A 142,523-nucleotide genomic window follows, 5' to 3' on the forward strand; every position below is an offset into this window, starting at 1 on the left:
TCTCCGGAAATGGTCTGGAGAAGAGAGGAGGGGATAGGGTCAAGCGGGCAGGTTGTTGGGCGGCCGGCCGTCACAAGACGCGAGATTTCATCTGGAGAGAGAGGGGAGAAAGAGGTCAGAGCACAGGGTAGGGCAGTGTGAGCAGAACCAGCGGTGTCGTTTGACTTAGCAAACGAGGATCGGATGTCGTCGACCTTCTTTTCAAAATGGTATAGTCTTAAACCAATGTATAAAGCCTAAACCCCCCCTCCAATATATTTCTGGATGATGTAGAAGACCCCCCCCCTCTGCAGGATCAGGTACTGCATAGGCTATTAGCTAAAGTAAGGTGCATTCTTGTACACACATCACCAGAGGTTCCCTAACATTACTTAATGACCACAATCTGTTTTCTTTCTAGACGATACTGAAAACAAAATGCACGGCGAACTGGGAGCTGTGAACTGGGTATGTAGTCTACTGTGTGTATTGCTGAATGCTTTGATGCATGGCAAGATATAATAGTTGTGATGACTTGAGTAGTTATAGTTATCACTGAAAACCCCTTTAGTAATAGTGGCTTTCGTTTGCATGGTGGTATTTTGAAAGTGGGGTGTAATTTGACTTGATCACCCAATGAGGCATTACTCTTCATATTTATTCTTCCTTTTTCTTCAAGGAAGCAGATGTTCTTCTAAAGAACACCCTAGAGGCAGCAAGATGGGGTGAACGCCAACCATTTAAAGGCACCGTTTCCCTCCCTAGTGTAATTGGGATGGACGAGGAAGACCGCAATTACAACCCTTAAAGAACTACAGTTGTATGATGGCCTGGATGAAGAATATTCTCCTCAAGGAACCATTCATGTTCTCGTTCCAGTTACAGAGACATTATGAGATGTTCTATGTGGAGGCAGTTGACTACAATAAAATGACTGCCTCTTTTGAGGAGCAAGAGTGAAGCCATTTTTGAGGAGTGGTCAAACCTTGTTTTTCTCTGCTGTGTTAATTGTTTCAATTGTTAATTGTGTTGTTTAGTAAAGATTATGTAGAAGTCACCCGAGTCTCTGATCTCTTTACTGGAGCTGGTCAAACTTAGTGTACAAAGCACATTCAGCTTGTCCATGTGTCTATATGTTATATTCTTTCTCCATTCTCCATTTTGCTTTATCTTGGCCAGGTCGCAGTTGAAAATGAGAATGTAACGGCGGGTGAGTGAAATGAGTGAGGAGTCAAATGCAGAGAGCGAAATGAACGGGAAAACGCTTTCATGTCCTTCAAAACGTAACAGGTCCAAAACATGGGTGAATGCCCAAAACACTGGCGCTAAACAAACCCAAAACCTAGATACAAACACTGGACAGCGAAAACCCAAAACAAACCAAGATACATCTCCAAACGTAACAACCAACAAGCCTGCACAAACACCAGTGGGCAAAACTAACTTAAATAACACCCATCCCAAAACCCCAACAAGGAACAGGTGAAAACAATTAGACAAAAACAAACGAAAAGGAAAAAGGGATCGGCGACGACGACCGCCGAGGGCCACCCGAGCAGGAAGGGGAGCCACCTTCGGTGATATACGTGACAGAGAACTTGTTCTCAACTGGCCCACCTGGTTAAATAAAGGTGAAATTAAAAATTTAAAAAACATTCTCATGAGGAAAGTAAATAGCATTATAAATCAGGATAGGTAGTAACTGTATATATACGCTCAATGAAATAATATAATTACAAATGTATAACATTTATCAACACAATTTTAACAGTACATGACATACATAACAAGTCTGTTGTTCACTGCAACAATATCAGTAGCTTGTCTCAAATATAGCATGAAACAAAAAGTGTTACAACACATGTGCTGGTACCACGTTATATAATATTACTTACGATCTTCAAAAATGAAATATGTTTGTATTCAACGTGTGCCTTGCACAAACGTGTGTGTTTGTATTCAATGTGTGACTGTCAAACACCGGGGTCAAACGTGGGCGGAGTCAACTGCACACTGCAGTCAGGGGTACATGCTACGAGTCTTCTAGCTTTTGTTTTGAAGTCAGTGTAGCAAGAGGAGGACAGAAGCTAGCTGTCCTCCGGCTACACCATGGTGCTACCCCAGACAGTGCTGTTGAAGTTACTGTAGACTTTCATTTTAATCAATTATTTGTGGACATATGAATTTATTTAGTTTAGTTTTTCTAAAAAGGAAAACTTTTTTAATGTTTCACTATTTTTATTTTTATGAAATTTCACTGAGGAGGATCGTCCTCCCCTTCCTCCTCTGTGGAGCCTCCACTGCATAGGACATACTTCCCTAGTTAGGTTCTTATTCTACACATACACACACACACACACACACACACACAACAGTTAAAGCAGGCCTTTACTAATACACGCACAATTCTATCTTATATGAGCTGCTATAGTTAGCCATACTGACTAAGGAGAACATGTTTTCATTCTGTATTCATTCATCTCTTTCATACACATACCCCCACCCCCCAACATCCCCTTGAGTGGGCAATCATTGCTCATGGTTTGCTAGGGTGTGCACTAATGAATACACCCCAGAACAAACATTGTACATGGTTTGCTAGGGTGTGCACTAATGAATACACCCCAGAACAAACATTGTACATGGTAAGCCTCATTTTTTATTTTTTATGTATCAAGTGATAAAGGACTTTTGAAGTTGCCTGTTGTTGGCATTATTTGTATGACTAACGAGACATAGTAAATACAAAATGCAAACGTGTTCTCTTTAGTCTATATGGCTAATGACACAGACTAGGCAGAATGGGTTTGTAGCCTAAAACTACAAACTGTATCTATATGTCTAAAAACTTTCAACAAGGCCACTGAATAAAACTGGGTACTGGGCCCACTTTATTTGAAGTGCATCCTATGAAGGCTTCATAAAGCACTACATAGATTCTTCACAAATGATCTATAACCATATATCATGCTCTATAACGATGTATAATGTGGCATAGCTGTATGACATAACCATTCATTGATTTGTTCACGTTCGTTACTCTTTTCTAGAGCGTGAAATATAGTTATAGAGGATTTGTGGCCCATTTATCTAGTACTTTTAAATTCTACAGTACATGACTGCTTTATGAAGCCTTAGCCTTCATAAGATGCACTTCAAATAAAGCGGGACCTAAAACAGAATATAATTTGTTCCAAGCGTACCTGTGTTATTGCTGAAGGCTTTAACCAGAATAGCTGGCTAGTGAAGCTGTTAGTTGCCATTGTTGTTATCACATTCCCAGAGACTTCAACTGGCAGTTAGCTTTAAGTGACTTATAGCGTCCCCGATGGGACGTAGCAGACTCCTTCTATGTTCAATTCCTCTTCTACACTCTTCCATTCCTCTTCTATTATATTTCATTCCTGTTCCATACCCTTCACTTTCTCTTCTATACTCTCCGATTCCTTTTCTATACTTTTCAATTCCTCTTCTATGCTTTTCAATTCCTCTTCTATACATTTAAATTTCTTTTGTATTCATTTCAATTTCTCTTCTATACTCGTCAACTCCGTATATTCTCTTCTCTTCCTCTTCTATCATCTTCACTGTCTCTCTTATTGTCATGAATTGTTGAGGAGTGTCATCAATGCCTCTTCCATTGTTGTCTACCCATGTCTTGAATTCCACATATATTCTCTCCAATGGCAATGCTATACTCTGTGATTCTACATTGATTCTTTTCTTCAATTCCGCTTTAATTGTATTCCATTCCTCTTTTATTCTCCTCAATTCTTCTTCTATTTCCTTCCATTCCTCTTTTATTCTCCTCAATTCTTCTTCTATTTCCTTCCATTCCTCTTCCATACACTTTAATTCCTCCTCCTTTCTTAATTTCCTCTTCTCCTGGTTGATCCGGAGCACGTGCTAAGAATTACAGAGGGAAATGCATAGATAAGTTTGACGGTAATTGGTCAAAAAGAGTTTAGATGAAGGAAGCATAATTCAGTTTATCCAAAAGCAGAATGAACATTTAGGGCCACAAATCTGAAGGGACTGAAGAGGAGCTGTTGAATTCAGGATAATTGAATACATATAGGAGGATCCTTTAAGATAAGTGATGCTACTGTACGGGATGACTGTATGACAGATTGTTATCGCTCCAATGCAGCCATTTCTTTCTCAATATCAAATCATTTCTGGGTAACAATTAAGTACCTTACAGTGATTGTTTTTCAATTAAAATGGTAAAAAATACAATAAAAAAAAAAGGTTTCTTAGCAAAAAGCAATATCTCAAGCAAGAATTTTCCTAAGACTGTCTGAGAGTGGTCTGAGTGAGGGACCTATTTGGAGAAGCCTATTGGGAGGAATATGTAACCTTAAAACTAGCTGTTATTGGCAAAGAGTAGGGCTACCTCTCTTATTGGTTATTGGTCTATTGTCCAAAACCCCACCCATGCAAAACAAGCTAAAATTTCAGGCAGTATTTTCAAACAGCTCTTACATAATTTTCGCAATTATTATTCCAACTTAGTAGTGTAGAAATATATAGAAAACACAGGAAAATATATATATTTTTTACTGTACTGCCACTTTAACTTACATTTCTTGTACATAAGCAGATACACACTCTGGGATCTAGTGGAAATAGGAAAATAATGTTAAAACTGTAATATTACAAAAAAAGAGGTGATTCAGTTTGGCATGATGTTCTCTGGAAACACACACACACACACACACACACACACACACACACACACACACACACACACACACACACACACACACACACACACACACACACACACACACACACACACACACACACACACACACACACACACACACACAAACCTCAAGAGATGGAAAACACTGACATTTTACCTTTCATTATTCATATGACTGATTGATTGTGGATTGGGCTGTAAGGGAGGAGCAGTATGTATTACAAGAGTATACAAATATATGCAAATCATTGTGTACACTGGCCTACAGTATATTGAGGGTGGCGTCTATTGGTGGTGTTTTAATATATTTTGACGACACATAATATTTGACACTGAAACAGTCAATATTCAATTCAATTGACAAAAAAAACATACCTGTCTGACGTAGCTGTCATCGAACACATACCAGTTGTGATCATCATAGGACTTGATTCTAGCAGTGTAATGTCCACCTCTTAGACTTCCCACATGGTCCACCATTGCATAGAGTTCATAGTCACAGTTCTGTTCAGAGAAAAGGTCTGTCATGAAAAGAAAAACACTGCCATCATTTACATTTACGAAGCTGTTGTTGGTAGGGACCGGTGAAGGACCAATGAGAATGAGAGAACACCTCTGTTTTCCTTTTATAGTGCTCCTGCCTGAATACATACATATACAAATGTGTCGCCTACATGATAAAAAGCACCTGTCCTATAAAGAAAGTATCTCTAAATACCTTTGTCCGTAACGTGTGAGGAACTTCAACACAGCAGTCATTTTTGGTATATGACATACTGTGGTAGTCAAACTCAAACCTCTTGAGGAGCAGAGTCAGAATCTCTGGGTGATGTTCCATTTTACATGTCTGGGCGACACAAAACAAACACACACTATCAGTCTATCAGTATAGCCATTACCTTCCATAGTCTAAAGCGTGTTATCTTTTTGACAGGCTTTTGGTACCATTGTGGATTAAGGATTTTGATGGGATTGAATATTCTCAACATCACAACTCACAATGGTGGAACGGGTTTTCTCATTGCATTGGTCGCAATACATCTCACTGACAGTTGAAGACTTGAAAAACTCCTCAAAACCATCCCTCTGTAAACACACACACACACACACACACACACACACACACACACACACACACACACACACACACACACACACACACACACACACACACACACACACACACACACACACACACACACACACACCGTTTACAAACAATCCTTCCCTGCAAAAATCAAAACCTTTGGAAATTACTAAAATACTTGAAGAATCCTTACCACACTGTAGGTTTTGTTTGAGTCTGATTGATTTTCTATTGAGAGTGGTAGAGTCCAGAATGGACCAGTTTCAACACTGGTCACATGACCTTCTGAACATCTCATCGTGTGTCTCAAATGTCCTTTGAAGATCTAAATGCAAAAAAATATGCCATAAAATAATAAAGTCTTGTCATGGCAAATATTGTATTTATAACATGTTCAGTTGCAGGTTTTTTCTAATAACATGTCAGTATAAATAATCAATAATACTGTACCTTAGACACATAAGGATTGACCATGCTTAAAATATTCTCAAAATATTCAGCAGCATCCCGTTGCTCGTAAACTGATTGGTAAAAACAACAAGTCAAAACACTCCTGCGGTAGGTCATAATGCAAAGGATATACTTTTTCATTTATATAAACTCATATAATTTATAATTGTTTACTAATATATATGTTTTACTAAAATTATTTATAATTTGATTCATTCAAATGTATGGATATATTTTAACCTTTTAATGCAGTGGGCTAAATCAGGGTCACATAGAGTGTTTCTTGGTAGTCTTAAACAAATTCTACTTTGAAGCAAAATAATTCCCCTCACACACACACACACGGAAAAACATCCCCACAGCATAATGCTGCCACCAACATGCCTCACAGTAGGGATGGTGCCAGGTTTCCTCAAGACGTGACACTTGGCATTCAGGCCAAAGAGTTCAATCTTGGTTTCATCAGACCAGAGAATCTTGTTTCTTATGGTATGAGTCCTTAAGGTACCTTGTGGCAAACTCCAAGCAGGCTGTCATGTGCCTTTTACTGAGGAGTGGCTTCCGTCTGGCCACTCTACCATAAAGGCCTGATTGGTGGAGTGCTGCAGAGATGGTTGTCCTTCTGAAAGGTTCTCCCATCTCCAAAGAGGAACTCTGGAGCTTTGTCAGACTAACCACCTTCCTGACCAGGGCCCTTCTCCCCCGATTGCTCAGTTTGGCCGTGTGGCCAGCTCTAGGAAGAGTCTTGGTGGTTCCAAACCTCTTCCATTTAAGAATGATGGAGGCCACTGTGTTCTTGGTGAACTTCAATGCTGCAGAAATGTTTGGTACCCTTCCCCAGTTCTGTGCCTTGACACAATCCTGTCTCTGAGCTCTATGGACAATTTTTTAGACAATCGTGGCTTGGTTTTTACTCTGACATGCACTGTCAACTGTGGGACCTTATACAGACAGGTGTGTGCCCTTCCAAATCATGTCCAATCAATTTAATTTACCACAGGTGGATCCAATCAAGCTGTAGAAACATCTCAAGGATGATGAATGGAAACAGGATGCACCTGAGTTCAATTTCGAGTGTCAAAGCAAAGGGTCTTAATATTTTTGTAAATAAAGGATTTCAGATTTTATTTTTATTACAATAGCACTTTGTCATTATGGGGTATTGTGTGTAGATTGAGGAGGAAAACGTTTTATTTAATCAATTTTAGAATACGGTTGTAATGTAATAAAATATGGGAAAAGGGAAGGGGTCTGAATACTTATTATTGTAAAAATGATTTTACCCCCTTTTCTACACAATTTCATCATTCCCAATTGGTAGTTACAGTCTTGTACCATCGCTGCATCTCCCCTATGGATTCGGTAGAGGCGAAGGTCGAGTGGCGTGCGTCCTCCGAAACACAACCCTGGAAAGCCTCACTGCTTCTTGACACAATGCACGCTTAACCTGGAAGCCAGCCCTACCAATGTGTCAGAGGAAACGCCGTACACCTGGCAACCATGTCAGCTTGCATGCGCCCGGGACCGCCACAGGAGTGGGACAAGGATATCCCGGGCGGCCAAACCCTCCCTTAACCCGGACGATGCTGGGCCAATTGTTTGTTGCCTCATGGGTCTCCCGGTCGCGGATGGCTACGACACAGCATGATATCAAACCAGGAACTGTAGTAACTCGGCTTGCACTGCGATGCAGTGCCTTAGACCACTGCATCACTCGGGAGGTCACAGTATATATATTTGACATAGAAATAGCGGATTTTAGGCATTTTCTTTTTTAAATGTTCATTAATTATGAAATTCAAAAATAAATTATAACATTCCACCCATGAGGCCACGAGGTCATTTGACTGCAGGAAAGGAATGTATTTTACTTGTTTGAATATAATGTATAATGCTCTTAGAGCACTTGTACATTTATCAAAGTTAGGTAAAAATATATACTCTTTCTCAGCAGGATATCAAAAGCAAACTCACCATTTCCAATGCCAAGTATGGATAAGATGTCCTTTGTGTGAGTTTCACTTGTCTTCAACGCCTCGAAAAGGCTTTTCAGGTGAAAATCAGCAGTCTTCTGATCTTGACCACAGTGACTGTAGAGATCGAGGTGATATCTAATATATCCTCTTACTGCATATTATTATAGTTTGATGTATTGATTTTTCGATTGTAATCATTGTGTTGAGTGGGACTCGATCAGAAAACGGAAATTCCCAAACCTTTCCACAGCCTCTCTGAAGTCCTTAGTCATGAAGAGGACCTGCAGCACACTGTTCAAATAACACGTTGCTCCTTGATTAACTAAACCATTGTAGTCTAAAATAAAGAAAGAATAATGAATTATTGTCGTACCATAACTGATCCACGTCAGTGTGTCAGCATGTAGAGACCTATAATGGCTCGATCTTGAGACAGAAACGTACTTATTGCTTACCAAATATGAGGTCGAGTCTCATTTTAAACCTCTTCACCATGCCTTTGTCGTATCCTTTTTTCTTTGGAGGATTCTCCTTGGAACTCATTTTTTTCACGCCTGAATAATCAAAAGATCTTGTGTTAACAGAGAAAACATTAAAGCCATAATCTGTTAGATTTAAATGTATATACACCTTGATTTGGAAAAATATATTTGGGCCTACCTTATTGTAAACACATACTAGACTAATTATAGGAGTATTATTAGAACAACACTATAACAATTATAACATTGTAACAACAATTATATAACTACAACAATAACAATAATAACCACATTATATATAGAATAGAATATAATTATTATCAGGCTAAATCATTTATGAAATAACAATGAGAATGTCGTACCGTATCTGGGCTACGAGGCTACTTGGAGTTTTTATTTTATTTACAATAATTGTTCAGGCCTTTTTCGATAAACAAAGCCCGTCACCCGTAAAGACTCACCATAGTTTCATTTTTGTACATATGTTTGCGCGGATTTTCGTTTTGAGGTTACTTGCTGCAGCAACACTCATTTGTGGACAGCGATATGGAAAATTTCGTCTGTATTAAAATCTAATTGTAGACCTCGCATATGGATTCAAATTCCAAATATTTGAAGATTCGCCACAACAATATGCATGCACACATGCATAATCTACATGAATAGTAGCTTCAGCAGGGCTGAAATAAAGCCTGGAAACGGACTGCAGGCGTCTTACAATACCTATATATCGGTATGATTTCATGACTTGATTACTCCGTTAGTTTCATGTACATTTTAGCACTGTGATAACACAAATAAAACCGTAGCCTACCAACAACTTACCGATTTCACCGATTTTTCAGCTTCGAGAAAGAGAAGTGCGACATATTTGTTTTCCAAATTTCAGTTTCGATTTAGATTCACCTTACCTCGCTTGAAATCTACAGTAATACGCATATGCGGCCAGATGTGGCGTATTGTATACGGGCAACTGAAAAAAATAAAACACATATTGAGAGTTGTTATTAATAATGTATATCCCCAAACAGAGCCTATTACATTAGTAGTCCAATTCCTAATTATATGATCCCCCTCTCTCTCACACATAGACATATATAATTTAACGAAGCACAACGTTTAGGTGAAATAAAATGTCAAAGGGAGATTATAGATCATGTAGCGAATTGTCGATTAAAAAAATCATGAATAAGAAGAGGAGAGTACACATTTCCAATCTTCCTTCTGGATCCCATAAAAGGAGAACAGGCATGAATATTCCAGCTGCTTGTCTGTATGGTACTCATACTGTTCCCTAAATAAAAAGGTGAGGAGGGTAGAACAGATCATAGGATAGCTTCACATATCAGCATTATAATCAAGTTCATTTGAATTGATTTCACATTCATTGTGCACGTTTCCCTCTTATCAAATTATACTCAATACACGTTTCTTTGTTCAGTGTGTAACCATTAAATTAGCCAACGGTCAATTCTCAGAGTGTGATGTGTGTGTTTGTTTGTGTGGTAGTTTTAACTGCCTACCTGAGCTCTGGTGTACTTTCTCAGTAGTTTTGAGTTTCAGCTGCAGCACTGTCAATAATGTTAATCTCTTTTTCAGTATTTTTTTTATTTTTAATTGAAACTTTATTTAACCAGATAGGCCAGTTGAGAACAAGTTCTCATTTACAACTGCGACCTGGCCAAGATAAAGCAAAGCAGTGTGACAAAAACAACACAGAGTTACACATGGGATAAACAAACGTACAGTCAATAACACAATAGAAAAATCTGTATACAGTGCGTGCAAATGTAGTAAGAAGGTAAGGCAAAAAAATAGGCCAATAGTGGCAAAGTAATTACAATTTATCAATTTACACTGGAATGATATATGTGTAGATGAGGATGTGCAAGTAGAAATACAGGTGTGCAAAAGAGCAGAAATACAAAAACAAATATGGGGATTGTCTAGGGGTTTTGTATGTTTATGGGGCTGTTTGCTTTCTAGGTAAATTGTATGTCTATGGTTGCCTAGATTGGTTCTCTATTAGAGGCAGCTGTCTATCGTTGTCTCTGATTGGGAACGATATTTAGGCAGCCATATTCTGTGGGTACTTGGTGGGTGATTATCTATGTCTATGTTATGTTGCACGTTAGCACATTGTTTATATAGTGGTCACGTTCGTCTTATCGTTTTGTTGTTTTTTGTTTAAGTGTTCTTCGTGTTCTACATTAAAGAAAATAAGAATGTATTCACACCACGCTGCGCTTTGGTCCCCTCCATACGACAATCGTGACAACGAGGGCATACAGGTTGCAGTGGTTGGTAGAAACTAGGGCTTTGGTGACAAACCCAATTTGCTGAGTAGAGTGTTGGAGGCTATTTTGTAAATGACATTGCAGAAGTCAAGGATCGGTAGGATAGTCAGTTTTACTTTTACAAGGGTATGTTTGGCAGCATGAGTGAAGGCTTTGTTGCGAAATAGGAAGCCAATTCTAGATTTAACTTTGGATTGCAGATGCTTAATGTGAGTCTGGAAGGAGATTTTACAGTCTACATTTACATTACATTTAAGTCATTTAGCAGACGCTCTTATCCAGAGCGACTTACAAATTGGTGCATTCACCTTATGACATCCAGTGGAACAGCCACTTTACAATAGTGCATCTAAATCTTTTAGGGGGTGAGAAGGATTACTTATCTAGCCAGACCTAGGTATTTATATCACAAAACTCTTCATAGAGTTGGTCCATACTTGGGGCGGCAGGGTAGCCTAGTGGTTAGAGCGTTGGACTAGTAACCGAAAGGTTGCAAGTTCAAATCCCCGAGCTGACAAGGTACAAATCTGTTGTTCTGCCCCTGAACAGGCAGTTAACCCACTGTTCCTAGGCCGTCATTGAAAATAAGAATTTGTTCTTAACTGACTTGCCTGGTTAAATAAAGGTAAAATAAATAAATACTGACTGTCTCTGTCAATTTGAGGGCAACCACCTGCTCCAGGTCAGTGAAGGAGAGCTCCTTATAGAGGCCGATCGGTTTCAGTTTCACCATTACATTTTCTGGTGAGAAATCAAACTACTTGTGATGTATGTAATGACATAGAACTTCACAAAGTCCTGTTGCTGCTTGGACCTTTGCGCTGACAGTTGTTTGTCCAGCAGCTGCTTGGTCTGGTATCCAAAAATGCTGTCCTGTTTCCGCTGAAGCATCTTCATTTTGAACTTTTGGACTTCCCTGTAAACATCTGTGATGCAGAGCGTTGTTTCCTTCAGCTTTTTTATGATTTTGTTTTACAAAAATAATCTTCTGTCCACCAGGACAGGTCTCCCCAAGGCACCTGAAGTATGAAGTAAGAGCTGGCCAGCTTTGCAGGAGACGACAGACAGCTGGATGAAGAGCGAGCCATCGTGTGCAAAAATGTTGCAGAATTTCACGCCACTCAATGTCAGCAAAGGCAAAGAATGTACGCAGTTCCTCTCTTCGGGAAGCAGATACTGAGAAGTGGCTGTAGATCTTTAAAACAATTGTCTCAATATCCACTGACAGCTGATTGCAGGCGTTCTTGCAGGTGTTATGAGCTATGTGAGCTGGGCAATTAGCTTTCAGAATGTGAGTGTTGGCACTGCTCAATAACTGGTAAACAGAGTGGTGTTTTCCAAAGTTGACATTGGCATTATCTGCTGCATAGGCTGTGATGTGTCTAATATCCAGTTCAGCTTTTCCAGACAGCTCATCAGAGCTTGATGTAAGCCATTTGCAGTTTCATCAATGTCTCCATAAAAGTCAAGTAACTTGCCCTGTGCTCCATCATACACAGAGAAATATCTCACGCACACTGTATTTTTCCCTTGCTTGAGGCATCACTGGCAACTGAGAAACGCAACAGGCTCACCTTCGGTCGGGGACAGATCATCCAAAATATCCCATGCAGTCTTTGGTCCTAAAGCGTTCATTGTAATCATCTCAGCTTTCGTTCTTCCCGAGTGCATCTTCTTCACAACATTTGAGTCATGAAACAAAGCACCGTTGAGCTTAACAAGACACTCGGTGCTGTCGTTGCTGAGTCCGTGTTTAACCGTATGGTACACATACGAGGCTTCACTTGCCTTCTTGTGTATTTCTGTGGATGCATGCTGAGTTAGGTCATTCTCCCCTCCTCGGCCAATTGAGAATTGTTGTAGCTGCACAGTCTTTTCCTTTTTGCAGGCTTATCCATATTTCCTTGATATGCCAAATTGACCAAACAACAACAGAAATGACTTTGCAGGAATTGGTGCAATTACGCTATACTGTGATTGGATGGGAAAAAACAATTTAGACCAATATAAGGGACATCTCGGCTGATTCGGGACAGTTGGCAACCCTAGTTTAGGGGAAGGGTTAGCTAAAATACACAGCCATGCAATCTGTACTGCAGCGCCAGCTGTGCCATCAGAGTCCCTGGGTTCGCGCCCAGGCTCTGTCGTAACCGGCCGCGACCGGGAGGTCCGTGGGGCGACGCACAATTGGCCTAGCGTCGTCTGGGTTAGGGAGGGCTTGGTCGGTAGGGATATCCTTCTCTCATCGCGCACCAGCGACTCCTGTGGCGGGCTGGGCGCAGTGCGTGCTAACCAAGGTTGCCAGGTGCACGGTGTTTCCTCCGACACATTGGTGCGGCTGGCTTCTGGGTTGGATGTTAAGAAGCAGTGCGGCTTGGTTGGATTGTGTATCGGAGGATGCATGACTTTCAACCTTCGTCTCTCCTGAGACCATACGGGAGTTGTAGCTACTAACAATTGGATACCACGAAATTGGGGAGAAAAAGGGGGTCAAATAAAATTAAAATAAATAAAAAATCACATCTTGTGATAAGTCAAACTCAAAATTCTTGAGGAGCAGCAAGAATATCTTGGTGTGGATGTACCCAAATCACACCGTAGGCAAAATTGCCACAGGGATGGGGGAGAAATATCCCCTCCAATATTCAGAACAAATCGATTTTGTTTGTCCCTCCCAATAATTTGTTTTAAATGTAATACCAATGCTGGGGACATATACCGGTCATTAAAAATATTAATGCGAGTAGATCGCTGATTGGCCAGCTCATTCTCCTTAGGGGGATGACATCATCAAGATTGAGGTGGGGTTTTGGAAGTATTTCTCTCCAATTTATGCTTTGCCCACAAATACAAGTATAGGAATGAATCAACAACATTATTATCATTAACTTATTAAATTGCGACTTTCACTGGACAGTTACTTTAAAACTGCAATATTTTCCCTCATCCTTATGGCAAAATGTGAAGAATTGCATGAAATGAGCTATAAAACAGCACATTTTTATCTGCCAATAGCAACAAAAATGTCAAAGGAATTCCAGGGGAGAGCCCCCTTGAACCTCTGTCTACAGTTTGTCCCCCCCAATATCTACACCACGATTTCACCCCTTGAAACACACTATCGTCACAGCTCTAGAATAATATTTTTCTAAATGTTATCTTTTTGAGAAACTTTTGGTACAATTATCAGGATTGATTGAAGGATTGAATATTCTAAATATCATAACTCACAAAGGTTGCATCTGTTTTTCTCATTGCAGTAGTCACCGTACAGTAAGGTGGGGTACACTTTAGAAACAAAGGTGCTACAGTATCTAGAACCTATCAAGGTTATTCGGTTGTCCCCATAAGATAACCCTGTGAAGAACCTTTTTTTGGTTCAGGTAGAATCTTTTTGGGTTTCATGTGGAACCATTTGGAACAGTTTTTTTCTAGGAGTGTAACTGGAGCCAAATGGGTAAGTTGAGCCAACCTTGTCTTTTCACCAAGTCAAATAATTTGTGTTAGAGGTTTCATGATGCTTCTACACTATATATACATAAGTATTTGGACACCCCTTCAAATGAGTGGATTTAGCTAGTACAGCCACACTTGTTGCTGACAGGTGTATAAAATCAAATACACAGCCATGCAATCTCCATAGACAAACATTGTCAGTGGAATGGCTTTAAAAATTGTCTGTCCTTGGTTACAACACTCACTACCGAGTTCCAAATTGCCTCTGGAAGCAATGTCAGCACAATAACTGTTCGTCGGGAGCTTCATGAATTGGGTTTCCATGGCTGAGCAGCTGCACACAAGCCTAAGATCACCATGCGCAATGCCAAGCGTCGGATGGAGTGGTGTAAAGCTTGCTGCCATTGGACTCTGGAGCAGTGGAAACACGTTCTCTGGAGTGATGAATCACGCTTCACCATCTGGCAGTCCAACGGACTAATCTGGGTTTGGCAGATGCCAGGAGAACGCTACCTGCCCGAATGCATAGTGCCAACTGTAAAGTTTGGTGGAGAAGGAATAAAGGTCTGGGGCTGTTTTCCATGGTTCTGGCGAAGGCCTCTTAGTTCCAGTGAAGGTAAATCTTAATGGTACAACATACAATGACATTCTAGATGATTCTGTGCTTCCAACTTTGTGGCAACAGTTTGGGAAAGGCCCTTTCCCGTTTCAGCATGCCAATGCCCGCGGTGCAAAAAGCGAGGTCCATATAGAAATGTTTTGTCGAGATCAGTGTGGAAGAACTTGACTGGCCTGCACAGAGCCCTGACCTCAACCGCATCGAACACCTTTGGGATGAATTGGAACGCCGACTGCGAACCAGGGCTGCATCAGTCCCCAACCTCACTAATGGTCTTGTGGCTGAATGGAAGCAGGTCGCCTGCGGTTATAGCAGCAAAGGGCGGAAAAACGACTAATATGGCCATGGGGTTAGTCAAGCCAATGGTTGAGCCATGGCAAGTTTAGCAAATGTAAGTGTTTTCTTCCCAGGCGTAATGCAAGGCATTATCACTGGGAAATTAGGTAACAGCAGGGCCTGGCTTGAATCTTTTGTCTTTTTCCTTCACCCTCTGAATGAAACACATACACAATCCATGTTGCAATTGTCTCAAGGCTTAAAAATCGTTCTTTAGCTTGTCTCCTCCCCTTCATCTACACTGATTGAAGTGGATTTAAAAAGTGACATCAATAGGGGATCATAGCTTTCACCTGGATTCACCTATGTCCTGGAAAGAACAGGTGTTCAGAATGTTTTGTACAGTCGTGGCCAAAAGTTTTGAGAATGACACAAATATTAATTTTCACAAAGTCTGCTGCATGTAAATTTGCATATATTCCAGAATGTTATGAAGAGTGATCAGATGAATTGCAATTAATTGAAAGGTCTCTGTTTGCCATGCAAATGAACTGAATCCCCCAAAAACATTTCCAATGCATTTCAGCCCTGCCACAAAAGGACCAGCTGACATCATGTCAGTGATTATCTTGTTGACACAGGTGTGAGTGTTGACGATGACAAGGCTGGAGATCACTCTGTCATGCTGATTGAGTTTGAATAACAGACTGGAAGCTTCAAAAGGAGGGTGGTGCTTGGAATCATTGTTCTTCCTCTGTCAATCATGGTTACCTGCAAGGAAACGCATGCCATCATCATTGCTTTGCACAAAAAGGGCTTCACAGGCAAGGATATTGCTGCCAGTAAGAATGCACCTAAATCAACCATTTATCGGATCATCAAGAACTTCAAGGAGAGCGGTTCAATTGTTGTGAAGAAGGCTTCAGGGCACCCAAGAAAGTCCAGCCAGGACCATCTCCTAAAGTTGACTCAGCTGCAGGATCGGGGCACCACCATTACAAAGCTTGCTCAGGAATGGCAGCAGGTAGGTGTGAGTGCATCTGCACACACAGTGAGGCAAAGACTTTTGGAGGATGGCCTGGTGTCAAGAAGGGCAGCAAAGAAGCCACTTCTCTCCAGGAGAAACATCAGGGACAGACTGGTATTCTGCAAAATGTACAGGAATTGGACTGCTGAGGACTGGGGTAAAGTGATTTTCTCTGATGAATCCCCTTTCCGATTGTTTGGGGCATCCAGAAAAAAACTTGTACGTAGAAGACAAGGTGAGCGCTACCATCAGTCCTGTGTCATGCCAACAGTAAAGCATCCTGAGACCATTCATGTGTGGTGTTGCTTCTCAACCAAGGGAGTGGGCTCACTCACAATTTTGCCTAAGAACACAGCCATGAATAAAGAATGGTACCAACACATCCTCCGAGAGCAACTTCTCCAAACCATCCAGGAACAGTTTGGTGATGAACAAGGCTTTTTCCAGCATGATGGAGTACCTTGCCATAAGGCAAAAGTGATAACTAAGTGGCATGGGGAACAAAAACATAAATATTTTGGGTCTATGGCCAGGAAACTCCCCAGACCTTAATTCCATTGAGAACTTGTGGTCAATCCTCAAGAGACGGGCGGACAAACATAAACCCACAAATTCTGACAAACTCCAAGCATTGATTATGCAAGAATGGGCTGCCATCAATCAGGATGTGACCCAGAAGTTAATTGACAGCATGCCAGGGCAGATTGCAGAGGTCTTGAAAAAGAAGGGTCTACACTGCAAATATTGACTCTTTGCATCAACTTCATGTAATTGTCAATAAAAGCCTTTGACACTTATGAAATGCTTGTAATTATACTTCAGTATTCCATAGTAACATCTGACAAAAATATCTAAAGACACTGTAGCAGCAAACTTTGTGAAAATTAAGATTTGTGTCATTCTCAAAACTTTTGGCCATGACTGTACACTCAGTGTACACGTCCTTACGGTATGTGATATGTTTTGTGTGCATGTAGGATATAGGTACATGTCTCACAAACCCCAATGCCTACCATGTTATGTGCTGATAGGGACTGTTGGGGGTTCATACAATAAAACATGTCACTAGGACGTTTTACTGGTACAAAGATTGATCAGAAACTTCAAAAATATTGTACTCAGACAATAAGAGGTTTATTAGGACTAAAAAAGGTTGGTATACAATGTTCCATTATTATGGACAACAAACGAACAAACAGGTTGAAATGGGTTACTTTTGTGAGTATAGTTTATTAATAAAGAAGCACAGACACAACACGATATAAATGAGATGACAAACATATATTTGATTAACTCTTGATAGTGACGACATACAGTAGAATAATATTGACATACAAAGGGATGACGGTTTGGCTGTTCACAAATTCAGGAGCCCAACGATTGCTATAGAATCACATCATTCTACATTATGGCTCAATATGTTCAGAGCAAGGGTGATTTGTAGAGTGTTTGTAAATAGTATTGTTTTTTAAACAAAAAACACAAGGAAGGTGTAACATTAAAGTATTAGAACACGAAGGACAAACAACACAGCATCAAGACACTATCAAACACGTATCAGTCTTTCCGCAACAGAGCCATACTTATGTGTCAGGGTGCGTGTGCATGATAATGATATAAAATATATGTCATAGTTTCCTTTTCATGATCACAAACTTGTGAGACACAAACCGTCCAAGATCCCCCCACAGTTCACCAATAGCTGTCCCTCAACTTTTCGAGACGCCTCCCACAGCCCCCCGGAAAAAAAAAACACAATCAATTCCATTCCCCACCCCCATGAACCCCCCCAACGCACCAACAAAGAGAATGAACTAAAGAGAAAAAAGGAAAAGACAGAAGAAAACAGCAAACAACAATGCAAAAATTTAAAAAAAAATTAAGAAGATTATACATTTAAAACAAAGGACATCAAGGACAACTGAAATCATAACAGCAATGCCAACTGTATATGTTTGTGTGCAGGTCTGGCTCCATTACATGTATGTGTGTGTTCTTGTACGTGTTTATTTGAATGAGAGTGTGTGTATATGCATGTGTACAAACACCTGCACGGCATCAGCCTCAGGCAAACCGGCATTAGTTGTAAAAACACTGCCACTTAGTGTCATTCAAATGTACTTTTATTATGTTTTATTTAGGCTTTTTTCCCTGTTATCTTTTGACCATCATTCTCTCTCTCACACAGCAACTCCACTCCCACTTGTCTCCATTTCCACACACCAACCCTCAGCTTCCATCAGCCCATCCCATCTATCTCTGCTGGCCACCCACTTCGTGTTTCTACGCAACACATATCTTTCAACTATGCTATGATGTTTAACGTACAATTTCAATCTATCTAATCGAATAGAATCTACAGACTGCGTGTTGAAGATAAATACTTTTACTAAGAGTATTAGTATATTAGTAATTGACTGACCCAGTCTCTCCAGATCTCCTAACAGTACTATTTATAGGGTCAATTTTAGATCAATGCTATGCATTTTCAGCCAGACCAGAAACCTGAGGGCAATACCAAAATAAATGGTCTATTAATTCTGGATCCCCACAAACAAAATCTGCAGAGCTTCGATGATTTTATGTCCCAAATATTCAACATTTTGTTGGTGGCAGGAATTCGATATAATAATTTTAGCTGAAAAGCACGAAGTCTTGAATCTTGCGTTGTTTTATATATCAGCTCAAACACCCTGTACCATGGAATCGGTACATCAAAAATCTCTTGCCAACTATTTTGCAATCTGTGTGGCACAGTAAATAGTATTGTTTGTTATTGGTGTGGCAACTTGGGGACCAGATAATGAGCACTACTTCTCTTTGATGTATTTTAATGTGTGTGTGTGTGTGTGTGTGTGTGTGTGTGTGTGTGTGTGTGTGTGTGTGTGTGTGTGTGTGTGTGTGTGTGTGTGTGTGTGTGTGTGTGTGTGTGTGTGTGTGTGTGTGTGTGTGTGTGTGTGTGTGTGTGTGTGTGTGTGTGTGTGTGTGTGTGTGTGTAGCATATTATAAATGAGAGGACAAAAGGGTGGAAAGTTAAACTAGGTCAACTCTAAGGGAAGAGAACATGAGCCAACCAGGGACATCCCAGTACACCTGTATATGGCAGGTATCAGGTGTAGTCAATCACATGATCAGAAATGACCTGTCTCTGTTTTGATATTTTCCTGTTTTGTGACCTATTGCCAAGGTGATAGTCAAAGGGTCAGGGTTAGATCCCAGGTCAGTGTACCTAAGTCTGTGCACTCTGGGATTATAAACATCTAGCCAGCCTGAGAGAATGTGATCAAAATAATCCACCACTTCAATAAAAGTATAATGTTTTCGAGTTCCAATCATATCTTCTTTGCAAGGCAACAGTGATTATGATGATTCTGTATCAGAGATGTTCAAGGATCAATGGCATGAACTGAATTGGTGAACTGAACCGTGACATCAAGCATGTGTTATGGAAAGATGGAAAGTGAAAGTTTCTAAGATGTGGGTTGAATTTGAGCCGGTAGTGTGAAGCAGGGGGAGACAAAAAGGGTCATTTGAATCCAGTTTGAAATTCTATTAAATGTATAAATTACAAAAATGATTCCTTACATTATTCAGATCCGAAGTTAATGCCATTACCATTATTTCATTATCACAACCGGTGCCCACTATAGCTCTGTTTGAATCTATATACACAAGCACAATGCCAAGCCATGTCAGTCTGGCAAAATTAGAAGAGCAATTTATCACAGCTGTCCCACTAATCCTTGTTTGGTTCAATTGAGAATACCATCAAAGTTCATTACTTAATTTTTGAGATAGAACCATTCTCATGATTTTCATTCAATTCTATTTATTAGTATAATTTTAAACTTATAAAGGTAACCTTTTCTCTTTCCCACTGGGTTCTTCTTTTTCTCCTCTATTCTCTCTTTGAGCTTTTCTTTATTTCCTCCTCTCTTCTCTTTTCAATTTTTTTTCTATTTGCCTTTTCCTTATTTTTCTCTTTTCTACTCTGCCCTCCTAACATACTCTTCCTTTCACCTTTTCTACTCTTCTCCAATTTCCCTTTCTTCCCTTTGTCATGTTCACTCCTCTTTTCCCCTCTCCCTCTTATACTCTTGAAGCAAAAGCATGTGGTTGTTTCCTCTGGGATGTCTGTCAGTCTGTTCTGAAACATATGAACTGAACTGGGAGATTTACTGTGGTTAGTTTGGCTCATCGTTGTCACATCACAATCCTCTCCTAACTTTGCCACTTCAACCTGTATTGTCTTTAACTCACCACCATTTTTTTTTGCTGTTCTACCATCCCCAGTGTCATCTATTATTCTACCTGGCTTTGTCTTTTCTGCACCATCTCTATTCCTCTTTCTCTCATTATCATCTCCATCTCTGTCCGTCACAACCGCCTCCGTTCTACTCATCACATCACCCTCTGTTCCATTTTCCAAGATATGATCTCCATTCACAACAATTTCCTCCCGTTTCCTTGCCTTATCTCTTCGATTCTGTCCAGCTTCATCCACAACATCCACAACTATAACCTCCCTTTTCCTTGCCTTATCTCTTCGATTCTGTCCACCTTCCTCCTCCCTTTCTTCCAGTTCTCCTTTTACACCATGATACTTTCTTGTCATTCCCTCTTCCCTGCTCCCTTCATCATTCATTTGCATCTCAACGTTGGCCACTTCACCTTCCTGTTCTTTTTGTCCAACAACATCATCCCCTACTTTCTGTTCTTTCTCTCCATTAAACAAATTGTCTTTATCATCAGTAGCAACAACGTTATCCTCTCCACTCATATCTTTGATGTTCATCTGTCTTATCATATCACCAACCTTTCCATCATCATCCTGTCTTTCCTCTGGGACAGCTTCTGTTCTCCCTACCAAGTCAACTGGATTGATAGATTGATTTGATTGAACTTTTCTGTCTTCTTCTTCTTCTTCTTCTTCTTCTTCTTCTTCTTCTTCTTCTTCTTCTTCTTCTTCTTCTTCTTCTTCTCTTGTTCCGCTGGCTCCCATCTCAAAGGAACAGGAAGGAGTGGATTGTTGAGAGTCACTGAGTGAACATTTGTGATCGGTTTCATGGTTCATCTGACGATCTGGAGAATCCACTTAGAAACGGAGGGAAATTGACAGAGTGACAGAGGTAAGTAACACAGGTTCACTGTGATTGATCAAATAGAGGAATGTTTGATCTTTTGGAGAAGTAGAATCACATGAATGACATGGATAAAACAGAACCACATAGATAAAGACAATTCACATTTGTTAACTTACATTTCCTGTACATAAGCAGGTACGCACTCTGGGACCTACAGTAATGGAATAATAATGAGTTACTTCAAGGCTTTTCTAATTTGACAATTACACTTAATTAAATGGACACAAGTTTGCAAATAAAGCGCACCCACATCTATATTTACCTAAAACTCCCATCTTGTTCAAATGGTTTTGAATTGAGCTGTAAGAGAGGAGCAGCAGTGTTCAACTATAACTAGGGATGGTATGCATGTTGAGGAAATAGCAGGGTGATATATTCTAGATTTTAAAAAGATAAGTATCCCTTACCTGTGTGACGTAGCTGTCATCGAACACATACCAGTTGTGATCATCATAGGACTTGATTCTAGCAGTGTAATGTCCACCTCTTAGACTTCCCACATGGTCCACAACTGCATAGAGTTCATAGTCACAGTCCTGTTCAGACACATTGAGTAAATCAAAACGTCGCCCATGAACAGGAAAATCCCTGAGCTTTTTCAGATAGGGCCAAAAGTAGGGAAAGGTACAGTGAGGAGGAGGGCTATAAAGGAACACACTGAAAACACATATTACAATCCTACTCTATTTTTAAAGGCAATTAACATTACTACCTAAGTCATACAACTTAATGAAAAAGTGTTTTATAACATAATAACCTGTATAAAAGAACATTTTATAGTTACCTTTGTCTGTAACATTCGAGGCACCTCCACACAGCTCTCAATTTTGACATAAGACATCCTGTTGTAGTCAAACTCAAACCTCTTGAGGAGCAGAGTTAGAATCTCTGGGGGATGTACCATCTTACATGTCTGGAGACACCAAAACACACTTATCACACCTCTAGAAGACCCAGTAACATAGTATTTTGACAGTGTTACCTTTTTTAGTATCGATGTAGCATATTGATTGAGAATTGATTGTATACCATTACTCACAAGGATTGCATCTGTTTTCCCATCGCAGTGGTCACAGTACATCTGATTGTCACCACTGACAGTTGAAGACTTGAAAAATTCCTCAAAACCATCTCTCTGAAAAAGCAAACAATATTGTATCTTGCACCTCCAACGTCAGCAGCCCAACGGTACAGTGTTATTTGCCTCAACCAATTTGTCACAAAATATCAAATGTTGGCATCATTATCATACAATACTAAATGTAATTAATTTGCTTTTTTTTGTAAATACATTCTCACTGAACAAATATGCTGTTAATTCAAAAACATTTAAGTAGATGTATATAGATTTTTTTACAATACAAAATTTGCACATGCCAACTACAATTACATTTCATGAAGACACATTGCATACTACATGCCATTTGAAGTATTTGACAGGCCTGTATAACAGCCCATGTATAACATGTTAGAGTTGCTATAACAGGTGAAAGAGATGTTTCCCTACCACACTGTAGTGGTTCTCTTCCATAGAGAGAGGCACAGTCCAAAATGGACCAACTTCCTCACTGTTCACATGACGGTCAGATATAGAACAGGTGGCAGTGTGCTTCAAATGTCCTTGAAATATCTCAAAAACACACTTTTGTCAGTCTTGTAATTTCATCATTTCTATACATTGAATTGCACCTACATTTGTTGAGCGAAGCAATACCTTAGACACATCCGGATTGACCTTGCTTAAAATCCTCTCAAAATATTCAGCAGCATCCCCTTGCTCGAACACTGCATTAGAAGCAATAAAAACAAGTAATGGTACATCCTTTGATTTAATGAATGATAGTGCTACATTAAGGCAATAAGTTATACTTCAAAGAATACTATTTTCAATTGTGTCATCAAATACCGTGCTATTAAAGTGCCTGTACACCTATGCTGATACTTAAAATGCGGATTATTTCTCAGCTCTGATTACTTTTGCTTGACTTACCCCTTTCAATGCCCAGTTTTGATGTGACATCTTTAGTGTGAGCTTGTTTTTTCTTTAAAGTCTCAAATAAACATTTCAGCTGAAGATCAAAAGTGTTCTGTTCAACATTATCCTGCTCTTGGCTGTAAAGGAGACATTTAAGAACAATACATTGTAATATTTATTAGCAACATCTCCTAATAACTTATTGGCAGTTAAGATTCATATTATTATTGTCAATAGCCAATATATGTACTCTTATAGCCACTAGGGATAGAGGCCACTTGGTTACTGCATATCTCCAAAAGTGCATAGCTTGTTACCAGTTTTGAAAAGCTTTTGACAATTATCAGTAAATTGCCTGGCTTTTTTTGTATTCCCAACAGAAAATGTGACAAAAGAGTAGGAGTACCCAAACCTTTCCACAGCCTCTCTGAAGCCCTTAGTCATGAAGAGGACCTGCAGCACACTGTTCAAATAACAGGTTGCCCCTTGATTGTGCAAACCATAATAGGGTATGGTTTTATTGTCTAAAATAAGGACAGAATATGAATAATTAGTGGCATGATGACTGACAGAGAGGCAGCTCATACAGTAGCTATATTGTGTTGTGTCGTCTAGGCTAGGCTAAATACTGCGGTCTGTGCATATTTGTAAACAACAGCTGGTGCACGAAATCTAAGGAAGTCTCTAGATTTTGCTCGCCTGAAGTAGAGTATATTGTGATAAATTGCAGGCCACACTACTTGCCTAGAAAGTTCTCAGCTATACTTTTCGTGGCTGTTTATTTACCACCACAAACAGATGCTGGCACTAAGACTGCACTCGGTCAGCTGTATAAGGAAATAAGCAAACAGGAAACCACTCACTCAGAGGAGGCGCTCCTAGTGGCCGGAGACTTTAGTGCAGGGAAACTTAAATCAGTTCTACAAAATCTCTATCAACATGTTAAATTAGCAACTCAGAGGGCAAAAATGTCTAGATCACCTGTACTCCACACACAGAGACTCATACAAAGCTCTCCCTCGCCATTTGGTAAATCCTCCTGATTCCTGCTTACAAGCAAAAATTAAAGCAGGAAGCACCAGTGACTCGGTCTATAAAAAAGTGGTCAGATGAAGCAGATGCTAAACAACAGGACTGCTTTGCTATCACAGACTGGAACATGTGCCGGGATTCTTCCGATGACATTGAGGAGTACATCACATCAGTCACTGACTTTATCAATAAGTGCATTGAGGACGTCGTCCCCACAGTGACTGTACGTACATACCCCAACCAGAAGCCATGGATTACAGGCAACATCCGCACTGAGCTAAAGGCTAGAGCTGCCGCTTTCAAGGTGCGGGACTCTAACCCGGAAGCTTACAAGAAATCCCGTTATGCCCTCAGACAAACCATCAAACAGGCAAAGCGTCAATACAGGGCTAAGATTGAATCATACTACAACGCTCGTCGGATGTGGCAGGGCTCGCAAACTATTACAGACTACAAAGGCAAGCACAGCCGCGAGCTGCCCAGTGACACGAGCCTACCAGATGAGCTAAATCACTTCTATGTTCGCTTCGAGGCAAACAACACTGAGGCATGCATGAGAGCATCAGCTGTTCCGGACGACTGTGTGATCACGCTCTCCGTAGCTGACGTGAGTAAGACCTTTAAACAGGTCAACATACACAAGGCTGCGGAGCCAGACGGATTACCAGGACGTGTGCTCCGGGCATGTGCTGACCAACTGGCAGGTGTCTTCACTGACATTTTCAACATGTCCCTGATTGAGTCTGTAATACCAATATGTTTCAAGCAGACCACCATAGTCCCTGTGCCCAAGAACACAAAGGCAACCTGCCTAAATGACTACAGATATGTAGCACTCACGTCCGTACCCATGAAGTGCTTTGAAAGGCTAGTAATGGCTCACATCAACACCATTATCCCAGAAACCCTAGACCCACTCCAATTTGCTTACCACCCAAACAGATCCACAGATGATGCAATCTCTATTGCACTCCACACTGGACAAAAGGAACACCTATGTCAGAATGCTATTCATTGACTACAGCTCAACGTTCAACACCATAGTACCCTAAAAACTCATCACAAAGCTAAGGAACCTGGGACTAAACACCTCCCTCTGCAACTGGATCCTGGACTTTCTGACGGGCCGCCCCCAGGTGGTGGGGGTAGGTAGCAACATCTCCACTTTGCTGATCCTCAACACTGGAGCTCCCCAGGGGTGTGTGCTCAGTCCCCTCCTGTACTCTCTGTTCACCCATGACTGCATGGCCAGGCATGACTCCAACACCATCATTAAGTTTGCAGATGACACACCAGTGGGGCCTGATCACCGACAACGAAGAGACAGCCTATAGGGAGGAGGTCAGAGACCTGACCGGGTGGTGCCAGCTCAACATAACCAAGACTAAGGAGATTATTGTGGACTACAGGAAAAGGAGCACCGAGCACGCCTCCATTCTCATCGATGGGGCTGTAGTGGAGCAGGTTGAGAGCTTCAAGTTCCTTGGTGTCCACATCACCAACAAACTAGAATGGTTCAAACACACCAAGACAGCTGTGAAGAGGGCACGACAAAGCCTATTCCCCCTCAGGAAACTAAAAAGATTTGGCATGGGTCCTCAGATTCTAAAAAGGTTCTACAGCTGCAACATCAAGAGCATCCTGACCGGTTGCATCACTGCCTGGTTCGGCAATTACTCGGCCTCCGACCGCAAGACACTTCAGAGGGTAGTGCGTACGGCCCAGTACAGCACTGGGGCAAAGCTGCCTGTCAGCCGTCATCCAGGACCTCTACACCAGGTGGTGTCAGAGGAAGGCCCTAAAAATTGCCAAAGACCCCAGCCACCCCAGTCATAGACTGTTTTCTCTACTACCGCATGGCAAGTGGTACCGGACTGCCATGTCTAGGACAAAAACGCAGTTTTTACCCCCAACAGTTTTTACCCCCAAGCCATAAGACTCCCGAACAGGTAACCAAATGGTTACCCAGACTATTTGCATTGTGTGCCCCTTCCCCCCCCAACCCCTCTTTTACACTGCTGCTAATCTCTGTTTATCATATATGCATAGTCACTTTAACTATACATTCATGTACATACAACCTCAATTGGCCCAACCAATCAGTGTTCCCGCACATTGGCTAACCGGGCTATCTGCATTGTGTCGCACCATCCGCCAACCCCTCTTTTTATCATATATGCATAGTCACTTTAACCATACCTACATGTACATACTACCTCAATAAGCCTGAATAAACGGTGTCTGTACATAGCCTTGCTACTCTTATTTTCAAATGTCTTTTTACTATTGTTTTATTTCTTTACTTATCTACACACACACACACATACCTTTGTTTCGCACTATTGGTTAGAGCCTGTAAGTAAGCATTTCACTGTAAGGTCTACTACACCTGTTGTATTCGGCGCACGTGACAAATAAACCTTGATTTGATTTGAAGTAGAAAAGTAGAAAAAGCACACGCCAACACTCAGACTTCATTTACTAATGAACCATTTGTGCTTATTGAGTCCGCCAGATCAGAGGCAGTGTGGATGACCAGGGATGTTCTCTTGATAAGTGCGTGCATTGGACTATTTTCCAGTCCTGCTAAGCATTCAAAATGTAACAAGAACTTTTGGGTGTCAGGGAAAATGTATGGAGTAAAAAGTACATTATTTTCTTTATGAATGTAGTGAAGTAAAAGTAGTCAAAAATATAAATAGTAAATTAAAGTACAGATAACCTTCAAAAATGACTTAAGTAGAACTTTAAAGTATTTTTACTTAAGTACTTTACACCACTGGTGTAGGCCTATATATGATTTTTATTTTTTATTTATTTCACCTTTTTTTAACCAGGTAAGCTAGTTGAGAACAAGTTCTCATTTACAACTTCGACCTGGCCAAGATAAAGCAAAGCAGTGCGACAGAAACAACAACACAGAGTTACACATTGAATAAACAAGTGTACAGTCAATAACACAACAGAAAAAAAGAAAGTCTATATACAGTGTGTGCAAAATGCACGAGGAGGTAAGGCAATACATAGGCCATAATAGCAAAGTATAAGACTGGAGTGATAGATGAGCAGATGATGATGAGCAAATGGTGGTGCATAAGTAGTGATACTGGTGTACAAAAGAGCAGCAAAGTAAATAAAAACAATATTGGGGTGAGGTAGGTAGATTGGGTGGGCTATTTACAGGTGGACTATGTATAGTGTGGGAAAAGTAAGTCTCCAGCTTCAGCGATTTTTGCAATTCGTTCCAGTTACAGGCAGCAGAGAACTGGAAGGAAAGGCGGCCAAAGGAGGTGTTGGCTTTGGGGATGACCAGTTAAATATACCTGCTGGAACGCGTGGGTGTTGTTATCGTGACCAATGGGCTGAGATAAGGCGGAGCTTTACCTAGCATAGACTTATAGATGACCTGGAGCCAGTGGGTCTGGCAACGAATATGTAGCGAGGGCCAGCCGACTAGAGCATACGAGTCGCAGTGGTGGGTGGTATAAGGCGCTTTGGTAACAAAACGGATGGCACTGTGATAGACTACATCCAATTTGCTGAGTAGAGTATAGTAAGCTATTTTGTAGATGACGCCAAAGTAGTCAGTTTTACTAGGGTAAGTTTGGCGGCATGAGTGAAGGAGGCTTTGTTGCAAAATAGAAAGACAATTCTAGATTTGATTTTGGATTGGAGATGTTTGATATGAGTCTGGAAGGAGAGATTACAGTCTAGCCAGACACCTAGGTATCTGTAGTTGTCCACGTATTTTAGGTCAGAACCATCCAGAGTAGTGATGCAGGGCGGGTGAGGGCAACGAACGGTTGAATAGAAAACATTTGGTTTTGCTAGCGTTTAAGAGCAGTTGGAGGCCACGGAAGGAGTGTGGTTTATGGCATTGAAGCTTGTTTGAAGGTTAGTTAACACAGTGTTCAAAGAAGGGCCAGATGTATACAGAATGGTGTCGTCTGCGTAGAGATCGATCAGGGAATCACCAGCAGTAAGCGCGACATCGTTGAAATATACGGAGAAAAGAGTCGGCACGAGAATTGAACCCTGTGGTACCCCCATAGAGACTGCCAGAGGTCCGCACAACAGGCCCTCCGATTTGTCACACTGAACTCTGTCTGCAAAGTAGTTGGTGAACCAGGCGAGGCAGGCATTTGAGAAACCAAGGCTATTGAGTTTAGAATACGGTGATTGACAGAGTCGAATGCCTTGGCCAGGTCGATGAAGACGGCTGCACAGTACTGTCTTTTATCGATGGCAGTTATGATATCGTTTAGTACCTTGAGCGTGGCTGAGGTGCACCCATGACCAGCTGGGAAACCGGATTGCGCAGCGGAAAAGATACGGTGGGATTTGAAATGGTCAGTGATCTGTTTATTATCTTGGCTTTCAAAGACTTACGAAAGACAGGGCAGGATGGATAAGGTCTATAACAGTTTGGGTCTAGAGTGTCACCCCCTTTGAAGAGGGGGATGACCGCGGCAGCTTTCCAATCTTTAGGGATCTCGGACAATATGAAAGAGAGGTTTAACAGAACATCATTTTAGAAAGAGAGGGTCCAGATTGTCTAGCCCAGCTGATTTGTATGGGTCCAGGTTTTGCAGCTCTTTCAGAACTTCTGCAATCTGGATTTGGGTGAAGGAGAAGCTCGGGCAAGTAGCTGCGGGGGGGTGCAGAGCTGTTGGCCGGGGTTGGGGTAGCCAGGAGGAAAGCATGGCCAGCCGTAGAGAAATGCTTATTGAAATGTTCTATTATCCTTGATTTATCGGTGGTGACCGTGTTGCCTAGCCTCAGTGCAGTGGGCAGCTGGGAGGAGTTGCTCTTGTTCTCCATGGACTTTACAGTGTCCCAAAACTTTTTGGAGTTAGAGCTATAGGCAGTGGTGTAAGCTATAGGCAGTGGTGTACTTTAAAGTACTACTTAAGTCGTTTTTTGGAGTATCTGTACTTTACTTCATTGTTTATATTTTTAAAACTTTTACTTCACTACATTCCCAACGAAAATAATTAACTTTTCCTCCATACATTTTCCCTGACACCCAAAAGTACTATTTACATTGTGAGTGTTTAGCAGGACAGGAAAATGGTCCAATTCACTATCAGGAGGACACGCGGTCATCCCTGCTTCCTCTGATCTGGCATAGTCACTAACACAAATGAATCAAATAATCATAATTTGTAAATGATGTGCTGGAGTGTTGGTGTGCCCCATTTTTAAAACAAGAAAATGGCGCCACCTGCTTTGCTTAATATAAGAAATGTGAAATTATTTATACTTTCACTTTTGATACTTAAGTATATTTGAGCAATTCCATTTACTTTTGATACTTAAGTATATTTAGGACCAAATACTTTTAATCAAGTAGGATTTTACAGGGTGACTTTCACTTTTACTTGAGTAACTTTCTATTGAGGTATTTATACTTGTACGCAAGTATGACAATTGGGTACTCTTTCCACCACTGGATAAAGGTAGCCTACATGTCTCTCAAACCCCAATATTTGTATGTGTATGTGAATGTATATTATTGCAGTTGTATGACTGCCATTTGGAACTAATAAAATAAAGTAGTTCTATGTCGAGTTCAACTGTATAACAGGCTTACCTGTGTTCACGTTCTCATTTGGATAATAGTGTTGGTAGATCCGAAAGGGATCCATCATGTCTAAATAATCCATACTCTCATCCACGTATGAGCTGTTGAACGGAAAACATGGGACTTTGTTAAATTGTTCGATTACATTCGTACTTCGAATTCACATCTTGAAGGTTTTACACCAACGATAGGAGAAACGAGTCTACTACTATTTGATCAATAAATATACGGACTCAAGTTAAAAGGCTGTCATTGGAAAGAAGGAACATTTTGTTTTGAGATTGATCTGTTCCGCGTTCTGAGTGTTTCTTTGACAATTTTTACATTGCAAGGTAGCGGAATAGTTTAGTGAAATTTACTTAAATCTTACCAGTATATTTGAAAAGAAGCAGCCGCTTAGAATATATATTGTTGGTGCGCTTTGGTCTATGGTTATTTGTTGTCAGCTTCGAAGAAAACGAAAGCTATTATAGTGCAACTGTCATCTCTCCTAGTCATAAATCATCACTTTCTATTTCAGATACTCCTTCCTGTCAGTCAACAGAACGATATAATGTAAAGGTGTAGCCTAATCTGCAATATTTACCGTTGTTCATTGGCCATTTCAATTAATTATATCGGCATGTCCATTTATATAATTGATAAATGTGTCATTATGTCCAAGCTACAACGGTACTATCCATCATCACATGAATAGGCATCAGTTTGTTTGTTTATTAATTTGATTTAACCGTTATTTAACTAGGTAAGTCAGTTAAGAACAAATTATTGTTTACAATGACAACTGCTGTGCAAATGCTGAAGAGATAACCGGTCAATCTACCTGTTTTATCATTGTTTCGATACTTAGTCATAGTTTGAACTTGGCAATCATTCATATCGCACCATGCAAGTCCCTGTTTTGAAAACAGAATTTACTGTTGCTATAGCCTACTACTTAATTTAAAATGATAACAGTGCTGAAAGTCATGAAAGTTCAAATTTCATGGACTGCATTTGTTTGCTCAGATGTGCTGGCCTAGTTTTTTGGTACGTCCCAGTCATTTAGCATATAATGGAATGTTTGGGGCTCATACATACAACAGGGACTGTTGGGGGCTCATACAGTAAAACATTATGTCACTAGGACTTTTTTCTGGTACCAATATTTATCAGAAACTTCAAAAATATTGTACTCAGACAAAAAGAGATTTATTGGCCTAAAAAAGGTTGGCATACAATGTTCCATTATTATGGACTACAAAAGAACAGACAGGGTGGAAGTCAAATCAAATCAAATTGTATTATTCACATGCGCGGAATACAACAGGTGTAGACTTTACAGTGAAATGCTTACTCTATGAGCCCTTAGCCAACAATGCAGTTTAAAAAAAATACGCACAAGAATAAGAAATAAAAGTAACAAGTAATTAAAGAGCAGCAGTAAAATAACAGTAGCGAGACTATATCGTCTGAGATTCCCAAAGATTGGAAAGCTGCCGCGGTCAATTACGAATTATTGATATTGATGACATACAGTACAATGATATTGAGATGCAAAGGAATGAAGGTTTGGTTGTTTCACAAATTCATGAGCACAACGATTGTTATAGAATCACACCATTCTCCATTTTGGCTCAATATGATCAGAGCAAAGGGTGATTTGAAGAGTGTTTGTAGATAGTATTGTTTGTTATTGGTGTGACAACTTGCAACACATGATAAATGAGAGGACAAAAGAGGTAGGATGGAAAGTTAAACTAGGTCAACTCATAGGGAAGGGAGCATGAGCCTGAGCATGAGCCAACCAGGGACATTCCAGTTACACCTGTTATATGGCAGGTGACTTCTGATTAAATAAAGTTTTCACAGAACCGCTTGTTGCAATTTCGATGAGGCTCTCTTGTTCAGATATCGGTAAGTGGACTGGAGGCAGGGCATGAAAGTGATAACGAATCCAGTTGTTTGTGTCATTCGTTTTGGGAAAGTACCTGCGTAATTGCCCACCCAACTCACTCAGGTGCTTCGCTATGTCACATTTGACATTGTTCGTACGCTTGAGTATATTTGTACACAAAAAATCATACAATGATGGAAAGACCTGTGTGTTGTCCTTGTTAATGCAGACAGAGAAGAGCTCCAACTTCTTAATCATAGCCTCAATTTTGTCCCGCACATTGAATATAGAGAGAGAGTCCCTGTAATCCTGGATTCAGATCATTCAGGTGAGAAAGAACATCACCCAGATAGGCCAGTCATGTGAGAAACTAGTCATTGTGCAAGCTGCCAGACAAGTGAAAATTATGGTCAGTAAAGAAAACTTTAAGCTCGTCTCTCAATTCAAAAAAACATGTCAGTACTTTGCCCCTTGATAACCAGCACACTTCTGTATGTTGTAAAAGCGTTACATGGTCGCTGCCCATATCATTGCATAATGCAGAAAATACACGAGAGTTCAGGGGCCTTGCTTTAACAAAGTTAACCATTTTCACTGTAGTGTCCAAAAAGCATTTCAAGCTGTCAGGCATTCCTTTGACAGCAAGAGCCTCTCGGTGAATGCTGCAGTGTACCCAAGGGGCATCGGGAGCAACTGCTTGTACGTGTATTACCATTCCATTATGTCTCCCTGTCATGGCTTTAGTGCCATCAGTACAGATACCAACACATCTTGACCACCAAAGTCCATTTGATGTCACAAAGCTGTCCAGTACTTTAAAAATATCCTCTCCTGTTGTCCTGGTTTCCAGTGGCTTACAGAAGACGATGTCTTCCTTAATTGACCCCCATAAACAAAACGGACATATACCAGGAGCTGTGCCAGGCCCGCCACGTCTGTTGACTCATCCAGCTGTAACAATCACTGGCTTGTATGCGAAGCAGCAATTGTTTCAAAACATATCCTGCCATGTCACTGATGCGTCGTGAAACAGTGTTGTTTGATGAAGACATTGTCTGTATAGTTTTTTTGTTCTTTTCCCCCAGCATTGTCCCAGCCATATCCCCAGCAGAACAAATAATTAATTCCTCCACAATAGTATGTGGCTTGCCTGTCCTAGCCACTTGGTAGCTCACCATATAAGATGCTTTTAGCCCCTTCTTATTAATGGTGTCACACCCTGACCATAGTTTGCTTTGTATGTTCTATGTTTTGTTTGGTCAGGGTGTGATCTGAGTGGGCATTCTATGTTGGATGTCTTGTTTATCTGTTTCTGTGTTGGGGCCTGATATGGTTCTCAATCAGAGGCAGGTGTTAGTCATTGTCTCTGATTGGGAACCATATTTAGGTAGCTTGTTTGATGTTGGGTTTTGTGGGTGATTGTTCCTGTCTTTGTGTTTGTAACACCAGATAGGGCTGTTTTTGGTTTTTTCACGTTTCTTGTTTTTGTATATTGTTCTATTTGAATGAATCTTTATTAAAGATGTATCACAATAACCACGCTGCGTTTTGGTCCGCCTCTCCTTCGACGTAAGAAAACCTTGACAAATGGTATCTGTTGCTTTTATACATGTCTTACTACTTGAAAGTCCTCTTAATTCTCGCTCAAAAAACTCCAGTGGCTTATTTTTCAAATTGGCATGTTTTGTTTCATCGAGTTGTGAGATAGTACTTTTGCACATATAACACACTGTGGCTGAGGAAAGGCACTACCCCTGTAACGATGTATGCTGAGAGTCTGGAATCAAGTTCAGGGAGTGAACTTAATAAATAAAAGAACACGAACAAAACAAAAACACGCACAGGGCACCGACATGAAACATACAAAAACCATGACGCCTGTGGAAGAAACCAAAGGGAGTGACATAAATAGGGCAGGTGATGGAGTCCATGTGAGTGTCAATAAGAGCTGGTACACGTGGCGATGGTGACACGGTGTGTGTAATAATCAGAAGTCTGCCAGAGTGGGAGTATATGTGACAACTCCCAATGTAAGTCAAAACCAAATTTATGTAAAAAATCAAACTGAAATATCATATTTACGTAAGTATTCAGATCCTTATCTCAGTATTTTGTTGAAGCATATTTGGCAGCGATTACAGCCTTGAGTCTTCCTGGGTATGATGCTACAAGCTTGGCACACATGTATTTGGGGAGTTTCTCCCATTCGTCTCTGCAGATCCTCTCAAGATATGTAAGGTTGGATGGGGAGAGTTGCTGCACAGCTATTTTCAGGTGTCTCCAGAGATGTTCGACCGGGTTCATGTTCCGGCTCTGGCTGGACCACTCAAGGACATTCAGAGACTTATCCCAAAGCCACTCCTGCGTTGTCTTGGCTATGTGCTTAGGGTTGTTGTCCTGTTGGAAGGTGAACCTTCGCCCCAGTCTGGTGTCCTGGGCACTCTGGAGCAGGCTTTCATCAAGGATCTCTCTGTACTTTGCTCTGTTCATCTTTGCCTCAATCCTGACTAATCTCCCAGTCCCTACTGCTGAAAAACATCCCCACATCATTATGCTGCCATCACCATGCTTCCCCATTGGGATGGTGCCCGGTTTCCTCCAGAATTGTCGCTTGGCATTTCATCAGACTAGATCATCTTATTTCTCATGGTCTGAGAGTCTTTAGGTACCCTTTGGCAAACTCCAAACGAGCTGTGATGTGCCTTTTAATGAGGAGTGGCTTCCGTCTGGCCACTCAAGTTGTAGAAACATCTCAAGGATGATTAATGGAAACAGGATGCACCTGAGCTCAATTTCAAGTCTCATAGCAAACAGTCTGAAAACGTACAGTGGTTTGCGGAAGTATTTACCCCCTTGGCAATTTTTCTATTTTTTTGCCTTACAACCTGGAACTAAAATAGATTTTTGGGGGGGTTTGTATCATTTTATTTACATAACATGCCTACCACTGAAGATGCAAAATAATTTCAAACAAATAAGACAAACACACTGAATACTTGAGTGTACATAACTATTCAAACCCCCAAAGTCAATACTTTGTAGATCCACCTTTTGCAGCAATTACAGCTGCAAGTCTCTTGGGGTATGTTTCTATACGCTTGGCACATCTAGCCACTAGGATTTTTACCCATTCTTCAAGGCAAAACTGCTCCAGCTCCTTCAAGTCATACCACAGATTCTCAATTGAATTGAGGTCTGGGCTTTGACTAGGCCATTCCAAGACATTTAAATGTTTCCCCTTAAACATTTACATTTACATTTAAGTCATTTAGCAGACGCTCTTATCCAGAGCGACTTACAAATTGGTGCATTCACCTTATGACATCCAGTGGAACAGCCACTTTACAATAGTGCATCTAAATCTTTTAAGGGGGGTGAGAAGGATTACTTTATCCTATCCTAGGTATTCCTTAAAGAGGTGGGGTTTCAGGTGTCTCCGGAAGGTGGTGATTGACTCCGCTGTCCTGGCGTCGTGAGGGAGTGTGTTCCACCATTGGGGAGCCAGAGCAGCGAACAGTTTTGACTGGGCTGAGCGGGAACTGTACTTCCTCAGTGGTAGGGAGGCGAGCAGGCCAGAGGTGGATGAACGCAGTGCCCTTGTTTGGGTGTAGGGCCTGATCAGAGCCTGGAGGTACTGAGGTGCCGTTCCCCTCACAGCTCCGTAGGCAAGCACCATGGTCTTGTAGCGGATGCGAGCTTCAACTGGAAGCCAGTGGAGAGAGCGGAGGAGCGGGGTGACGTGAGAGAACTTGGGAAGGTTGAACCACTCAAGTGTTGCTTTAGGAGTATGCTTCGTGTCATTGTCCTGCTGGAAGGAGATCCTCCATCCTAGTCTCAAATCTCTGGAAGACTGAAACAGGTTTCCCTCAAGAATTTCTCTGTATTTAGCTCAAACCATCATTCCTTCAATTCTGAAACATACCCACATAATGGTGCTGCCACCACCATGCTTCACTGTGGGGAGTGGTGTTCTTGGGGTGATGAGAGGTGTTGGGTTTGTGCCAGACATAGCTTTTTCCATGATGCCAGAAAGCTTAATTTGAATCTCATCTGACCAGAGTACCTTCTTCCATATGTTTGGGGAGTCTCCAACATGCTTTTTGGTTGTTTGCTTATTCTTTTCTTTAAGCAATGGCATTTTTCTGCCCACTCTTCCGTAAAGCCCAGCTCTGTGAAGTGTACCGCTTAAAGTGGTTCTATGGACAGATACTCCAATCTCCGCTGTCAAGCTTTGCAACTCCTTCAGGGTTATCTTTGGGCTCTTTGTTGCCTCTCTGATTCATGCCCTCCTTGCCTGGTCTGTGAGTTTTGGTGGGTGGCCCTCTCTTGGCAGGTTTGTTGTCGTGCCATATTCTTTAAATTTGTTTAATGATGTATTTAACAGTGCTCCGTGGGATGTTCAAAGTTTCTAATATTTTATATTAACCTGTTGAGTGTAGGGGACAGTATTTTGATGTTTGGATGAAAAACATACCCAAATGAAACTGCCTATTTCTCAGGACCAGAAACTAAAATATGCATATAATTGCCAGATTATGATAGAAAAGAACTCTAAACTTTCCAAAACTGTCAAAATATAATCTGTGAGTATAACAGAACTGATATTGCAGGCGAAAACCTGAGGAAAATCCAAAGAGGAAGTGCCATCTATTTTGAAAGCTCCCTGTTCCATTGCATGCCTTCCCTCCATTTAAAGGGAAATCAACGAGATTCCTTTCCCTATGGCTTCCACGTGGTATGAACAGTCTTTAGACATAGTTTCAGCCTTTTATTCTGATATCGTCTGCCCCGTAGTGACCGCTCGAGCCTGTGGATTACTGAACATAACGCGCCAACCAAATGGAGGTATTTTGGATATAACAAATAATCTTTATGGAACAAAAGGAACATTTATTGTGTAACTGGGAGTCTCGTGAGTGCAAACATCCGAAGATCATCAAAGGTAAGCGATTCATTTTATTGCTTTTCTGACTTTCGTGACCAATCTACTTTGCTGCCAGCTGTTTGTAATGTTTTGTCTGCTGAGAGAGATGTCCTTACATAAACACTTGGTTTGCTTTCGCCGAAAAGCTTTTTACATTTTTTAATCTGACACGCCAGGTGGATTAACCTCTTGCGCCGAGCCATCCCGGATCAGGTATCGTGACTACAGCCTCAAGCTCATTACCATAACGCAACGTTAACGATTTCAAAAAATTGCAAATGAAATGAAATAAATATGCCTGCTCTCAAGCTTAGCCTTTTCTTAACAACACTGTCATCTCAGATTTTCAAAATATGCTTTTGAACCATAGAAAATCAATCATTTGTGTAAGAGTGTTGATGGCTAGCTTAGCATTTAGCACGCAACATATTCACAAAAACCAGCAAAGGAATCAAATAAAATAATTTACCTTTGAAGAACTTCAGATGTTTCAATGAGGAGACTCTCAGTTACATAGCAGATTGTCACGTTCTGACCTTTATTTCCTGTGTTTTGTATTTAGTTAGTATGGTCAGGGCGTGAGTTGGGTGGGCAGTCTATGTTTGTTTTTCTATGTTTTGGTTATTTCTATGTTTCGGCCTAGTATGGTTCTCAATCAGAGGCAGGTGTCATTAGTTGTCTCTGATTGAGAATCATACTTAGGTGGCCTGAGTTTCACTGTGTGTTTGTGGGTGATTGTTCCTGTCTCTGTGTGTGCACCAGATAGGACTGTTTTTGAGTTTTCACATTTCTTGTTTTTTGTTAGTTTGTTCATGTGTACCTTAATGTATTAAAAAGTACCATGGACAATTACCACGCCGCGTATTGGTCCTCTGATCCGTTTCACCTCTCCTCTTCGGAAGAAGAGGAGGAAATTCATTACACAGATGTCCAGTTTTTCCTGAAAGATTCTTTGTGTAGGACAAATCGCTCCGTTTTGTTACTACACATTTGGCTACCGAAACGAACCGAAAATTCAGTCACCTAAACGTCGAACTTTTTTCCGAATTAACTCCATAATATCGACCGAAACATGGCAAACGTTGTTTGAATCAATCCTCAAGGTGTTTTGTCAAATATCTCTTCATTGATATGCCGTTCGTGGAAGCATGGTTTTTCTCAGAATCCCATGGAAAAATACCAGCAGCTGAGTTTTGCGCACCAATTTCCATGCAGGACACCGTACGGACACTTGGCAAATGTAGTCTATTATGGTCAATCTTCCAATGATATGCCTGCAAATACGTCACAATGCTCCAGACCCCTTGGGGAAACGATAGAAAGGGTAGGCTCATTCCTGTCGAATTCACAGATAATGCAAAACGTAGCCTCAGAAATCCTGTTCATTTCCTGGTTGCAGAAACATCTTGGTTTTGCCTGAAGATTTTGTTCTAGGGCACTCACAGTGAAAATCTTTGCAGTTCTGGAAACGTCAGAGTGTTTTCTTTCCAAAGCTATCAATTCCATGCATAGTCGAGCATCTTTTCGTGACAAAATATTGCGCTTAAAACGGGCATGTCTTTTTATCCAAAAATGAAATACTGCCCCTAGAGTCTGAAGAGGTTAACAACAAGCAATACTGTGTTTTGCTATATTGCACTTGTGATTTCATGAAAATGAAATATTTTTAGTAATTTAATTTGAATTTGGCGCTCTGCAATTCAGCGGATGTTGACGAAAATGATCCCGCTAACGGGATGGGTGCGCCAAGAAGTTAACCCAACCCTGACCTGTACTTCTCCACAACTTTGTTCCTGACCTGTTTGGAGAGCTCATTGGTCTTCATGGTGCCACTTGCTTGGTGGTGCCCTTTGCTTAGTTGAGTTGCAGACTCAGGGGCCTTTCAGAATACTTATTATCCACCATAATTTGTAAATAAATTCATAAAAAATCCTACAATGTGATTTTCTGGATTTTTTTTTTTCATTTTGTCTGTCATAGTTGAAGTGTACCTATGATGAAAATTACAGGCCTCTCATCATTTTAAGTGGAAGAACTTGCACAATTGGTGGCTGACTAAATACTTTTTTGCCCCACTGTACTTATTGGGCCATAACCCCTCCTTCCTAGGCACTTACGTAGATGAAACAACTTGATAGGTATAAGCAATTGGGTGAATGCACTTGCCCTGATAGACTATTCCAAATGAACCTTCACCCAGTCTCTTAGACAGTTTTATAGAGTTGCGATCAATCTCCCAGGAGTCTACAGAGACAAAATGTGGATGGAGGCGCAAGACGGAAATGAAAGATCAAACAGATTATCAGCAGATCAGACCCCAATTTGAGTCACCTAAAATACTAATGTTGTAGCATCATAGTTTTTGTGGAAATAGGTTTTATTTGTTTGTTTTTTATGTATCCGGCAGTTGACCAAAATAACTTTTCTGAGGAATCTCCAGTAGGAGGCACCGGTGAAGTTCGTTTGATAAGCTAGGAGATGAGACGATATTTTAGCATACACATTTTAACTTTGGAACAGTCTATTTAGAAGAAGAGTTCTTCCCTCCATATAAAAATGTCAGGTCTTGTTAAGAGCATGACCAGCACCCCGACCATGAACAACAGGAAAGGCAACATCATCCACTCGTGCTATCTCTGCCTGGGGTTATCGAAATAAATTCCAATCGTGAATGTTGAAGACAAGAAAGCATAAGCATAAAATGATATATCGGGCAGCTGCTGTAGCCTAGATAGCCGAATATATTCATTATTTCTCATTAGAGATATAATGAATTGTATTTTCACCGGCAAGTACACTGTCAGTCTCATCAGTATCATGTGTAGTTAAAGGGGCAATGCGCAGTTGAAACAATAACAAAGTGTTGTCCCCGCCACTGTTTCAGTAAAAAAGCTTAGTAAATGGGGCTGGAGAAATGTAACCACTCTCAAATTCATAGATAGAGCTATGGATGCAAGGTCTGATCAAACATGATATCAAAACGATAGCTTTAACCATGTTTTGAGGCTATGCAATTTTTGTTTACTTTTACACTATTTACAAACATTGGAGTAAAACAAGCATATATTTGTATGGTTCTGATGTGGTACGACAGTTGAACTAAGCTCATGAGACATTTGAGTTATATTCTTCAAGAATCAATGGGTACATATAATTTATTTATATGTCCAAAAATTGATGTAGGAACTGCAGATTGCCCCTTTTAAGGTGGTACTTGTCAGCAATTACCATTTATGATACTTTAATACATTTTATCTTTCTCTATGGCTTTTCCTTTTGAGATTTTACCTTTACAGCCAGACAAAATGACAACTATATTTTTGATTCATTTGTTTGTTTGTATTTCCATTTTGTCATCCATTGCCATAGTGATATTTACTGGAATTCAGCTGATATCCCAGGTCAGTGTACCTTGGTCTCTGTACGCAGTACTCCACCCAGTATTAAAGTTGTTATCAATGATTTAGTCTCGAATAAAAACAGACCTGGGCAACAGCACTAGTTTATGACGGAGCATTGTTAATGTGGGATGCAACCCGTCTGCCGAGGGAGAATATTAATGATACCTAAAAATCATCTGTCTTTAAACCTGCGCTGTGAGGCTGTGATTTGACAACCTGCAAAAGTACAGTTTCTATATGCTTATTTAAAGATGTACGGTGGCAGTTAGCCTAGTGTTGGGCCAGTTACCGAAAGGTTGCAAGCACTTAACCCTAATTGCACTGGACAAAAGTATCTACTAAAGGGCCTCCTGAGTGGTGCAGTGGTCTAAGGCACTGCTTCGCTGCACTAGAGGAGTTACTACAGACCCGGGTTAATGTGACACAACCGGCTGTGGCCCGGGAGTTCCATAGGACAGTGCACAATTGGCCCAGAGTCATTCGGGTTAGGGGAGGGTTTGGCCGGGGTTGCTATCCTTTGCCTCGGTCACAAGTTGAACGGTGTTTCCTCAGACACATTGGTGCGGCTGGCTCCGGGTTAAGCTGATGGGAGTTAAAAAGTGCGGTTAGGTGGGTCATATTTCGGAGGATACATGACTTCGCCTCTCCCGAGCCCGTTGAGGCGTTGCAGCGATGAGACGAGTTCATAATTGAAATTGGGAGCAAAAAAGGGGGTGAGAAAAATGAAGTGTCTACTAAAATGCAAGAATAATATTTTGCGTTTTTAAAATGTCAGACCAAGGATGATCTCTAAACCGCTTGTGAAGTATTTCAAGAATTAAGATGAGGACTAAATTCTTCTCTACATACAAAGCATCTTTAATATACAGTACTTTGTAAACACTTGGACAAGAAAGTAATCTGAGTGAAGTGATGAACGATGTTGAACATAAAAGAGGCTAATAACAGGACTTTAGTTAAAGTTAGTTGTTAAACATATATAAAAAGATAAGACAGGGTTAAAGGCAGAATTGTTCCCAAAATCATAATATATTCCATATTCCATTACATTCCTCTTCCAGTTTTCAAATTGGACAAAACAGAAACTTCAAATGTAGCCATCTCACTTCTTTTCCATTCCCTCCTCTCCTTCCCTGAAGTTCCTCTTTCTTCTTTTCCATTCCCTCCTCTCCTTCCCTGAAGTTCCTCTTTCTTCTTTTCCATTCCCTCCTCTCCTTCCTTCCCTGAAGTTCCTCTTTCTTCTTTTCCATTCCCTCCTCTCCTTCCTTCCCTGAAGTTCCTCTTTCTTCTTTTCCATTCCCTCCTCTCCTTCCCTGAAGTTCCTCTTTCTTCTTTTCCATTCCCTCCTCTCCTTCCCTGAAGTTCCTCTTTCTTCTTTTCAATTCCCTCCTCTCCTTCCTTCCCTGAAGTTCCTCTTTCTTCTTTTCCATTCCCTCCTCTCCTTCCCTGAAGTTCCTCTTTCTTCTTTTCCATTCCCTCCTCTCCTTCCCTGAAGTTCCTCTTTCTTCTTTTCCATTCCCTCCTCTCCTTCCTTCCCTGAAGTTCCTCTTTCTTCTTTTCCATTCCATCCTCTCCTTCCTTCCCTGAAGTTCCTCTTTCTTCTTTTCCATTCCCTCCTCTCCTTCCCTGAAGTTCCTCTTTCTTCTTTTCCATTCCCTCCTCTCCTTCCCCGAAGTTCCTCTTTCTTCTTTTCCATTCCCTCCTCTCCTTCCCTGAAGTTCCTCTTTCTTCTTTTCCCAGTTTCCCTTTTCCTCCCTCCTTCCTTCCCCGAAGTTCCTCTTTCTTCTTTTCCATTCCCTCCTCTCCTTCCCTGAAGTTCCTCTTTCTTCTTTTCCATTCCCTCCTCTCCTTCCCTGAAGTTCCTCTTACTTCTTTTCCATTCCCTCCTCTCATTCCTTCCCTGAAGTTCCTCTTTCTTCTTTTCCATTCCCTCCTCTCCTTCCCTGAAGTTCCTCTTTCTTCTTTTCCATTCCCTCCTCTCCTTCCTTCCCTGAAGTTCCTCTTTCTTCTTTTCCATTCCCTCCTCTCCTTCCTTCCCTGAAGTTCCTCTTTCTTCTTTTCCATTCCCTCCTCTCCTTCCCTGAAGTTCCTCTTTCTTCTTTTCCATTCCCTCCTCTCCTTCCCTGAAGTTCCTCTTTCTTCTTTTCCATTCCCTCCTCTCCTTCCCTGAAGTTCCTCTTTCTTCTTTTCCATTCCCTCCTCTCCTTCCTTCCCTGAAGTTCCTCTTTCTTCTTTTCCATTCCCTCCTCTCCTTCCCTGAAGTTCCTCTTTCTTCTTTTCTTGTCTTTACCCAAAAGCTCCATCTCTTCTACACTTCTCTTTTCATTCTTCTTGCATCGTTATTTTTTGTGTCTGTGAACTGTGGCATTTATTGACACATGGGGCGTCGGGACATAGTTGACTTCTTCTTAGACATACCAACGACGCGACCACTGCGACCGATGGCCTTGGTGTGCTTGCCACGGACACCCCAGAAGCGCCTGAAACCACAGTGAGCCTTGTTCTTCTTCTGCCTCTCAAGAACCTCTCTCCGCTTGTTGTCCTGAACGTTAGCAAGGAACTGACTGTAATTGGCATCCTTTTCGTCCTTTCTTCTTTGCATTTCTTTCCTTCTGAGTTCATTGAACTCTTGGTGTGATGGGATGGTCTCACACCTATTTGTAGAGCTGGAAGACTCTCCGTACTTGGTCAGACTTGTCTTTGTCTCACCGAGATGCGTTTCTCCCTTTACCACGACACCCTCACTGTCCTTATCTACCCTTCTCACTACATCATCCTGTTCTGTTCTCTCCACAGCATTATCCTCTTCTTTCAACGATGAATACCTGATGGGCAAAATATAGTCATGATGAAACACACGGAGTCTGCCTAATTTCCGCCATATCTCTGGACTCTGCTGTTTCTCTGTTATCAAAACCACATCATACCGTCTTGTTCCATCCACATCCTTTCTCCTGTGTCCTTTCTCCTTTCTCCCTTCTCCTGTGTGCATCTCCTGTCTTCTCTCTATCAAATCATCATCTCTTCCTGTATCTGCCTTTCCTACATTTTCCTTTCTTCTGACCGCAACATGTTGTCCCTGTCCTTTATTTCCATCAACACCGTGATGATCATCTCCACTTGTCTTTATTTGAACATGCTCTCCAACCTCTGTAACCCCATCCTCTCGGAGTGAACTGTGAACTTGGTTGGTTCCATGGTTCTCACGATCTGAAGCATGTGCTTTGCGGGGGAATGAAAATGAAAGACATCAGTGATACAGTTTCAAGGCAATTGATAAAAAGAGCACAGTTCATAAATAGTTCATAAATGCACTTACATTTCCTATACACCAGTAGATAAGCACTCCAAGAACTAGAGAGAGAATAATTTGTTATCATACGTATTTAATTACTAACTGGAACGCCTGTTAATGTTCTGGTTCATACATTTGGCAATAAACTTTGGATACATAACTGGAAACACAAACACACGTGAAAAACAACATACCTGTCAATCAGTGGAGCTGGTTGGACCTGTAAGGGAGGAGCAGCAATGTGTCAAAATTAAATAAATAGAATACATTTCCAATGGCCTTAGATAAGATTCTGGCAGAGTAGCATGGTATTTTTGGTGATTCCCCACCAAATATATGCAAATATGAACTATAATCATATTTGTTCTTGAAGTGATAACCCTTGTCTGATTCACTCCAGCGGTGATTTTATCATGTCAATCTTGGTGGGCAAAACAACCAATTTGTTTAGATGCAGGCCAGCGAAGCCACTGCATAACTCTAAAAATGCATAAAATGCACTATAACGGTGACCAGAAACTGTTAGGGTCTACATCAAGCTGTCCCAACAGTGGACCTTATGGCTGACTTGCTTAACCCAGTTACGGCAATGGGTTCCGCTAGTGGAACGTTTCGAACACAGCCAGTGAAATTTGGAGAGCGCAATTTTTTATTTTTTATATTTGAAATATTTAACTTTCATACAATCACAAGTGCAATACACCAAATGAAAGCTTTACTTCTTGTTAATCCAGCCACCGTGTCAGATTTCAAAAAGGCTTTACGGCAAAAGCAAACCATGCTATTATCTGAGGACAGCACCCCATCAAACATACACATGACAATCATATTTCAACCCGCCAGGCGCGACACAAAACTCAGAAATAACTATATAATTCATGCCTTACCTTTGAAGAGCTTCTTCTGTTGGCACTCCAATATGTCCCATAATCATCACAAATCGTCCTTTTGTTCAGTAAATTCCGTCATTATATCTCCAAAATGTCAATTTATTTGGCGCATTTGACTACAAAATGTCTAATAAATTACCTGTAATCTTGGTCCAAACATTTTAAACAACTTTCCTAATACAACGTTAGGTATTTTTTAATGTAAATAATTGATCAAATTTATGACGGGATAAACTGCGTTCAATAGCGGATAAAAACAAAGTGGAGCGAGCTTTCAGGTCATGCGCCCCAACCACAACAGTACACTTGGCTATCCACCCAGATAGGAAATGGCTACTTCTTCATTTCTCAAAGGAAAAACATCAACCAATTTCTAAAGACTGTTGACATCAAGTGGAAGCGATAGGAACTGCAAGCAAGTGCCTTAGAAATCTAGATCCACGTAGAAAACTCATTGAAAACACTGTCACCTCAACAAAAGAAATCCTGGATGGTTTGTCCTCAGGGTTTCGCCTGCTACATAAGTTTTGTTATACTCACAGACATACTTTTAACAGTTTTAGAAACTTTAGAGTGTTTTCTATCCAAATTGTATGCATATCCTAGCTTCTGGGCCTGAGTAGCAGGCAGTTTACTTTGGGCACGCTTTTCATTCGGATGTGAAAATACCGCCCCCTAGCCCGAAGAGGTAATAAATATGGTTTCTACTGACTCCTTGTGGATTTGTGTAACTGGATAAGAACCACGTTCTCCTTCAATAATAATGAATGTCAACATGAGTTTAGACTTTTGAACCATACACCAACATTATTACATTCATGTTCAGTAAATTCATGATGTTTGTTCTTTTATAATCAACACTTAGCTGTAAGTATAAGCAAGTGCAAGCAAACGAGCTGCGACGAGGTAGGCCTATTTATTCAGCACTTTCAAAATGGACAGCAACAGAAGTTCAGATAGATGTTAGTTCAGATAAATTCAGCAAGATGTTGAGGTCTTAACTTTACTCTTCTTTAAGTCACAACGGAAAAAGAAAGAGAGAGAGAGACACAAACTCAGCGGTTAGCCTACCATTTGAAGTATTTTATTTGGCCTACGTGGTCTAAAAAGGAAGGACAATTCAACTACAAGGATCCACTTTTATAGACAATATACAGATGCACTGACAGTGCATTGCGCAAAAAAAACAACCCTCACAATATCAACTGGAATTACAAGGGTCTATTACTGAACTTTTTGTTGAACAAAAGTATTTGAATGGGAAGAGACTGTCACTGGCAAACATGGTTACGAGAAGGGGATACTATAATATACTGTTGTTGGGTGTCACACTCTGACCATAGTTTGCTTTGTATGTTTCTATGTTTTGTTTGGTCAGGGTGTGATCTGAGTGGGCATTCTATGTTGGATGTCTTGTTTGTCTATTTCTATGTCTGGCCTGATATGGTTCTCAATCAGAGGCAGGTGTTAGTCATTGTCTCTGATTGGGAACCATATTTAGGTAGCCTGTTTGGTGTTGGGTTTTGTGGGTGATTGTTCCTGTCTCTGTGTTTGCACCAGATAGGACTGTTTTAGGTTTTCGCACGTTTGTTGTTTTGTTAGTTTATTCATGTATAGTTTCTTTATTAAAGAACAATGAATAACAACCACGCTGCGTTTTGGTCCGCCTCTCCTTCACTGCAAGAAAACCGTTACATTGGGTCTGTAACTTACAGACCCAACAACATTATATACTATCCCCTCCTCATGGAGAAAAGCACCTGAGCTAATTATAACACACAAAGTAAGCAAAACAATTAATTGCATAATTCTAACATTGCCTAAAATTATGAATAAGATACTAATGAGATAGACCTAATGTAAGCAATATAACAATGCAGATATACAAACTATGGCGGACAGAACGTTAAGTGCTTAAGAGGCAAGCTGTAATTTCGATTAAGACATGCGCGAGCTGAGATAGAAGTAGTCTATATGCAGCCTATTTCTCCAGCACTTTTGAAATGGACTGCGACATAATTCAGAACATGGGCCGTTCTTACAGTATTCTCCCTGTACACCAAGTCCCAACAGTAGGCTAAATTAACGGGGGCACATAAGAAGACAAGTAAAGCTCTTACAATGGAGGCACGTAGACAGACAATGAAAGCTGTTACAATATTCGATGATGACATTTCTTTAAAACAGGCCATAGGCTACATATACGCCACTAAGGCAGAACAGTTGTACAAACAGGCCCTGCAGTGCTGCCTCACAACTGCCACACAATTTAATGCATGCTATAATTCTGGAAAACATGTACCTATTCTCCTGTTGTTGGTTGTGAAGGTTGATAGCTCATCTATATGCGGTGTCTAGCTGAGCCACAATGTTTGATTTCCCCAGCAATCCGAGTTTAACAGCATTGTCTATATGTGATGCACAATTCTCATGTTTTGAGAGAGACAGATGTTTTAAATCCTTGAGCCAAGACTTGGACCACACACACTCCCCACTGAATAGCAGGCAGAGGAAGTAAAATAGGGATTGCTTTGAGATTCCAAACCATTCATTGTTGAATTTGCGATTTCTGACTTGTTGTGAAATGTTCATGTCCAAAGACGTTTTATCCTTAATTTCTCTTCAAATGACAAGGATTGAAAAGGATGTGCCAGTAGATTGTCAACATGATTCATAATGATGGCTGCTTGCCAATCTTGCGAGCTAAGATTTTGAAAATATGATGTTGACATAATCAGTCTAATCAAAGCTACGGTAGATAAAACATGATTTGACGTCCTTTTACCAGTGGCCAATGACCTTGAGCCTTCTTGGATGGGCAGTTCTAATATAACTCTATGGCAGCACCCAAGGGGCTTGAATTTTCTAGCTCTCCCTGTAGAATTTGCAGTGACATAGTGTCCCCTTGAGTGACAGAACACTGAGCCAATCACGGCACAGCTAGAGAACATTACCAACCCCTACGCTCCGTATTTTTCCTCTGGCTGCCCAACCACCATAGAAATCATTTAGCTAGGCTGAAACACCTACATTTTGGAGCTGCCTTCCTCAAGAAAGAAAAAAATAGACCATGTTTGTATGCGGCTTTATTAACTCAACGATTTTTTGTTTTTCCATTGTTTGCAAACTGACATCTGACACGTATTAATGCCACCTGCCCTGAAGAACGGGTCGCCACTGATTCATTCACAGAACCAAATCAAATGGCAAATACAATTTATGATATTATAAAAATGATGGTATAGGCTGTATTCAATTAAATAAATAAAATAACATTGCATACCTTTGTAACGTATGAGTCATTGAACTCATACCAGTTATGATCTTCAAAGGACTTGATCTTAGCAGTGTAGTGTCCACATCCAAGACTTCCGAAATGGTCCACAATCGCATAGAGTTCATATTCACATTTCTGTTCAGATAAATCAAAAGACATGCCATTAACTGAACTACAGATGTAAAAACAGACATCATGAAATATTAAATTTTTCTGATGGGCAATAAAGTGAAGGCAATATACAGTACAACAGAATTATCCGTTTAATTTAGTATGGCTACATTGCAAAGCCCTAAATGTAGACTTGTATGAGAACAGAACCTGTTGACTAAAGGTTTTGTAAGTAGTCCACCTCTGTCTGTAGTGTGTGAGGCACATCCACGCAGCAGTTGATTTTGACATATGACATGCTGTAGTAGTCAAATTCAAACCGCTTGAGGAGCAGAGTAAGAATTTCTGGGTGATATTCCATCTTGCATTCCTATAGGTGACAGAGGGAGGCATTGTGATACAATATCTTCTTCAGTGAAAAGCTTGACATCCATTTTTGAGAAGCCTTCGGTACAATAATTAAAGCTGCACTAAAGAAGAAATGCTCCGCCATTTTCTGGTTGCTAAAATTCGAATAGGTTGCCAAATTTCAGTTTATGTTTCAAAATAAGCACGTATAGCGTAGAGAATAATTGTACCATCTAAACTACTGTGAAATACTGTCTTTTTTCCATTACCAAAAATATTGTATTTTCTGTTTGAAGTTGGTGTACAAAACTGAAAGTAAAAGACACGAAAACTAAACTTAAGAACAGGAAGCATATTAATAGTGCACAGAACTACCGCTTCTTAGATATGATTTCAATGAGAAGGACATCATTTAAAAAAGAAAAAAAAAATATATATATATATATATAATTATCTTTAATTTTGTGTACTAAAGGAGAATTCTAAATGTCACTACTCACAATGGTTGCATCTAATTTCTTTTCACATTCATCACAGTACATCTGGTTTTCCCCAGTGACAGTTGAAGACTTGAAGAACTCCTTAAAGCCGTCTTTCTGAAAACACAGAAACACAAAATGTTATCTTTCTCCAACAACCTGATATTTTTTCCATTAATTTGTTTTTAATGTCATATTATATCAACTTATAATATTAACTACAATACCATGATCATGACAACTGAGACAAAAAGTAGAGTACGCCTACACACATGCCAAATTACGACATGATACATTACCACGACAATTATGCTAATATTGAATAACAATAACGTAGGCTAATGGCATTTAAAAGTGTTGGTTAACCCTGTCATGATCATATTTGCCATCATAAAACAATGTTTTTTGCTTTAGGTTAAGATATATTTTTCCTACCACACTGAATGTTTTGTAACAGTCAGATGGATCTGCTATTGAGAGGGGCAGTGTCCAAAATGGACCAAATCCATCACTCATCACATGTTTTCCTAAACAGGTAGTGATGTGCCTCAATTGTCCTTTGAAGATCTGGAGACAAACTATTGTCAGTCTTGTCATGTCATAACTTATAAACATTGCATGGTTAGCTATCAGGTTTTGCCCAAGATGAGGTAAGTAAATGCAGTAAGCCTACCTTTGACACTTCAGGATTGACCATGCCTAAAATCTTCTCAAAATACTCAGCCGCATCACATTGCATGTATACTGGGGGGGGAGGGATGGGGGGGAGGGGGACAATGAAGGGTCTTCTACTACAAATAACTACAAACACTATACTTAATACTACATAACATCACAATCTGTACATCTAACAAAGTTGCAGAATTTTTAAATGTATTATTTAGCAGCTATGAAAGCTCAACTCACCATCATCAATGCCTAGTATTGATGACATGCCCTTTGTGTTAGTTTCAATTTCACCTAAAGTTGTAAACAACTTTTTCAACTGAAGATCAACAGTGTCTTCTTCTTGAGGAGGCCTATTACTGTAAAAAAAAGAGACTGATTTTGTTAAGATATACAGTATACAAGATGTTTAGTATCAATCTCAGTGTACTGTGTAATGATAATGTTTCTATAGGATGACTCGGAGACATGCATTTAGTTAGATACATGGCTCTGGTAAGACTCAATCTATTTCTAATACTTTCACGGAGAAACAGTATCCTTGGCACACAGAGTAAGAATGGAAAACCTTTCAACAGCCTCTCTGAATTCTTTTGTCATGAAGAGGACCTGCAGCACACTGTTCAAATAACACGTTGCCCCTTGATTATACAGGCCATGGTGTTCTGAAAGGAATAAAGTTGTCAATTAGTGCACAAATGATAAGATACAGATATAGCTGCATTGTGTTGTACTTGTACATACAGTAAATCACATACCTGGTCCTGGGGTGGGAAGTAATGCTTTTGAGCCTCGGTAGTGTCTTGTTGAAATGTTCAGCTCCATTGTTTACAGTAGTATTCACAGTCCAAGTAAACGCCATAGAACACCCACCTAATGACCTGGAAATGTAAGATTTGATAAAAAAATGAATTGCTCTCAAGTTTTCCAACACCAGAATGTTTCCACTTGCATTGATAGGCTAATGAAAGAATACAATTGGATTATCAAATCAAATGCAACATTTCTATTTGTCAGTTGAGTTATCCAAAAGTGTTTCTAGTTTGTTTAGTTAATAGAGCAATACAAGAAAATCGAATGTAGGCTAGACTATACATATTATTCAATCCAAATTTACCGATTTATTCGTGTATTCTTGTAGCCGAAAAGCGTCCCTTCCAGTTGTCACCTCTAAGGAAAAACAACGACGTTGAACCCGCTTCACTTTCGATTTCGGATATTCCTGTCAGTATCACAATATAACAAATATGAACGACGTTTTTAAATATTCCTTTTTAGCAAAGTTGTCCTTGTGAAGGCACACTCAGAAAATAATTAAACATTGAATTGTTTTTCAATCACATCAAACGAAACTCTATCGTTAAAGGGGCAGTCTTCGATAGATACATACATGTTTGGACTTAATTTAAGATATATAGGCATGGCTCTATGATTCTTGAAGAATATAACTTTAAATGCACGAGTTGATCAGATAATACAATGTTTTAATCGTATATTGAATTATTATAGTAAGGTTTCAGGCGGCCCACCTACTGTTTCTAATCATAATTGGACACACTGACAACTTTATGTTTCTGCATTAATTCTCTGCATGGACGAAAATAAATTAATAAATAGTCAACCAAAATATTTAAATATGGATAGTGTAACTGTTATTTTTCCAAATGAATGAGTCAGAGAGAGAGAGTTCAGAATTGGAAGAACATTAATTTATTGTTGAATATTGTTATTGTTGAAGACTTCCATACAGTGAAGTCACAGATACAATAAAAATGAATTGAGAAGTTCTGGTAGCAGGTTCAGAGAATAAACTAAATGCTTTCTGGCCACATGTTGTTTATATTTTGTTTAAAAAAGAGCCCATACATTTATCAACATCAGTTCCTTCGTGTGGTTTGGCAGTGAGATTAATATAACAAGACTACAGTATTAAAAAGACATCAAAATGCAGGCAGAGATTCTCTCTTCTCTCCAATCGTCAATGTCTCCATCCCCCAGGCACCCTCATCACTAGCTGAATGACAGACTGGTTCTGGATCCCATATGAGGAGAGCGCGGAGGAGTCCTCCAGCTGCTTGTTTGTGAAGATCAGTCGCAGGGTCTCCAGATTGTCCCCTAAAAAGGTCAGATGTTTTAGTCAATACAGTTGATAACTAATATAATTTCCTTAATCACTGCTCAACCATTACCCCCGAAATTAAATTAAATACTTAATTTAGTTAATAATCGAATTACATTTAATGAAACTCTCATAATGATTGATGATTAATGATTCCACTGTGGAATGAATATCTCTCTACCTGAGTTCCCCGGGAGTCTTTCAGAAATTTTATTTTTCAGTTGCAGTACTGTCATACTGTTCATTTGTTCTTCCGTATTGCTCACGTCTATTACCATTTTCTCCCCTCTGAATCCAATCACGATGACCTGGTAGATCTTTCCCATGGTTATGAATGTGCGTGAGCTGCTCAGGTGTCCGAGTTTTTCTGTCAATTGGTGTAACTGTTTGTATGTGAGAGAATAAGGAAGGCAAAATGCTCCTCCTTCTCAGATGCACATGACAAATAATAAACAGACCTAACTTTGAGTACAGCAATTAAACTGAAAGTAGGTACAGTGACTTGGGATCTCAGGGGAATTCCATCAAACTAAATGAACAATAAACACGTTTGACTCAATACATGTGGTGACTGAGATCCGCCAGCTGATACAGGTTTATCTGCATTACAACGCTGCAAATGTTGTGAGAACATCCTCAAATGAATGCAGTCAACGTCATCTACCGTATATCACGTGTCTTCTAGAAACTTGAAAGTGAGCGCTTCTGGTGTTGAATAACAAGTCCAAGGGATAAACAAGGGCTTAGAGTTACTCACGGCGGGACATGTTATTCCGTGAAAGCGGTCCAGGCACAGCATTCATTCAAGGGAGAGCACACCTGCCTCTGGTGGTTATATCATCGTCCCCCCGGGTGAGTGTGAAGAAGTAGGATTACTGTACAAGACGGTGAAGATAGAGAGCAACACGATGACAACCCAACAGCAGGAGGAAGAAAAGCGATATGACCCCGGAGACACCACGCTCAAGTTCGTCAACCGACAAGACGATTTAGATCGTAAGCAATCCATTTAATCAATAAACCAACATTAACCAGGTAAAATAAAAGAAGAAAAAATGTGGTATTCATTATTACTTAGCCCCCTGGAGGAACATAGTCAGTGGTGTAATGTGCGTAGGTGAAAATACTTTAAAGTACTACTTAGTTTGTGGTATATGTACTTTACTTGACTATTTATGTATTTTTTTTTTACATCTTTTACTTTTACTCCACTACATTCTTAAAGATAATGTACTTTTTACTCCATACGTTTTCCCTGACACCCAGAAGTAGCTACTCGTTGCATTTTGAATGCAGGACAGGATAATGGTCCAATTCACGCACTTCGTGCCATCTGGTTTGCTTAATTAATATAAGGAATTAGAAATTATTTCTACTTTAACGTTTGATACTTAAGTATATTTGAGCAATTACATTTACTTTTGATACTTTAAGTATATTTTAAACCAAATACTTTTTGACTTTTACTCAAGTTGTATTTTACTGGGTGACTTTCACTTTTACTCGAGTCATTTTCTATTAAGGTATCTTTACTTTTACTTAAGTATGACACTTGGGTATTTTTTCAACCACTGAACATGTTTTCCAGAGCTTCTCATTATTACATTTCCTCGTTTTGTTCTCAGCCCTAGATGACGACACTGAGACTCTGAAGGCAGAGATGTCCTGTGGTCATGCGGTAACCCCGGAGTCACTGACCGGATGGTGTCGCAGCCTACTGGACCAGGTAGGCCTACTCGCTATTCCTTAAAGGGGCAATCTGCATTTGAAATAATAACAAAGCAGGCACCCCTGCACTGTTTCGGTAAAAAGCTGAGGGGTTGGGCTGGAGAAATGAAACCTTTCCCAAATTCATAAAGAGAGCTATGGATGCAAGGACTGACCATGATATCAGAATTATAGTTTTAACCATGTTCTGAGGCTGTACAGTGTTTATTTACATTTACTTTGTTCACAGACATTAGAGTAAAACAAGCGTAAATGTGGGGTTCTGATGGGGTATAACCAATGATGTGTATAAACCCTGGATGACTGACAGGGGCCACTGTGTTGAAGCCACCTTGCAGCCATCTTGATACTCCTCCTGAATTGTAAAAAATATTTAGGAAACTATAGAAATGCATTTATTACTGTTTACATTTGTTTGTATGCATTACTTTTAAATTATATTATGTGAGTTTAACAACAAAAAAGAAAAGAATATCTAAAAACATTTTCCTTAAAGTATATATTTTTGGTACTAAGTTTACTGGGGGAAAAAAAATTAAATACATGTAATTTGTCCTACAGCATTTAATTTAAATACTGTAGGATTCCGTTAATTCCTATGGAGGACTGCTCCTACTTGGGAGTGGCAATATGCCCAACCGGTGGCTTCAAAGCCTATCAATGGCCCAAGCATAGCATCAGCATTGGGTATGACAGTTGAACTAAGCTCATATACTGAGTGTACAAAACATTAGGAACACCTTCCTAATATTGAGTTGCACCCCCTTTTCCCTCAGAGCAGCCTCAATTCTTTAAGGCATGAACTCTACAAGGTGTTAAAAGTGTTACACAGGGATGTTGGCCCATGTTGACTCCAATGCTTCCCATGGTTGTGTAAAGTTGTTGGATGTCCTTTGGGTGGTGGACCATTCTTGATACATACGGCAAACGATTAAGCATGAAAAACCCAGCGGCATTGCAGTTCTTGGCACAAACCGGTGTGCCTGGCACCTACTACCATATCCTATTCAAAGACACTAGAATCTTTTGTCTTGGCACACATACACAATCTCAAGGCTTAAAAATCCTTATTTAACCTGTCACCTCCCCTTCATCTACAATGATTAAAGAGGATTTAATAAGTGACCTCAATAAGGGATCATAGCTTTCACCTGGATTCACCTGGCCAGTCTATGAGTATGGTTACATGCACACAATAATGCGATTATTGTGCAAAGTCAGATTAATATAATAGTTAGATTACAACGTTTACATGCTTTGCAAGAATAACGGTTTCCCTAATAATCCTGTTTACAAAGACACATCTTAAATCGAGCTGCCTGATGGCACTGATAAACGCAGAAAATCAGCAATCAAATAAACGTTCTACCTCAGCTACCATGTTATTTTTGGGAAGCATATTTGATTCTGAGTTCGAACATATAAAGTTTGTATGTGAAAACTACTTCTAAAACCCACATACATTCAGTTGTTCTGAATTCCCTTTACTCGCACTAAAGTGGGAGGCTTGCTCGGCTGGCACTACCACATGCGCAGATCAAATACACCGCTGGAATGCCAATTAAGGTGTTCAAGTGTCCTAATCATTCAAAAGCTTTTGGTTTCATTAATTTATTGTCACTGGAGCCCACCGGTGTAACTGCTAAACTGCTTGCTAACTGTACACTGTACTACATGATTGTAGCATGTTTACTAACGCGTCAGTTCTAGGAGCTATGTTGACTTGACGTTAGCTAATATGGTATTAACAATGTAGGCTGTGTGTAGCGGTTAGCGGTTATGATACGAAGGTTTAGCTTGGAAAGTTTTTTTGGCCTGGTCACAGACCATGTGTTGTGCACTGAAGTCCACAAGTGAAGGGAAAGGTGAGAGGAGGAGAGTGCGTCGGTGCAAGAAGGAATTATACAATGAGCAAAATGATCATGCTGTTTGTATATGGTTACTATGAAAGTGAACTGTGTTTGCTTGTGATCGGGGATGTATTCATTCTGCCGATTCTTTTGAAAAACTTTTCTTAAATGGAAGCAAACGGAACGAAACAGGGATAAACATACCTCAGTTTGTCCAATAGAAACTATAATTTGCAACTTTTGGACTAATAATTACACCCTAGATCAGCTAGATGCAGGCAAACTTGTGCAAGGCGATATTGAATATGTCAATAGCCCTATTCGCACTGGACTAGTATTACTATAGAACTTCGGTTATGTAATTACCACAGTATGTCAGTTTTACCAAGATTCGTATGGGATTAGTTTTACTAAACTGCCCCTGTAATATTTTTTTTTCCCTCATTCAAAATTGACCGTTATGACGGAAGCCTGGAGGCTCTTCTAGGCGTGAAGGTATTTCAAGTGTCTCGGGATAGCCTAATGTTGACCTAATGGCCTTCAGTTGAGAAAGTCAAAATAAGAATGCATATCACTAAGAATCATGAACTGTAATCTATGCAGAGATTTAATGAACTGACATATTTCACAATTTATCAATTCATTGGCACAATATTGTCCATTTAATTTTTTTAAAGAGAAGTACGGCACTAGGACTGTTGATATGTAACAAAACAGATCTTTCATCTGTAGGCTATGTGCATAGCGCTTTGTTTTAAGCGTCAATTTGGTCCCATGTTCTTACCCCAACTGGGTGCAGCACCTGTTAAATTCTGCAATATCCCTCAAAACACAGGGATGACTGACATGGCAGATTCAGATGGGACTAAAATGACAAATGTGGTCATTTGTGCTCGTGCACATAATTACATTACCTGAGCTCCCCCATTAAACGTTACCCTGTCCGAATAGGGCTAATGTCTGTCACCTTGATTCCTCAAATTTCTCTCGACCTGTGTTGTAAACTTTCATTCAATTGGTTAGGTTGTAGCAACCTCATGATGGGTACAGGGAACATTTTGAGTATCAGGTAGTAGCCTAAACCTGTCGATGTGACATTGAGCTGGGTTAATGGACTATGAATGACAGTCATCCAATATGCTGTAATAGAAATAAGGCCATGCTCATAAAATATTTTATCGTCTCCCCTCTTCTTAAATGAGCCGACCGCCACTTCTGTGCATGTAAACGTACTCTATGTCATGGAAAGAGCATGTGTCCTTAATGTTTTGTATACTCAGTATATATTAGGCCAAACCTACTACAGTGAATTTAGGCAACCACCACCTGTGCAATGCATAAATGCTTTTGTCTGACACACGTTTTGTTCCAATTAATTGAAGTTGAACATTCTCATTTTTGGAATGGCAAGTTCACTTTCTCACCCATAAACGCAAGCCAAGTGCAAGTACGCTGCCCAGCAGTTCACATCAGCAAGATGTGGGGCCTTTTCATTATGTGGGATGTCTGACATGGATGGGTAAAATAATGATTATGATCACATTTCCTCAATTGAAATATTAGACCTATGGAGACACCTATACATTTGGCAGCCAAGCATGAGTGATCATTGTAGCCTTTTATCGTCTAGACATGATGTTAAAATATCTTCACGCCTAGAATAAAAACCACCAGGTTTCCATCATAGACTCAATTTAATAAAATAAAAAAAATAAACAATTACAGGGGGCAGTTTAGAAAAATGAACCCCGTGCAAATCTTCCTCTGGAATAAGGCACATGTATGGAAAATAATTACATAACCAACGTCTCTAGTAATACTATAGCTGTCTCTCTCCCCCCCTTCAAACTTTCCATGTCAGGGCCCCTTTGCATAAAACATCTTCATTTTCTACAATCAAGACAAGATAGCCAAATTGCTTCAGAACATAATAAACCACGTTTCGTGTAGTTACCTTTTGCCTTAACTTGTCTTAACTAGCTTACAAAGTAGCTACAGCTAACTAGCCAGCTAGCTTTGTAGCCATGGACTGTGCACCTTCCATTGTTTAGATAAGTAGCATAAAGTGTCCTTATGACCTCATAGTGTGGAATCGTAATAATAAAAAATACATGCACTGCCCCTTTAAGAATCAGTGGGTTTATAGGGCCTATCATTTATCATAAATTAATATTAAATAGGTGGACATAGAGCCGAACTAACCATATTAATCGAACAAATTATATATTTTAATATGAATTACATCATGCATATTAAATATATTGCACTATTTTGATATCCAATGTCTCTCCATTTTCCTTGAAAACTTTTCTTCTTTGTCCTCCTAGAGTCAGTTCAAGTTTTTGTGCCCTGCACTTGAGGATGGCACCTTTGTGAAGTGTGGTGCTGAGTGGTCTTACCAGGAGGTACGTAGGCTGGCTGTTCTGACCACTGAGGAGATGGAGCACTTTGAGAAGACCATGACAGCTTTGGCTGCTGCCACATACTGTGAATACAAATCAGTGAGTGCATGTCTCATTGTTCAAATGATTTATTTGCAAGCTTTTTTTTTTTAAACTTCTGTATAGATCATTATTATTATTTTATTTATTATACCTGTATTTTATCAGGGAGTCATACTGAGACCAAGGTCTCTTTTTACAGATGAGCCCTGAATTACATAAATGACAGAAAATACACACATCAATATAAATACATAATGCAAGCAGAAAGAAAGAAACACATTCATCAGTAATAAGGTCCTCAATCAGCTTTCTGAATGAACCTAGAACAGGCCTGGGCAATTCTTCTCCATGGAGGGCCACATTACAATATATTTTGGCCATTGCGGGCCAGAATCATATTACAGGATTATACATCATGTGTATGACTATGTTGACAGATATATCTACTGTAAATCACATCCAGATATGCTACTTATTTTACTTTTTTTTACATGCACAGAAATAAACCACATCCATGTTCTCCTTTTGGTAGGTATTTTCATTATTAAACATGCAATGAACTACACTGAGTGAAAAGTACACTGTGCATTCAGCACCACGGACAGAACTCTTGTTAACGGGTATGCGCAAAAACACAAGAAAGAGAGAGAGCTCAACATTACATTTAAACAACTCAATGGGCATTGACTAGAGCAGTGAAGTCAGGTATAGTTTCTGACGTCGCTATGCACAGGACTGCTGAGAGGTGAGAGTCAGTAAGAGATGATCTTTGCCTTGACTTATTATATTTCATCACTGAAAATGTCTGTTCACATACATAGGTTGACCCAAACAGTACAAACATCATCTGAGCAGGACTCCTAATCATGGGAAAGTTTTGTTCATCGAGATATGCATAGAACCTCGTCAGTGACATTATTTTGAATAGTTCTCCAATCACTGCACCAGACTGAAGATCGATAAGCTCAAATTGCTGTTCTGTGGGAGCGTTATCCACGTTGAAGGTGAAAGGAGATGAAACTTAAAGCATGTCATTTTCCAACACTTTGAAATCCTCAAAACGACGAGGAAACTCACCGTTCAAAGCACACAGCAGCGATGTATACTTCTCCCGCTGGTCATCTGATAAGGAGCAGACTAGTAGTGTCGGAAGGTGGGTGAGATTGTGGGCTTCTACTTGGCCGGTCAGGACGAGTCATTTTCCCTTGAAGGCTTTGACAAGGCTGTACATCTGATGTGTAAAAAGGCCCTTCCCTTGTAGTTTGGAATTCAGTTCATTCATGAGGGACATGATGTCCACGGTGAAGGCAAAATCAGCCAACCATTCTTTATCTTGCAGTCGAGGGAAATCCACATATGTTCCTTTCATTTTCCAAAACTCAGCCATCTCTGACTTCAGGCTCCACACCAAACTCAGACATCTCACGTTTGTGCGGTAAGGACATTTAGAAAATTGTTCCACAAATAAGGTGCAAGAAAACTAAAGGCTGATTTACCTAACTCAGTTGAGACCAAAGGAATTTACAGCATTAACCATCCCAGAGACCGGGTATGGTAACTCGTATGTCTAAAGTTTAGTAAAGATGTTAGGTACATTGGGACATTTTGTAAAAGGGCTTTATAAATGAAAATATAGCAATGTATCAACCAATGTATCAGTGGGCCAACCAACTTTCTGGTAGAGAATGCAGTGATGAGTACTAAACTTTTTGCCCGTAATAAAGTGCAGTGCATTGTGATAAACTGCATCTAATGGCTTTAATGAAGTGGCAGTAATAATAAGGCATAATATACATACAACTACAGAGCTATGAACAAGTGGGTGGGGACAGATCAACCTCTTAAAACCTATTTGGGCTGCCATCCCGTTAACGGTATGATATGACAACAGCCAGTGAAAGTGCAGGGCTCCAAATTCAAAACAACAGAAATCTCATAATTAAATTTCCTCAAACATACATGTATTTTATATTGTTTTAAAGGTTTTCTTGTTGTTAATCCCACCACAGTGTCCGATTTCAAATAGGATTTACAGCGAAAGCACCACAAACAATTATATTAGGTCACCACCAAGCCACAGAAAAACACAGCCATTTTCCCAGCCAAAGAGAGGAGCCACAAAAATCACAAATAGAGATAAAATGAATCACTAACCTTTGATCTTCATCAGATGACTCTCATATGACTTCATGTTACACAATACATGCATGCTTTGTTTGATAAAGTTCATATTTATATAAAAAAATCTGAGTTTACATTCACTAGTTCCAAAAACATCCAGTGATTTTGCATAGCCACATCGATTCAACAGAAATACTCATAAATGTAGATGATAATACAAGTTATACACATATAATTAAAGATATACATTTCGTTAATGCAACCGCTGCGTCAGATTTTTTTAAAAAAAACAGGGTAGTGGGTTACGGGAAAACGTAGAATGTATGCACACATGACTGTAAGTCGCTTTGGATAAAAGCGTCTGCTAAATGGCATATATATATATATATATAATCGGAGATGGCGCTCAGAACAATCAAGTCAAAATAGCCACCATGTTGTAGTCAACATAAACCATAAATGACCTGCTAAATATTCCCTTACCTTTGATGATCTTCATCAGAATGCACTCCAAGGAATCCCAGGTCCACAATAAATGCTTGATTTGTTCGATAATGTCCGTTATTTATGTCCAATTAGCTACTTTTGTTAGCGCGTTTGGTATACATATCCATTAAAAAGTTATATTACAGGTCGAAGAAACATTTCAAACTAAGTACTGAATCAGTCATTAGGATGTTTTAATCATAAAGTTCCAACCGGAGTTTTATTCCTCTGCTGTCTTCAGCGTGATACAGCTCAAGCTCATTACCATAACGCACAATGCCAGCAAAAATATTCCTAAAAATATTTAACCTCCACACATTAACAAGTAAAATTGCTCAAATGAAAGATAAACAAGTTGTTTATCTAGCCAGCAAGTCAGATTTCTAAAATGTTTTATCGGCAAGTGGAAAACATAGCACATATTTATGTCAAACCACCTCAGCAGACATAGCTCATTAGCATAGCCAAGTAGGAAAAAATATGCAATCAACAAACGCAGGATTACAAGAAAAATCATTTCACTAAGTTTTTGAAATCTTCATCAGATGACAGTAATATAACATGTTACACAGTACATTCATTTTTTTAAATAATATGCTATATATACATAAATCTCTGTTTACAATGATGCATCGTTCAAAAAATGCTACCCAAATGCCCCTCAAAATGACGTTTTAACTAGTACACAGGTTTGGTCAGAGATTCTTTACTGTGTTAGCTAACAAGAATACACATCATAAATTTGACTAAATATGAATGTTTACATATGTATGCAAGATACACTTCTTCTAAATGCAATTGCATTGTTACATTTAATTTTAACGTTACTTTTTGCGTTCACTAGACTATAATATGGAGTGGCGCTCCCACAGTAGCATAATGACTATTCTGAATCTTGCATGCAGACAGTAATAGAAACTCCTCTTTTATAAATGAATACATTAAATATTCCCTGCACCTTTGTTATTCTTCCATCAAAAGACCTGTAAGGGATTATACTCACCAAATTAGCGTTCAGTTTTCAAGTCTGACCGTCTTGACGGTTCTCAAAATAGCCTGATTTTGTGAAAAATGTAGTCAAAATTGAAGTGGTTGCTCCCTCAAAAGGTGGAAGAATATATAATATGTCGCGTAAACTTGTCCCACCTCATAATCAAGCTTTAACATGTTATAAAGGTGTACAGCAATTTTGAGAACAAACAGAAACACAAGCACTGTTCAATCGATCTTGGAAAAGAGAGAGGACTTGACCATTGCGCACAGGTTTTTGAGTAGCTTGCTCGCGTGCTCAAACTCTCCCAGGCAGACCTTATCACAATGAAAGAAACATTGAAAGCTGAGATCCGCTTATTCACGTGCAGACTCTTCCGGGTGCTGTGACTGTTTGGGAAGGGTGTTTGCGATGAGGTCAAAGGTGACCCAACTTTTCAGATGAGAATAGATATTTTGGAAAATGCAGATTTTTATTTTACCATACATAGAGACATAATTTAAATTTACAAAGCTTTAGAGTGTTTTCTACTCAGATAATATTTTTTATTTGCATATATTCAACTTTTGACAAAAATTATCATGTTTTATATGTGCAAATCCTCCAGAATGTAAACCGTGGTATCCTGAACAGGTTAATCTTCAATAAAGTTCCAACCGGATGTATTCCTTTGTGTCTTCAGGATCCATGGAACGCAGGTCGCTATCATGTGAAATGCACGTGACCAGAAAATGGCTGACTGCCAGACACCTGATTCATTCTGCTGTCATTCAGTCCCACAACACAGTAGAAGCCTCATTCAAATTTCTATAGACGGTTTACATCTAGTGGAAGCCCTAGGATGTGCAAATTCATTAATATCTCAAGTGGATTTCAATGGGAACTGTGTTGAGTACATACCAACCTCAGATTTCTCACTTCCTGTTTTGATTTCGCCTCAGGTTGTTGCCTGGCATATGAGTTCCATTATACTCACAGACATCATTCAACAGTTTTATAAACTTCAGAGTGTATTCTATCCAATACTAATAATAATATGCATATATAAGCAACTGAGACTGAGGAGCAGGCCGTTTACTTTGGGCACCTTATTCATCCAAGCTACTCAATACTGCCCCTCAACCATCAGAAGTTTTAACTACAGTACACAGGTTTGGTCAGAGATTCTTTACTGTGTTATCCCAAAAAAAGTAATTGCACATGTTTTATTCAGCAATATCATACGTAGAATGTATGCACACATGACTGTAAGTCGCTTTGGATAAAAGCGTCTGCTAAATGGCATATATTATATATTATGAATCTCTGCATGCAGACAGTAATAGGATTTACTCATCTCCCCCTCTTACCCTACCCTCTTTTATAACAGTGCCCTGTCTGCGAAACCTTTGTAGAGAGACAGGACCTCACCAACCTCAGTGTCCACTGCACAGTGTGCGCTGCAGACCAAGGTCAGAGGTATGAGTTCTGCTGGCAGTGCCTGAAGCAGTGGAAAGGTCCCGCGCCACGCTCTGACCGCTGTGACAACGATGGCTGCATCAACCAGGACCTGGAACTGCTGAAGAACTGCGAAACCACGTCTCTCCCTCAGGTGGAAGGTGTCACCGACTGCCCCTCCATTCGCGCCTGTCCCACCTGTGGCCAACGGGTGGAACACGACAAGACTGGTTGTAAGAATATTCTCTGTCCAAGGTGCAATAAAGAGTTCTGCTTTGTGTGCCTTAAGCTCACGGAGGAGTGCTTGGAGACCAGCTCATATTTCATAGCCTGCTCTGCTGGTGTTGCCCCCAGGCAGACCTCTATACCCACCTGGAATAGAAACTGAAAAATAAGATCCCTCTTATTCACTGCATACTGTAAACTCTGCTTACATTGTCTCCAACAGAACACGTAGGTTGCTCCACATACACATTTCTTCTCCATATATTGTACAATGAGAGTATGTGTGCAGTGCTTCATGTGAAGCATAATGTTTTATTTTACCATCTTATATTATAATCTTAGATATTATACAAAGCGAGTTTCATAGTGTGTAGACTCAGAGCTTTATGTTAATTATGATTTCTATATCATCTTATCATTATTATCATGTTGCTTATGTGCATCATCATGTAATGTAATAAACTACCGGAAAAAGTAACAAACTTCATCTGTTCGATATTGATGTTTTTGTGCTCCATAACAATAATGGAAATCAGACGGATGTCTTCATTTCGGGACACAGAGTTTTGAGATCAGAATAATGAAAGGAGGAAGAAAATACCAGTAGCAAACATCTACCCAAGAATATCGTTTTTTACTGGTAAAACAAAACCCTTAAACTCAAACGGACCTTCATACCGAGCCTGTGCAGATCTTAAGTGATATCTTATCAAGCATTCCATTAGATGCAAAAGGACTAGGCTAACACATAATGCATGAAAGATGAGCTTTTAAGCATCAGTAACACATAGCTTTCAACATACAGTAAATCTAAGGGATATAGAAGTGGAGAAATGCTTCGTTTTAAATCAGTGACAAGAGAAATGATTAATAACTGTGTTCATTTTGTGCCACTAAACAATCCTTGACAATACAACAACAATAATAAAATATTAGAATTACGAACACGTTCAAGGACATTGTAATATCAAAGGGCCAATTCATGGACAGAAATGTGCTTGGACGAATATTTAAAATGTGTATGCTCTTCTGAGACAAATATCAAAAACAGTCTGACAGTGAGGTATGTAGGCTATGCACTGGATAGGCTATCAGACATGCAGGGACAGACAGTGTAGTGCAGTGGTACTCGACTACTAATTGAGAGGGTCCAGTGACACAAATTTCCTAGGTGGCAAAGGTCCGGATGGATATCTTCCTTTTTCGGCGCTTTGGTACAGCATAGTAACAAACGTAGTCGTCTACGACTTAGAAAACATGTTATATTTCAGTGACGCAGCATCTACCCATCTGAAGATCTGTTTTGCTTCTCCTGACAACTTTCTCACATTCGTGACCAAGAAGGGGTTCTGGATGAGCAGCAGCAGTTCTCTTCCAACAGTGAAGTCATCAAAGCGTGCCTTGAAGTTATCCACAATTGGCCCAGTGCTGTCCTTTTTAGGGGAGGGTTTGGCCTGCAGGGATGTTCTTGTCCCATCACGCTCTAGCGACTCCTGTGGCAGGCCGGGCGCAATGCACGCTGACATGATCGCCAGGTGTACGATGTTTTAAAAAGTGAACTTAACGTCTATACTGATACACCATACTAGGTACGCTCATACACTTCAATCATTACAATATTTTTGTGCACTCTAGAAAACAACATATACTTAGTTTTACACGTATTCAATAATAATTTAAGGTCAATAAAGGTTTTCTGCAAAATAATGGATGTAACGGTTTTCGTCTTCCTCTTCTGAGGAGGAGTAGCAAGGATCGGACCAATACGCAGCGTGGTAAGTGTTCATCTTGGTTTTTAATAAGAATACAGAACACTGAACAAAACAATAAACGACAATGTGAAAAACCAAACCGAAACACTTCCGTGTGGAACAAAACACTGACACGGAAAATAAACACCCATGAAACACAAGTGGGAAAAGGCTACCTAAGTATGATTCTCAATCAGAGACAACTAACGACACCTACCTCTGATTGAGAACCATACCAGGCCAAACGCAAACAAAACATAGGAAACGGAACATAGACAACCCACCCAACTCACGCCTGACCATACTAAAACAAAGACAAATCAAAGGAACTAAGGTCAGAACGTGACAGTCGTCCCCCCAAAGGTGCGGACTCCGGCCGCAAAACCTGAACCTATAGGGGAGGGTCTGGGTGGGTGTCTGTCCGCAGTGGCGGCTCTGGCGCGGGATGTGGACCCCACTCCACCACAGTCTTTGTCCGCCTCCTCACCCGCCTCCGTGGCCTCTTTTGAGCGGCGAAACCCGCTGCCGACCTCGGACTGGGGACCCTAGCAATGGGTCCCAAATGGACGGGAGATTCCAGCAGCACCTGATGAACGGGAGATTCTGGCAGCACCGGAGAGGCGGGAGACTCCGGCAGCTCCGGAGTGAAGGGTGATCCCGGCAGCTCCGGAGTGACGGGCGATCCCGGCAGCTCCGGAGTGACGGGCGGCTCCGGCAGCTCCTGGCTGACGGACGGCTCTGGTTAGCTCAGGACAGACGGGAGACTCTGGCAGCTCAGGACAGACGGGAGACTCTGGCAGCTCAGGACAGACGGGAGACTCTGGCAGCTTAGGACAGACGGGAGACTCTGGCAGCTCAGGACAGACTCGAGACTCTGGCAGCTCTGAGCAGGAGGAAGACTCTGGCAGCGCTGGACAGGCGGGAGCACCTGTAGGGAGGAGACGGAGAGACAGCCTGGTGTGGGGGGCTGCCACCGAAGGGCTGGTGTGTGGAGGTGGCACCGGATAGACCGGACCGTGAAAGCGCACTGGAGGTCTTGAGCACCGAGCCTGCCCAACCCTACCTGGCTGAATGCTCCCAGTAGCCAGGCCAGTGCGGTGAGGTGGAATAGCCCGCACTGGGCTGTGCTGGCAAACCGGGGACACCATGCGTAGGGCTGGTGCCATGTACCCCGGCCCGAGGAGCCGCACTGGAGACCAGATGCGCTGAGCTGGCTTCATGGAACCTGGCTCGATGCCCAACCTAGCCCGGACGATAAGAAGCGCTGCTCTGTACCGCACCGGGCTATGCCTGCGCACCGGGGACACCGTGTGCCTCATGGCATAACACGGTGCCTGCCTGGTCCACCTCTCCCCACGGTAAGCACGGTGAGTTGGCTCAGGTCTCCTACCTGACTTAGCCACACTCCCCGTGTGCCGCCCCCCAATACATTTTTGGGGCTGCCTCTCGTCCCAGCCGCTCTGCCGTGCTACCTCCTCATACCTCCGCCTTACGGATTTCGCTGCCTCCAGCTCAACCTTGGGGCGGCGATATTCTCCAGCCTGTGCCCAGGGTCCCTTGCCGTCCAGAATCTCCTCCCATGTCCAGGAGTCCTGAGATCGCTGCTGCTGCCTGTTACCACGATACTTGGTCCTTTGGTGGTGGGTGTTTCTGTAACGGTTTTCCTTTTCCTCTTCTGAGCAGGAGTAGCAAGGATCGGACCAATACGCAGCGTGGTAAGTGTCCATCTTGGTTTTTAATAAGAATACAGAACACTGAACAAAACAATAAACGACAACGTGAAAAAACAAAACCGAAAAAGTTCCATGTGGAACAAAACACTGACACGGAAAATAAACAGTGGGAAAAGGCTACCTAAGTAAGATTCTCAATCAGAGACAACTAACCATACCAGGCCAAACGCTAACACAACATAGAAAACGGAACATAGACAAACCCACCCAACTCACGCCCTGACCATACTAAAACAAAGACAAATCAAAGGAACTAAGGTCAGAACGTGACAATGGAAGCATGCTGTAGTTCAGATAGAGCATGACCAGCAGGGCGGACGATAGAGTACACAACTGTATCGTCTGCATACAGGTGCAGGTAAACTTCATTATTATTATATTTATATATTTCTGACCAAACAATATTATTAATGTATACAATGTAGTTTTTATTAGACATTTTAACATATAACACAATATCTAGGTACTAAAAAATGTTATGTGCAACATTTGAACAACAATTTAGACCCCCCTCTGGTTATGATGTACAGTTGAAGTGGGAAGTTTACATACACTTAGGTTGGAGTCATTAAAACTTGTTTTTCAACAACTCCACAAATTTCTTGATAACAAACTATAGTTTGGGCTAGTCGGTTAGGACATCTACTTTGTGCATGACACAAGTCATTTTTTGAAACAACTGTTTACAGACAGATTATTTCACTTGTAAATTCCCTGTAGCACAATTCCAGTGGGTCAGAAGTTTACCTACACTAAGTTGACTGTGCCTTTAAACCTGCTTGTAAACTCCAGAAAATGATGTCACGGCTTTAGAAGCTTCTGACATCATTTGAGTCAATTGGAGGTGTGTCTGTGGATGTATTCAAGGCCTACCTTCAAACTAAGTGCCTCTTTGCTTGACATCATGGGAAAATCAAAAGAAATCAGCTAAGACCTCAGAAAATTGTAGACATCCACAAGTCTGGTTCAACCTTGGGAGAAATTTCCAAAAGCCTGAAGGTACCACGTTCATCTGTACAAACAATAGTATGCAAGTATAAACACCATGGGACCACGCAACCGTCATATCGCTCAGGAAGGAGACGTGTTCTGTCTCCTAGAGATTAACCTACTTTGGTGCAAAAAGTGCAAATCAATCCCAGAACAACAGCAAAGGACCTTGTGAAGATGCTGGAGGAAACAGGTACAACAGTATCTATATCCACAGTAAAACAAGTCCTATATAGAAGCCACTGCTCCAAAACCGCCATAAAAATGCCAAACTATGGTTTGCAACTGCACATGGGGACAAAGATCGTACTTTTTGTAGAAATGTCCTCTGGTCTGATGAAACAAAAATAGAACTGTTTGGCCATAATGACCATCGTTATGTTTGGAGGAAAAAGGGGGAGGCTTGCAAGCTGAAGAACACCATCCCATCCGTGAAGCACGGGGGTGGAAGCATCATGTTGTGGGGGTGCTTTGCTGCAGGAGGAAAATTATGTGGATATATTGAAGCAACATCTCAAAACATCAGTCAGGAAGTTAAATCTTGGTCGCAAATGGGTCTTCCAAATGAACAATGACCCCAAGCATACTTCCAAAGTTGTGGCAAAATGGCTTAAAGAGAACAAAGTCAAGGTATTGGAGTGGCCATCATGAAGCCCTGACCTCAATCCTATAGAAATATGTGGCCAGGTCTGAAAAAGCATGTGCGAGCAAGGAGTCCTACAATCCTGACTCAGTTACACCAGCTCTGTCAGGAAGAATGGGCCACAATTCACCCAATTTATTGTGGGAAGCTTGTGGAAGGCTACCAGAAACGTTTGACCCAAGTTTAACAATTTAAAACAATGCTACCAAATACTAATTGAGTGTATGTAAACTTCTGACCCACTGGGAATGTGATGAAAGAAATTAAATCTGGAATAAGTCATTCTCTCTACTATTATTCTGACATTTCGCATTCTTAAAATAAAGTGATGATCTTAACGGACCTAAAACAGGGACTTTTTACTAGGATTAAATGTCAGGAATTGTGAAAAACTGAGTTTAAAAGTATTTGGCTAAGGTGTATGTAAACTTCTGAATTCAACTGTATATGACATGGTGATACATTGGCTATTTTAGTATTCCTTTTTCATTTTTTAAATGTAAATGTTAATAATCCAAAAGTATATTTTGAGAGGGGAGGGAAATATTGTTTGTGTTAAACTGTAGAGAACAAGAACCTTTGGTGAATCAAAGAGTCACTGATGTTTTATACACGGTACAACACAAATCCAGAAGGCTCGTTCCGACAATAAACAAGAAGCTTTATAGTTCCAAACGAGGCTCTAGGATGTTAAGGAATATCTATGGGGGGGGACATGTTCAAGATATAACACAGTCCCCACAGCATTTAAGGATGCATACACTGACACTGACATTGTATTGTGTTATGTGAAAGTAGCATTAGTTCAGAATATGTCTCTTGTGAATATTGAGATGGGGTACATATATTGTCTTTCAATTTCTTACACATTTTTTATAATATTTGTGAGTTGTAGACATGTTCTTCAGAGGTGGTCTGTAGCTCAGTTGGTAGAGCTTGGCGCTTGTAACGCCAGGGTAGTGGGTTCGATTCCCGGGACCACCCATACGTAGAATGTATGCACACATGACTGTAAGTCGCTTTGGATAAAAGCGTCTGCTAAATGGCATATTTTTTTTTTTTTTTTTTTTTTAGGTTATAATACGAATACATATTTTGATTTAGTTCAACATTGAGTTGTTTTTTTTACAAGTAATCTAAGATCTTCACAACCTAATACATATACAACTTTTTTTCATTTTCTATAAAAGCCAAACTCTAGGTTTCATTTGTGTTGTAATAATGATTTACAAATAAAAAAGTCAATAGATAATAGCATATTATGCAATTGATAATTCAATAATTTTTCATTATTTAGCCTTTTATCATAAATTGAGACATTAATAAAAAATGTGTTACCACATCAACATCTTTCAGAATGTACCTGTTTTCAGTATAGAATGACATGTACACAGATTATATTACAACTTTTTTGTGTTTTGTCTTAATGATCGTTATTTAGTAAATAGGAAACTCAACATTGTGTTCGTCTGAGAAACATTAACTAGAGAGTTGTTTTATGTTTGTGAAACCTTGAAATGTGCACAATGAGAAGTGATTTTGTAACAACACATTTTAAACTGTAATCGTAACAAATATATATATATCATTGTCTGTTTGAATTAGCGCTCATAAACTGTTTTCATCACTGCCTTGTAAACACATTCTTGTAAGTTGGAGCTACTGTACGTGATTATATGGGGCTGTTGTACAGATTTGACGACTTGACAAGACGTTGACATTTCTGGGTATGTCTCACCTGTAACATAATAATAATAATAAATATTATGATAATAATAATATTGTTATATATATTTTTTTATATAATAGAAAATCTGTCAATCAACCAAATGTACTTCTTAAAAGCCCTTTTTGCATCAGCAGTTGACACAAAGTGTTGTACAGATACCCAGTCTAAAAATGTAAGACCCATTCATGCATACGTCGAAGCACAGCATCTAGGAAACACGCCCTAGAAGTCATAAACCTAGGATTAAAACGAGAGAGGAACCATGCTCCGAGGGCTGCGCTGAGTGGACATTTAAGGGTACATGTGCACCTTATTGTTATTCAAGATGTTTCAACGTTCGTAGATGACCATCAGGGTCAGATAATCACCAGGGTGGCTATAGAGTGGGCAAAAGTTCAACACCCAGGACTAAGTGTCATGTCTTTTTCAGAGAGAGAGAGAGAGAGAGAGAGAGAGAGAGAGAGAGAGAGAGAGAGAGAGAGAGAGAGAGAGAGAGAGAGAGAGAGAGAGAGAGAGAGAGAGAGAGAGAGAGAGAGATTTAGTACTTCAAGTTATCACAGATGCACACTATGTAACACATTATATTAATCGTTTCCTAAATTGTTTTTCATAACTGTTGCAAAACATTGTAACGTTGTTAAATATTTGAGAGAGAGTAATATTACCCAATGAAATAATAGATCATCACTCACACACACAGACATGGCTTCATAGTTGTTCATAGTTTCTAATCATAGTTTCTAGTCTGAGAGGTTTTGATATAATAAGAGGATCAAATAGAACCTAAGAGAGCAGAAGCTATTGCTTACAAACAGTATGAATCAAAACAATGGCTACTGCTCAATGGATAAATAGCCTTCACTTTAAAACCTCTTGAAGCTAGGGGGCACTATTTTTATGTTTGGAAAGTAAACAGCCTATTTCTCAGGACCAGATGTTAGAATATGCATATAATTGACAGATTGGGATAGGAAACACTCTAGAATTTCCAAAATGGTCAAAATTTTGTCTGTGAGTTAAACAGAACTGATATTGCAGGCTAAAACCTGGAAGAGCCCCTGTTTTTGAAATCTCTCTGTTCTTATGCATCCCTATTGCCCATTTAAAGGGATATCAACTAGATTCATTTTCTATGGCTTCCCTTAGGTGTCAACAGCCTTTAGACATAGTTTTATTTTGAAGAATGAGCGTGAACGACCACATTGCATAAGTGGATAGGTGGGGGCTCTCAGAGTGAGTTGTGCGCAAAAGAGAAAGGCGGCCATTGTTACTCCCGGTCCTAGTGAAAAGCCAACTGTCCCGGTTGATTTATTATCGAATAGATATTTGAAAAACACCCTGAGGATTGATTATAAAAAAACGTTTGACATGTTTCTGTGGACATTATGGATATAATTTGGAATTTTTGTCTGCGTTGTCGTGACCGCTCTTTCCGGTGGATTCCTGGGCATAACCTTGCCCTGGTTAAAAGCAGTGGTTCGCGCGAATGTTTCCATCAATCCACGGTTTCTGGTTTGGGAATGTTTTAATAGTTGCTGTGGGTACGACATCGCCGACGCATTTTCTAATGAACTCGCTCACCGAATCAGCGTATTCGTCAATGTTGTTGTTGGACGCAATGCGAAACATATCCCAATCCACGTGATCGAAGCAGTCTTGAAGCGTGGAATCAGATTGGTCGGACCAGCGTTGAACAGACCTGAGCGTGGGAGCTTCCTGTTTTAGTCTCTGTCTGTAGGCTGGAAGCAACAAAATTGAGTCGTGGTCAGCTTTTCCGAAAGGAGGGCGGGGGAGGGCCTTATATGCGTTGTGGAAGTTAGAATAACAATGATCCAGGGTTTTACCAGCCCTGGTTGTGCAATCGATATGCTGATAGAATTCAGCGAGTCTTGTTTTCAGATTAGCCTTGTTAAAATCCCCAGCTACAATGAATGCAGCCTCAGGATATGTGGTTTCCAGTTTGCATAGAGTGTAATGATTTTCCTCCTCTTCTGCGGAGGAGTAGGAAGGATCGGACCAAGGTGCAGCGTGGTACGTGTTCGGCATTTTATTAAATATAAATGAACACTAAATACAAAGTAACAAAAGGCACAACCGAAACAGCTCCGTCAGGTGCAACATACACTAAACAGAAAATAACTACCCACAAACACCAGGTGGGAACAGGCTACCTAAGTATGGTTCTCAATCAGAGACAATGATAGACAGCTGCCTCTGATTGGGAACCATACCAGGCCAAACACAGAAAAACAGAGAACAAAAACATAGAATGCCCACCCCAAGTCATGCCCTGACCAAACTAAAACAGAGACATAAAAAAGGAACTAAGGTCAGGACGTGACATAGTCAAATAAAGTTTGTTCAGGGCCATCGATGTGTATGCTTGGGGGGGAATATATAATATGTGATTATAATCAAAGGGAATTCTCTTGGTAGATAATGCGGTCGACATTTGATTGTGAGGAATTCTAAGTCAGGTGAACAGAAGGACTTGAGATCCTGTATGTTGTTATGATCACACCACGTCACGTTAATCATAAGGCATACCCCCCCCACCCATCTTCTTATCAGAAAGATGCATGTTTCTGTCGGCGCGATGCATGAAGAAACCAGCTGGCTGCACCGACTCCGATAGCGTCTCTCGAGTGAGCCATGTTTCCGTGAAGCAAAGAACGTTACAGTCTCTGATGTCTCTCTGGAATGCTACCCTTGCTCGGATTTCATCAACCTTGTTGTCAAGAGACTGGACATTGGCGAGTAGTATGCTAGGGAGTGGTGCGCGATGTGCCCGTCTCCGGAGCCTGACCAGAAGATCTGCAGCTGTAGTGCTTCAAAGTCCCTGTGATAAGGTTAGCGATAAACTGAAGTCCAAACTGGACAGAACTACATGCTCTTCTACCATTGTCTTAAATATATTTAATGGTCTCGTTGCAAAAGCTAAATTGTTGCTAGGGAACTTTAAAAACATTTTTTAACCTTTATTTAACCAGGTAGCAAAGATTATAGCAAACACCACAGAAACGGAATTACTTGATGAAAATGGTTAGTTCCGTGCGGCATGTATTTTGACAGGGACAAGCCTTTAGAGGCCACACGGATGACAGTGGGAATTTATACCAGCTTTTGAAACTTAGGGCAGAAGAGGATGATCCCATTTTACTGAAGTGGTTAACAGAGCGTACCACAATGTACACAGGCCCCAAGGCACAGAATGAAATTCTAAACATCATGGCCAACACAGTCATTCGAGGCATTGCAGCTGAGATTAGGTCTCTTCCGATTGTACAATTTTCAGTAATTATTGATTGTACTCAAGATGTCTCTGGTGCGGAACTGGAGAGTGTCTGTCTGCGTTATGTTGACCATGACCGTGTCCCTCACGAGGACTTTATTGGGCTAAACAGGGTGTCGGAAGCAACAGGAGAGGGCATTGCGAAAGTGGCAACTGATGTGTTGTTGAGGCTTATTTTGCCCATGTCTGGCTTACTTGGGCAGAGTTACGATGGTGCCTCAAACATGGCAGGAAAATACACAGGTGCACAGGCAATTGTGAGGAGGCAGCAGCCATTTGCCCTCTATTGTGCATTGTGGAGCACACTGTGTAAATCTGATTACACAGGCTGGCTGCTCAGCCTCCCCACTGATCCGGGATTCCCTTTCTTGGGTCCATCAGTTAGGTGTCCTCTATGGACAGTCAGGGAAGTTTAAGAGCATGTTTGAATCAATTGCCACGTTCAAAGATACAAATCTGACCACCCTGAAACCCCTATGTGCAACAAGGTCTGTGCAGAACACTGCCACCTACTGGCCTTTGTTGGTATTGCTGGTTGTAAGTACAAATACGTGCATACATACTGGACTGATAAGGAACACTGCTATAACTATTATTAGTAGTATTATTATAATGATTTAAACATTTGAACAAGTTAACTACTGTACCTATCAATTATCCAGTAGTAGTGATTATGGTTCCACAATATACATTTAACATATTACAAAGTAGGTTATGTGTTGCAGCACTACTTTTGGTGTCCCCCTCAGGAATTGCTCTTCCCTCCAAAGTTGATATCAGATTTTCGCCCCTGGGGAAAGTGTAACTGCAGGTCACTGCGGGCCTGTGTTAGATTGTGTGACTTCTTTCAAACACTAGGTACCTGATTATATAATTATTTAATGCTGCATTCATGACAATTCGGAAAACTCAGAACCTCCAAGTTCAAATTAATTCAAATTAATGCATATAGCTTCCTATTGGTTGATTCTGATACTTCCCAAGTGGGCAACTCATGTATTATTGCCACATTCAAGACAACTTAGAAACTCGGAACCTCTGTGTTCAAATTTGCGTAGAGTTTCTTATTGGTTGATTTTTATATTTTCTAATTGGGAAACTTGGATCTTAGATTTCTACAACGAGTTCCCAAGTCTGAAATGTTAGAGTATTCGAGTTCCGAGTTGTCTTGAATGTGACACATCTTCCTACAACGAGTTTTCAAGACAGAAATGTTTGAGTTTCCTAATTCCGACACATCATGAATGCAGCATAACATCAGTGCAAAGTTTTAAGGTCTTTTCCTCCAGGGTCAAATATAATAAATATCAAGAGAAGGATATTAATAAGGTAGAATATGACAAAAGGCACATCATATCATTATGGCAGAGAAAGTGAAATCTCATAAAACAAATCAAGGGAACGATCATAGAAAACCTGAGCTTTGCTAAGCTTTGCTTTTTGCTCAGTTCAACTTAATGAATAGTTGATTTCCTGCTGTATTAAATCATGAAAGACTGTGCTATTATGGTCACCTAGTTTCCATCAGTATTATTTTGAATCACATAGGGTTGAGTGCAACTGCAGAAACCCGGGGGCCTCAGGGGGCAGCATGCACCCTGACTCTGGATGAGCGGTACCTCATTGGCCCAGGTTTTTAAATCCAGATCAAAATGACCCTGTGTTGTGTTAAATATGGTCCCTCGTTTTTGGATGTCGTTTTAAGACTAAATGGAAACAAATCTCTAACATATCACATCATGTGCTATTTCCTCTCAAATTCTATTTTAGTGGTCAACAATGTGGTTTTTAAAATCTGTATTTTGTATTGTCAATTATTGTATCATTGCAGTGACAATTAAATATTTTATAACTTTCTAACGCTAAGCTACAAAGTTCATGTTGCACTGTATGATCCCATGACATTTGGTCAGAATATTTTCTGTCTTTAGATTGAGGAACAAATTTGAATGGAGGAACAGGATTGAGACAACACGGGATCATTTTGATCTGGATAAAAAGTTTTCCCTGTAGGCGACCATCAGGGCAGCCAGGAGACACACATCAGCAGTGACCCCCGGGACAGCAGCCACAGTCGTTCTGTACTGAGGAGAGAAAGTGGCTCTGAAGTTGAATTTCCCCCTCTGTTAAATCATGTGACTTCTTTGAAACGGTAGGTACCTGAATCACAAGCATTTACACCAGTATAAAGTTTTGTTACACTCCACAGGGATAAACATGAAGAGCAGACCATAGTAAAGACCAAGTGAAGGATATATCAAATATTACTAAAGACGAGGGAAGGCAGGTGTGCGTAAATGATGGTGGCATGAGTGCTTAATGCAGGGCAGCCCGACTGTGGGATGGGCGCCTTCCGAGCCAACCAGGGCAAGGAAACCTCTCGAGCCACCTAGAGTGTGGAAGCCCGACGAGCTGGCATAAGCACCCCCGGTATTTTAGGGGTGTGGCATTCAGCTAGATCGTATTGGCCACACTGTGAGAGTAAATGTCATCCCATTTGATCATGTTAAGCTTACATACCGCAAATTCAAATTGTCCTTAATTTTATTAGCATTTTACACATTGGATTAATTATTACATATTATAATAAAGTATACCACCTTATTGTATCCCAACAATGGGATTTACAATAATCCAGCACCCAGCATCAATAACCCAGCAGTTTTTAAAGAAAACAACCCAACCCAACACCTGCAACCCAGGATCAACCAAACAACCCAGCATTTTTTGGAGAGTAGTGTAGTGGGATGATGTGACTGGTGAAGATGCTTTAATCTCTATATTTATCAAGCACTAGATTAATGAGAGACTTGTCCTGGATTCCGTAACAGGAGAGCAGGCGAGAGTCTTCCAGAGTCTTGCATGTGTATCTCATCGTCAGGGTATCTGCATAAAGAGGTTAGAGTTCAGCGTACAGTTGTGGTTAATAAGGTGGTACACACATTACTGTAAATGTTATGATGAATTGTTTATCACAATGTTACTCAATATGTTGGGTGTTCCCTTGTTTCCCTAGTGATAAAACCATCAAATTACATAAATATCATTATGCACAATGCCCAGTATGTTTGTTCTAATTCTGTACTGTAGAGTTCAACCTGCCCTACCTATGTCCCAGCCTGGAAGTCTCTGGGCAATTTTCTGTTTCAGCTGCAGCACTGTGGTATTGTTCATCTCCTCCTCTGATTGGCCCACGTTGATTTCCATTATCTCCCCTCTCAGTCCTTTCACTCTAACGTGGAATTTTGCTGAATGTGATCAAAACAAACTCTATTCATGCACGAATCAAGGTTTAGACTAAATTACATTCAAGGGCATTTATGTATCATTTGCAAGTCATGGTCATAAACATATTGAATTTGTGTAGATGTTTTTTCTTCTTTGAGACTTATTACTTGAAAGGTCCATCTTGTTAGACACAGAATATCAATGACAAAAGACAGAAATAGTGCTGAGATGTTTTTATGAACATAAAATTAAGTCAGGATCGTTCCACAAAATAACCCGCCATGTTAAGTCTATGGGAATGCTAACAGGCTTATGTTGACTTTGTACTGTTTATACTACTTGAAAATGCACGTTATTTGTCACCTTTCATTTTTTCATACATTGATATCTTGATATTGCCCAGTGTATTGTACTCTGCATTCTACAGTTCCACCTGCCTACCTGAACTCCTCAAGTATTTCGCTGTTGTTTTTATATTTGCTAAGCAATTTTACATTTAATTTCTAATTGTAGTTTTAATAGAGTCTATCATCATTGATTTCTTGACATTGCCTAGTAAGTATGTGTGTTCAATTCTGCATATAGTTCTACCTGCTTACCTGACTTCCTTGATGGTCTCTCTGGCCCTCGCTCGACAACATTCTGTTTCAGCTGCAGCACTCTGGTATTGTTCATCTCCTCCTCTGTGTGGCCCATGCTGATTGCCATTCTCTCCTGTCTCAGTCCTTCCACTATAAAAAATATACAAATATAAATGCAGGAGCAGACTTAGCAACTTGGGTGCTCGTTTTAAAATGCTGTTTACGTGCCCCCCCCGGCCTCTACCACCCAAAATAAACATGTTCTTTCAGACATTACCTGCTACGATTATTATTATCCCACAATTGAAATGTCTTTCATAAAAAAAATATATATTATATATAATTATATGTAAATATATATTTCAGGAAATAATTATAATATATATATTTTAATTATTTACTGAAATATTTTTTTAATGAAAGACAATAATAATAATCGATAATAATAATAATCGTAGCAGGTAATGTCTGTAAGAAAATGTTTATCTTGGGGTAATATATATATATATATATATATATATATATATATATATATATATATATATATATATATATATATATATATATATATATGCATACAGGCAGGCCATACAAAGCTGTTTCTACACACTTACAATTATACTGACAATTATAATTTGACACTCACCTACTGCTCATTTGAAATTTTTGTAATGAACTCTGACTCTAACTTAGCCCTGGATGAATCTTCTGGCTGCACTTTGCCATTTTAATTTCTGTTTTACGTGTGTAACAGAGAAGTTAGACTCAGAAGGAAAATCTCTCACCAAGGATTGTGTTTCCTGATGCACTCCTCCCAGCACAAGTTTTTCCCAGCGGCAATATCCTCATTCTATCTGTTTTAATAGAAAAAACACAGCATATTTGAGAAACTAATGCACTTGAAATGACTTCCTTACTCATACAGTGACTACTCCATGTTATCTGAAACCAAACAGTTTAATACATTGTAATAGTGATGTTTTTCCCGGTGGTTCGATGTTTACTGTATATGTGCAGTTCTATTTTTATAGATCTTGATACCGTACATTAGATTCTGTTCACTCTATCTAGGGCCGGGCCTAGCCTTTTGGGGGGCCCTAAGCGACCTGGTTATCAATATGAGTCGTAGGCTACACCAAGCGACAGATACCTTGACACATACCTCGTTAGAGTTATTCAATCACCGGGCTGAATTGTCAGGGTTGCACATGTTGCATTGTTGTGTTAAGTGAAATGCTTCAATACTAAATAGGAATACGAAAGTAATAAATATATCTATATTTTCATATCGGTGCGCATGATTCATGACAGCTAATTTCCTGCTATTCTACTCATTTTGCAATACGGTGGAGGCGTAGTTTTTAATATGATAACTGATGATCAATGGGCTCCACCTCAGTCAAAGGTTTGGATACATCTACTCATTCAAGTGTTTTTCTTTATTTTTAATAGTGAAGATATCAAAACTATGAAATAACACGTATGGAGTCATGTAGTAACCAAAAAAGTGTTCAACAAATCAAAATATATTTTATGTTTGAGATTCTTCAAAGTAGCCACCCTTTGTCTTGATGACAGCTTTGAACACTCTTGGCATTATCTCAACCAGCTTCATGAGATAGTCACCTGGAATGCATTTCAATTAATAGGTGTGCCTTTGTAAAAGTTAATTTGTGGAATTTCTTTCTTTCTTAATGCATTTGAGCCGATCAGCTGTGTTGTGACAGAAGATAGCCCTATTTGGTAAAAAACCAAGTGCATATTATGGCAAGAACAGCTCAAATAAGCAAAGAGAAATGACAGTCCATCATTACTTTAAGACATGAAGGTCAGTCAATCCAGAAAATGTCAATAACTTTGAAAGTTTCGTATAGTGCAGTCGCCTCTCCCCACACCAGAGTACCAACCTGTTCTGCAGTCACCTGAGGCCCAGGGGGAGCAGCCCATCCCAGCTATACAACACAATAACACAGGATGACTCAAACACATGACAACCCACAGCAATACAACCACAGATATTCTATTAAATATGTAATTATATGAACACAACATGACAAGACCTAGGCACCACATATTAATGAAAATCAAATAGGTCTAGCCACGGCCAATAGAAACGTGTGAAAAGAATAACACTCCATGAAGTAACACAATAAACGATTGTTTTAGAATATCAAATGATAACATGCTCACACACACACCCAGCATGCACAGGCATACAGGCAGGCAGACAGTATAGCAGCGGGAAGTAGGGGTGCTGAAATAAATAAATAATGAACACAATTATAATACAAAATAAAACAACCCAATATTACTGATCTAGGCCTTTTTGACTCCTGTCTTAGCAGAGGGAAATACTGGTGAGGGTATGCTACAATATGATATGAGGCGAGGCGATACGCTACGCTGATGATCTTTGGTCTGTACCTAAGGACAATCTGTACCTTGACAACTTTTCTTATTTGTCCTCCCAGAGTCCGTTCAAGTTTTTGTGCCCTGCACTTGAGGATGGCACCTTTGTGAAATGTGGTGCTGAGTGGTCTTACCAGGAGGTACGTAGGCTGGCTGTTCTGACCACTGAGGAGATGGAGCACTTTGAGAAGACCATGGCCACCTTGACTGCTGCCACATATTGAAAATCAAATCAGTGTTCAAATTCTTTACACGTTTGTTTTTACTACTGTAATGATAATAGACAACTATGAAGCTATGAACAGCTAATAGATTCATAGACACTAGGTGGGGACAGATCACCGCTCTACTACAGTACATAGTTTTGGTCAGAGATTCTTTAGTGTTATCCAGAATTAGTAATTGCAAATGTTTTATTAGGCTATATCATTATGAGTCTCTATGCACTCAGACAATATGGATGTACTGACATTCCCCTCTTTCCTTTTTAGTGCTCTGTCTGCCGAACCTTCTTTCCTCTGCACAGTGTGCGCTGCAGACAAAGGTCAGAGGTATATGTTCTGCTGACAGTGTCTGAAGCAGTGGAAAGGTCCCGGGCCACGTTCTGACTGCTGTGACAACGATGGCTGCATCAACCAGGACCTGGAACTGCTGAAGAACTGCGAAACCACGTCTCTCCCTCAGGTGGCAGGTGATACCGACTGCCTCTCCAGTTGCGCCTGTCCAACTTGTGACCAACGGGTGGAACATGACAATACTGGTTGTAAGAATGTTCTCTGTCTAAGAGTTCTGCTTTGTGTGCCTTAAGCTCACGCCTGAGTGCTTGGAGACCAGCTCATATTTCAGAGCCTGCGCTGAGGGAGTTGCTCCTCGGCAGACCTCTGTACCCACCCGGTAAAGAAACTGAAATAAAAGATGCCTCTCATTCATTTCATACTGTAAACTCTGCCTAGATTGTCTCAAACAGAATAGCCCTTAAGTAGAAATCCTGCACCACATACACATTTATTTTCTGTGTTTTCTTTGTCTGTGTTGATTATGTACTGAACAAAAATAAAAAATAAAAATTAATTAGGCCCTAATCTATGGATTTCACATGACTGGGCAGGAGCTCAGCCATGCGTGGGCCAGGGAGGGCATAGGTCCACCCACTTGGGAGCCAGGCCCAGCCAATCAGAATGAGTTTTGTCTCCACAAAAGGGCTTTATTACAGACAGAAATACTCCTCAGTTTCATCAGCTGTCCGGGTGGCTCGTCTCAGACAAATCCGCAGGTGAAGAAGCCAGATGTGGAGGCCCTGGGCTGGTGTAGTTACACGTGGTCTGCAGTTGCGGTCAGTTGGACATACTGCCAAATTCGCTAAAACAACATTGGAGGCGGCTTATGGTAAAGAAATTAACATTCAATCATTGGCAACAGCTCAGGTGGACATTCCTGCAGTCAGCATGACAATTGCATGCTCCCTCAAAATGTTATACATCTCTGGCATTGTGTTGTGTGGCAAAATTGCACATTTTAGAGTGGCCTTTTATTGTCCCCAGCACAAGGTGTACCTGTGTAATGATCATGCTGTTTAATCAGCTTCTTGATATGCCACACCTGTCAGGTGGATGGAGAATGGTGGATGGATGGACGGAAAAGGAGAAATGCTCACTAACAGGGATGTAAACAAATTTGTGTACAACATTTGAGAGAAATTCGCTTTTTGTACGTCTGGAAAATTTCAGGGATTTTTTTTTACTTCAGCTCATGAAACATGGGACCAACACTTTACATGTTTCGTTTATATTTTTGTTCAGTTTAGCTACCTTCTCTATATATTGTACAATGAGAGTTTGTGTGTGCAGTACTTCATGTGAAGCCTAATGTTCTCTTTTACCATCTTATGTTATAATCTTAGATATTATACAAAGAGAGTTTCATAGTGTGTAGATTCAGTACTTTATGTTAATTATGTGTTCTATATCATCTTATAATTATTATCATGTTGCTTATGTGCATCATAATGTAATGTAATAACCTACTAACAAAAGAAGCACACTTCATCTGTTTGTTACTGATGTTTTTGTGCTCCATAACAACAATGGAAATCAAACTGACGTCTTCGTGTCGAAATACAGATTTATGAGATCAGAATAATAAAAGAAAATGCTTATACCAGCAGTAAACATCTACCCAATAATACAGCATTTTACTGGTAAAACAAAACCCTTCAACTCAAAAGTCCCTTTTATACTGAGCCTGTGCAGATCTTACCTGATATCTTATCAAACAGTCCATTATACTGTATGTAAAAGGACTAGGCTAACACATCCCAGCAAAAACATCATGTATGAACGATTAGCTTTTTATCAAGGCTCAGGCTAAGACCCAGATGCAGACACAGGAGGCGGATAGTACGAGTCTCAGAGTTTATTATAGGGGCAGGCAAAAGGTAGGGGGAGACAAGGCAGGTGACAAGGCAGGTGAAACAGATCAGGGTGTGACACTTTTAAGCATCAGTAACACATAGCTTTCATTAAACAGTAAATCTAAGTGGTATATAAGTGGAGAAATGCTTTGTTTTAAAACAGTGACAGTGAAATTAGTAATAACTGTGTTCATATTGTGACCAATGTCACTAAACAATCCTTGACACGGCAACAACAATAATACACAATAAAGTATCCGAATACGAACACATTCAAGGACAGTTTAATATCAAAGCGCAAATTCATGGACATAGATGTGGATGGACAAATATTTAAAATGTGTATACTCTTCTGAGATAAATATCAAAAACAGTCTGACAGTGAGGTATGTAGGCTATGCACTGGATAGGCTATCAGACATGCAGGGACAGACAGTGTAGCGGGATGGTGTGTTACTGGTGAAGATACTCTCGTCTGTGTGAGGGGCACAGCTGAATGGCATGACTCAAATAGCACGGCTCATAAAAAATACATTTTTGATAGATGCCTCCAGGCAGACTGTTCCCATGAACCATATCTAGAACATTAATATATTATGTTCTGAGAACATGGCAACCATGTTCTGTTTAAGTTTGGTGGTATATTGATGGAATATTCTTGTTACCCTCAGAAAACTGGACGAGAATATTCTTGTTACCCTCAGAAAACTGGAGGAGAATATTCTTGTTACCCTCAGAAAACTGGAGGAGAATATTCTTGTTACCCTCAGAAAACTGGAGGAGAATATTCTTGTTACCCTCAGAAAACTGGAGGAGAATATTCTTGTTACCCTCAGAAAACTGGAGGAGAATATTCTTGTTACCCTCAGAAAACTGGAGGAGAATATTCTTGCAAAGTTCCCATGAAACGTGTCTAGAACATTAATATTGAATATACTGAGAACGTTCTAGGTTGGGGATCCCGAGTGGAGCTGCGGTCTAAGGCACTGCATCTCAGTGCTAGAGGCATCACTACACACACCCTGGTTCAAATCCAGATTGTATCACAACTGGCTGTGATTGGGAGTTGGCCGGTGTAGGCTGTCATTGTAAATAAGAATTTGTTCTTAACTGACCTGCCTAGTTGAATAAAAAGGTCAGTTCTGTTTTACATTTAGGAAATGGCCTCTTGGAAACAATCCTTGCATGTCATGGAACATTCCACAAAAACTTTAGGTAATGACCTAATGAGACTCTGAAGGGAACGTTCTGTTAAGTTGTGGGAGCTTTTGTTGTTAGCTGGATTGTAGCCTTTGTAACTTTCTCACTCATCATTATTTATGATTTATTCATTATTCTTAATCATGGCATTGTCAGAATTAATTTTGGATGTTCATGAGAGCCAGTTTCATCATAGCGCTTGATGGTTTTTGCGACTGCTCTTGAAGAAACTTTCAAAGTTCTTTACATTTCCGGATTGATTGACCTTCATGTCTTAAAGTAATGATTGACTGTCATTTCTCTTTGCTTATTTGAGCTGTTCTTGCCATAATATGGACTTGGTATTTTACCAAATAGGGCTATATTCTGTATACCCCCCCAAACTTGTCACAACACAACTGATTGGCTCAAACAAAATAAAATAAATGCACACCAATTAACAATGCATACCTGTTAATTCAAATGCATTCCAGGTGACTAACTCATAAAGCTGGTTGAGCAAATGCAAATGGCTACTTTGATGGATCTAAAATATATTTTTATTTGTTTAACAATTTGCTGGTGAATACATGATTCCATGTGTTATTTCATAGTTTTAATGTCTTCACTACAATGAGTAGGTGTGTCAAAACGTTTGACTGGTACTGTATATTTCAATAATGTACTTTTTTTTCTCATCCAGACATATGAAAGAGGTTTGCAACCTATATGCAGTCTCATTTGTGACTGACTGAACTATAATAACCATTATGCTTTTCCCAATCATCTTGATGAAGCCTAAACTGAGATTTCATGTCTTCTTTGTTCATAATCTCATAATAATTTTAAAAATAAATGTAAAAACAATCAATGAGTAAATACACACTTGCCCACTGGGATGTTGTTGATGAGCATGGCATTTCAGGAGGATCCGTTTCAAAAAATAAATTAGACAAAAAAGGGACTCCTATTAAACCTTCCTCTTCTGCTGTCCTTCTTCTTCTTCTTAACCTCTCCTGGGTGCTCCTTTTGCTCTCTTCCTATCTTTTCCTCTTTTATCTCATCACCTCCCTCTTGCTTGTCCTCTCCTTTTCTTTTGAGAGTCAAGTCTATCTGTCTGCTCTCATTTGTGTTCACAGAGCAAGGAGACCGTGTGGACTGACTTGGCTCATTGGGATCCTCTCTGCTCGCTTGCACAACATCACGTTCCCCTTCCCTTTCCACACCACCGTTTTTTATGTTATCCTCCCCTGTCTCTTTCATGTCACTCTGTTCTCTCTTGGTCTCTGTCACACACCCCTGTTCCCTCTTCTCTACATTATCCTCTCCTGTCTCTGTCACACACCCCTGTTCCCTCTTCTCTACATTGTCCTCTCCTGTCTCTGTCACACCCCCCTGTTCCCTCTTCTCTACATTATCCTCTCCTGTCTCTGTTACACTCACCTGTTCCCTCTTCTCTACATTGTCCTCTCCTGTCTCTGTTACACCCACCTGTTCCCTCTTCTCTACATTGTCCTCTCCTGTCTCTGTCACACACCCCTGTTCCCTCTTCTCTACATTGTCCTCTCCTGTCTCTGTCACACCCCCCTGTTCCCTCTTCTCTACATTATCCTCTCCTGTCTCTGTTACACTCACCTGTTCCCTCTTCTCTACATTGTCCTCTCCTGTCTCTGTTACACCCACCTGTTCCCTCTTCTCTACATTGTCCTCTCCTGTCTCTGTCACACACCCCTGTTCCCTCTTCTCTACATTATCCTCTCCTGTCTCTGTTACACCCACCTGTTCCCTCTTCTCTACATTGTCTTCTCCTGTCTCTGTCACACACACCTGTTCCCTCTTCCCTGCATTATCCTCTCCTGTCTCTGTTACACCCACCTGTTCCCTCTTCTCTACATTGTCTTCTCCTGTCTCTGTCACACACCCCTGTTCCCTCTTCCCTGCATTATCCTCTCCTGTCTCTGTTACACTCACCTGTTCCCTCTTCTCTACATTGTCCTCTCCTGTCTCTGTCACACACCCCTGTTCCCTCTTCTCTACATTATCCTCTCCTGTCTCTGTTACACTCACCTGTTCCCTCTTCTCTACATTGTCCTCTCCTGTCTCTGTCACACACCCCTGTTCCCTCTTCTCTTCAATATCAACAAAACTATGATCCCCTCCTTTATTTCTTGCAATATCCTCCTTTCTTTTCTCTACCACATCTCCTTCTCCACTGGCTAGCAAGGACTGGCACTGTGGGTCAGTGAGTGAACAGTCTTGGCTGGTTCCATGGTTCATCTGAAGATCTGGTGCATGCACTTTGAAATGGATGGAAAGTGACAGGTATAATACACAGTTTACTATAATTAGTGTTAGAGTGGTATCACACATCTTTAGTTTACTTACATTTCTTGTACATAAGCAAGTAAGCACTTCGGGATCTAATGGAAAAATAAGTGTTATCATACAAATGAATAAATAAATAGTGTCCTTTGAAGATGTATTTGTGTTCTATAATTTAATGTAGTCTTTATATTCAACCATGCTTCATGAGATGTATAAAATACAGAAAAATAATAACTCTTACGTTTCAAAACCTTGCATAAATGGCTGTTGATTGAGCTGTAACAGAGAGAAAGTAATGGTGATCGATAAAATGGTATACAATGGCCTTGGATGACATATAGTATTATGTAAAGCTACAGTCTGGGATTTGGGAAACTTGGTCATTTCAATTCTTGATATCTATCCAATTATTATTGAAAAATAAAACTTATGTGTCACGTCCTGACCATAGAGCCCTTATTTTCTATGGTAGAGTAGGTTAGAGCGTGACTGGGGGTTAGTCTAGTTTATATTTTCTATGTGGGGTTCTAGTTTTGTTTTTCTATGTTGGTGATTTTGTATGATTCCCAATTAGAGGCAGCTGGTAATCGTTGTGTCTAATTGGGGATCATATTTAGGTAGCTTTTTTCCACCTGTGTTTTGTGGGATATTGTTTATGTGTAGTAGCATGTTAGCAGGCCATTTTCGTCACGTATCGTTTAGTCTTTATTGTTTTGTTTTGTGGTTCACTTACTTTAAATAAAAGATGTGGAACCCAGATCACGCTGCACGTATGTCCGAGTATGCTTCAAACGATCGTGACATTATGAATTCATCATGAGATTCGCACAACTGTCTGTCTTTATCGTAACTCACAATATAAAGTGTTATTACTCCATTCTTTACAAACAACAATGTATATCTTCAAAATGTGATTAAACTATCTATTGGATGTCTTGGACTTTCATCTACAGTGCTGTCTATGAATTTGAGAGGATTTACATTTCCCTAGCCCCATCCCTCAGCTGAATAACAAAACAAATGGTTTTGCCGTTTTTAGAATCCCAGAATGTAGCTTTAAATAACTACTGCGGTGTTAGTGCTAGTTTCCAATCCATCCCAATACACTACATTCTCACTTGAAACCTCACAACTTGTTTACAACCTCACCCACATTCTGATCTGTTAAACAGATGAGACATAGCCCTAGTCTATTAACAGGGTCATATAAAAAGCAGATAATGATATCTATCTAGTCATATACCCTTCTATAAAATAAACCCCCTTACCAGTCTAACGTAGGTGTCATCAAACACATACCACTTCTGATCTTTGTGGGACTTGATTCTAGAAGTGTAATGTCCACCTCTTAGACTTCCCACGTGGTCCACAATGGCATAGAGTTCATATGTATACCTCTGTTCAGAGATGGTGGATCAATCAAAAAGTGTCATGAATTGCAGATTGGGACATCACTGGATTTTTGGCTCTTTGTTTACCATCAACATAGTATGGAAATATCCAACTGTGTAGCCAAATGAGAACATGTGTGATAACAGAACCTGTATAAATGACATTGTAAATAATAATAATTGTAATACCGCTGTCTGCAATGTGTAAGGCACTTTCACCAAGCAGTCGATTTTGACATAATCCATCCTATTGTAGTCAAACTGAAACCTCTTGAGGAGTAGAGTTAGAATCTCTGGGTAATCTTTCATCTGAAATTCCTGTTGACACAAAATGTAGTCATAGACATTATACACGTATTATAATATTCAGTACTTTTTTTGCCCTGCTTATTTTATCCACTAGAGAGAGAGACACAGTATCTTGCACAGTGAAAATCAGACTCAGTGGATGTTTGGAGGTGGATGCAGGGCACAACCCAAACCCTAACCAATTAGAATGACTTTTCTAAACATAATCCATCACATTTGTTTCTGCCCTCGAGGCAGAACTGGCCACAGATCAAGGTGGAATAATTAATTTGGGAAATTAAAGAATTTAAAAAATCCCTACTCACAATGGTTGCATCTGCTTTCTCGTCACACCAATCACAGTACATCTTATTGTCCCCACTAACTGTTGAAGACCTGAAAAACTCGGTCCAGCAATCATCCTAAAAACAACATAAACAAATCAAATTAAACACAGTTATGTTTGTCTTTGATTTAAACTGGGATATTTGCCAAAAATGATAGTCAATACTTGTCTGACTATACTGAGGACATTAAATTACACTTTTACATAAATTATACTGTTTACATATAGATATAATAATATTTGCCTCCCATGCAAACATTTTAGTTGCTAACAGGTGATACTGTTCCTTACCACACTGAAAGTTTTGTTGAAGCCTGAGGAATCTTTCATCGAGAGTGGCAGAGACCAAAATGGACGACTTTTATCACTAATTGGATGACCAGGTGGAGATAAACAGGTGGCGATGTGTCTCAATTGTCCTTTGAAGATCTAAAGACAAACATTAGATATAATCTTTGCCTTCTTGTCATACCATTAGTTTCATAGACGCATTACTTTAGAACGGTTAATTTATCAGTGATTTATTACCTTGGACACATCAGCATTGACCAGGCTTAAAATCTTCTCTAGATACTGAGCAGCATCTTGTTGCTCAAATACTGTGTGTCAAAAATCAAATCTATCACTCAGATGGGAGGCGAATACTACAGGATAATATTATGCACTTAAATATATTGACTATGATCACAAGTTACTAAAGGTAATGATGCACAAAATGCATATTCCATGTGAGCTACGATAGCTAAACTCACCATTTCCAATTCCCAGTTTTGATGAGATGTCCTCTGTGCCAGCATTGCTTGTCTTTAAAATCTCAAACAACTTTTTCAACTGAGGACCAACTCCAGTCTTGTTCTCTGACTCCGGCTCCTGTTGTTGTTCTTGTTCAAACACTTGGCTGTAGGGAGACATTTGATTGCCTATTCATTATTTTGAGATTCATCTAAGACTATTCAAGAATGCTAGGGCTTGGCAGCTCACTAAATCCAGTACAGGCATTTTAAATATGATAAAACGCATAAAAAGAATCCAAACCTGTCTATGGCTTCTTTGAAGTCATTGGTCATGAAGAGGACCTGCAGCACACTGTTCAAATAACAGGTTGCTCCTTGATTATACAGGCCATGGTGTTCTGAAATATGGAAATTAATTTAAGTCTAAGGCCTGTTGCTCAAATACTGTGTGTCAAAAATCAAATCTATCACTCAGATGGCAGGCGAATACTACAGGAGAATATTATGCACTTAAATATATCTCCACAAAGTATTCACACCCCTTGTATTTCCCACATTTTGCTAAGCCTGAATTTAAAATGAACTACATATTTTAAACAATTGTCACTGGCCTACACCCGATACCCCATAATGTCAAAGTGGAGTTATGTTTTACAAAATTTGTACAAATGAATTAAAAATTAAAAGCTGAGTCAATAAGTTTAACCCTTTTGTTATGGCAAGCCTACATAAGTTCAGGAGTATAAATGTGCTTAACTTGGCATCCCGCTAGCGGGACAACTTCCAGTGAAACTGGAGGGCGCGCAATTCAAATAAATAATCATAAAAATGATGGATATTAAACATTTAGGTACATACAAGTGTCTTATATCGGTTAAAAGCTTAAATTCTTGTTAATCTTACTGCACTGTTCAATTTACAGTAGCTATTACAGTGCAAGCCTGCCATGCGATTGTTTGAGGACGGCACCCCACATCTGTAATGGTTTTCTTCTGGGGAAAGAGAGGCGGACCAAAATGCAGCGTGGCTAGTTTTGTGCATCTTTAATAAAGATGAAAGTACAACAATCTACAAAACAAGAACCGTGAAAAAACCAAAACAGTCCTATCTGGTGCCACACACACAAAGACAGGAACAATCACCCACAAAACCCAACACAAAACAGGCTACCTAAATATGGTTCCCAATCAGAGACAATGACTAACACCTGCCTCTGATTGAGAACCATATCAGGCCAAACATAGAAATAGACAAACCAGACACACAACATAGAATGCCCACCCAGCTCACGTCCTGACCAACACTAAAAGAAGGAAAACGCATACGAACGATGGTCAGAACGTGACAACATCAAAATATATTTCCAACGGCACAGGTTTCATAAATTCACAAACAGCGATTAAATATAGACTTACTTTTTGAAAATCTTCCTCTGATTTGTCATCCAAAGGGTCCCAGCTATAACATGTAGTGTCGTTTTGTTAGATAAAATCCTTCTTTATATCCCAAAAGGTCAGTTTAGTTGGTGCCATCGATTTGAGTAATCCACTCATTCAACATGCCAAGATAGGAATCTGACTTGTTTCAACAAGTCACAATACGTTTCTATGTAATCCTCAGATACCCTAAAATGTAATTCAACTATAATATTTCATACGGAAAGATTTGCACGCATACACAAATTCCCAAGTCTGTGTCCCTGTAGTAAAACTCATATTTCTTACTCGTTTTGGAAGAAACAAGCCTGAAACATTGAACAAAGACTACCCAGTGGAAGCCATAGGAATTACATACTGGGAGCGAGATTTAATTATTTCCCTATATGTTCCATTGGAAGAGCATGGGCTCTCAATTTATTTATTTTTTAAAATCCTTATAATAGGCCTGGGAAATGTTTTGTCAGATCATAGTAAGATAAACAACGATACAACATTTTTCTTTCATAATATATTCCTAATGTATTCAATCAGAAATTGTCCATCTGTCAGTCCATCTGTCAGTCTCTCCGTCCCCCATTCTGCCGCAGTACCAGAAAAATGAGTGACCTGTCCTGGACCTGTCCTGAAGTCAGAGCCGTCCAGAGTAGTGATGCTGGACGGGCGAGCAGGTGCGTGCAGAGATCGGTTGAAGAGCATGCATTTAGTTTTACTTGCGTTTAAGAGCAGTTGGAGGCCACGGAAGAGAGTTGTATGGCATTGAAGCTCGTCTGGAGGTTAGTTAACACAGTGTCCAAGGAGGGGCCAGAAGTATACAGAATGGTGTCGTCTGCGTAGAGGTGGATCAGAGAATCACCAGCAGCAAGAGCAACATCATTGATGTATACAGAAAAGAGATTCGGCACGAGAATTTAACCCTGTGGCACACCCATAGAGACTATCAGAGGTAGATGTCGTTCAATTGGTAACATACTGTAATGAAACAGCAGGGAGCAGGTCTCGAACCCTATGCTCGTGCGGCAGGGACGATTTCCGCCCTTATAAACCCAGGGTCATTACACTACTCCCTCATTACAAAGAGCGCGTCCTCGCACTAGTTTGCGGCTCTACGTCTTACAGGAACGCGCTCACCAGCCAAGCACACGCACTGTCGTGGATGCAAGGTCAGATCACTTCTGACACCAGTGTCATGAAACAGCAGGGAGCAGGTCTCGAACCCTCGACCTTCTAGCCCGAGGTCCGGCGCGCTATCGACTGTGCCGCTTCTTCTATTGTAAAGTAACTGAATGTAATCAGATTACATTACTGAGTTTGGGTAATCAAACGTTTCGTTACTGAATACAAGGTAACTAGTAACTGTAACGAATTACATTTAGAAAGTAACCTACCCAACTCTGAATCATTTTACAAACGCGATCTGTCCCGTGCCAGTAGGCTAGCCAGCCCAATAATGAAAGTGAAACTAATAATTCACCAGGGAAACCTTAAAGAATTTAACTAACCAGCGGAGTACGGCCTATGTAGACCTATTGGATATTTTATTAAATCATTATTTATGTTAGTTCTTATCTCTCATCATCAGTGAATCTCTCGCTACATGCCAATGATTTGTTTAGCATACCAACGTCGAATGAACAGAATGATTAGCCATGTTACAACATATGTGTAAATTATATCCGGTTGGTAGATTAGTATTATTACGGGTGTCCTGACTTTCTGAGGTCATTAATTATCGTAAGAGTAGGGGTGTTAACCCCGGTGTCCTGGCTAAATTCCCAATCTGGCCCTCAAACCATCACGGTCACCTAATAATCCCCAGTTTACAATTGGCTCATTCATCCCCCTCCTCTCCCCTGTAACTATTCCCCAGGTCGTTGCTGCAAATGAGAACGTGTTCTCAGTCAATTTACCTGGTAAAATAACGGATAAATAAATCAAATAAATAAATAAAAAACTTACCACACACATCTGATATGATGTTGAGTTTCCTGTTGAACTTCTCTACTATGTTAACTTGTTTCTCTTCTTGATCTGAGACTTTGAAGTTACAGAAATGATCCATGTCTGAACAATCTCCAGAAATATTCAATATTGAAATATGCAATACTGTGAAGCGAAAACATCAAGTCATGAAGCTTAGATACACCCCTTAAAATTATGAAAAGTACACCTTAATTAACAAAAATCCTCATTGAAAGTGTGGTCTCCGATCGTTCCCAAATAACTTCACTTTCGATTTCTGCGTTTCCAGTAGTCACCACACCTAACTCAGCAGCAAAACTTCTACATGGGACGATTTAAAAAGATACACACAAATATTTGTAACACCTACTAACTCAAGTAAGGTCTATACTAGAACAATTAACAAGGACACAGAATATGATATAAAAAAAGGTTATTAAAGCTACAGTCTGCGATTGGTACATTTTTCCAATGAATAGACATTGTTTCTTTATGAATAAATGCCCCATGTGCTTAGCTCAATTGTCTTATCCAATGATGTGTATAAACCCTAGATGACTCCCTGGGGGCGCTGTATATGCGCCGGCATCTTGGTACATCTAGGCCTAATAGTGTGAATACAATAATATACATTTTAATGATCTGTTTGGACCCTTATCAAAACCTTTCCAAACACAAGGAACATGCTGCAAACAAAGGGAATCATTGCAGTGGCGTAACTTTCAAGAACAGTGTATAGAGTAAACCATCTCCCCAATATTTCCCCATTCATGATAATATGCCTACTGTGAAGATACATCTTCTCCGTCTTCCGGCTGACGTCATCATTCTAACGTGACGCCATCTGTCCTAAACCCACATATTTTGATGGTAGGTAAATGCAGTATACTGAAAAGTGCATTCATAACCTGTACCATCATTATTAATCAAGACACTTCTGTCAAGTGATAAACTGAGATTATTTTTTTTAGGATAATATTTATTATTTTATATGTGACAGATTAAAAATCCTTATAATAGGAAATGTTTTGTCAGATCATAGTAAGATAAACAAAGATACAACATTTTTCTTTCATAATATATTCCTAATGTATTCAATCAGAAATTGTCCATCTGCCAGTCCATCTGTCAGTCTCTCCGTCCCCCATTCTGCCGCAGTACCAGAAAAATGAGTGACCTGTCCTGGATCTCATAAGAGGAGAGCTTGGATTGGTCTTCCAATGGCTTGTCTGTGAAGATCAGACGTATGGTCTCAACCTGATTTCCAGCTACAAAGAGGTCAGAGTTCAGGGTAGAGATGTCATTAATCAGGTACAGCACACAATAAATTTGCATAACTGTTCAATATTACTATCACCATTATCTTTAACTGTCTTAGTCATGTCTCTTAAAGATTAGGTTTGTGAATGAAGTTGTATTTTCTCAGATCAATGTGCATCTATCAAGTATCTATTGTACACTGAATGTACAAAACATTAAGAACACCAAACCTAACATTGAGTAGCACCACCCCCCATTCCCCCGAAATTGTTCCACAGGGATACTAGGGCATGCTGACTCCGATGCTTCCCACAGTTGTGTGAAGTTGGCTGGATGTCCTTTGGGTGGTGGACCCTTCTTGGCACACACAGACAACTGTTGAGCATGAAAACGCCAGCAGCATTGAAGTTCTTGACACAAACCAGTGTGCCTGGCAACTACTACCATACCTTGTTCAAAGGCAATTAAATATGTTGTCTTGCCCATTCACCCTCTAAATGGCACACATACACAATCCATGTCTCAACTGTCTCCTCCCCTTCATCTTTTATTTTTGTATTTTTTTTATTTCACCTTTATTTAACCAGGTAGGCTAGTTGAGAACAAGTTCTCATTTACAACTGCGACCTGGCCAAGATAAAGCATAGCATTGTGAACAGACAGCAACACAGAGTTACACATGGAGTAAACAATAAACAAGTCAATAACACAGTAGGAAGAAAAAAATTAACAATAAATAGCTTGTAGCTGGTTAGCTTCTGGAGATTCTTGAATGTGTCCTAAAATTGAAAATAGCGATTCCGTATCACATTGGGTGAGGCAGGTTACCGGAAGGTATAATCGAATAAAAAAATCGAGAAGAGATTGAAAATAAATTGAAATATATATACAAAAAATATGAAAAAATACTAAAGTACACGAGAGGACAAAACAAACAAAAAATCTACACTGATTGAAGTGGATTTAACACGTGACATCAATAAGGGAACATAGACTGACCAGGTGACGCTATGTCATGGAAAGATCAGGTTTTCTCAATGTTTTGTACAGAGTGTATATTGTAGTTTGTGTGTTATAAGTTCTACCTCCATACCTGAGGGACCCGGCAGTTTCTTCAAGATTTTCAGTTTCAGCTGCAGCACTGTGGTATTGTTCATCTCTTCCTCTGTTTCACCCACGTCGATTGTCATTTTCTCCCCTCTCAATCCTTCCACTAAGACTTGGTAGATCTTTCCCATATTAGTGGATGTGCCTCTGCGCTTCTGAGGTGTCTGGGTTTGTAGAGTATCTCTGTGTATGTGTTTTTTACAGTGTAGCCTACATTGAATGCTTTCATTTTCCTTTTCAGTGTTGTTGAATATGCTTTTTCAATCATGGTCTTCCTTATCACGTGACAAATTAGATCCAGCCGTAACACACAGAAGAGTTATGATCATTGTCAAATATGCTGTAAATACAATTGATTTCCCTTCATTCACTGTTTAACGATGCAATTGAACACTATGTTAACTGTTGCCATAGTGATGTTACCTGGAATCCCCTTTAGATAAATCAGAGAATGTCATCTGATGAAATCAAATTAGGTTAATCTGTGGTGACTGAGTGGTTGTGCTCGAAGATAGATATAATAACAATTTTGGACAGTCATGAATTTTGACAACATGGAAAGGTGCTAGCCTCTAGGAATCAGTTCAGCAGCACAAAGTATAACAATACACTTTTCAAACACTAGCTAGGAGTAAAATACTAGAGCATCAACAGCATGCATTTCCTTCATACCATGTGACTTCTTGTAAATGGCAGGTGAAAAAGAAAGTGAAATCTAGCTATGTTGGAAAAACACGTACAAGAGATAGTCGAGGAGCAAATCGGCTTCTCTTATTCATATCCCACAGTCCGTCCTGTGTGTGTGAGGCAACGACTGAGAGACAGTGGCGAGAGAGAGCAACACGATGACAACCGAGCAGCAGAAGCGCTATGACCCCAAAGACACCACGCTCAAGTTTGTCACTAGACAGGATGATATCAGTAAGATTTTTCTAAGCTTCCCTTGCTCAACCTTGGTTTATTATTTCAATGTAAAAATGTTTATTAGCTGATGGCTTTTATATACATTTATTGTTACATTTACAAAGCATTGTATATATATACTCAAAAGTATGTGGACACCCCTTCAAATGAGTGAATTTGGCTATTTCAGCCACATCCGTTGCTGACAGGTGAATAAAATCGAGCACACAGCCATACAATCTACATAGACAAACATTGTCAGGAGAATGACCTTACTGAAGAGCTCAGTGACTTTCAACGTGGCACCGTCATAGGATGCCACCTTTCCTACAAGTCAGTTCATCAAATTTCTGCCCTGCTAGAGCTACCCCAATCAACTGTAAGTGCTGTTATTGTGAAGTGGAAACGTCTAGGGTCAACAGCGGCTCAGCCGTGAAGTAGTAGGCCACACAAGCTCATAGAATGGGACCGCAGAGTGCTAAAGAGCATAGCCCGTAACAATTATTTGTCCTCGGTTGCAACACTCACTACCAAGTTCCAAACTGCATCTGTAAGCAACATCAGCACAAGAAGTGTTAGTCGGAACTTCATGAAATGGGTTTCCATGAGAAGCAGCGGCAGAACTTTGCCTGGTCCGACAAATCTCGGTTCCTGTTGCGTCATGCTGATGGCAGAGTCAGGATTTGACGTAAGCAACATGAGTCCATGGCCGCATCCTGCCTGGTGTCAACAGTTAAGGCTGGTGGCGGTGGTGTAATGGTGTGTGGAATGTTCTCCTGGCACACATTATGTCCCTTAACACCAATGTAGCAACATTTCCACACCCCGGAGAATTCAGACTGTTCTGGAGGCAAACGGTGGTCCAACCCAGTACTAGATAGGTGTACATAATAAACTTTGTTTTCTCAATGTGAATCTTTAGGTTAGTACAACCGGTCTGTGATTGTAAATAGATGGAATGTACAGCTGTCCTATGTAGGCCTAGTATACTTTCGGAAGTCATTTACATCAGTTTGACCATCCACATCACTATCCCCTCAATGTTTATTAATCACTGATTATGTTGTTGCTGTGTGTCAGCTCTGGATGATGACCCTGACTCCTTGAGGGCAGAGATGTCCTGTGGTCATGCAGTCACACCTCAGTCACTGACCGCATGGTGCCGCAGCCTACTGGACCAGGTACTCACCTTTGACACAGACATTATTTAATTTAAACTCCAGCAAAATCAGCCTTCTGGTTGCTGAAATCAGCCTAGTTGTTGACTTTAGCTTGGCTACCAAACTATATAACCAGATTTCACATAGAAAACTGGCCAAATTTAAGCAGACTCTTATTGCAAACAGTGTGTATTGTTCTTGAAAATGATTGAGAATTGATTACAGCCGTACCATTTTGCCATCATCGTTATAACAATAGGTATTTTGTTCTTCTCAATAATGTGTCCTGTACATTCTTCTCCCAGGATCAGTATAAGTTCAAGTGCCCTGCGCTTAAAGATGGCACCTTGGTGAAGTGTTGTGAGGCGTGGGCTTACTCTGAGGTGCGTAGGCTGGCTGTTCTGACTGCAGATGAGATGCAGTACTTTGAGAAGAAAATGGCCATCCTGGCTGCTACAGAATACTGTGAATACAAACAAGTGAGTTATCATTTACATTTGTTCTATGATTTTTATTTCACACATACGAATGAGTTATGACATTATTATTAATTATATGTACATTAATCTGTATAGTATGCAAGCTAAATTGCATCATTCTGAAAGACCATGCTAGTAATGTACTACAGCAGCAACAGGATTCAAAAACAAAGAATCTGCCTCCATCTTCCTACCTACACCCTTTTCTATTACAGTGCCCTGGGTGCAACACCTATGTTGAGAGAGCAGATCTATCCAATCTCAATGTCCGCTGCTCAGTGTGCACTGCAGACAAAGGCCATGTCTATGAGTTCTGCTGGCAGTGTCTGAAGCAGTGGAAAGGTCCCGGCCCCCGCTCTGACCGCTGTGACAATGATGGCTGCACTAATAAGGAGCTGCAGCTGCTGATGAATTGCCCCACCACTTCTTTGCCCCAGGTGGAGGGGGTCACCGCATGCCCCTCAATTCGAGCCTGTCCAACCTGTGGCCAGATGGTGGAGCATGATAAAACCGGCTGCAAAAACATAATCTGCACTCGCTGTAATGTAGAGTTCTGCTTTGTGTGCCTTAAGCTCAAGCCTGAGTGCCTGAAGACAAGTTCACACTACAGAGCTTGCTCTGCTGGAGTGGCTCCTCGGCAGACCTCTATACCCACATGGCATAGAAGCTAAGAGAAGAGATACCTATGATAGCAGCCAGTCAGAGTGGAACGCTTATCGTCCTTATTTCCTGTATCTACTTATGTCAAGATTATGGCTCCCCTAGATGTTGTATACGTTTAATTGGAATTAGCCCTGCTTTATGTTATAATATTGTAACAACCCTGGGTTTATAACCGCGGAAATCGACTCTGCTGCACGAGCATGCTTTTGCGGCAGAGTCGATAGCGCGCTGGACCTCGGACCCGAAGGTCGAGGGTTCGAGACCTGCTCCCTGCCTGTTTCATTACAATATAATCATGAATTGTTTTCTACCTTTTTAAACTCAACTGGATTTAATCAAATTCAATAAATCTTTATTGTTCCTGAATTATCATATTGTATTGCGTCTGTTCTTCATTAACTAATTCCATAATTCTAAGTAACACGATTAATTTGTATTTTATTTTTTTCTACTTCATGACAATGATGGAAATCAACAAGCCTTTTCACAATCCAAAATAAATGTAATTTATTGTTTTCAAACTCATAAAACACAATAATAATCCAGTTTGAATCATCCACCCCAGTTCTAAAAACTTTAGAAACCCTTTAATGGATCCCCTTTCGTGCGTAGCCAATGAATATGTTAACTGATGACATCCCACCAAACCAGGTTGTTCTCAAAACAATGACTTGTATGGAGAAATGATGAACAACTGTGTTTATATACAAACAACATACTGATAAGGTAGACTCACTTTCAGAACCGCAAGATCTTACAGTATCCACATTGACGATCAGACAGGTTTTAATATTTTTTCATGTTTCATACTTATAATCAATTCAAGAATCTTAGCAATAAGAAGTAATCTGCTCAGATTAGCCTAACTTGATGTTCGAGTATATGTCACGATCGTTTGTATAGACGGACCAAGGCGCAGCGTATGTAGAGTTCCACATAGTTATTAGACAGTGAAACTTAGAAAAAAACAACAACAAAAAAACAAAGAATAAACGAAACGTGACGACAATGCAGTGATAACAGGCAACTAAACATAAACAATATCCCATAACCCACAGGTTGAAAAATTGCTATTTAAGTATGATCCCCAATTAGAGACAACGATAACCAGCTGCCTGGGGAATCATACAAATCACCAATATAGAAAATCAAACCTAGAACCCCATGTAGAAAATATAAACTAGAACAACCCCCCATTCACGCCCTGACCTACTCTACCATAGAAAATAAAAGCTTTCTATGGTCAGGACGTGACAGTATTTGAGTTCCGAGTTGACTTGATTGTGGCACATCTTCCTACAATGAGTTTTCAAACCAGAAAATGTTTGTGCTTCCTAATTCTGACACGTCATGAATGTAGCATAACACCAGTGCAACGTTTTAAGGTCTTATCCTCCAGGATATAAATACAATAAATATAAAGAGAAGGATATTAATAAGGTAGAATATGACAAAAGGCATGTCAGATCATAATGACAGAGAAAATGAAATCTCATGAAAAACAAATCAAGGGAACGATCATAGAAAACCTGAGCTTTGCTAAAATCCGATGTGCATTGCTCAGTTCAACCTAATGAACAGTCCATTTCCTGCTGTATTAAATCATTAAAGGCTATGCCATTATGGACACCTAGTTTCGATCAATATTATTTTGAATCACATAGGGTTGAGTGCAACTGCAGAACACTGGGGTCCTCAGTGGTGTCATGCACCCTGACTCTGGATGAGCTGTACCTCATTGGCACAGTTTTTTAAATCCAGATCAAAATGACCCTATGTTGTGTTAAATGAGGTCCCTCCTCATGATGTAGTTTTAAGAAAAAATGGGAAAAAATCTCTAACATATCACATCATATGCTATTTCCACTCAATCTCTATTTTAGTGGTCCACAATGTGGTTTTTAAAATCTGTATAGTCAATTATTGTATCATTTTTTTCAAACTCACTTTCTAACACTATGCTACAACAAAGATCATGTTATACTGTATGACCGGTGACATTTGGTCAAAATATTTTCTGTCTTAGATTGACGAACAAAATTGAATGGAGAAACAGGATTGAGACAACACAGGATCATTTTGATCTAGATGTCAATGTTTTGAAAAACTAGGCCCTGTAGGTAACCATCAAAGACACACACAGCAGCAGTGACCCCCAGGACAGCAGCCACAGTTGGGTGTGTACTAACCCCCTCCCTGACTGTGGAGAGAAAGTGGCTCTGAAGTTGAATGTCCCCCTCTGTTAATTAAATCATGTGACTTGGAAAAACTAGGTACCAGAATCACAAGCATTTACATCAGTATAAAGTTTTGTTACACTCCACAGGGATCAACATGAAGAGCAGACCATAGTACCGTAGACCAAGTGAAGAATATATCAAATATTAATAAGACACAAACAAATCATATGGAAGGAGAAAGTTAAATCCTTGTTGAACAACAAATCCAGGGGACAATTAGAACACATCAGTGTAGCTTTGCATTGCTCATTACTCTAGTGTACTTTTTTCATATGTACAGTTCAACACTTAATGAATAGTCAATTATCCCCTCTGTTATTTCCCCCTCTGTTGCAAACACCAACTACTTGAATACTTGAAAAGTATAATTTATTATGATTTATACCAGTGCATATGCACAAGACTGTGCCATAATGGACACTTTGTTTCCATCAGTATTCTTTCTAATCTCTTTTGGTCGAGTGCAACTGGAGGTCACTCGGGGCCTCAGGGGCAGCATGCACCCTAGCTTCAATGCAATAACCCTATTATAATATAGCCGTCTTCACCAACTTGGTTTTACCTTTCTACAAAGGCAAATCTATAATCTCTAGGAACTCTAGGTCTACTTACCAGACATTAAGTGATATTTATTTTTTTAATGATGTCATAGGCCAGTAGACTCACAGAGGGTATGTCATTTTCAATCACTTCGCAAAAAAAATGGATGACGTAGATAATATATTAGATGGCATTTCCAATAAATACCCACTAAAAAAACAGCAGAGCATTGACGACCCTCAAATCAGGGAGAAATGTGTTTGCAGTTCTCCCCATGGGATTTGGCAAAAGGGCTTGTTTTGGACTGTTTGGAGATTTAATGGATACTTTCACGCCCTGATCTGTTTCACCTGTCCTTATGCTTGTCTCCACCCCCTGCGAGGTGTCTCCCATCTTCCCCATTATCCCCTGGGTACTTATACCTGTGTTTTCTGTTGTCTGTTGCAAGTTTGTCTTGTTTGTTCAAGTCAACCAGCGGTTTGTCTCTGCGCCTGTTTTTTCCCAGTCTCTCTTTTCTCGCCCTCCTGATTTTGTTCCTTGCTTTTCCTGAGCCTGCCTGCCATCCTGTAACTTTGCCTCTGCTCTGGATTATCGACCAATGCCTGCCTTGACCTGTCGTTTGCCTGCCCATGTTGCTGTATTAAACATTGTTACTTCAACACATTCTGCATTTGGGTCTTACCTGAAACCTGTACGAAATGGCCATGACTGACCTAGCAGACTTGGACCAGCTCCGCAGCGCCATCTCCTCCCAAAGAGCCACCATTGATAGGCACGAGTAGATGCTGCACTGTCTGATGGAAGGATTCCAGGACGTTACTAAACGTCACGATCTAGAATTGGACGCTTTGCGGGGGCAATTCTGTGGGTTGCCTACTAGGCAGCCTACCACGATGGTAACCTTCCAGCTCCTCAGTAACCAGGCTGGTAGCAGCGCCGTCACCCCAATTTCCCGGGAACCCCGCTTACCTCCCCCGGGAGCGCTACAATGGAGATTCCAGAACCTGCCGGGCCTTTCTCTCCCAGTGCTCCCCCGTTTTCGAGCTGCAGCCTTCTTCGTTCCCCTCTGACCGCTCAAAGATAGCGTACAGTATTACGCTGATGTCAGGGAGGGCACTCGCCTGGGCCACGGCGGTATGGGAGCAACAATCCATGGTCTGCCTCAGTCTGAAGGTATTTGTGGCGGAGGTGAGAAGTTTTCAAGGCTCCTGTGTCTGGGGGAGAAGCTGCCCAGAAGTTGCTTCGGCAGGACTCGCTCAGTGTGGCAGACTATGTGGTGGATTTCCACACGCTAGCAGCGGAGGAACCCGGTGCTGTTCGACACTTTCCTGCACAAATTATCGGAGCAAGTAAAGGACGAGCTTGCAGCCCGGGAACTACCGACGGATCTCGTCTCACTCATCGCTTTAACCATCCGGATCAATGGTCGGCTACGGGAACGTATGAGGGTGAAGAGGTCTGATTGCGGTCCCAATTGCTCACTCAATGATCCCACCTTGCATCTGATGAACACCGGAAGTCTCCGGCATCTTTGTCCCAGAGAGGATCCGTGCTTACCCGAGCTCCTCCAAGATCCTCCGAAGATTGCCGATTTGCCTCTTCCTGAGCCGAACGCGTACGCAGGCTGAACACCCAGAGTTGTCTGTATTGCTGTGCTGCCGGTCATTATAGCGAGTCTATAATATTTAGGGCCTTCCTCTGACACCGCCTGGTATAGAGGTCATGAATGTCAGGCAGCTTAGCCCCAGTGATGTACTGGACCGTATGCACTACCCTGTATGTAGTGCCTTGCAGTTGGAGGCCAAGCAGTTGCCGTACCAGGCAATGATGCAACCAGTCAGGATGCTCTTGATGTTGCAGCTGTAGAACCTTCTGAGGATCTGAGGACCGATGCCAAATCTTTTTAGTTTCCTGAGGGGGAATAGGTTTTGTCATGCCCTCTTCACGACTGTATTGGTGTGTTTGGACCATTCTAGTTTGTTTATGGACACCAAGGAACTTGAAGCTTTCAACCTGCTCCACTACAGCCCGTCGATGATAATGGGGGTGTGTCGGTCCTCCTTTTCCTGTAGTCCACAATCATCTCCTTAGTCTTGGTTACATTGAGGGATAGGTTGTTATTCTGGCACCACCCGGCCAGGTCTCTGACCTCCTCCTTATAGGCTGTCTCGTTGTTGTCGGTGATCAACCACTGTTGTGTTGTCTGCAAACTTAATGATGGTGTTGGAGTCGTGCCTGGCCACGCAGTTGTGGGTGAACAGGGAGTACAGGAGGGGACTGAGCACGCACCCCTGAGGGGCTCCAGTGTTGAGGATCAGTGTGGCAGATGTGTTGCTACCTACCCTTATCACCTGGGGGCGGCCCGTCAAGGAAGTCCAGGATCCAGTTGCAGAGGGAGGTGTTTGGTCCCAGGGTCCTTAGCTTAGTGATGAGCTTTGAGGGTACTACAGTGTTGAACACTGAGCTTTAGTCAATGAATGGCATTCTCACGTAAGTGTTCCTTTTGTCCAGGTGGGAAAGGGCAGTGAGGAGTGCAATAGAGATTGCATCATCTGTGGATCTGTTTCGGCGGAATGCAAATTGGAGTGTTTCTGGGATAATGGTGTTGATGTGAGCCATTACCAGCCTTTCAAAGCACTTCATGGCTACGGACGTGAGTGCTACGGGTTTTTGAATGGGTTTTTGGAATGTAAGGTTATTTTCAAAAGGCGTCACTTTTTAGGGGTGTGGCATTCAGCTAGAGCTTATTGGCCACCCCTTGAGAGTAAATGTCATCCCATTTTATCATGTTAAGCTTACATAACACAAATTAAAATGGTCCTTTATTTTATTTGCATTTTACACATTGCATTATTTATTAGATATTATAATAAGGTATATCACCTTATTGTATCCCAAAAATGGGACTTACATATGGTTTAAGGGATCTCCTACACCAACTACCCAGCATCAATAACCCAGCAGTTTTTAAAGAAAACAACCCATCTAAGTGACCCAACACCTGCAACCCAGGGTCAACCAAACAGCCCAGCATTTTTTAGAGTGCACTGTAGTGTTGTGGGATGATGTGACTGGTGAAGATGCTCTATTCTCTATATTTATCAAGCACTAGATTAATGAGAGACTTGTCCTGGATTCCGTAACAGGAGAGCAGGCGTGAGTCTTCCAGAGTCTTGCATGTGTATCTCATCGTCAGGGTATCTGCATAAAGAGGTTAGAGTTCAGCGTACAGTTGTGGTTAATAAGGTGGTACACACATTACTGCAAATGTTATGATGAATTGTTTATCACAATGTTACTCAATATGTTGGGTGTTCCCTTGTTTCCCTAGTGATAAAACCATCAAATTACATAAATATCATTATGCACAATGCCCAGTATGTTTGTTCTAATTCTGTACTGTAGAGTTCAACCTGCCCTACCTATGTCCCAGCCTGGAAGTCTCTGGGCAATTTTCTGTTTCAGCTGCAGCACTGTGGTATTGTTCATCTCCTCCTCTGATTGGCCCACGTCGATTTCCATTATCTCCCCTCTCAGTCCATTCACTCTAACGTGGAATTTTGCTGAATGTGATCAAAACAAACTCTATTCATGCACAAATCAAGGTTTAGACTAAATTACATTCAAGGGCATTTATGTATCATTTGCAAGTCATGGTCATAAACATATTGAATTTGTGTAGATTTTTTTTCTTCTTTGAGACTTATTGCTTGAAAGGTCAATCTTGTTAGACACAGAATATCAATGACAAAAGACAGAAATAGTGCTGAGATGTTTTTATGAACATAAAATTAGGTCAGGATCGAAATATTTTCTGTTGTTCCACAATGCTAAGTAGCTAACCCGCCATGTTAAGTCTATGGGAATGCTAACAGGCTTATGTTGACTTTGTACTGTTTATACTACTTGAAAATGCACGTTATTTGTCACCTTTCATTTTTTCATACATTGATATCTTGATATTGCCCAGTGTATTGTACTCTGCATTCTACAGTTCCACCTGCCTACCTGAACTCCTCAGGTATTTCGCTGTTGTTTTTATATTTGCTAAGCAATTTTACATTTAATTTCTAATTGTAGTTTTAATAGAGTCTATCATCATTGATTTCTTGACATTGCCTAGTAAGTATGTGTGTTCAATTCTGCATATAGTTCTACCTGCTTACCTGACTTCCTTGATGGTCTCTCTGGCCCTCGCTCGACAACATTCTGTTTCAGCTGCAGCACTCTGGTATTGTTCATCTCCTCCTCTGTGTGGCCCATGCTGATTGCCATTCTCTCCTGTCTCAGTCCTTCCACTATAAAAAATATACAAATATAAATGCAGGAGCAGACTTAGCAACTTGGGTGCTCGTTTTAAAATGCTGTTTACGTGCCCCCCCCCCCCGGCCTCTACCACCCAAAATAAACATGTTCTTTCAGACATTACCTGCTACGATTATTATTATCCCACAATTGAAATGTCTTTCATTAAAAAAATATATATTATATATAATTATATGTAAATATATATTTCAGGAAATAATTATAATATATATATTTTAATTATTTACTGAAATATTTTTTTTAATGAAAGACAATAATAATAATCGTAGCAGGTAATGTCTGTAAGAAAATGTTTATTTTGGGGGTGTATATATATATATATATGCATACAGGCAGGCCATACAAAGCTGTTTCTACACACTTACAATTATACTGACAATTATAATTTGACACTCACCTACTGCTCATTTGAAATTTTTGTAATGAACTCTGACTCTAACTTAGCCCTGGACGAATCTTCTGGCTGCACTTTGCCATTTTAATTTCTGTTTTACGTGTGTAACAGAGAAGTTAGACTAGACTCACCAAGGATTGTGTTTCCTGATGCACTCCTCCCAGCACAAGTTTTTCCCAGCGGCAATATCCTCATTCTATCTGTTTTAATAGAAAAAACACAGCATATTTGAGAAACTAATGCACTTGAAATGACTTCCTTACTCATACAGTGACTACTCCATGTTATCTGAAACCAAACAGTTTAATACATTGTAATAGTGATGTTTTTCCCGGTGGTTCGATGTTTACTGTATATGTGCAGTTCTATTTTTATAGATCTTGATACCGTACATTAGATTCTGTTCACTCTATCTAGGGCCGGGCCTAGCCTTTTGGGGGGCCCTAAGCGACCTGGTTATCAATATGAGTCGTAGGCTACACCAAGCGACAGATACCTTGACACATACCTCGTTAGAGTTATTCAATCACCAGGCTGAATTGTCAGGTTTGCACATGTTGCATTGTTGTGTTAAGTGAAATGCTTCAATACTAAATAGGAATACGAAAGTAATAAATATATCTATATTTTCATATCGGTGCGCATGATTCATGACAGCTAATTTCCTGCTATTCTACTCATTTTGCAATACGGTGGAGGCGTAGTTTTTAATATGATAACTGATGATCAATGGGCTCCACCTCAGTCAAAGGTTTGGATACATCTACTCATTCAAGTGTTTTTCTTTATTTTTAATAGTGAATATATCAAAACTATGAAATAACACGTATGGAGTCATGTAGTAACCAAAAAAGTGTTCAACAAATCAAAATATATTTTATGTTTGAGATTCTTCAAAGTAGCCACCCTTTGCCTTGATGACAGCTTTGAACACTCTTGGCATTATCTCAACCAGCTTCATGAGATAGTCACCTGGAATGCATTTCAAGTAATAGGTCTTGCCTTTGTAAAAGTTAATTTGTGGAATTTCTTTCATTCTTTGCATTTGAGCCAATCAGCTGTGTTGTGACAGAAGATAGCCCTATTTGGTAAAAGACCAAGTCCATATTATGGCAAGAAGAAGCTCAAATAAGCAAAGAGAAATGACAGTCCATCATTACTTTAAGACTTGAAGGTCAGTCAAACTTTGAAAGTTTCGTCAAGTGCAGTAGCAAAAACCATCAAGGGCTATGATGAAACTGGCTCTCATGAGGACCGCCACAGGAATGACAAGAGTGAGCAAAGCTGTCATCAAGGCAAAGGGTGGCTACTTTGAAGAATCTCAAGTCTCAAATATATATTGATTTGATTAACATTTTTTTGGCAACTACATGATTCCATGTGTGTTATTTCATAGTTTTGATGTCTTCACTATTATTCTACAATCAAGAAAAATATTAAAATAAAGAAAAACCCTGGAATGAGTAGGTGTGTCCAAACTTTTGACTGGTCCAGTACAGTATATATATATACTGCACTGTGTATATATATATATATATATATATATATATATATATATATATATATATATATATATATATATATATATATATATTTTACAAGTATATATATATATATATATATATATATATATATGTATATATATTTGTAAAATTGGTCCACGGTCCCACGGGCTGCCAGTTGCCCATCCCTGATCTACATGGATCATAAAGGAGCTATTGTGTAACAGAGACATGGACGGAAGAGGAAGCGAGACATCCCACTCGCTATTCTATATAAAGTGAATGAACTAAGCAGACCAGACCCAGCTGCTAATGCATTGGTGTCAATGGGAGAGCCACCCCCTTTCTTCAATGGTAAACGGCCTGAGTGGGACATCTTCATTTATCCACCGTCTTTGACGGAAATAAGAATGCGCAGTAAACTCACTCCACAGCTAACTTAAAATGTCACCAATGGTGCTATCGAATTGGCTCCTTTTGTATAGCTCAACTGGTTCGTACATTGTCAAGCAGACCTGAGATAACAATAGTTTTAAATATGCTTTGTGGAAAGTAACTATTTTGGGAAAGTAACAAATAATTACTTTGGAGGTGACCCAAAAATGACTCATTTTAAAACTATTTGAATACAGATCTCAGAAAGGGACTACCTTTTTAAGTATTTGAATTCCAATCCATCTGGCAGTGGATCACATTAGATCTACACAATACATGTATGTTTGAACATTCTGTACATTTCCATTCTCCTAAACAGGACCCAGGTTTCTAAAGTCCTATGTAACAACAACATTGCTATTGGAATAATCACAAAGTAATGTTCTATAGATTAATATCTTAAAGCCCTCCAAACCATGTGCTAATGATCATATATTTCGACTAATTCAACTAATTGTTGTAGTTTTTCGTTCTTCATCAAATACAGCATTTGGCAGCCACCAAATAAATACTATTTTTGTTTTCAAATCACTTAAATACCTTAAAATATGATTTGTTTTTTTTCTGAGAGGTATTCAATATACTTTCAAATATTATTACATTTTCTGATACCTGTATTTGATTATCAAAGGAAATACTTGTCTTTAGTTGATTCTCTATATTCGACAACTTTGAGTATTTAAAAGGTTGGTATTTTCAAATAAACTACAAAATGCAACTGTTTTCTAACCAGGTCTGGTGTGCATACTGTATGCAGAGAGATAACGGTACCTTATGGCTTAGTGGTAGCTGACAGAGCCGATACAGCTTGTGATACTTACGGACGTCCTGAGTGACCCAAGAATAGTTCTTCACCAGGATGCTGTAGAGTGCCTCCTTCTGGGGTTGAGTGGACATGGCTCCGTATAGCGTCCTCATTTTGTCCTGGCTGGTTCTGGCAGCCAGGATGTTAGAATTAACCTCTGGATGGATCAGTCCCTGTGAGAGCATGACATCTGCAATGGGCTCTACCGGACTGACCCTCTGAATAAGCTCTGCCCTGTGATCATCTATAAACTGGGCTCCTGGTAAATATCATAGAGGTTGTGTCAATATGGAGGAATGCTAATAAAAAAACGTAATATAATAACGTAATATATATATATACATAAGTACTTAGTACATAAGTACTTACTTATATATATATAATATAATATAATAATATAATAATTATAATATAATAATTATATATATAAGTATATATATATATATATATATATATAGATACACATATCTACAGAAGTGGTTCAAATTGGCATTTGGAATAAAATTGGAATTTGTATCCTATTTTTCCCAAAACTTCTAACACATCTTACAACATACAGGTAGGTAGGTAACTGCCAAAATAAATGAAGCACTTGAGTAAATGAGGAATACAAAGTATATTGAAAGCAGGTGCTTCCACAAAGGTGTAGTTCCTGAGTTTTAAGCAATTAACATCCCATCATGTTTAGGGTATAAAAATGCAGAGTTGCCCATTATTTTGATTACCATGACTTTGAAAGAGAGGTCTCAAAGCAGCATACAATAGGTGGTTTAAATTGTGTGTGTGTGTGTGTGTGTGTGTGTGTGTGTGTGTGTGTGTGTGTGTGTGTGTGTGTGTGTGTGTGTGTGTGTGTGTGTGTGCGTGCGTGCGTGCGTGCGTGCGTGCGTGCGTGCGTGCGTGCGTGCGTGCGTGCGTGCGTGCGCGTGCGTGCGTGTGTGTGCTTTCAGTCACCAGATCTCAACCTAATTGAACACCTATGGGAGATTTTGGAGCGGACCCCTGAGACAGTGTTTTCCACCACCATCAACAAAACACCAAATGATGGAATTTCTTGTGGAAACATGGTGTTGCATCCAACGTTCCCTATTATTGTTTAGGGCACTGAGTTTAGGTCTCGTGAGCGGAAATGTCAATGTTTCAGGATTTATTTTTGTAATTTCCGGTGCATTTACAGTGAACACTGAGGCTGTACCCTTAATGTTTTAGCCAATAAGCTATTGTGCCTATTTGAGCATAATGTAGGCCTACCAACAAAACCAATGTGGCAAATCCCAAAACATTGGAAATAGCTTTGGATTACTTTGATATAGCCTACAGTAGCCTACATGGGGTGTTCAATGTAGGCCTACATTGCATGAGACTTTCATTTTTTTTAAGAGCTTGACATTAATGAATTATATTTTACTTGGTCTGTAACACCATCGGCCAAATAGGCAGTGGCGACCAGTCATTCAGGGCAGATAGGGCAGAAGCCAACCTGTTTTGAGCCCCACATTTTTTGCAAAAACAAACATGTTATTTTGCATGTTATTTTGTTATTAATACGTGTCACATATCAGTTTGAAAACAATATAAAAAAATATATATCATTGAGTTAATAAAGACGCATTCAAACAAGGCAGAGGTCCTCTGTCCAGTGTCTGTGTTCTTTTGCCCATCTTAATCTTTTATTTTTATTGGCCAGTCTGAGACATGGCTTTTTCTTTGCAACTCTGCCTAGAAAGCCAGCATCCCAGAGTCACCTCTTCACTGTTGACGTTGAGACTGGTATTTTGAGGGTACTATTTAATGAAGCTGCCAGTTCAGGACTTGTGAGGCGTCTGTTTCTCAAACTAGACACTCTAATGTTCTTGTCCTCTTGCTCAGTTGTGCACCGGGGCCTCCCAGTCCTCTTTCTATTCTGGTTAGAGCCCGTTTGTGCTGTTCTGTGAAGGGAGTAGTACACAGCGTTGTACGAGATCTTCAGTTTCTTGGCAATGGCCTTCATTTCTCAGAACAATAATAGATTGACGAGTTTCAGAAGAAAGGTCTTTGTTTCTGGACATTTTGAGCCTGTAATCGAACCCACAAATGCTGATGCTCCAGATACTCAACTTGTCTAAAGAAGGCCAGTTGTATTGCTTCTTTTATCAGTATTGCTTCTTTTATCAGAACAGCAGTTTTCAGCTGTGCTAACATAATTGCAAAAGGGTTTTCTAATGATCAATTAGCCTTTTAAAATGATAAACTTGGATTAGCTAACACAACGTGCCATTGGAACACTGGGGTGGTAGTTGCTGATAATGGGCCTCTGTACACCTATGTAGATATTCCATTAAAAACCAGCTGTTTCCAGCTACAATAGTCATTTACAACATTAACAATGTCTACACTGTATTTCTGATCAATTTGATGTTATTATAATGGACAAAAAATGTGCTTATCTTTCAAAAACAAGGACATTTCTAAGTGACCCCAAACTTTTGAACGGTAGTGTATGTTGTGTAGTAAGATGTCAGTAGCCCATGTACCTCCCCCTAATAATTTGGTCTATTTAACCCTCTTAATTTCGGCCTACTGTTCTGACTTGGTGGTGCACATGTAGCCTATAACCTGTTTTAGAGAAATGTAATCATTGAATATTGTAAGAGCTTTCATTGTCTGCTTATATGCCCCCTTTATTTATCCTACGGTTCTGACTTGGTGTACAGGGAGAACACTGTAAGAATGGTCAATGTTCTGAATTCTGTCACTGTACATTTCAAAAGTGCTGAGTAAATAGTTATATTGACGACATCCATCCTAGCTTGCTCATTAATGTCTTAATCAAAATTACGGATTGCCTCTTATCCGCTTTGCGTCCCCTTATGCCATAGTTTGTACATCTTAATTGTCATTAGAAACCACATTTGTTTAAGCAAGTCAGCCATATCAGCTGTGTTTTTTTAAGGCAGTAAATGAGGCTGAATGAACAGTTTGGCTGCCAGACAAGGCTCCGCTGATAGCCAGGTGTAGCAGTGGTAAGATGTTGGGCCTGCTTTGGGACAACTTTATGTAGGCCCTAACAGTTTGTGGGTACAGTTTGTCACCGCTATAGTGCAATTAATAAAACATTTTTTACCTTTTCTTCTCCCCAATTTCATGGTATCCATTTGATAGTTACAGTCTTGTCTCATCGCTGCAACTCCTGTACAGACTCAGGAAAGGCGAAGATCGAGAGCCGTGCGTCCTCCGAAACACAACCCAAACAAGCCGCACTGCTTCTTGACACAATGCCCACTTAACCTGGAAGGCAGCCGCACCAATGTGTCAGAGGAAACACCGTACACCTGGCGACTGTATCAGCATGCATGTGCCCGGCCCACTACAGGAGTCACTAGAGCGCGATGGAACAAGGACATCCCTGCCAGCCAAACCCTCCGCTAACCCGGACAACGCTGGGCCAATTGTGCTCTGCCCCATGGGTCTCCCGGTCACGGCTGGCTGCGACAGAGCCTGGACTCAAACCAGGATCTCTAGTGGCACAGCTAGCAAATGCGATGCAGTGCCTTAGACCACTGTGCCACTCGGGAGGCCTCAATGAATGTATTGTTTAGTGTTGTGTAGTGGCTTTGCTGACATGCATCCAACTTTCTTTCTTTTTTTGCCCCACCAAGATTTACATGCTAAAATCGCCACTCCAAACAGGTGACTATAAAGTGCATTGTATTGTGTTTTATGATGAAGAAACCAATTTTCAAAGTACAATTATTTATTATTGCCATACAGAGAATCAGACAATGTAGGTTACCCCTCTGCCTATTGGCTTATTTGCATATTCAAGCCTGCCTCAAAATACAACACTGTCCCTTTAATTAAGACATAAGCTTTTCAAAAACAACTTGAAATGTAGCCTACATGTTTTGTGCTCTTGTAGGAAGCAATAACTCCTCCTTGATAAACCTATATTTATCTACACTTGGGGTAATAACTTGCTTACTAGCAAAGAATATCAACAAATGGGGACACCGCTGCACTGCGCTCTGATCTGAACTGATCTGAAAAATGCATTCATTCGCGGGTGATTGAACGAGCGCTCGTGTACTACCCCCGCCAATAGAATTCTACTCCGTTGCGCTCTGGCTTTGCCCACAACAAAATCAAAGACTCAGTCTTGCAAAGTTAGATTTCTTTTGTTTTTTTACATTGAAAAGTGTCTGATATAATGTTGATTCGATCACAGGAAAAAACGTTAGAGCAAACTAATGGGGCGAACTCAGTGACATTAAATCTCGCGTCTCTGCGCGGCATGACATTTCTTCTGCGCCGGCAATCCTGGCAGAAGCTGCGCAGCCGCGCACGCGCGCAGTTTATAGGGGACATAGTTCGCATCCCTCCAATAGAGTTCGACACTTGCATAATCTATGCCAAGGCGTATTAAAGCTGTTCTTGCGGCTCCTGGTGGCCCTATTAAGACACTTTGTTGGTGTTTCCATTATTTTGGCAGTTACCTGTATATCTCATTTACTGCATATTCAAGCTATACAATCAAATCAATACTTTCAAATCTGCATACAAAATTCCATGACCTATTAAGCAATTCCTATTTTACTTGAAATCATAAACTAAGGTTGAGCAAGAGAGGCTTAGATACATTTGACTAATATCATCGTGTCTAGTGACGAATTTGAGCGTGGTGTCTTTGGGGTCATGGCGCTTCTCACCCTCCTGCTGCTGGGTTGTCATCGTGTTGCTCTCTCTCGCCACTGTCTCTCAGTCGTTGCCTCACACACACACAGGACGGACTGTGGGATATGAATAAGAGAAGCCGATTTGCTCCTCGACTATCTCTTGTACGTGTTTTTCCAACATAGCTAGATTTCACTTTCCTTTTCACCTGACATTTACGAGAAGTCACATGGTATGAAGGAAATGCATGCTGTTGGTGCTATACTATTTTACTCCTAGCTAGTGTTTGAAAAGTGTATTGTTATACTTTGTGCTGCTGAACTGATTCCTAGAGACTAGCACCTGTGCATCTTGTCATGTTTCATGACTGTCCGACATTAGAATTATCTTGATCATTGAGCATGACAGACCACAGTCACTGCAGATTAACTTCTATCAACTGACATTCTCTGACTCAGGGCCCGTTTTAGCCTTTTGGGGGCCCTTTGGGGGCAAGCAAAACATTTGAGTCTGCAAAACATTTTTAGTGACTCCCCTCTTTATGGCAGAGATTAAATGTACGTTGTGAAGTGAATTTCCTGCAACTCTACATATTTTGTCACGGGGCGGATAATTGTCTTTACAATTTTATTTCAAATTTCATGAAATTATTATTTTTAAATGCCATGGGGCAAGACACTGCTTTTTCCCAGTTTTACAGCTAATTATCTGCAATTCTACCAATTTTTCCATGGAGAGAGACATTTTTTCAGTTTTAAAGGAAAATTCTACACATGTGCCATGACTTATGCCCTGTTAATGATATCTGACTGAGAGTGACTAACAAAGTCAATAAGGGGCCCCTGGGCTTTTGCCCTACGTGCCTGGTCAGTATTTGGCCATTATTACAAGTGTAGATAGGTGGCTAGACTAACTTACCAATTAAAAAATTGTTAGCTGGTTAATTGAGTGACTGTCAGTGACTGACATACCAAAAGATAATTTGCTGAAGCACAACCAAATGTTTAACTTTCACATTGTGTATTCTGCTATTCTAACTGTCAACAGTTAGTTGAGACCTGGACTGAGTACCCCCACCCCGCCTGAAAATAAATATATACACTACCGTTCAAAGGTTTGGGGTCACTTAAAAATGTCCTTGTTTTTGAAAGAAAAGCAACATTTTTTGTCCATTAAAATAACATCAAATTGATCAGAAATACAGTGTAGACATTGTTAATGTTGTAAATGACTATTGTAGTTGGAAACGGCTGATTTTTATGGAATATCTACATGGGCGTACAGAGACCTATTATCAGCAACCATCACACGTGTTCCAATGGCACATTGTGTTAGCTAATCCAAGTTTATCATTTTAAAAGGATAATTTATCATTAGAAAACCCTTTTGCAATTATCTTATCACAGCTGAAAACTGTTGTGCTAATTAAAGAAGCAATAAAACTGGCCTTCTTTAGACTAGTTGAGGATCAAATCAAATCAAATCTAATTTTATTTGTCACATACACATGGTTAGCAGATGTTAATGCGAATGTAGCGAAATGCTTGTGCTTCTAGTTCCGACAATGCAGTAATAACCAACAAGTAATCTAACTAACAATTCCTAAACTACTGTCTTATACACAGTGTAAGGGGATAAAGAATATGTACATAAGGATATATGAATGAGTGATGGTACAGAGCAGCATAGGCAAGATACAGTAGATGGTATCGAGTACAGTATATACATATAAGATGAGTATGTAAACAAAGTGGCGTAGTTAAAGTGGCTAGTGATGCATGTATTACATAAGGATGCAGTCGATGGATATAGAGTACAGTATATACGTATGCATATGAGATGAATAATGTAGGGTAAGTAACATTATATAAGGTAGCATTGTTTAAAGTGGCTAGTGATATATTTACATCATTCCCATCAATTCCCATTATTAAAGTGGCTGGAGTTGAGTCAGTGTCAGTGTGTTGGCAGCGGCCACTCAATGTTAGTGGTGGCTGTTTAACAGTCTGATGGCCTTGAGATAGAAGCTGTTTTTCAGTCTCTCGGTCCCAGCTTTGATGCACCTGTACTGACCTCGCCTTCTGGATGATAGCGGGGTGAACAGGCAGTGGCTCGGGTGGTTGATGTCCTTGATGATCTTTATGGCCTTCCTGTAACATCGGGTGGTGTAGGTGTCCTGGAGGGCAGGTAGTTTGCCCCCGGTGATGCGTTGTGCAGACCTCACTACCCTCTGGAGAGCCTTACGGTTGAGGGCGGAGCAGTTGCCGTACCAGGCGGTGATACAGCCCGCCAGGATGCTCTCGATTGTGCATCTGTAGAAGTTTGTGAGTGCTTTTGGTGACAAGCCGAATTTCTTCAGCCTCCTGAGGTTGAAGAGGCGCTGCTGCGCCTTCTTCACAATGCTGTCTGTGTGAGTGGACCAATTCAGTTTGTCTGTGATGTGTATGCCGAGGAACTTAAAACTTGCTACCCTCTCCACTACTGTTCCATCGATGTGGATAGGGGGGTGTTCCCTCTGCTGTTTCCTGAAGTCCACAATCATCTCCTTAGTTTTGTTGACGTTGAGTGTGAGGTTATTTTCCTGACACCACACTCCGAGGGCCCTTACCTCCTCCCTCTAGGCCGTCTCGTCATTGTTGGTAATCAAGCCTACCACTGTTGTGTCGTCCGCAAACTTGATGATTGAGTTGGAGGCGTGCGTGGTCACGCAGTCGTGGGTGAACAGGGAGTACAGGAGAGGGCTCAGAACGCACCCTTGTGGGGCCCCAGGCCTCAGAGGATCAGAGGGGAGGAGATGTTGTTACATACCCTCTGGAGCATCAGCATTTCTGAGTTTGATTACAAGCTCAAAGTGGCCAGAAATAACTTTCTTCTGAATCTCGACAGTCTATTCTTGTTCTGAGAAATGATGCTGTCCTTCTAGGCAGAGTTGCAAAGAAAAAGCCATATCTCTGTCCAGTGTCTGTGTTCTTTTGCCCATCTTAATATTTTGTTTTATTGGCCGGTCTGAGATATGGCTTTTTTTTTGCAACTCTACCTAGAATGCCAGCATCTCGGAGTCGCCTCTTCATTGTTGACATTGAGACGGGTGTTTTGCGGGTACTATTTAATGAAGCTGCCAGTTGAGGACTTGTGAGGCATCTGTTTCTCAAACTAGACACTCTAATGTACTTGTCCTCTTGCTCAGCTGTGCACTGGGGCCTCCCAGTCCTCTTTCTATTCTGGTTAGAGACAGTTTGTGCTGTTCTGTGAAGGGAGTAGTACACAGCGTTGTACGAGATCTTCAGTTTCTTGGCAATTTCTCGCATGGAATAGCATTCATTTCTCAGACAAGAATAGACTGACGGGTTTCAGAAGAAAGGTCTTTGTTTCTGGCCATTTTGAGCCTGTAATCGAACCCACAAATGCTGATGCTCCAGATACTCAACTAGCCGAAAGAAGGACAGCTTTATTGCTTCTTTAATCAGAACAACAGTCTTCAGCTGTGCTAACATAATTACAAAAGGGTTTTCTAATGATAAATTAGCCTTTTTAAATGATAAACTTGGATTAGCGAACACAATGTGCCATTGGCACACTGGAGTGATGGTTTCTGATAATGGGATAATATTCTGCCGTTTCCAGCTACACTAGTCATTTTCAACATTAACATCGTCTACACTGTATTTCTGATCAATTTGATGTTACTTTAATGAACAAAAAAATGAGCTTTTCTTTCAAAAACAAGGACATTTCTAAGTGACCCCAAACTTTTTAACTGTAGTGTATATTTAGTTAATATTTAAAAAAATAAGAATATATTTTTTTTTTTGGGGGGTGGAGGCCTAAGAGAACGCTTTATGCCTGGAACCTTCCCTGCTCTGACTTATCTAAGGGGGATTCCAGAGAACATCACCATGGCAACAGATCTGTATAACAAATAAATAGTGCAGATTTACATTTTATATGTCAATTTGTATGAGTAAAATGTATACCACAGGGATAAGACACAGAAAACGCTCACATAATTCATTGTTATTACAGGTTAACATAGTGTTAAAGCTAAATCCATGTTGAACAACAAATCCAGGGGACAATTAGAACACCCCAGTGTCGCATTGCTCTTTACTCTAGTGTACTTTTTTCATTTGTACAGTTCAACACTTAACAAATAGTCCATTTCCCCCTCTGATAAATAATGTACAAACACCACCTACTTGATTAAGTAACCATTTACACCAGTGCACAAGACTGTGCTATAATGGACACCCAGTTTCCATTAGCAGTTATTTGAATCACTTTTGGGTCGAGTGCAACTGCAGAACACTGGGGGCCTCAGGGGCAGCATGCACCCTGACTCTGGAGGAGCGGTACCTCCTGTAGGCCACCATCAGGGCAGCCAGGAGACAGACAGCAGCACTGACCCCCAGGACTGCAGCCAACGTGGTGTCTGTACTGACCCCTGGTTGTGCACAAGTAGGGGCAGGGTCAAAGGTCAGGCTCGGGTCAGGGATTGTGTTCTGATGTAACAGGGGATCGCTGAGGGAGAGAAGATAAGAAAAGAAACACTTTATTTATACTGATAAATAAATTATGTATTGCGCTCTGAGAAAGTGAAAGACCACTTAAAACTTGATTGAAATAACAACATTGCAAGTTCATATTATGCCATACCAAAGACACTGAAATACTTCGTACTCAGCCATACTCACTTCTCAGTAGTCACTGTGCCTTTAGTAGAAGCAGCTGGAGAGTGGGGGTCCTGGTTGTCGATGGAGAGACCAATGTCAGGGTAATAACACAACCTCTTGTCAGGACATGCAACTAGCCCCCTGTAACCTGTCACCTGAATGAATGAGAAATCATGTCAAATCATGGTAGAATCTAATGGCCAAAATGGCAAAATCGGTGTACACTCAAAAGTTTACCTCAATGGTGCTTCCTACTGGGCAGTCCAACCATTCAGAGCCAGACACCTGTATCTGATACCGGTTCAGCCCAGTACACCTGTGTCTATAACAACGCCCCACCACAGAGTCACTGAGGGACAGGGAGACATTCTGACAGAGAGAGGAGATGGATAGAAAATAAAATAAATGGGTAGGTGTCACCTTCATACACTTTTTCACAAATATATGCGGTGTGAGTCCACGTAAAATGCACACACACTGACCTCTCTGCTCAGGTTAGAGAAGAAGCATCGGCTGTCTATACGGTACAACTCTCCACTCCACTCTGTTTCAGTCTCTCTCTCATTCTCCTCTTTCCAGCACTCACTCTTAGGAAAACACAGAGAGAGAAGTAAAGAGGGAGAAGTTCAAAGAGAGAGAGAAGGTGAAGCTGAGGAAGAGTGTTTGAAATACTGTTTTGTCATGGAGAACAGAGTTCAGGGAAATGGTCAAACTGAAGTAAATAAGTATGCAGAAGACCCACCATTAGAGGTTTGTAAATGCGGCACCCATCCAGGTGAGCGTCAGTCTGGCACTCCCCCTTGTGGCGGTGAAGATAATGACACCCTAAACCACTGAGCGATGGAGAACACAAGTCAAACAGAGAATGAGGTAGAGTACCTGGACAGCTTTAGACAACGTTGGAGAATGGGGTTTGTTTTTTATTGTATGGTTAAGTGTGGGATATTCAAATAAAATAATAACACTACCTGCCTGTGCAGAAAAATGAGGAGGAGTTATCATGGCAGGTGGACAGTAATCCAAACATTGCTCCCTCACCTACGAAAGATACACAAACAATAATTCACTACGGCCATTAATCAGGTACACTCAGAATCACTCACACCACACGATATTCCTCTCTTACACTCTTTCTCTTTGACAGATATTCTTTCTAAACCCCTTATCTGTTTGGTTCAGTTATATCCGTCTCAAAGGACAGGCGGGTCCCTCACCCTTTCCCCACACCAGGCCCTGTGCTCGGCTGTGGTTGACAGAGTACCAGCCCGTGTCCTGTAGGGCGGCCAGGGTGACCGGGTCGACACGCACCACAGCTGGATCCCCCAGGGCTGCAGCCATGATGGAACCCTGTAGCACCCTGGACTCCCAGTGAGAAGACAGACCACTAGAACCTACATCCTGGGAGATGGGGAGAGGAGTGGAGAAAGGGAGAGAGAGGGAGGGGCAGAGTGTGTGTTAAAGAGCAGGGGAGAGAAAGAGAGAGATTTAGAGAGAAAAGTGTGAGAAAGGAGTTATGGGTAACGAGGTAGATAGAGAAAGGTAAAGCACAATATAATATATATATAATATGAATAAAGTGTGAGAGTCCGGTATTTCAGGAGTGTGACTACAGTGCCTATATTTCTGCACTACTATATATTGTGTGTTAATGGCTCATGGCAGGGTCCGTACCAGGTTCTCCAGTGGTCCTCCCAGGTCAGGGTCAGTAGATGACAGGTGTTCCTGCAGGGCTCTGATCACTGATTGGGTGTAGATCCTGACCTGACCTGTCTCATCTGTGTTAGTCACCTGACCCCGGGGGGAGCAGCCCATCCCAGCTACACAACACAATAAGACAACACAGAATCACATAACCACACAACACAACCGCGTATAACTCAACCACACAACACAATCGAGTATAACGCAATGACATAACACAACTGAGTATAACTCAATCACACAACAACCACACAACACAACAACAAACCCACAGCAAAACAAAAACGGATACCTTTACAACAGAGAGAGAAAAATCTAAAAATCTAACCTAAAAGGATTGGACAAAAACACACTCTTAAGTAACACAATAGAATATAGCCTTATAATACAAACGTAATATACCAAATGATAACACAAGCAAAAGGTTACTGACGTTGTGAGTAGGAGCAGTCTCTCCAGGTGCTGAAGAGTTCTTTGGAGAAACCCAATGCATGGAACAACTCATGGATCACTGTCTGGAGAAAAGGAGATGCTAATTATTTTTACTTATAAATATATACATATATATATATATATATATATATATATATATCTGACACACACACACACAATTACATTTATTTTACCTGCACAGTGCCTTGGTGGCTATATCCCTCCCCAGTCAGTCTGTCCCTACAGATGACCACCACTCCAGCCAGAGGTCGACCCTGGGAGTCAGTCTGGCAGTGCACTGCATAGGCCAACACACTGGGCTGGGATATATGAATAGCGAAGAGGAAAGAGTGATACATTGACAGTCAACGTATTTTATGACCTGGGTTCATTACTGATCGTATTGCTTTTCATTGGTGAGGGTATGCTGGTAAGGATATCTGCTGATCTTAGATCTGTACCTAAGGACAACCAGAGCTATGTTGACAGTCACCAACTAAGTTGATTTACATGGAACATGGTCTCCGCTGTGACCCCTCACCTCCGCTCGACACTTGTCGGTGCTCTGCGCGTGGAGGTAAAGTAGGAAGTCAGTGTCAGGAAGTCCCGCCCCCTCAGGCCTTATCACAGTCATGGTTGGTGCATCAGGCTCTGAGTACACGGAACAACCCCTCAGGTGATCATCTGGGATCTGTCAATCAATGGTGGTGCATCCTCACTGGCAGGTCATGATTTCCATCAAAGGACTAATAATAACACAGCATCTCCCTTTCTGTGTGATATGAGAGAGGGATCAGATGCTGCTACTCACAATGACATCCAGACATGTCTCGGTCCTGTAGTTCTCATTGGCTCGGCCACACCTGCGGAAATGGAAATCTTTGATTGGTTGAAATGATTCACCGACCAATAACAGTAGAAAATCCAATATACTGTATCAGAAAGTCTAAGACAAGAGAAACATACTGAATAAACAGAGACAGTATTTTACTATGTAAAGAAATGGAAAAATACACACATATAGCTAGGTATACAGTTGTAACACACAGACTTGTTATAGTTGGCAGCGCTGGCGTTCCGCCATATGAACTTGCAGTACTTGTTGATGTTTCTGCTGAGCAGCAGATGACCAGGGACTCTGTTCACTGTCGGGACAGCAAGTATTAAATTATCAGTGAAACACTTAGTTATCCCCACATGATTACATCATTACGTTGTTATTACACACAAACGTGACACAAAAGTCACAAAGACTCTATCAAAGACACACAATAAAAGTTCCTACTGACAAACATCCACACACAATAATGTTCCTACTGAGAAACATTCCCACACAGTAGATACACTGAACAAAAATATAAGAGCAACACGTACAAGTGTTGGTCCCATGTTTCATGAGCTCAAATAAAATATACCAGACATTTTTCGTACAGACAAAAAGCTTATGTCTGTAAACTTTTGCACACAAATTTGTTTACATTCTTGTTTGTGAGCATTTCTCCTTTACCTAGATAATCAATACACCTGACAGGTGTGGCATATCAAGAAGCTGTTTAAACAGCATGATCATTGCACAGGTGCAACTTGTGCTGGGGACAATAAAAAGCCACTCTAAAATGTGCATTTTTGTCACACAAACCAATGCCGCAGATGTCTCAATGTCTCAGGTTTTGAGGGAGCGTGCAATTTGCATGCTGACAGCAGGAATGTCCACCAGAGCTGTTGAATGTTCATTCCTCTACCATGAGCCACCTCCAATATCGTTTTAGAGAATTTGGCAGTACGTCCAACCGGCCTCACAACTGCAGACCACGTGAATGGCATCGTGTGGGAAAGTGGTTTGCTGATGTCAACATTGTGAACAGAATGCCCCATGGTGGCAGTTGGGTTATGGGGACAGGCATGAGCTATGTACAATAAACACAATTGCATTTTATCTATGGCAATTTCAATGCACAGAGATACCGTGAAGAGATCCTGAGGCCCATTGTCGTTCCATTCATCCGCCGCCATCACCTCATGTTTCAGCATGATAATGCATGGCCCTATGTCACAAGGATCTGTACACAATTCCTGGAAGCTGAAAATGTCCCAGTTCTTCCATGGCCTGCATACTGGCCAGACATGTCACCCATTGAACATGTTCAGGATCGATGTGTTCCAGTTCCCGCCAATATCCACCAACTTTGCAAAGCAATTGAAGTGGGACAACATTCCACAGGCCACAATCAACAACCTGATCAATCAATCAATCAAATGTATTTATAAAGCCCGTTTTACATCAGCCGATGTCACAAAGTGCTGTACAGAAACCCATCCTAAAACCCCAAACAGCAAGCAACACAATGTAGAAGCACGGTGGCTAAGAAAAACTCCCTAGAAAGGTCAGAACCTAGGAAGAAACCTAGAGAGGAACCAGGCTCTGAGGTGTGACCAGTCCTCTTCTGGCTGTGCCGGGTAGAGATTATAACAGAACATGGCCAAGATGTTCAAACGTTCATAGATGACCAGCAGGGTCAAATAATAATAATCACAGTGGTTGTAGAGGGTGCAACAGGTCAGCACCTCAGAAGTAAATGTCAGTTGGCTTTTCATAGACGATCATTGAGAGTATCTCTACCGCTCCTGCTGTCTCTAGAGAGTCGAAAACAGCAGGTCCAGGACAAGTTAGCACTTCCAGTGAACAGGTCAGGGTTCCATAGCCGCAGGCAGAACAGTTGAAACTGGAGCAGTAGCATGACCAGGTGGACTGGGGACAGCAAGGAGTCATCATGCCAGGTAGTCCTGAGGCATGGTCCCAGGTCCTCCGAGAGAGAGAGAGTGAGCGAGAGAGAATTAGAGGGAGCATACTTAAAATTCACACAGGACACTGGATGAGACAGGAGAAATACTCCAGATATAACAGACTGACCCTAGCCCCCCGACACAAACTATTGCAGCATAAATACTGGAGGCTGAGACAGGAGCGGTCGGGAGACACTGTGGCCCCGTCCGGATAGGGCCAGACAGACCCTGTCAACTCTATGTGAAGGAGATTTGTCACACTGCATGAGGCAAATGGTGGTAACACCAGATACTGAATGGTTTTCTGATCCACGCCCCTACATTGTTGTTGTTATCTGTGAGCAACAGATGCATATCTGTATTCCCAGTCATGTGAAATCCATAGATTAGGGCCTAATATAATTATTTCAATTGACTGATTTCCTTATATGAACTGTAAATCTTAGAAATTGTTTAATGTTGCGTTTATATTTTTGTGCAGTACAGATCCACTCAAACACACAGCACACAGAGTCGCACTCCTCTCCTACCTGACAGCAAGTTGGACACGATGCCCACAGCCTCCCTGACTGCTGGCTCCAGTCTCTCGCTTTCCACCTGAGACAGGGCGGGGCTATCCCTCGGAACCCAGGTGTGGATCCTGATTGGCTGTGGATGGTTTGTGGGTGGAGCCAGCTCTCTTGTGCGCTTCCTGTGGTGTCTCTGGGATGAAGAAAGTTGAAGCGCAAATGAAGGAATTTGAAAAGGATTAGCTGTGTCCTCTGAAGCAGTAAGCCGAGTCTGGTGCCCAACATTGTTACTGGCCGTCGTTTTAGGGTGAGGTCCGTCTGGATCCGTGGGTGCGGTGACCACTGTGACCGACTGCTGAACCTCGTCAAAGATACACTTCTCCAGAGCACCAGGGAGCCATATGACCACCACCACCATCCAAACCCTCGGCCTGCTGAGGGAGGGGGGTGAAGGCATAATCATAGCCCTTCCACAGGAGCCGCCCCTCCACAGAAGCCTCATCTCGGGGAAGAGATCACAGAGACGGATCTGTTGGACTGACATGACATCAGCAGTAGATCTAACAGCTACGAGCTTCATCCCTCAACTAGCCATTTAAATGACCATTTATATGAACAATTTTGACTTTTACTTTTAATGTTACAGATTTCTATTATAGGTCTACATTGCTCATATAAATGGTCATTTGAATGGCTAGTTACAGGACAAAGCTAACATGCTACAAGATAATCCTAAATTAGTTGTTTAAAAAACATTTGGGATTAGAGGTGATTTTAGAGGGAAATCCAAATCTATCTTCGGAAAACTACTGCATTTCAGCAGTCCACTTGGACACTAATTGCGCAATAATGCTGTTGCCTTAGTAACATTTACTGTATTCACTCAAACATGTATAAATGGTAAGTCAATATACAACTGAAGCATTGACTGATGTAGATAATGACACTTGAATTAATCAGAGTCTGACCTGTTTTTCACTAGAGGAGCCCGTTTCAGACTGCGTAATGAGTCTCCATTACTTTTCTACACAACTTCATGAAAAGGGGTAAGCCTAAATCAAAGTTTTTCAATTCCCCCTTGCTGTTAGTCAAAAAGTACTGTATAGTGGACCACTTTCTCCTCTGCTATTTTAAATTCATCTAGACAATTTGAAATTGAACACAATTTTCTAAATGAAATATCAGTCTTCTTCTGTAAATGTAATGGCTTTTCCTCCCGACTCACCTTCACTCTTCTCCTAACGGTGCAAGTTGCAAGCGACCAAACAGCTCTCCACCATTGACACCCAGGTATTTCAATGTACTTTTGTCGTCATGGCGCCCTGGGGCTCTTCTCGAGAGACTGATGTGACATGTCTTTGATACATTCCCAGAAGACAGAGGACAATGGCTTATAGACCACCTTATCTAAAAACTTACCACTTCTTTACTTTTCCTAACATTGCACTTTCACTTCTTCGACCCACACCTCTCTCGCACACACACACACACACACACACACACACACACACAGAGTCCAAATAAAAGTGCAAATTGTTTAATCTCTGTGGATTCGTTCATATCTTTGCCTATGTACAGTGAAATAGACCCTATTTTTTTTAATCACTCTACAATCTTATTATTAGATTGCAATCATCCAACCACTCCATGTATAATTGAATACATTCAGTACAACCAGGTAAACAGAACAATAAGAAAATCAAATTGAAAGTACATTTCTGGAGGACAAAAGCGTGAGAAAAAAACAAAAGAATATGCTATACAAATGGCAACACTGAAACGCCGCTTCATGCGCTATTTGTTCATCGTGTCAAAGTGTGGTAGAGTGGGTTGGATTCACAAAGGGGTTAGACTTCAAGTCAAGTTTGTTGTGCCTGTTGCCCCTGGGGGGCCTCATCATTCTGCGTGCACTGCACAAGTCTAACCCAACCTCAGGCACTGAGAGAGATTGTCTTGTGAGTCTACTAGACACAATGTGTACTAGAGAATTACATTATAAACATTCATACATCACATTTAAGTGCATACATTACACACACAAGTTATGCCATACATACACTAACCAGGAGGGTCCCCAAAATTATTGCCAGTTTGCAGAACTGCATGGAATTTATCAATTATAAAGAGCAATATAAAACAGTCTGTCTGTGAGAAGGTAGGTGTGCCTTTTTGTGTAGATACACACACACACTACATGACCAAAAGTATGTGGACACCTGATTGTCGAACATCTCATTCTATTAATTATGGGCATTAACATGGAGTTGGTCCCCCCCTTTGCTGCTATAACAGCCTCCACTCTTCTGGGACGGCTTTCCACTAGATGTTGGAACTTGCTTCCACTAGATGCGGGGACTTGCTTCCATTCAGCCACGAGAGCATTAGTGAGGTCGGGCACGGATGTTAGGCGATTAGGACTGGCTCGCAGTCTGCATTCCAATTCATCCCAAAGGTGTTCGATGGGGTTGAGGTCAGGACGGTGCAGGTCAGTCAAGTTCTTCCACACCGATCGAGACAAACAATTTTAGTACGGACCTCCCTTTGTGCACGGGGGCGTTGTCATGCTGAAACAGGAAAGGGCCTTCCCCAAACTGTTGCCACAAAGTTGGGAGAACAGAATTGTCTACAATGTCATTGAATGCTGTAGTGTTAAGATCTACCTTCACTGGAACTAAAGAGCCCGAACCATGAAAAGCTGTCCCAGACCATTATTCCTCCTCCACCAATCTTTACAGTTGACACTATGCATTGGGGCAGGTAGCGTTCTCCTGGCATCTGCCGTCGGACTGCCTGATGGTGAAGCGTGATTCATCACTCCAGAGAACGCGTTTCCACTGCTCCAGAGTCCAATGGTGGCGAGCTTTACACCAGTCCAGCCAACTTTTGGCTGCTCTGCCATGGAAACTCATTTCATGAAGCTCCCGAAGAATAGTTATTGTGCTGACTGACCTTGCTTCCAGAGGCAGTTTGGAACTCGGTAGTGAGTATTTCAAAATCGATTATCACGCGCTATGCGCTTCAGCACTCGGTCTGGCCTACCACTTCACAGCTGAAGCTCCTAGACGTTTCCACTTCACATTAACAGCACTTACAGTCGACTGTTGCAGCTCCAGCAGGGCAGACATTTGAAGAACTGACTTGTTGGAAAGGTGGCATCCTATGACGGTGCCACGTTGAAAGTCACTGAGCTCTTCAGTAGGACCATTCTACTGGAGACTGCATGGCTGTGTGCTCGATTCTATACACCGGTAAGCAACGGGTGTGGCTGAAATAGCAGAGCCCACTAATTTGAAGGGGTGTCCACATACTTTTGTATATATAGCGTATTTGTGACAATATGCATGCAGTACGTGTGTGTAATCATTCAAATTCATCATATGCAGGAAGCTTCTAAACAAGGCACTTAAGGGGGGGGTATAACTTATAATATTAGAACATCTTCCATACACTTACACTGCTGCCCTACACCCTCATAAATACTAAAACACACATGACGTAGTCACACATACGAGTCACATAAAGACAAGCTCTTTCATGTGTTAAAAACAAAAACACTCATTTGACAGTAGCTGATATATTAGAGCATGAGGATGTGGGAGGAAGATTCTCTGTGCAAAGTTCACCACTTTCAGACTACACACATTCATGACTACACGCACGCAGAGGCAGGCACACGTATACACTTTCTCAAGGAGGTCCCACACTCAATAACATAAACGCATTGAATACGAGATTTCTACAGTCAGTCAAAACCAACCCAATGTAATTCAAAAGGCACTACATCAGCACAGAGACGGGGAGAGCCTTGCTGTGCTCCTGTGCGCGAGCACTGTGCACATCATTCAGGGAGGGGGATGGCGGTGGGGTTTGGATAAGGTCAGGGATCAAGGGTTAGCAGGGGGACGTCATCCTCCGAGGTCATGTCCTCCGAGAGGGGGATAAGCAGCACCTCATCCTCCGAAGAGGAGAAAGAGGGGGATGCGGAGAGGGGCAGGTAGTTGGTGGGGGAGGAGGAGGAGAACGGTGAGGCGCGGAAGCGAGAGATACCGCGCCCCAGAGAGTGGAAGAGGGAGGCCAGGGAGGGGCTACTGGGGGTGGGAGGGGCAGCCACAGGGAAGCTCTGGGGGGTGGCTGGGATAGAGACGAGGGGTGGAGGAAGGGAGGCGGGAGGCGGCGGTGGTGGGTGCTGCACCGTCTGAGGGAGCAAGCCTAGTTTCTGTTGCAACGGCAGATTGACGGCTTCCACAGCCAATGAGGAAGTTGCGGGAGTTGATTGACTGGGCTCTGCACCAGTAGAGGTGGGATCTGTCTGCTGGGGGGCGGAACTGGAAGACTGGGAGGGCCTGGAGGCAGTTCTAGGGATTAAGCCCCACCTCCGCATGCGACGGACAGCCCGGCGGACGAATCGGGGCCGGCGACGGCGACGTGGAGAGTTGGCGGTGTCCTGTCTGAGGAGCTGGAGGATACCTCTCAGAGTAAGAGAGGAAGACTGATGGGGGGAGAGAGACAAAGAGAAACACAGAGACAGAGAGGCAAACTAAGTTAGTGATGGATTCCCCTTGTAAAGGAAGGAAACCAAAGAAAGGAAATCTCAAGTAATCTGTTATTTGAGGCCTTCAATTAATTGTGCTCCAATCAGAGCACAGCGGAACAAAGTTGTTGTTAGTTCCTGATCTAAGGTCACTTAGGGTTAGGATTGGGGGACTGCTAGCTGATCCTAGACCTGTTACTAGGCTCTCACCTCGTTGGGGTTCTCTGTGGGGAAGTCCTCCACTGGAGGGATGATGCCCTGGGCAATCAGCTGACCGTAGGAGGGAGGAGCCTGCTGCTGGATCAGCGCCGCCTCTTGGCGGCTGATTGGAGCAAACATACTGCAGGAGGAAGACAGACAGAAACATATGGGTGTCTGGTCCAATAAGACAATTTGGACACAGATCAAGGGAGGCATTTGTGGGTGATGAAGCATCAACATGTAGTAAACCTGACGTGTGAGGTGCATGAGGGATACCTGTATTCTCGGGTGCGCAGTGAGTAAAGCTTGCAGGTGCAGCCCATAGCGATGACCAGCAACAGCCCACAGACCAAGCTGCCAACGGTTGCCGCGGTGATGACCTTCCGAGGCAGGGTCACGGAACAGTTCAGCTCGTCTGTCCCGTCCTTGCAGTCCACCTGGCCGTCACAGCGCCAGCTCTCAAACACACACCTGGGGAAGAGACAAACGGTCAAGATGGCGTATACACTTACACACATCAAAAACACACCACGCACCCTCACAGACCATCCTCTACCTGTCACTGTCGCAGTGGAAGGTCCCAGGTTGACATATAGAACAGTCTCTCTCATCGCTCCCATCAGAACAGTACAGCTGGTAGTTACACCTCTCCTTGGCAGGGAAACACACCGGACGCCCTAGGAAGCTATGCCCCGCCAGCAGTGCCCTCTGACCAGCCACTCCACAGGCAAACTGGTCACGGGGACATCCCCTGCACCCTGCTTCGTCATGTCCCGTCTCGGGACAGTCCCAGTGCCCGTCACACTTCTGTTCCTGGGTGTAGCAGCCCCCCGCGGCACCCCCACATTTACCTTCCCAGGGGGGGCAATAGCCCCCGACACGGTAGGTGGCGTTGAAGCCCAGCCCCTCAGAGCCGGGGAGCGTACGATAGGTCAGGGAGAGGAGGCCGGTCTGGGACTCGACCTGGATGGTCTTGTAATTGGACGCATTAGTGATCTGTCACAGAGGGAAAGGGAGGGAGAGGGTGAAGTGATTAGATTGAGTAAATTAACTTGGTTATATTAACTTTCCCAGTGATTTGGGAGGTAGAAAAGTTGGCTTTAACCACAGATCTAGGATCAGACCACCCTACTCTCTGATTTAAAAAATTAAATATCTGACTTCGTTTCAGTTTATTAGGGGCAAAGTCTACCAAACTCCATTACACCCCCCCCCCCCACACTCACAGTTTTGAGGAGTTCCCCGGTGCCCTGCTGTCTGTCAGTGATGGTGACCGTGTCTCCAGGCCCCAGCTCCAGCAGCCGCAGGTCCAGCTTCAGAGGCCTAGAGTCCTGGGGGTCCAGGGTCCACACACAGAACAGAGGGGGGCCCCTGATGGAAGGAGGGGCGAACGTCCCATAGAAGGTCTGGAGGAGGCCCCCGCAGGTGACGACCTTGGGAGGTAGGGTCACGGTGCAGTTCAGCTCGTCTGACCCGTCCTTGCAGTCCAGCTGGCCGTCACAGCGCCAGCTCTCAAAAACACACCTGGGGCAGAGACATAAACAGTTCAGGTGGCGTATACACACACATCGAAACACACCAAACGCATGTCACATCGGAACTACACTAACACACATTAAATGCATGCACACACACACCAAGTTTTTTTCGGGATCAAAAGGGGGCTTAGATGGTGGGCATGGTAGGGGGTGTGACAATGGGCACAGTTATCCCTGTGAATTTGAGAAATGTTTTGAGACCCCCCCATCTTGGCAGTGTAGACATGTTTAAGCCAACGTCCTGCAATTCTTCACATTTATCCATGGAGTTGAGAGAAATTTGCCATGGCCAACACAGTGTTATTTTTGCTCAAACCAAATAAAATCAATACTGCTAAATTCTTGCTTTTAGAAATTTAGATTTCTCTTTCACGGTCTATATTTTATTTTGATGATTGTTAGTCCTCAAAAATAATCTATATTGTGTGTTATATATATATATATATATACACACATACTGTATATATACACACACACAGTGGGGCAAAAAAGTATTGTGTCAGCCACCAATTGTGCAAGTTCTCCCACTTAAAAAGATGAGAGAGGCCTAAAATTTCATCATAGGTACACTTCAACTATGACAGACAAAATGAGAAAAAAAATCCAGAAAAATCACATTGTTGGATTTTTTATTTATTTATTTGCAAATTATAGTGGAAAATAAGTATTTGGTCAATAACAACAGTTTATCTCAATACTTTGTTATATACCCTTTGTTGGCAATGACAGAGGTCAAACGTTTTCTGTAAGTCTTCACAAGGTTTTCACACACTGTTGCTGGTATTTTGGCCCATTCCTCCATGCAGATCTCTAGAGCAGTGATGTTTTGGGGCTGTTGCTGGGCAACACAGACTTTCAAACATTTTCGATGGGGTTGAGATCTGGAGACTGGCTAGGCCACTCCAGGACCTTGAAATGCTTCTTACGAAGCCACTCCTTCGTTGCCCGGGCGGTGTGTTTGGGATCATTGTCATGCTGAAAGACCCAGCCACGTTTCATCTTCAATGCCCTTGCTGATGGAAGGAGGTTTTCACTCAAAATCTCATGATACATGGCCCCATTCATTCTTTCCTTTACACGGATCAGTCGTCCTGGTCTCTTTGCAGAAAAACAGCCCCAAAGCATGATGTTTCCACCCCCATGCTTCACAGTAGGTATGGTATTTTGGTTTCATCTGACCATATGACATTCTCCCAATCTTCTTCTGGATCATCCAAATGCTCTCTAGCAAACTTGAGATGGGCCTGGACATGTACTGGCTTAAGCAGGGGGACACGTCTGGCACTGCAGGATTTGAGTCCCTGGCGGCGTAGTGTGTTACTGATGGTAGGCTTTGTTACTTTGGTCCCAGCTCTTTGCAGGTCATTCACTAAGTCCCCCCGTGTGGTTCTGGGATTTTTGCTCACCGTTCTTGTGATCATTTTGACCCCACGGGGTGAGATCTTGCGTGGAGCCCCAGATCGAGGGAGATTATCAGTGGTCTTGTATGTCTTCCATTTCCTAATAATTACTCCCACAGTTGATTTCTTCAAACCAAGCTGCTTACCTATTGCAGATTCAGGCTTCCCAGCCTGGTGCAGGTCTACAATTTTGTTTCTGGTGTCCTTTGACAGCTCTTTGGTCTTGGCCATAGTGGAGTTTGGAGTGTGACTGTTTGAGGTTGTGGACAAGTGTCTTTTATACTGATAACAAGTTCAAACAGGTGCCATTAATACAGGTATTTATGCTGTATCCAGTATTTATGCTGCAGTAGTTTATGTGTCGGGGGGCTAGGGTCAGTTTGTTATATCTGGAGTACTTCTCCTGTCCTATCCGGTGTCCTGTGTGAATTTAAGTATGCTCTCTCTAATTCTCTCTTTCATTCGGAGGACCTGAGCCCTAGGACCATGCCTCAGGACTACCTGACATGATGACTCCTTGCTGTCCCCAGTCCACCTGGCCGTGCTGCTGCTCCAGTTTCAACTGTTCTGCCTGTGATTATTATTATTTGACCATGCTGATCATTTATGAACATTTGAACATCTTGGCCATGTTCTGTTATAATCTCCACCTGGTACAGCCAGAAGAGGACTGGCCACCCCACATAGCCTGGTTCCTCTCTAGGTTTCTTCCTAGGTTTTGGCCTTTCTAGCCACCGTGCTTCTTCACCTGCATTGCTTGCCGTTTGGGGTTTTAGGCTGGGTTTCTGTACAGCACTTTGAGATATCAGCTGATGTACGAAGGGCTATATAATTAAATTTGAGGTAACGAGTGGAGGACAGAGGAGCCTCTTAAAGAAGAAGTTACAGATCTGTGAGAGCCAGAAATCTTGCTTGTTTGTAGGTGACCAAATACTTACTTTCCACCATAATTTGCAAATAAATTCATTAAGAATCCTACAATGTGATTTTCTGGATTTTTTTTTCTCATTTTGTCTGTCATAGTTGAAGTGTACCTGTGATGAAAATTACAGGCCTCTCATCTTTTTAAGTGGGAGAACTTGCACAATTGGTGGCTGACTAAATACTTTTTTTTGCCCCACTGTGTGTGTGTGTGTGTGTGTGTGTGTGTGTGTGTGTGTGTGTGTGTGTGTGTGTGTGTGTGTGTGTGTGTGTGTGTGTGTGTATATATAAACAAAAAAGTGTTTTGACAAATCTAAATCTATTTTATATTGGAGATTCTTCAACGTAGCCACCCTTTGCCTTGATGACAGCGTTGTCCACTCTTGGCATTCTTTCAACCAGCTTCACCTGGAATGCTTTTCCAACAGTCTTGAAGCAGTTCCCACATATGCTGAGCACTAGTTGGCTGCTTTTCCTTCACTCTGCGGTCCAACTCATCCCAAACCATCTGAACTTGATTGAGGTCGGGTGATTGTGGAGGCCATGTCATCTGACGCTTTGGAGAATCTCAATTATAAGGATTTCATTGGCAGAAAAATGACCCCCCCCCAAAACACACACACACTCCTCTACCTGTCACTGTCGCAGTGGAAGGTCCCAGGTTGACATATAGAACAGTCTCTCTCATCGCTCCCATCAGAACAGTACAGCTGGTAGTTACACCTCTCCTTGGCAGGGAAACACACCGGACGCCCTAGGAAGCTATGCCCCGCCAGCAGTGCCCTCTGCCCAGCCACTCCACAGGCAAACTGGTCCCGGGGACATCCCCTGCACCCTGCTTCGTCATGTCCCGTCTCGGGACAGTCCCAGTGCCCATCACACTTCTGTTCCTGGGTGTAGCAGCCCCCCTCGGCACCCCCACATTTACCTTCCCAGGCGGGGCAGTAGCCCCCGACACGGTAGGTGGCATTGAAGCCTAGCCCCTCAGAGCCGGGGAGCGTACGATAAGTCAGGGAGAGGAGGCCGGTCCGGGACTCGACCTGGATGGCCTTGTAATTGGACGCGCTGGTGATCTGTCACAAATGGAAAGGGAAGATGGTGAAATGATTAGAATGAGTAAATTACCTTGGGTAATTGAACTGATCAGTCTTGTAACAAACTCTAGAGGTAGAAGTTGGCTTTCACCACAGATCAACAATAAGACTAGCCTACTTTCAATCCGAGAGTAATTAAATAATATCTGACCCCGTATCAGTTTATAAGGGGCCACTTTACCTAACTCTAAGACACAAACACACCCCCAGGCACACTCACAGTTTTGAGGAGTTCCCCGGTGCCCTGCTGTCTGTCAGTGATGGTGACCGTGTCTCCAGGCCCCAGCTCCAGCAGCCGCAGGTCCAGCTTCAGAGGCCTAGACTCCTGGGGGTCCAGGGTCCACACACAGAACAGAGAGGGGCCCCTGATGGAAGGAGGGGTGAACGTCCCATAGAAGGCCTGGAGGAGGCCCCCGCAGGGCCACTCAACGGGGGCCCGGGTCACACTGGGGTGGGCTCTGTGAGCCTGGAACTGCCAGAAGTCATATATAGGATTGGTTGGCTCCTTTTCCTTGGTGTGGTCCCCATTCTCGTCTACTTGCTTCTCTGTCTCCTCCTCCTCTTTCTCCAGCTCTCCCGGTGCCTTCCCTACTGTTTCCCAATCCCTCCCTCTGCTGTTACTCCCCCCGTTCTTCTCTCTTCCGGTCTCCCGCGCCCTGTAGGACTCTGGTGTGGCGGTGGCCACCACTGTTTTGCCATGCTCAGGATCCAGATTCAGGATCTTCATCTCTCCATCACAGTCTTGCTCGTCTATGCCCAGGCCCACCCCTTCACCCAGGCACTCCACCCGGCCGTTACAACGCCACGACAGGGGCAGGCAGCGCCCACCCAAACACTCAAAGTCCACACCCGTACAGTCCCCGGAGTCTAGAGAGAGAGGAGTGGCAGGGAAAGGGGGAGAGGGAGAAGAGCTGATATTTCTATTAGCTATATTACATTTCCTGGTACTCAAAGAGAGTTATAACGAGTCTACTAGGTGATGATTAACAAGTGATATAGCCTGACATCACGGCACCATACCTCTGACATAGCCCAGGCGGAACGCAGACACAGGGAATAAGTGTGGCAGGAAGTGGTGCGTCACTGTAATGTTTCCCCCCATCAACTCCATGGGTTTCGGCAGGTCGGATCCACAGAGGGTAATGGGCTTGCCAGTCGATGACGTCACCGAGACCCATTCCTTCTTACACCGTGTGGAAAACTGGGAGAAACTGAAAGATCGACGGGAAAAAAAATAGATAAAGAAGTAAGCAAACAATCAAAAACTACATTATTTGGCAATGAAGCCATTTTCCTTTACACAATGTGACATTTCTAAAGTCCAGTCCGGACACAACCCCTACACCGTATACCCTGGGCACTTCATGTAGATCTGAAAGTATATTTAAAGAACATGGTAGTAGCTCCACCACTGACAGGCTGTACAAACTCTTCCTCCAATTGCTTACGCCTACCTAAATCCTTCAGGTGTACACTAGTGCCAAGAGGGTTAAGGACTAGACTAGAAGTTGTTTTGGGGACAAACGTTGATGCACCCCGACCCACCAAAAAAGCCCCTAAGACAGCGGTAAGACAGCGAGTGGGGAGACATTACCTGAGAATAACAGGCTCTCCTACATGTGCCTTGATAATCCAACTACAGTAGAAGGGCCGAGGGCGGTAGGACGAGCTGCGGTGCACAAAGCTTCTGATCTCTCCTCTCGCAGCCTCCAGGACTTGGGGAGATCGTCCACAATGAGCTGGGAGAGAGAAGAACCCTACAGTATATTAGACTCGGAGGGGCGGCCTGAGAACACATATTTGTTTTCCAGTTGCAAAACATTTTGCTACGGTATTCCTGGTCTGATTAAATCAGGCCGTAATACACTATTAATTGGTATGTACCGCCTGAAACATTGGAGTGCAAAATCATGTAAAGGAACCGGAGGTGTCACCGCTGATTGTCAATTACAGTTGAGACTCCCACGCCTACCCATGTTGATCACATAACTATGAGGATTGTGTAAAACTGGTGAGAGGCAGATGGGTCCCTTTGATAACATGAACAGAGACATTAGCAAGAGAGAGGGAGGGGGGAGGGGTAGCGTTCTTACCAGTACTGGAGACCAGCTCCAGGCTGCTGTAGGCTGTGAATCAACAGGCAAAAACAGAGTTACAGAGGTCTGAATCGGGCATTACTAAAGATCTGACTAGTATTTGCACACGGTACATTTCACACTAGATACTGCTTACAAAATACAATGTTTACAATAGTTGTTGGCCTAACACATGGCTCGCCACCCCTGTTCCTGGAGAGCTACCCTCCTGTAGGTTTTTGTTTCAACCCCAGTTGTGAACTAACCTGATTCAGCGTATCAACCAGCTAATTATTAGAATCAGGGGTGCTAGATCAGGGTTGGAGCGAAAACTTACAGGACGGTAGCTCTCCAGGAACAGGGTTGGGGAGCCCTGGCCTTAAGTATTGTTCTTAACCACCTGACATATGGACCGACAGACAAAACAGGCAGATAGATGGGTCACATTCAAAGTAAAACTCACCAGTTACAAACAAAATGTTGATGACACAAAGGTTGAAAGAGACAGTCATTCTGATGATGGTGCTCCTCTGAAATGATGATGCTCCTCTGAAATGATGGTGCTCCTCTGAAATGCAGGTGCTCCTCTGAAATGCAGGTGCTCATGAAAAAGCAAAAATGGTGAAAAGAAAGCAAACTAGAATGGAAAAACATCTGGCCAGATCCCCCTCAGTCCGCCTTGCTGAGTGGCCCCATCATCGCTAATGTCTCGTTCAGGAAGACTTCACCTGAGAAAATAAAAAGATCAACCCTAGTCAGCAGAAATTGCTATTTTGACTAGCCTGGTCCCAGATATGTTTGTGCTGTCTTGCTAAGTCCTATGGCCATTGACACACCAAAAAAAATAGCAAGACAGCACAAAAATATCTGGGACCAGGGTATATTTTTAGAGGAACAGGAGGAAATGACAGAAACATAGCTACAGAACTTGCTTAAGCCTTTACTTATGACAGTCAGACATCTGAAGTTGTTCGCTTAAAGCATGTGTTGTGTTCAATGTGATGGTTTTCTGTTTTTATCAAGAACCCAATGTTTACATCAGTGAAGGCTCCTCAGAGGAGCAAGGGCAGGAACATCCTCAAAGAATTCCAGAAAAATAAAAATGTTAAACTTTTTAGATAAAACTATACTAAATACAGTATATTCATATGTCAACAAATAATTGATTAAAACACCCTGTTTTGCAATGACTCTGTAGGGTAGCGCCGTGGTATTGCTGGAGGACAGCTAGCGTCTGTCCACTGGGTACATGGACTTCAATACAAAACCTAGGAGGCTCATGGTTCTTAACCCTTCCATATACTTACACAGTAATTATGACCAACTTATGGAGGACATCCTCCAACCTATCAGAGCTCTTGCAGCAATAACTAACAGGTTGTCCACCCAAACAAAGGATCAGAGAACGACTAGTACTGAAAGCATTAACTAGCTAGCACTGCAATGCATAAAATGTGGTGAGTAGTTGACTCAAAGAGAGAAGACAATACTTGAACAAATTATTTTTTTTCCAAAATTAAGGAGAAGCAAGAGAGAGGGAGCAAGCTGGAAGTCAGAAGTTTACATAGACTTAGGTTGGAGTCATTAAAACTCGTTTTTCAACCACTCCACACATTTCTTGTTAACAAACAATAGTTTTGGCAAGTCCGTTAGGACATCTACAATTAAACAATTGTTTACAGACAGATTATTTCACTAATAATTCACTGTACCACAAGTCCAGTGGGTCAGAAGTTAACATACACTAAGTTGACTGTGCCTTTAAACAGCTTGGAAAATTCCAGAAAATTATGTCATGGCCTTAGAAGCTTCTGATAGGCTACTTGACATCATTTGAGTCAATTGGAGGTCTACCTGTGGACGTATATTTCAAGGCCTACCTTCAAACTCCGTGCCTCTTTGCTTGACGTCATGAGAAAATCAAAAGAAATCGGCCAAGACCTCCGAAAAAAAATTGTAGACCTCCACACGTCTGTTTCATCCTTGGGAGCAATTTCCAAACGCCTGAAGGTACCATGTTCATCTGAACAAACAATAGTACCGAAATATAAACACCATGGGACCACGCAGCCGTCATACCGCTCAGGAAGGAGACGCGTTCTGTCTCCTAGAGATTAACCTACTTTGTTGTGAAAAGTGCAAATCAATCCCAGAACAACAGCAAAGGACCTTGTGAAGATGCTGGAGGAAACAGGTACAGAAGTATCCATATCCAGAGTAAAACGAGTCCTATATTGAAATAACCTGAAAGGCCGCTCAGCAAGGAAAGAAGCCACTGCTCCAAAACCGACATAAAAAAGCCAGACTATGGTTGCAACTGCACATGGGGACAAAGAACGTACTATTTGGAGAAATGTCCGCTGGTCTGATGAAACTAAAAAATAACTGCTTGGTCATAATGACCATCGTTATGTTTGGAGGAAAAAGAGGGAGGCTTGCAAGCTGAAGAACACCATCCCAACCGTGAAGCACGGGGGTGGCCGCATCATTTTGTGGGGGTGCTTTGCTGCAGGAGGGACTGGTGCACTTCACAAAATAGATGACATCCTGAAGTAGAAAAATTATGTGGATATATTGAAGCAACGTCTCAAGACATCAGTCAGGAAGTTAAAGCTTGGTTGCAAATGGGTCTTCCAAATGGACAATGACCCCAAGCATACTTCCAAAGTTGTGGCAAAATGGCATAAGGACAACAAAGTCAAGGGATTGGAGTGGCCATCAAAGCCTTGACCTCAATCCTATAGAAACAATGTGGGCAGAACTGAAAAAGTGTGCAAGCAAGGAGGCCTACAAACCTGACTCAGTTACACCAGCTTTGTCAGGAGGAATGGACCAACATTCACCCAACTTATTGTGGGAAGCTTGTGGAAGGCTACCCAAAACATTTGACCCAAGTTAAACAATTTAAAGGCAATGCTACCAAATACTAATTGAGTGGAAGTAAACTTCTGACCCACTGGGAATTTGATTAAAGAAATAAAAGCTGAGATAAATCACACTACTATTATTCTGACATTTCACATTCTTAAAATAAAAACAACTAGCTAGCACTGCAATGCATAAAATGTGGTGAGTAGTTGACTCAAAGAGAGAAGACAATACTTGAACAAATGATTTTTTCCCAAACATTCTGACATTTCACATTCTTAAAATAAAAAGTGGTGACCCTAACTGACCTAAGAGTGGGATTTTTACTGGGATTAAATGTCATAAATTGTGAAAAACTGAGTTTAAATGTATTTGGCTAAGGTGTATGCAAACGTCCAACTTCAACTGTATATTTCGTAGTATAAATGTTTTAACTTTCACTTTGTTAGCTTTGAATGCAGCTAGCTAGTTTAGCCTACTCAAACACCTGGCTTAAACAGAGGGATGCTATGTTAGCTAGCTGGCTATCTAACGCTGGAACTCTTCCAAGGCAAGGCAAGCTTTTATTTGTATTATTTTTGTTGTCACTGGGACCCACCGGTGTAACTGCTAATCTGCTTGCTGCTCACTGTACTGCTTGATTGTAACGGGTTTACTAATGCATTATTTCTAGTAGCTATGTTGACTAAGACGGGACAATTAAGTAGGCTGTGTGTAGCGGTTAGCGGTCATGACATAGCTCGGATAGTTTTTTTTGCCTTGTCACAGACAGCTTATGTGTTGTGCACTGAAGTCCACAAGCGAAGTGAAACAGTGAGAGGAGAGCGCATAGATATATGCGAGAAGGAATTATATATACACAACGAGTTGTTTGTAAGTGGCTGCTATGAAAGTGAACTGTGTTTGCATGTGATCAGGGGTGTATTCATTGCGCCGATTCTGTTAAAATATTTCTTAAAATGGAACGGTGACAAACATACCTGAATTTGTCCAATAGAAACTCATTTCCAACTGTTGGACAATGATTTCACCCTAGATCAGTGGTACACAAACTTTTTATAGTCCCGTACTCCTTCAATCATTCAACCTCCAGCTGCATACCCCCTCTAGCACCAGGGTCAGGTCACTTTAATGTTGTATTTTTGCCACACACACTATACGATGTGTTAACGAACTCTAAGAATTCATGTGAGTTTTTGTCACAACCCGGCTTGTGGGAAGTGACAAAGAGCTCTCATAGGACCAGGGCACAAATAATATTACATTAATAATTGATCATTTTGCTCTTTATTTAGCCATCTTACATATAAAACCTTATTTGTTCATCAAAAATTGTGAATAAATCACCACAGGTTAATGAGAAGGGTGTGCTTGAAAGGATGCACATAACTCTGCAATTTTGATGAGGCTCTCTTGTTCAGATTTCGGTAAGCGGGCTGGAGGCAGGGCATGAAAAGGATAACGAATCCAGTTGTTTGTCTCATCTGTTCTGGGAAAATACCTGCGTAATTGAGCACCCAGCTCACTCATCTGCTTCACTATACCACATTTGACAATGTGCGTAAGCTTAAGTTAATTTGCACACAAAACAAAACATACAATGATGGAAAGACGTGTTGCGGAGAGTTCCTGAAATCCTAGATTCAGATCATTCAGGCGAGAAAAAAACATCAACCAGATAGGCCAGTCATGTGAGAAACTTGTCATCTTGCAAGCGGTCAGACAAGTGGAAATGATGGTCAGTGAAGAAAACTTTAAGCTTGTCTCTCAATTTTAAAAAACGTGTCGATAATTTGCCCCTTGATAACCAGTGTTGTAAAAGCGTTACATGGTCGCTACTCATATCATTGCATAATGCAGAAAATACACGAGAGTTCAGGGGCCTTGCTTTAACAAAGTTAACCATTTTCACTGTAGTGTCCAAAACGTCTTTCAAGCAGTCAGGCATTCCCATGGCAGCCAGAGCCTCTCGGTGGATGCTGCAGTGTAACCAAATGGCGCCGGGAGCAACTGCTTGCACGCGCGTTGTCTCCCTGTCATGGCTTTTGAGCCTTCAGTACAGATACCAGCACATCTTGACCACCAAAGTCCATTTGATGTCACAAAGCAGTCCAGTACTTTAAAAAGATCCTCTCCTGTTGGCCTGGTTTCCAGTGGATTGCAGAAGAGGATGTCTTCCTTAATTGACCCCCCAAAAAAACATAACGGACATATACCAGGAGCTGTGCCAGGCCCGCCACATGTTGACTCATCCAGCTTTAACGCATAGAATTCACTGGCTTGTATGCGAAGCAGTAACAGTTTCAAAACATCTCCTGCCATGTCACTGATGTGTCATGAAACAGTGTTGTTTGATGGAGAAATTGACTGAATAGGTTTTTGGGCCTTTTCCCCAGCATTGTCTCAGCCATATCGGAAGAATTAAGTCCTCCACAATAGTATGGGGCTTACCTGTCCTAGCCACTCGGTAGCTCAACATATAAGACGCTTCTAGCCCCTTCTTATAAATGTATCTGCTTTTATACCTGTCTTACTAATCGAAAGTAATCTTTATTCTCGCTCAAAAAACACCTGTGGCTTATTTTTCAAATAGGCATGTTTCATTTCTAAATGTCTGTGCAAGAGTGAAGGTTTCATTGAGTTGTGAGATAGTACTTTTGTACATATAATGTTGCTGGGAAAAGGCACTACTCCCAATATAAGTGAGCCCCAAATCAATGTAGTTCTCATCATATTTGCGCCTCTTACTTTACATTTCTTTAACCATTTATCAATTTTCGAGCAAACAGAATGAGCAGCAGCTACCTTTGGCTACATAAGGACCATTAGTGGAATTCCCGGGAGAGAGTAAGGGTTAATGTGATTGGATGTTAATTATTTGACTAGGCTACCTGTATTAGGGCTCCCGAGTGGCACAGCAGTCTAAGGCACTGCATCTCAGTGCAAGAGTCAGTACCTGGTTCGAAATCAGGCTGAATAACATCCGGCCATGATTGGGAGTCCCATGGGATGGCGCACAATTGACCCAGCGTCTTCCGGGTTTGGCCGTCATTGTAAATAAGAAATTGTTCGTAACTGACTTGCCTAGTTAAATAAAGGTTAAATAAAAACATATTTAAAAAAACATCACCCAACTGTAGCCCCGTTGGAAAATCTAAATGGACTGTTTGAAAATGCGAATCATAGTTTTATTTGGCGTACCGCTGTTTGGATATAGCCGTCCTAGATCATCTAGATACAGGCAAGATTGTGTAAATCGATATTTAACGTGTCATGGTATGTCACCTTGATTACTCAGTTCTCTCGACCTGTGCACGCACCTACGTTGTAAACTTTCATTCATAGGCTAGGTTGAAGCAACCTCATGACGGGTAACGGTACATTTTGCGTATCATTTGACTTAGTATCCTTAACCTATCGATGTTTCATTGAGCTGGGTGAATGGAATATGAATGACAATCACCCAATATTCTGTAATATAAATAAATAACGTCATGTTCATCTTAAACGACACCGATAGTGACTCTTTTGAATATTATACACAGACATGTCCTGCCTTGCCAGTAACGTTGGCTAACTAAATGACGCATCTAGCTAACCTTGTGCTGTATGATTTACCAGCAAGCTAAATCCTAAACACAAAAATGCTTGTGATTTTTAATATCGCGTTTTTTCTGTGTCATTTTAATTCTAGATTATGTGAAATTATGTACATAGCTTCTAGACCTTCTGAATGCCTGCCCCCGCAAACTTCCTTGAAGAGGAAGGGATTCATCACGCCAATTCTGTTGCAAAACGTTTTGTACAGAAACAGTTTACTCTAAAAGGAAACCGTTTTCCAACGAAAACGAACGATTCTATTGGACAAATTCAGCTAGGTCCCTCCCCGTTTCGTTCCGTTTGGTTCTTACATTGTAGAACGTAATGAATACACCCCTGCTTCGCTCTCTCGCCTTGTTGTGGCTAATGCTAATGATAGCTCTGACCAACTTCCCTCTTCCTTTCGTAATGTTTCCCTGAACGTGCCACGCGATAGTAATTTTTAAAAAGCATTCATATATACATACAAACACTCTGATGTACAGATTAATTAAAAAACGGCGATAAATGGTGTAAATAAATGCCTGTAACAACGAAGTTAGCAACCTTACCCTTTCTGTCGTCTTTCTTGTTGATAGGCAGAGTTCTGGGCAACTTCCGTATTGTTTACTTGGAACAGGAGAGGGGGTGGTGCTAGAAGCTCAGACTGAGGCTTCGGCTGTCACAACGCCCCAAACAAACTCCGATGTTAAAGAGCCAAACCGGTGTACGAATAATTTTCTCATATTTATCATCAAATGTAATTTGTTTCTCGATTCACGAATTCGTTTCAATGGTGTTCATATCGACAGTTGAGGATTAATATTTGTTATCATGGTTCACCACAAGGTGTCAGAATTGATTAGGCTAGTGAGACGATCCCTCAGATTGGGTATACCACAGTGGAATTGTATTATAGCAGACGGCCTTGCATCAGAGAATACAATGTAACATTATTTGCATTAGCACGTTTTGTAATCAGCAAGGTAACACACATTTGATGTATTTCGTCAATGGACTGAGACAACGTGGATTGAAATCAAATGACTACTGAATTGTCTGCCTAACTTGTTCTTGTAGTTCTTTTTGATAATTTACACTATCCTGGGGTGTTGTTTTTGAGGAATTGTGATAAATGAATGTTCATATTTATACGGACACAGCGTCTACCGCTGTTTCTTTACCTCTCTGAGATAGGCTTCACACATCTGTTAGATGTAAATGAAGTGGGCGGAGAACAAACACCTCTTTACATTATTTAAGATATAATTGAAATATTATTTAGAAATTATCAGTAAATGTAAAAACAAAAAAGCCATACACACCATAAAACCTTTTTGACAAATTGAAAATGTATCTGGATATGCAATACTGTTAGGTTATGTGCTCTTGTTTGTATATTTCTATTTTTGTATTTTTTTCCGTTCATAATAAAAAATAAAAAATAAATAAACATCTGTAAGATTCCCCCCAAAATGTATTCACCTTTATTTAACCAGATAGGCCAGTTGAGAACAAGTTCTCATTTACAACTGCGACCTGGCTGAGATAAAGCAAAGCAGTGCGACACAAACAACAACACAGCGTTACACATGGAATAAACAAATGTATAGTCAATAACACAATATACAAAAAATCTATATACAGTGTGTGCAAATGAGGTAAGATTAGGGAGGCAATAAGGCAATAAATAGGCCGCAGTGGCGATATAATTACAATTTAGCAATTAACACTGGAGTGATAGATGTGCAGAATTTGAATGTGCAAGTAGAGATACTGGGGTGCAAAGGAGCAAAATAATAAATAACAATATGGGGATGCGGTAGTTGGATGTGCTATTTACAGATGGGCTATGTACAGGTGCAATGATCTGTGAGCTGCTCTGACAGCTGATGCTTAAAGTTAGTGAGGGAGATATGAGTCTCCAGCTTCAGTGATTTTTGCAATTCGTTCTAGTCATTGGCAGCAGAGAACTAACTGGAAGGAAAGGTGGCCAAAGGGGGAATTGGCTTTGGGGGTGACCAGTGAAATATACCTGCTGGAGGGTGTGCTACGGGTGGGTGCTGTTATGGTGACCAGTAAGCTGAGATAAGGCGGGGCTTTACCTAGCAAAGACTTATAGATGACCTGGAGCCGGTGGGTTTGGCGACGAATATGAAGTGAGGGCCAGCCAACGAGAGCATACAGGTCGCAGTGGTGGGTAGTATATGGGGCTTTGGTGACAAAACGGATGGCACTGGAATAGACTGCATCCAATTTGCTGAGTAGAGTGTTGGAGGCTATTTTGTAAATGACATCGCCAAAGTCAAGGATCAGTAGGATAGTCCGTTTTACAAGGGTATGTTTGGCAGCATGAGTGAAGGATGCCTTGTTGCGAAATAGGAAGCCGATTCTAGATTTAATTTTGGATTGGAGATGCTTTATGTGAGTCTGGAAGGAGAGTTTACAGTCTAACCAGACACCTAGGTATTTGTAGTTGTCCACATATTCTAGGTCAGAACCGCCCAGAGTAGTGATGTTGGACGGGCAGCCAGGTGCGGACAGCGATCGGTTGAAGAGCATGCATTTAGTT

At 41.1% G+C, this 142,523-nt stretch overlaps 10 protein-coding genes, 1 long non-coding RNA gene, 1 other non-coding gene and 1 pseudogene across 69 annotated transcripts in view; 5 read left to right on the forward strand and 8 right to left on the reverse strand.

Annotated features, from left to right (window-relative positions):
* Positions 1-9,599, reverse strand: part of LOC118392073 (ubiquitin carboxyl-terminal hydrolase 47-like) — a 16,984-nt gene extending 7,385 nt beyond the window's left edge. For 2 of the 6 annotated variants that reach the window (XR_008062767.1, XR_008062768.1), the window contains exons 1-13: positions 9,508-9,599; positions 8,656-8,754; positions 8,441-8,537; positions 8,199-8,314; positions 6,225-6,295; positions 5,968-6,099; positions 5,687-5,773; positions 5,406-5,534; positions 5,063-5,191; positions 4,845-4,882; positions 4,564-4,598; positions 3,183-3,885; positions 1-14 (exon numbers count right to left, since the gene is read on the reverse strand). The exon at positions 1-14 is cut by the window's left edge. Coding sequence is in view for 2 of the 6 variants with exons in the window: in XM_052459737.1 (XP_052315697.1) it covers positions 3,716-3,885; positions 4,564-4,598; positions 4,845-4,882; positions 5,063-5,191; positions 5,406-5,534; positions 5,687-5,773; positions 5,968-6,099; positions 6,225-6,295; positions 8,199-8,314; positions 8,441-8,537; positions 8,656-8,743 (1,092 nt within the window). In the remaining 4 variants the exon portion in view is untranslated. The other 4 variants (XR_008062770.1, XR_008062769.1, XM_052459737.1 and 1 more) reach the window with 4 other exon arrangements.
* On the forward strand, positions 102-1,036 carry LOC118392074 (uncharacterized). The gene is made up of 2 exons (XR_008062771.1): positions 102-447; positions 659-1,036. It is a non-coding gene; the product is annotated as an uncharacterized LOC118392074 (long non-coding RNA).
* An 8,779-nt stretch (positions 9,600-18,378) lies between the features above and the next one.
* LOC118392076 (ubiquitin carboxyl-terminal hydrolase 17-like protein B) lies at positions 18,379-30,600 on the reverse strand. The gene is made up of 12 exons (XM_035783708.2): positions 30,463-30,600; positions 30,102-30,193; positions 23,889-24,000; positions 23,492-23,613; positions 23,216-23,286; positions 23,009-23,131; positions 22,541-22,636; positions 22,286-22,414; positions 21,909-22,037; positions 21,764-21,801; positions 21,618-21,652; positions 18,379-21,451 (listed from the first exon to the last, which is right to left on the reverse strand). Exons 2-12 carry the CDS (start codon positions 30,172-30,174, stop codon positions 20,256-20,258), a joined length of 2,124 nt encoding a protein of 707 aa, XP_035639601.2. The 5' UTR covers positions 30,175-30,193; positions 30,463-30,600; the 3' UTR covers positions 18,379-20,255.
* An 11,459-nt stretch (positions 30,601-42,059) lies between these two features.
* On the reverse strand, positions 42,060-50,591 carry LOC118392077 (ubiquitin carboxyl-terminal hydrolase 47-like). Of its 3 annotated transcripts, XM_035783711.2 has the most exons (13): positions 50,477-50,591; positions 50,118-50,240; positions 49,928-50,024; positions 49,600-49,718; positions 49,367-49,437; positions 49,129-49,260; positions 48,715-48,810; positions 48,108-48,236; positions 47,762-47,890; positions 43,783-43,808; positions 43,613-43,647; positions 43,221-43,515; positions 42,060-43,118 (listed from the first exon to the last, which is right to left on the reverse strand). In XM_035783711.2, the coding sequence occupies exons 2-13, from the start codon at positions 50,182-50,184 to the stop codon at positions 42,662-42,664; spliced, it is 1,653 nt and encodes a 550-aa protein (XP_035639604.1). In that variant the 5' UTR covers positions 50,185-50,240; positions 50,477-50,591; the 3' UTR covers positions 42,060-42,661. The 3 variants fall into 3 exon arrangements, with proteins under 3 accessions (XP_035639604.1, XP_035639602.1, XP_035639603.1); XM_035783709.2 differs by having other exon boundaries at positions 42,060-43,515; XM_035783710.2 differs by having other exon boundaries at positions 42,060-43,515; positions 50,118-50,232; positions 50,477-50,532.
* A 455-nt stretch (positions 50,592-51,046) lies between these two features.
* Positions 51,047-52,047, reverse strand: zgc:194655 (uncharacterized protein LOC794380 homolog). The gene is made up of 2 exons (XM_035783713.2): positions 51,660-52,047; positions 51,047-51,474 (listed from the first exon to the last, which is right to left on the reverse strand). The coding sequence occupies exons 1-2, from the start codon at positions 51,802-51,804 to the stop codon at positions 51,338-51,340; spliced, it is 282 nt and encodes a 93-aa protein (XP_035639606.1). The 5' UTR covers positions 51,805-52,047; the 3' UTR covers positions 51,047-51,337.
* A 137-nt stretch (positions 52,048-52,184) lies between these two features.
* On the forward strand, positions 52,185-63,247 carry LOC118392079 (probable E3 ubiquitin-protein ligase RNF144A-A). The gene is made up of 4 exons (XM_035783712.2): positions 52,185-52,474; positions 53,104-53,204; positions 57,384-57,557; positions 62,468-63,247. Exons 1-4 carry the CDS (start codon positions 52,387-52,389, stop codon positions 62,921-62,923), a joined length of 819 nt encoding a protein of 272 aa, XP_035639605.1. The 5' UTR covers positions 52,185-52,386; the 3' UTR covers positions 62,924-63,247.
* A 5,539-nt stretch (positions 63,248-68,786) lies between these two features.
* Positions 68,787-68,861, forward strand: trnat-ugu (transfer RNA threonine (anticodon UGU)). Its single transcript has one exon. It is a non-coding gene; the product is annotated as a tRNA-Thr (tRNA).
* Positions 68,862-78,073: 9,212 nt separating this feature from the next.
* LOC118392741 (uncharacterized) lies at positions 78,074-82,432 on the forward strand (annotated as a pseudogene).
* On the reverse strand, positions 81,514-91,509 carry LOC118392742 (ubiquitin carboxyl-terminal hydrolase 47-like). 50 transcript variants are annotated; one of them, XM_052459787.1, is made up of 14 exons: positions 91,185-91,507; positions 88,091-88,187; positions 87,808-87,953; positions 87,584-87,654; positions 87,347-87,484; positions 87,036-87,131; positions 86,611-86,739; positions 86,299-86,427; positions 85,272-85,306; positions 85,091-85,125; positions 84,677-85,002; positions 84,485-84,532; positions 84,341-84,388; positions 81,514-84,196 (listed from the first exon to the last, which is right to left on the reverse strand). In XM_052459787.1, the coding sequence occupies exons 1-14, from the start codon at positions 91,285-91,287 to the stop codon at positions 83,654-83,656; spliced, it is 1,944 nt and encodes a 647-aa protein (XP_052315747.1). In that variant the 5' UTR covers positions 91,288-91,507; the 3' UTR covers positions 81,514-83,653. The 50 variants fall into 50 exon arrangements, with proteins under 50 accessions (XP_052315747.1, XP_052315732.1, XP_052315751.1 ...); XM_052459772.1 differs by having other exon boundaries at positions 84,581-85,002; positions 91,185-91,506; XM_052459791.1 differs by lacking the exons at positions 84,341-84,388; positions 84,485-84,532 and adding an exon at positions 84,389-84,484 and having other exon boundaries at positions 81,514-84,148; positions 91,185-91,509.
* A 2,758-nt stretch (positions 91,510-94,267) lies between these two features.
* LOC118392081 (uncharacterized) lies at positions 94,268-97,125 on the forward strand. The gene is made up of 4 exons (XM_035783715.2): positions 94,268-94,475; positions 95,538-95,638; positions 95,923-96,096; positions 96,312-97,125. The coding sequence occupies exons 1-4, from the start codon at positions 94,400-94,402 to the stop codon at positions 96,765-96,767; spliced, it is 807 nt and encodes a 268-aa protein (XP_035639608.1). The 5' UTR covers positions 94,268-94,399; the 3' UTR covers positions 96,768-97,125.
* A 5,214-nt stretch (positions 97,126-102,339) lies between these two features.
* LOC118392082 (uncharacterized) lies at positions 102,340-111,845 on the reverse strand. 2 transcript variants are annotated; one of them, XM_052459792.1, is made up of 7 exons: positions 111,684-111,835; positions 110,102-110,265; positions 107,018-107,260; positions 104,391-104,459; positions 103,706-103,837; positions 102,962-103,102; positions 102,340-102,740 (listed from the first exon to the last, which is right to left on the reverse strand). In XM_052459792.1, exons 2-7 carry the CDS (start codon positions 110,154-110,156, stop codon positions 102,625-102,627), a joined length of 756 nt encoding a protein of 251 aa, XP_052315752.1. In that variant the 5' UTR covers positions 110,157-110,265; positions 111,684-111,835; the 3' UTR covers positions 102,340-102,624. The 2 variants fall into 2 exon arrangements, with proteins under 2 accessions (XP_052315752.1, XP_035639609.2); XM_035783716.2 differs by lacking the exon at positions 110,102-110,265 and having other exon boundaries at positions 111,684-111,845.
* Positions 111,846-115,574: 3,729 nt separating this feature from the next.
* Positions 115,575-122,288, reverse strand: LOC118392743 (ciliated left-right organizer metallopeptidase). Its single transcript, XM_035784767.2, has 14 exons — positions 121,766-122,288; positions 119,503-119,596; positions 119,263-119,314; positions 118,993-119,142; positions 118,646-118,771; positions 118,453-118,534; positions 117,990-118,135; positions 117,533-117,716; positions 117,287-117,356; positions 117,061-117,151; positions 116,801-116,905; positions 116,556-116,687; positions 116,340-116,473; positions 115,575-116,166 (listed from the first exon to the last, which is right to left on the reverse strand). The coding sequence occupies exons 1-14, from the start codon at positions 122,286-122,288 to the stop codon at positions 115,923-115,925; spliced, it is 2,133 nt and encodes a 710-aa protein (XP_035640660.2). The 3' UTR covers positions 115,575-115,922.
* A 977-nt stretch (positions 122,289-123,265) lies between these two features.
* LOC118392083 (low-density lipoprotein receptor-related protein 10) lies at positions 123,266-140,661 on the reverse strand. Its single transcript, XM_052459794.1, has 12 exons — positions 140,524-140,661; positions 133,968-134,232; positions 133,523-133,555; positions 133,024-133,168; positions 132,450-132,640; positions 131,650-132,296; positions 130,969-131,408; positions 127,703-128,000; positions 127,033-127,472; positions 126,753-126,947; positions 126,486-126,615; positions 123,266-126,233 (listed from the first exon to the last, which is right to left on the reverse strand). The coding sequence occupies exons 2-12, from the start codon at positions 134,014-134,016 to the stop codon at positions 125,622-125,624; spliced, it is 3,180 nt and encodes a 1,059-aa protein (XP_052315754.1). The 5' UTR covers positions 134,017-134,232; positions 140,524-140,661; the 3' UTR covers positions 123,266-125,621.
* Positions 140,662-142,523: the final 1,862 nt, after the last annotated feature.

This window comes from Oncorhynchus keta, chromosome 13 (assembly GCF_023373465.1).
Source record: "Oncorhynchus keta strain PuntledgeMale-10-30-2019 chromosome 13, Oket_V2, whole genome shotgun sequence".
NCBI classification, from domain to species: domain Eukaryota; kingdom Metazoa; phylum Chordata; class Actinopteri; order Salmoniformes; family Salmonidae; genus Oncorhynchus; species Oncorhynchus keta.

Excerpts from the sequence above, each read along its gene's own strand:
- LOC118392083 (XM_052459794.1), bottom strand. The coding sequence starts at position 134,016 with ATGACTGTCTCTTTCAACCTTTGTGTCATCAACATTTTGTTTGTAACT. Across the intron at positions 126,948-127,032 it reads TTCCACTGCGACAGTGACAG|GTGTGTGTTTGAGAGCTGGC; the intron begins GTAGAGGATGGT and ends TCTCTTCCCCAG. Across the intron at positions 126,234-126,485 it reads CCACAGAGAACCCCAACGAG|TCTTCCTCTCTTACTCTGAG; the intron begins GTGAGAGCCTAG and ends TCCCCCCATCAG.
- zgc:194655 (XM_035783713.2), bottom strand. The coding sequence starts at position 51,804 with ATGGGAAAGATCTACCAGGTCATCGTGATTGGATTCAGAGGGGAGAAA. Across the intron at positions 51,475-51,659 it reads AAGACTCCCGGGGAACTCAG|GGGACAATCTGGAGACCCTG; the intron begins GTAGAGAGATAT and ends TGACCTTTTTAG.
- LOC118392076 (XM_035783708.2), bottom strand. The coding sequence starts at position 30,174 with ATGGATTATTTAGACATGATGGATCCCTTTCGGATCTACCAACACTAT. Across the intron at positions 22,038-22,285 it reads CTCGAATGTTACAGACAAAG|GACTGTGACTATGAACTCTA; the intron begins GTAACTATAAAA and ends GTGTCTGAACAG. Across the intron at positions 21,802-21,908 it reads ATGACAGCTACGTCACACAG|CTCAATTCAAAACCATTTGA; the intron begins GTAAGGGATACT and ends CCTCTCTTACAG.
- LOC118392079 (XM_035783712.2), top strand. The coding sequence starts at position 52,387 with ATGACAACCCAACAGCAGGAGGAAGAAAAGCGATATGACCCCGGAGAC. Across the intron at positions 52,475-53,103 it reads CCGACAAGACGATTTAGATC|CCCTAGATGACGACACTGAG; the intron begins GTAAGCAATCCA and ends TTTTGTTCTCAG. Across the intron at positions 57,558-62,467 it reads CATACTGTGAATACAAATCA|TGCCCTGTCTGCGAAACCTT; the intron begins GTGAGTGCATGT and ends CTTTTATAACAG.
- LOC118392081 (XM_035783715.2), top strand. The coding sequence starts at position 94,400 with ATGACAACCGAGCAGCAGAAGCGCTATGACCCCAAAGACACCACGCTC. Across the intron at positions 94,476-95,537 it reads CACTAGACAGGATGATATCA|CTCTGGATGATGACCCTGAC; the intron begins GTAAGATTTTTC and ends GCTGTGTGTCAG. Across the intron at positions 96,097-96,311 it reads AATACTGTGAATACAAACAA|TGCCCTGGGTGCAACACCTA; the intron begins GTGAGTTATCAT and ends TTTCTATTACAG.
- LOC118392077 (XM_035783709.2), bottom strand. The coding sequence starts at position 50,184 with ATGGAGCTGAACATTTCAACAAGACACTACCGAGGCTCAAAAGCATTA. Across the intron at positions 50,025-50,117 it reads ACTTCCCACCCCAGGACCAG|AACACCATGGCCTGTATAAT; the intron begins GTATGTGATTTA and ends TATTCCTTTCAG. Across the intron at positions 48,237-48,714 it reads AGAAATTAGATGCAACCATT|GAATGCAAGATGGAATATCA; the intron begins GTGAGTAGTGAC and ends TGTCACCTATAG.
- LOC118392743 (XM_035784767.2), bottom strand. The coding sequence starts at position 122,288 with ATGTCAGTCCAACAGATCCGTCTCTGTGATCTCTTCCCCGAGATGAGG. Across the intron at positions 119,315-119,502 it reads AGCGCTGCCAACTATAACAA|GTGTGGCCGAGCCAATGAGA; the intron begins GTCTGTGTGTTA and ends CCATTTCCGCAG. Across the intron at positions 117,357-117,532 it reads GGGCCTGGTGTGGGGAAAGG|GTGAGGGAGCAATGTTTGGA; the intron begins GTGAGGGACCCG and ends TATCTTTCGTAG.
- LOC118392742 (XM_035784766.2), bottom strand. The coding sequence starts at position 91,287 with ATGGATCATTTCTGTAACTTCAAAGTCTCAGATCAAGAAGAGAAACAA. Across the intron at positions 85,126-85,271 it reads TTTATGCAAGGTTTTGAAAC|ATCCCGAAGTGCTTACTTGC; the intron begins GTAAGAGTTATT and ends TTTTTCCATTAG. Across the intron at positions 85,003-85,090 it reads CTTGCTTATGTACAAGAAAT|TGCATGCACCAGATCTTCAG; the intron begins GTAAGTAAACTA and ends TCCATTTCAAAG.
- LOC118392082 (XM_052459792.1), bottom strand. The coding sequence starts at position 110,156 with ATGAGACAAGACTGTAACTATCAAATGGATACCATGAAATTGGGGAGA. Across the intron at positions 104,460-107,017 it reads TTGGGTCACTCAGGACGTCC|ATAGAATGAGGATATTGCCG; the intron begins GTAAGTATCACA and ends CTATTAAAACAG. Across the intron at positions 103,838-104,390 it reads ATCAGGAAACACAATCCTTG|TGGAAGGACTGAGACAGGAG; the intron begins GTGAGTCTAGTC and ends TATTTTTTATAG.